The sequence below is a fragment of the Myotis nattereri genome, assembly GCF_964212035.1.
Source record: "Myotis nattereri genome assembly, chromosome: 8".
Classification (NCBI taxonomy): Eukaryota; Metazoa; Chordata; class Mammalia; order Chiroptera; family Vespertilionidae; genus Myotis; species Myotis nattereri.
In genome coordinates, this window is record NC_138083.1 from 64118845 (window position 1) to 64220900 (window position 102056).

Below are 102056 nucleotides of genomic sequence, written 5' to 3' on the forward strand. Positions count from 1 at the left end.
CCCTTCGTGTCCCAAAGCCCTTCCACCCCAGGGGTTGAGCCCGGGGCGCGCGCGGGGGCCGGGAACCCCTCCCGGGGCCAACATGGGCCGCGCCCGCCGCGTCGGCTCAGCGGGAACTCGGACACCACAGTCCCGATCCCCGGCGCCAGGGGTCTCCGGCCTCCCTCGGGCGGGCCGGCAACCGAGGCAGCAGCGGGGGTGCAGGGGGACCCGGGCGTCGGTCCTTTCCTCCGCCTCCCACGAAGGACCCGCTCGTTTCCCGGGCCGGCTCCCCGAGGGGCCCAGCTGTCCCGCCAGGGCCCCCGTCTAGGACCGCGCAGGGGCGGGGGCCCCGGGAGCTTGGCCCGGGGGAGGGCGAGCCGAAGGGGGGCGCCGGGGCGGGGCAGGGAGGCCGGGCGGGGAACGAGGAGCGGGGCGGGGAGGAGCGGAGGGAGGCGCCGGACCCGGGGCGGAGGGGACGCGGCCGGGAGGGCGAGGCCCGCCGCCATTGGTCCCGGCGGCGGGGTGGGGGTGGGGTTCAGGCGGGGGTCGGGGGCGGAGGAGGGTCGAGTCCCCGAGCGCACAGCCCGCCCGCAGTCGACAGAGCGAGCTCTCGGAGCGCAGAGCGGCGCCCGCCATGAGGGAGATCGTGCACATCCAGGCGGGCCAGTGCGGGAACCAGATCGGCACCAAGGTGGGCGGCGCGGGCGCGGGCGGGCGGGCGCGGACCTTCCCTGCGGGGGCGGCTGGCCGTCCGGGTGTCCGGGCGGGACTCGGTGCGGGCTGCGCGGCTGCCCGGGGGCGCCGTGGCGCTGGGTCCTCGGGGGACGCGCTGGAGGGGGCGCTGCCTGGAGGGGCCTCCGAGCCCGGGCGCCGGCCCCTCCCCACTCGGGCTGGGCGGCCGCGGGCGGGGGCGCGCCTGGAATGCCGGCCCCGGGTAGCCGCGGGGGGGCGCCAGGCTCCGGGCTCTGACCTTGTGCCCCCCCCCCCCCCCTCCCCGTCCTGCCTGAAGTTTTGGGAAGTGATCAGCGATGAACACGGCATCGACCCGGCGGGAGGCTACGTGGGGGACTCGGCGCTGCAGCTGGAAAGGATCAACGTGTACTACAATGAGTCCTCCTGTGAGTAGCGGGCGGCCCGCCACCTCGGGGCCCCCCACCTCGGGGCCCCCCACCTCGGGGCCCCCCACCTCGGGGCCCCCCACCTCGGGGCCCCCCACCTCGGGGCCCGCCCTTCCCTGCCGGACCCCAGCCATCCCCCCCCCGTCCGTCTCCCCCCCCCGCCCACGGTCCCCCTTCGGACCCTGGTCCGCTCCCCTCCGCGACCACGCCCTTCCCCGCCGGCGCCCGGCCATCCTCTCTGGGACCCCGGCCAACTCTGCCCGGACCCCGGCCACCGCCTTCTTGGACCGCGGCCATCCTGCCTCTGGGACCCCGGCCTCCCCCGCCCCCCCACCCCCCCACCCCCACCCCCCACCGGCGTCCTGCGGGGCTCGCCCTCTCGGGAGGGCCGTTTGCCGCAGGAAAGCTCGCCCTGGGCTCCCGGGATGCCCGGCTCCTCCCTCGCTCCCGCGGGGCGGGAAGCTCGGCCAGCGCGTTTTGAACAGCCAGTTCCGCGCGGGTCTGAGCTTTTGAACCGGGCTACCCGTTAGTGTTGTGAAACCAACTTCGTGGGTAAAGTCCGGCTTTTCCTCTCTTTCCAGTTTAACATGTATCTCTCAGTGGAGATTCTTGGCTCAAAATTTGCAAAGCACTCCCTTCACTGACTTTTCGGGCCCCTTGCAGACCTCCAAAAAGACTACACTCCCTGGAAGCTGGAACTTGAGAAAAATCCAGGCTGCGGTTTATCTCCGTTTGGAAATAACCCTGTCCTGGATACCCACATCTGTGTTGTAGTTACGTGGGCACATTATTTCTGTAACAATTCTTTTTTATTATAAAAGTGATACATGCCCTTCAAAACAACAAAAAACTAAGACATTGACAGAAGGCCCAGAAAATGACAAACACTACCCTTGCCCACGATATTCCCAGCGATGATCACTTTCAGTGTTTTGCATTCCTGTACTGCTTGCCCACATGAGAGCTGAGAAGAGGCCGAAACCGGTTTGGCTCAGTGGATAGAGCGTCGGCCTGCGGACTGAAGGGTCCCGGGTTCGATTCCAGTCAGGGGCATGTACCTGGGTTGCGGGCACATCCCCAGTAGGAGATGTGCGGGAGGCAGCTGATCGATGTTTCTCTCTCATCGATGTTTCTAACTATCTCTCTCCCTTCCTCTCTGTAAGAGATCAATAAAATATATTAAAAAAAAAAAAGAGCTGAGAAGAGCAGGATTCGTAACTCGCTGCGTTTTATTCATGAAGCAGCTATGACAAAAGGTCTGGACAAGTAGGGCCTCGAAGATGAAATTTCTAGATAGCATCACGGGAAATTCCAGTACATGTTGCACTTCCTGTTAACCCTTCGGTCCAGCTCAGTTACAGCCTTCTTCAGTCTGGGTGTGTGCAGAGCAGGCCAGGAGTTGAAGAGCAGATTCTATTAACCCCATCCTCACTGGGAACGATTTCTTGCTCAACTGGCACAAAAGTGTGCTTATATATGAAAACGCTGCACAGCAACACTCATTCATAAATGCAAGTGTCTCTTGGAAAATGGCCCGTGGAATGTAGCTTGGGTTCGTGTATATGTATGCCTGAGGGAGGTGCCAAAAAGCACAAAGAATGCCATGGCAGCACAATTTTTAAAAAAAATATATTTTTACTGAGTTCAGAGAGGAAGGGAGAGAGAGAGAAACATCAGTGATGAGAACCATTGATCCGCTGCCTCCTGCACACCCCACACTGGGGACCAAGCCTGGGCATGTGCCCTGACTGGGAATCTAACGGTGACCTGGTTCATGGGCGGACGCTCAAACATGGAGCCACACCGGCTGGGCACAGCACAATTTACCACCACAGACAGGGTTTATTTCCATGGAGCTAAAAACGTAAACTGCCCAGCAGGAAGAGGTGTTAGGGTGAACGGAAAATCCAGGAGGCAGGAAGTCAGGAGACTTGATTTCCCACCCTGCGTATTCCTGGAACTTCCTCTGCCCGTTCCTGCCTGGGCTGGTTTCCTCGTCTGAACAAGTCAGGGTGGGACTGTGTTCTCCCCGTGCTCGGAGTCTGTGATTCTGCGAAAGCCAGGTGCCCGCTCTGAAATCCGGCCTCATATGCTCCAGGCAGCTGAGCTGTAGGACTTGCTATGGGGAAGTCTGTTACTTCAGAAACCAGAAAATGACCTCTGGTGGGTGGGTTCTGTTCTCTTCCAGCTCAGAAATACGTGCCCAGGGCCGCCCTGGTGGACTTGGAACCTGGCACCATGGACAGTGTGCGGTCCGGGCCTTTCGGGCAGCTCTTCCGGCCTGACAACTTCATCTTCGGTAGGTTCCCTTTCCTGCCCTCTGCTTCTTTTTAAACATCAAAACTGATTTGTGTGCAAGATTAAAAACATCACACGGCACAGGAAACCAGCAGACCCCACACTGATCACAGGCACCTCTCGTAATTCTTGATTTTACGAGTAACCTCTGTGTTTCTAAAAGAAATGCTTATCCTGATAGTTTTTTATTTAAAAAAATAATTTTAGACATTAATGTCTTCCCCCTTCATAAATTATAATAATATGATAATAGTAACTTATTTTTGGATCCTATATTGCTCATGTTTTAACTGCAGTACATTTGTGCCTATATTTCTTTCTCAGTATCTATAGACAGTTCTGCTTTCTTTCTGTAAAGACTGGTGCCATATGAGTTTGTTCTAGCAGAATGGGAAAATCCTCCCTCTTCTTCTACCTAAAAACAAAACAAAACACATAATAATAGCACCCACTCTCTGTAAACTTCTAAAGAAAATTATATAAAATTAAATAAATTGTCCCTAGCTGGTTTGGCTTAGTGGAGAGAGCGTTGGGCTGTGGGCTTAAGAGTCCCAGGTTCGAGCTTGATCAAGGGCATGTGCCCGGTTTGTGGGCTCCATCCCCAGTAGGGGGCGTGCAGGAGGCAGCCAATTAATGATTCTCTCTCATCATTGATATTTCTATCTCTGTCTCCCTCTCCCTTCCTCTCTGAAATCAACAAAAACATATTTTTAAAAATAATAAATGAATTAAATAAAATCAAAGTGGCACCGTTAGTGTTACCAGCCTCCATCACGCTGTAGCCATAGGTTTGAGAGTGAAAGCCACAGGGGGATGAACCGTTTCCCATTTGTAGACAATTCTGCCTCTACAAGAGGACACAGTCTGGGAGATTTTATTGGTGTAGAGTTCATTACCTTGTAGCAGAACCAGGCACGGACTTGTTAGGAGAAGACAAGGCAGTGGCTTCTCGGGAAGATGAATGCTCACAAAGACTTTGTATCCTCTGGATGCCATCCACTTCTCATCACCATGACAACCTACACAACCAATGGGACAGGTGAAGCTTCTAATAATAACTTGTTCAAGAGTTTTCTTTCACCTTTAATATTTCAAATAGATCGGGACTCTGGTGCCCCTTTTCTTATATTAGAAACCCTAAATTGCCAATATTTTTATTGTTCACAAGTGGGGACATTTATATTCTTTGCCTTTCACTGAACTAGAGACCCTAATTGGCCCCAGGCGCACATGAACAGGACTCACACATAAAAACACAAAGATTCAGATGTAACTCGGTGAACCCTGATCCCATGGAGGTTGGAGAGAACAGAGAAAAAAAGTACTCTATATTGTTTAAATTTAAGATGTTCTAATTTATATATGTTCTATTGGGCTTCAGGTAACATTGGTATGTTCTGTTTCTTAGAGTGGGTGATAGGTAAGTAGATATCCACTACAGTGCTCTTCATATCCTTTTACATGCCTTCAATCTGCCATAAGAAACGTCACGGATGAGGCTATGGGGCCCGTGGATGCGCTTTCTGGGCGAGGTCGCTAGTGGGACGCCAGAGGCCAAGCACCCTCTCTCCTTCCTCTCGCCCCTCCCAGCCCAGCTGTCTGCTCAGGAGTGAGGCTCCCCCCAGCAGCCCTCCTGCACAGCCAGGGCATTTGAGGTTTCAGAGAGTCGAAACCGGGGACCAATTTTTACCTAATTGAATTATCCCAGACTATTGAAGTCGTCGTGTTAAGCTAGTTTCTCAGGGCAGCAAATTTAGCAATTGTGGAAGCTTTATTTGATTGAACTGAATATTGAAGTGTAAGAAAGGTTTGATCTCGGCTATCTAGGTGTCAATAAATGGGGTCAAAATGTTTAAGAACAAATTAAGATAGACCTATAGCTGAAACCAGTTTGGCTCAGGTTGGCTCGGTGGATAGAGTGTCGACCTGCGGACTGAAGGGTCCCAGGTTCGATTCCGGTCAAGGGCATGTACCTTGGTTGCGGGCACAACCCCAGTGGGAGGTGTGCAGGAGGCAGCTGATCGATGTTTCTCTCCGATCGATGTTTCTAACTCTCTGTCCCTCTCCCTTCCTCTCTGTAAAAAATCAATAAAAATATATTTTTTTTTAAAAAAAGATAGACCTATAATAACTATTATCTAAGTTATCTAATTTACTATCCTTGTAAACTGAAAAATGTTAGAAATGATGCTTGGCATTTACACTGTCCCCAGGATTATTTTTTTGCTTCTTGCCAAAACATGCATACCTGTCTTTAAGAATTTTGAATTGTTTCAATGAGTATGCTTACTTTGTTAAAATAGCACATTTGTGGAAGGGAGGGGCATCCAGAATGTATGAACATCCTATATTGTTTGGCTGAACAGCTGTTTTCAGGGCATTTTCCAGGTAATAAAAGAGGCAGAATTGTCTGTGAGTGGGAGATGGTTCATCCCCCAGGGGCTTTCTAGCTCACTGTCTCTGAGGTGGCAAGTTAAAATAAGCCAAAATCAGTCCATTTTCAAATATAGTTTGAAATGTTTTCTTTTTAAAACATAGACTTGAAGTGTGTATAATTCTAAATGTGAAAATTTGTCTGCATTTAAGTTTTAAACATGAAAATACTTTAAAAAAAAACACACCAACTTTTTCCCAATGAATTGCTGGCTACATAGCCATCGTAACTGTTAGATAGTGGGAAACGAAACACCAGAGAGAGAAAATGTCCTTCAAGCCTCTTTCTGCACTTGCACTTTTTTCTTCAAATTTTGGTGCTAGAGAGGGTCAGAGAGCACACACACTCACGGTGTGAGCTCTGGAGGTGCACCAGAGGGCGGACTCCGAGGACACCCAGGGGATCTGTTGCAACCCGACTGCCAAGCTGTGAGATTGCAGCCTTGTGCTCTACACCCCGGAGCCGCTGATTAATGTCACAACATTGCATTACAGAAGATGTTCAACTCATGACCCCCAAATATTTAACTGGGAACGTCTGTTGCTATGAGACAGTGGCAAAATATTTTCAGAACTCACCAGCTTCCTCCTGACAAGAGCAGAGAAAACCTTATGGCTCATCATGTTATAAACACCGAGGGAGCCACATGCGTGGTGTGAGCTGCAGGAAGAGAAAGGGTCCAGTTCAGGATCTCTGCACTGCCCACTCGAGCAAGCTTGATTCACTGTGGCTTCTGTCTGCCTAACGCCACATGCTTATTTTCAGTTTTTAAAAAACTAGTTACTGTTTACAGTAGTTACTGTTTCTACTCTAGTTTAAGGAAATAATTCCTAGTCTCTTCGTAACAGTTACACTCAGTCTTTGCTTTTACAGGAGTGAGCCCCGGCGCAAGGCTAGCCCTGAGTAGGCCCCCCGAGCTTGTTCCTCCCAGTGCCTCTGCTGTGGTCTGGCCGGCTGCCGGCTGCTGGGTTGGGTGGGGAGGGGTAGACAGGAGTTGGTAGGGGCATAGGAAGGACAATGATCATTTTCGAGGCAGCCAAGTTGCACTGTGCGACCCAACTGGGCGGGAAGAAAGAGAACACAGTCACCTTCTGGTCAAGGTGATGACCACCTGAGGGGCTGAAGTGGTCAGTGCCCACAGGGCCTGATGCAGGCCCGGAGGGAATGTTTTTATAGTTGATTATTAGAGAGAGAATATCTGCAATTTACTGTGAGCCACAGGTCCTGTCATGCCAATAGCCTTGATGCCTTTGACCAGCCAAATGGGGCAGAGAACACAGGAGTGAGGCTGGCCTCACTTGTAAGGTGGGGCGAGGCCAGACCAGCACAGCCGTGGTTCCCGATGGGCGGTTCTGCCCTCCCGGAAAACGCACTGTTTGTTTGTTTATTTATTTATTTATTTATTTATTTATTTATTTTTTAAACCTCACTATTTAATATTTAAACATATTTAATGTTGTCATTACAAAGTTACACTGTTTCCACATGGGTTTTTCCCCCTCCTTTAAATATATTTTTATTGATTTCAGTGAGGAAGGGGGAGGGAGAAAGAGAAACATCAATGATGAGAGAGAATCAGTGATCAGTCGATGATTCTCTCTGCACACCCCACATTGAGGATCGAGCCTGCAACTAGAGCATATGGCCTGACCAGGAATCAAACTGTGACCGCCAGGTTCATAGGTCGACGCTCAACCACTGAGCCACGCCGGCCGGGCTCCACATGTATTTTTTCAAACAATAAGCAAGTATGTAGTATAAACACAGAAACCCCCCCATCCTTCCACTGATGGCCCCTGAGATTTTAGTTCCTGAGGACAATGGAATGCTGTAGACCAGCGGTTCTCAACCTGTGGGCCGCGACCCTTCGGGGGTCGAATGACCCTTTCACAGGGTTTGCCTAAGACCATCAGAAAACACATATATAATTACATATTGTTTTTGTGATTAATCACTATGCTTTAATTATGTTCAATTTGTAACAATGAAAATACATCCTGCATATCAGATATTTACATTACGATTCATAACAGTAGCAAAATTACAGTTATGAAGTAGCAACGAAAACCATTTTATGGTTGGGTCACAACATGAGGAACTGTATTAAAGGCAGCATTAGGAAGGTTGAGAACCACTGCTGTAGACAGTGGAGGAGTGTCCTGCCTGATCTTTTTCCATGTATACATGTACCCGCGACCTCACGCACACACACACATTTGATTTAGTTTTTTGAAAATGGGATTGTGGCCCTGGCCAGTTTGGTTCACTGGATAGAGCGTCGACCTGGGGACTGAAGGGTCCCAGGTTCGATTCTGGTCAAGGGCATGTACCTTGGTTGTGGGCACATCCCCAGTGGGGAGTGTGCAGGAGGCAGCTGATCGATGTTTCTCTCTCGTCAATGTTTCCGACTCTCTATCCCTCTCCCTTCCTCTCTGTAAAAAAAAATCAATAAAATATATTTAAAAGAAAAAAAAGAAAATGGGATTGTGCTACACATACTATTTTATAGCTTTTGAAAAAAGCTCATTAACATCTCCCATGATGGTCACTGCCTATCCATTGTGTGTCTCCCCACTTATTGGTGACACTTTAAAATTTTCCTTAAAGGCAGGTTTCCATAATTTTCTTTTGATGATCATAAAATACATATATGTTTAATTAAATTTTTATCAGCAATATATAATGTTGAAACTGAACTGCCTAAAATCCCTTCCTTCAGAAACAATCATTTATTAGTTCAGTGTGTATTTCTTTCCAAAAGGCATTTTTAAATGCTTAAATAAAGTTAAAAACATTCCTTCTTGCTAGCTAGCCAGGTAGACGATGTGTACGGTCTGGATTCAACAGGAACCACAGGGTGTTCAGTGAGAACGCGGTCTCCTTCCTTCCCACGCCGGTGCCCCCGGCTCCTTCCCAGAGCAGCCACTCTCAGCCTCGTGTGTGTCCTTTCAGACACATTCTGTGCACATCCCAGCAGGAACATATCCATTACATACATAAGACGATTGTCAACTATATGCACCACTTAGTACTCCGGGGTTTTTTCCACTTCGAATATACTTAAGAAAATGTTCCCATCTCAGTGCTAGGACCGATGGCTGATAGTGTTTGCATAGGAACTAGCCTCTTTTAAAAGACACTTTGGTGCTTCCCTTTTTCTTTACTATTGCAAACTGCTCTTCAGGAAATATGTGTCTGTGGGGCATTTTGCACACAGGAGTATATCTATTGAAGAAAACTGATAGAAGTAGAATTGCTGAATCCAAGAGGACTAATTTGACAGATATTGCTCCATTATTCTCCAGTCTCGTTTTCTTAAGCCTCCAGCAGCTGCCATGTAGGAAGGGGCCTTTCCCAAACCCTCGCCAACCAGTGTTATCGAACTGTTTCCCCTCTGTCAATTCCACAGGGGAGAAATCGAATCTTCGTGTTTTAATTTGCATTTCCCTTATGAAGAATATGTCAATACTTGTGATTTTCATTTCCTTCACTATGAACTATTTATATTCTTTGCCCGTTTCCCTAAAGGCGGTTGGTTTCCTTGCTGATTTGTAAGGCTTTGCATATTCTAGAAGGGTATCCCTTTGTATGTGATACAAGTCACTAGTAGTCCATTTAAAAATTACTGAAGAATCACAGGATTAGGGTTGTTTTAGACTTCTAGTAAAGCCACAGTGCTTAGCACTGATAAATGCTATGGAAGATATACAGACATTTAAGACGACTCATTCGCCCTCGATGAAGGCCTTGAGAACAGAATCCAGGGGTGCTGGTCAGCAGACGTCAGTGTGAGGGGTCCCCATCCCCCTAAGACTAAGTGCACAAGAGCCTCCCATCTACTCATCTTAGCTGATGCAGCACCAGGCTGGTCTCAAGGGGGAGTCTTGGTGGGGTCACTGCTGCCTACCTCAGTTTCCCCTGTGGTGGTCAACATCAGACATGGACCTGCCCACACAGAGCAGAGAAGCTGGTCGTCAGGCTGTGGTTGTGAATTCTTGCCACCAGCGGGGTGTTTGCAAAATTCAAGTTAACTTCTGGAGAATAAGTGGATATTACCTGGTCAAAACATATGTCCATCTTAAAAATTGATGGGGGTGCCCAGCCATCATGGCTCAGTGGTTATGTCAATCTATGAACCAGGAGGTCATGGTTCAATGCCCGGTCAGGGCACATGCCCGGGTTGTGGGCTCAGTCCCCAGTGTAGGGTGTGCAGGAGGCAGCCGATCGATGATTCTCTCTCATCATTGATGTTTCTGTCTCTCTCCATCGCCCTTCCTTTCTGAAATCAATAAAAGAATATTTTAAAAAAATTGACAAGTACTTAACTTGTCTAAAGAGGTACTAACACGTGTACTCACCAGCAATATTGGTGGTGCCTGTTTACCCACCTGCTGACTTTGGCCAACACCATATTATCTAACCGATAATACATCTTTTCCATCACCATTTAAAATGTATCAATATCAATGAGTGGGTCCTATGGTCTTGCCCTATTTATTTATTATATTTCTTTTTATCCTCACCCAAGCGAATGCTTATCAATTTGAGAGAGAGAAAAACAATGATGTGAGCGAGAAACATCCATCAGTTGCCTCCCATATGTGCCCCAAATGGGGATCAAACCCACAACCTAGGTATGTGCCCTGACTGGGAATCAAACCTGCAACCTTGCAATATATGGGTATATGGGAGGATGCGCCAACCAACCGAGCCAAACCAGTTAGGGCCTGTCTTGCCCTATCTAAATGGTGTGCTACTCTTGCTTATTCCAGGACAAACTGGTGCTGGAAACAACTGGGCAAAGGGGCATTACACAGAAGGAGCAGAGCTGGTGGATTCGGTGCTCGACGTGGTGAGGAAAGAGTGTGAGCACTGTGACTGCCTGCAGGGCTTCCAGCTGACCCACTCCCTGGGAGGGGGCACAGGGTCAGGCATGGGCACACTGCTCATCAGCAAAATCCGGGAGGAGTATCCTGACAGGATCATGAACACCTTCAGCGTCATGCCCTCCCCCAAGGTCTCGGACACGGTGGTGGAGCCCTACAATGCCACCTTGTCAGTCCACCAGCTGGTGGAGAACACGGATGAGACCTACTGCATCGACAACGAGGCCCTGTACGACATCTGCTTCCGCACCCTGAAGCTGACCACGCCCACCTATGGGGACCTCAACCACCTGGTGTCGGCCACCATGAGTGGGGTCACCACCTCGCTACGCTTCCCAGGCCAGCTCAATGCTGACCTCCGCAAGCTTGCGGTGAACATGGTCCCTTTCCCCCGCCTTCACTTCTTCATGCCCGGCTTTGCCCCCCTGACGGCCAGAGGCAGCCAGCAGTACCGGGCCCTGACAGTGCCCGAACTGACTCAACAAATGTTCGATGCCAAGAATATGATGGCGGCCTGTGATCCAAGACATGGGCGCTACCTGACCGTGGCCACCGTCTTCCGGGGCCCCATGTCCATGAAGGAGGTGGACGAGCAGATGCTGGCCATCCAGAACAAGAACAGCAGCTACTTCGTGGAGTGGATCCCCAACAACGTCAAGGTGGCCGTGTGCGACATCCCTCCCCGGGGCCTCAAGATGGCCTCCACCTTCATCGGCAACAGCACGGCCATCCAGGAGCTGTTCAAGCGCATCTCGGAGCAGTTTTCTGCCATGTTCCGCCGGAAGGCCTTCCTGCACTGGTTCACGGGCGAGGGCATGGATGAGATGGAGTTCACAGAAGCGGAGAGCAACATGAACGACCTGGTGTCTGAGTACCAGCAATATCAAGAAGCTACGGCCAACGACGGTGAAGAAGCTTTCGAAGACGACGAAGAGGAGATCAACAAATAGAGGCGCGCCCCTGTCTCACATACGACAATTCAGACTTTCTTGCTTTAACTCAGATGTGTCTTAACTCCAATGGCTGTTCAATGATGCACTGGCCTAAATATATGGGTGCAGGCCCCTCCCAAATGCAATAAAATTGTACTCTTGGTCATCTAGAACAAAGAAAGTACATTAAAATAGCAGAGAATTGGCAGTCCTCCCCATTCAGATCAGATGAGGGACATTTTCTACTGGAGGACTTAAAAGAACTTACGGGCCATCAGTTAAGGGCTAAGTGAATAAACCTCACCTTCTATCAAGTGTTCAACCATGTCTGAGAATTAGCAGGGAAGTTAGAAACAGTATTTTTTCATCCTTTGTGAAATGAAGCTGTGCCGTGTTGCCTTATCTTGAATATGCAATATTGAACCTTTGAAACAGCTTGTTCGTAATAAAACACTAAAACTGTTCCTTCGTCTCTCCCAGCCTTTGCTTATGTGATAGATTTGTTACTTGGCATCCTCACGATGGTTGCACAGATCTCTAGTCTGCCCTGGGTGACCTGCCCCTGCCGTTCACTGGCAGAGGCTCTTCTTGAATGCAGGCTTTGCGGTGGGAGCCAGAATTCTGACTCCCAGGCTGTGCGCGCATAAAGAAAAGCCATCAGCCCCGTGAGCAACAGCATTCAGACCGCCCACAGAACTTTCATCTCCCTGGGCCAGTGGGTCCCAGCCTTCCCTAACAACTCCGCTGACATTTGCCAGAGGAGCCACCGATTACCTTCAGGCTCCAGCTGGCTCTCGGTGGGAGAGGGGCACTGGGTGGGAGGGGTCTCAGAGCAGGAACCCAGGCCAGCAGCCTGGCCCAGCACAGAGGTGAAGGCTCTTGTCTGTGTAATAAATGATCACTTTATGGTTCCTGTAAACTAGCCACAACTTCTGTAACAGGTCTTGTAAAGTCAAATTCCCACAGGGCAGGACCAGGCTAGTTTTACTAGTAATTGGCCAGCACTGCCAGTTAGCTGTGAACCAGTGATTGTGCTTTAGCCAAAAGAAAGTGAAGCAAATGTTAGTGCTTGGCCGTCTGCTCGGACTCCTACGTGGGGGATCCTGATTCCTCCTGTAAAGGTAACCCAGCTTCTCCATCGGTAACTGTTGGACAAGAAGGAAGAGCAGTGAGTCTTTGCCATTTGGAGTCACTGAGATCTAGGGCCACCTCCGTGTGACCTAGCCCCGCCTGGTGCTGTGATGCCATGGCTCACACCCACTAAGCTGCATTTATTTGTGTTAAGCCTTAGCCTTCCTGTAAGCAATTTTTTTGTTGTTAATCCTCACCCGAGGATATATTTCCATTGATTTTTTAGAGAGAGGGGGAGAGACAGAGGAGAAACATCGATGTGACAGAGATACATTGATTGGTTGCCTCCTGCCTGCAACCGAGGTATATGCCCTTGACTGGAATCGAAGCCGGGACCCTTCAGACCATGGGCCAACACTATCCACTGAGCCAAACTGGCTGGGGCAGCCCTAGCCTTTTTTTTAAAAAATGTTTATTTTTAGAGAGGAGAAGGATAGATAGAAACAATTGATGAGATATATCCTGCATGCCCCCCACTGGAGATCCAGCTCAAAACCCAGGCATGTGCCCTGACTGAAATCGAAACCAGTGACCTCTTGGTTCATGGGTCAATGCTCAACCACTGAGCACACCGGCAGGCAGCCCCAGACTGGAGTAGACAGCATGACTTGAACTGAGGTGAGAACAGATCTTTTTTGCCTAAGTCTGAACTATTTTGTGACTACAGTAAAAATACACCTTACCATTCCCATCTAACCTGGAAATGTGCTAGGTCTGATTTCCTCCGAGCACCTGCTGTGGGCCAGGCTCTAGTTAGGCCCCACCGTAGGTGACGCTCAGTACAGTGCCTGGAGTGCAGCAGGTGTGACTGGCCACTCCGTGCAGCCGAGTCCCGCTGGGGCTGCAGGAGTTGTGGGTTACCATCTGAGTCTCCCACACAGCTTTGTCAGTTTTCTTACTGAATCAAACAGGACTCATGCTTGGCACACCCTTCATTCCGCGCAGACAGAACAGCACACACTGCCACCTCTTTGCAGTGGGAAGAGGAGAGTCCTGAACATCTCGTCACTGCTTATCTGGAGGACAGCACCCTAAACACCCTGATGGCTGAATCCTCCTACAGCCTCAAAACAATTCTTCACTCAGCTACTTCCCACAAGTACCCCCTGAGGAAAGAGGGCCGTCAGTGTGGCTTCTGCAGGTCACTGCCTGAGCCACCTCCCGTCCCATCAGCCCAGTGCTGCTCCAGATGCCACTGATTCTGTCTTAAGTCTGAGGAGTCACCATTCCCACAACATAACTACATCAAGGATACACAAGGCAAGTAGAATAACAGTAAAGGGAGCTGCTAAAAATATGTATTAATAAATGCAAAAATGCATGGTACTTACAAATCCAAATAGTGGCTTTGTAAGGTTTAGTCCATCTTCATGCATAGTCCATCTACGTTTGCAATATTGCAGACCTCCACTTTTCTGGACCCACACACCCTTCTAATAGTAATGGCCACAGCTTACCATTCAGAGCAGGCAAGTCATGGAAGATCCAGGGCACAGGGGCCTCTCTAGCTTATTGTCACTGCTCTTCTCTGAAGTCCAGGTGATGGCTTGGACAGCCTGCCACACCTGTTATGACACACCGACTCCCAGTCCCAGACAGTGTGACCAACACGTGGTCATGACTGGTCTAGTAAGGGTGTAAGTCACAGATTCTCACCCTGACTGAGCTGGTACCAGAATTCATCATTCCAGGACACACAAACCTAGAAGTTCCTCATCCTCACGTGCGAGCAGATGAGAACCAGAGACTAAAAGAAAGTATCCCAAGCATGAACAGTGGCCCTCTGTGTGGTCAGGAGAAAAAATTAAAATGTTTACACTTTATTTCTGATGTAAAGAAGCCGTATTTACATAATACATTCATATTTTTTTAATATGTTACAGCTCTCTGTAGAAAATCATCCCAGTAAAACGGCAACATGTAGTCTGGATTCAATCTTCAAAGTATTAGTCAAATTTAAATATTCTTATCAGGAATCCAATTTAATTTCACAGCCTCTGCAGGGAAATGGGAATGAAGGGTGGGGCGATGGAAAGTGAAATACAGGCCTCTCCCACGCTGGCAAGCTTTCCATTCTCCCCGACATGTTCTGCTGGCTTCACTGACGGTGGAGCGGGACCAGTGCTGGGCACCAAGCTCTACTCTCCCAGACGCTGTCCAAGAGCCCAGGGCCTGGGGAAATCACCCCGCCACCCCTACTGGGACTGCTGAAGCTGAGGATTAAGTACTCCTCTCCCCACCACTTCAACTGGTCAGCGCTGGTTAAGATCAACTTAGCAGTGTTCTCATTCTTCTGAGAAAGCCAGAGTTGAAATAACGTGCAAACTGAACCCACAATACAAGCTAAAACGGCCTCCCTCCTCGGATCTGATTGGCGATTTTCTCCTCTGGAGACACCTCTTTCTCCTTTTCCCGGTCTTTGTTCCAGTCCTTCAGGCCCTCTGGAAGCGAAGTGTCCTCATCCAAGCTGCCAGTGCCTTCCACAAATTCTTCATAGGTAGATTTTTCCGCAAATGGTCTGGGGCCCAAAAGTTCAACCATATCATTCTTATCTAATACTTCTTTTTCTAATAATAGAAGAGCAACCTGAAATATAAACAATACAGTTACTCAACAAAGTTTATAGGCAAACCCCACCCCACAAAGGGTTTAAGAATCACTGAGCCCTGGCTGGTTTGGCTCAGTGGATAGAGCATCAGCCTGTGGACTGAAGGGTCCTGGGTTCGATTATGATCAAGGGCACATGCCCCAGTTGTGGGCTGGGTCCCCAGTGGGGGTCGTGCCAATCAATGATTCTCTCTCATCATTGATGTTTCTATCTCTCTCTCTCCCTTTCTCTCTGAAATCAATATATATATATATATATATATATATATATATATATATTATATATATATATACACACATACATACATACATATATACTAGGGGCCCGGTGCACGAAATTTGTGCACTGGGTGTGTGTGGGGGGGGGAGTGTCCCTCAGCCCAGCCTGCCCCCTCTCACATATTGGGAGCCCTCAGGTGTTGACCCCCATCACCCTCCAATCGCAGGATCGGCCCCTTGCCCAGGCCTGGGCAGGCGTCAGGCCTGGGCAGGGGACCCTCATTTCCCCCCATCACTGGTTCTGCCCCCAGCCCAGGCCTGATGCCTCTGGCCCAGGAATCAGGCCTGGGCAGGGGACCCCCAGACCCCTCCGATTGCTGGCTCTTCCCCTTGCCCAGGCCTGATGCCTCGGCCAGAGGAGTTGACCCTCATCACCCTCCGATCACCAATTACCGGATCGGCCCCTTGACCAGGCCTGAGGCCTCTGGCAGAGGTGTCAGGCCTGGGCAGGGGACCCCCAGCTCCCCACGGTTGCAGGCTCCGCCCCTGCCCAGGCCTAACGCCTCTGGCCTAGGCATCCGGCCTGGGCAGCGGGGACCTGCAGTGGCAGCAGGGGGCGCCACGATCGCACGGGCTCTGCCCCTGCCCCTGCAGGACGCCTCTGGCTGAGGCGTCCGTCCCGGGCAGCGGGGACCCACAGCTGCAGCGGCCCCGCGATCGTGGGCTTCACTTTAGGCCCAGGCAAGGGACCCCTAGCTCCTGGGACTGCCAGCTTCGACCGTGCCCAGCTCCCATCGCTGGCTCCACCCCTACTTCCTGCTATCACTGGCCAGGGCGGAAAAGGCACCTGATTCTCCGATCATGGCTGGGGGGCAGGGCAAAGGCGGCCCCAGGGCCCCCAGCTCTTAGTTCCCCCCTGGGTTTCTGATCACTGTCAGTGGCAGGGGGCTTCTTCCTGCTTTCCCTTTCGCCTCCCTGCATTGTGCCTACATATGTAAATTAACCGCCATCTTAGTTGGCAGTTAATTTGCATATAGCCCTGATTAGCCAATGAAAAGGGTAGCGTCGTACGCCAATTACCATTTTTCTCTTTTATTAGTGTAGATATATATATATATATAGTGTAGATATATATATATATATATTTTTTAAATCACTGAAAAAGATATACATAAGGTCACATAATTTTGGAGTAAGTTGTTCAAAATACTATAAAAACAAATGTCCAGCAGTAAGGGAGTGGCAAAATACATTTGGAATATCCACAGAATGAAGAGTGAGATGCATAATGTCTGTAGTTTACAATATTTGCTTTTTAAAAGAGGGAAAATACATCTTTTAGTGATGAATCACCTATTTTTATTTTATTTTTTTATTGATTTCAGAGAGAGGAAGGGGGAGAGAGAGAGAGAGAGAGAGAGATGGAAACATCAATGATGAGAGCGAACCATCGATTGGTTGCCTCCTGCTTGCCCCCAACGGGGTTCGAGCCTGCACTTCAGGCATGTACCCTGACCAGGAATTAAACCACAGCCTCCTGGCTCACAGGTCCACGCGCAACCGCTGAACCACACCTGACCAACAATGCACATGGAAGTGAGCAACGACAGTGTCGGGGAGCAGGGGAGAGTGGTTGTGTTAAAGCATCTGACCATTACAAACAGAATAAAGTGCGTTCAATTGTAAACTGATCTTGCCCTGGCCGGTTTGGCTCAGTGGCTAGAGCGTCAGCCTATGAACTCAAAGGTCCTGGGTTCTCTCTGGTCAAGGGCTCATGCCCAGGTTGTGGGCTCGGTCCTCAATAGGGGGCATGCAGGAGGCAGCCAATCAATGATTCCCTCTCATCCCTGATGTTAATATCTCTCCTCCTTTCCCTTCCCCTCTGAAATCAATAAAAATATATTTTAAAAAATTTTACAAAACACATTGTAAACTGACCTCATGAAACAGATTTAGTAGGTAACTCCCTAAGAAATTTAACATATCGGGAGTTAATGTTAAATGCTATGTTTTTAAATATGCCAAATAATAAAACTATTTTCTGCTATCTTTGTGATCTTTTCAAACTTTACTATGGAATATTTAAAATATGTACAAAGGTAGAAAAAACGGATAACTAATTCCCATCTAACTACTATCAATAATTATCCACTTAGAGCCATTTTTGTTTCATCTAATCCCTGGTTTATTCTGAAGAAAATCCCAGATGTCACATCATTTTATCCTTATATATTTTTGTCTATATCTTTAAGGGATAAAGACTTTTAAAAAAACATAACCAGAATACTAAAATGGTCTAATTCTTTAATATATTGTTTGTGTATGGAAGATTTGAAGAAATAAAAGCTTTGTGATTTCTTCTTAGACCTCTTTAATACTCAAATTTGCCTATTTACTGTTACAAGAAACCACTTAAGTTGTGATATTTTACTTAACCCAGTATGTCAAAAACATTGTCATTTCAACATGTAATGATTTAAGAATTGATATATTTTACATTCTTTTGTTCATTCTAAGTCTTCAAAACCAGTGTGCGTTCTATGCTCAGAGTCCATCTCAATTCAGACCAGTCACCCTGACGGGCACAGGCTGGGTTCGGAGCTAACGGCAAGGGCTCTGCAGACCGGACGTCCGGGTCCGAATCCGAATGCCACTTCCCGCCGCCTGCAGATGAGCTTACGCAAAGGGAAGCAGCACTGCTTCTTTGTGCATTAGTGTCTCATCTGTAAACGGGGTCAGTAATAGTTACTTCAGAGGCTGCGGGAGGCTTAGAGAAGTCAGGCGGTCCTGGCACACACACCACACCAAACTAAGTGAATGCTAGACGATTGGTCTTATTCTCCTAAATCTTGACCTTAGATGGGTAAACTGAGGCCCAGAATTTGGACGGCATTTGCTGTAGCAGCAAAGGCTCCAGCCACTTCTCCACCTGATGGCTCCTGGCTGGCTCCACATTCTTCTTAATGGACTTAATTTTCTGGTGGACCAGGCAGAATTTCAGAACTCTACGGTGTTTCAATATCTGAGGATTACTTTTCCCTTCACCAACAGTGACTTCTTTGTTAGCACTGTCAGCACACATACTGCACATATGGAAGGGTAAGTAACTGAGTGTATTCTCTGGACCCATCTGAGCATCTATGCTGCGCATGTGGAATCCCCGAGCTGGTCTCTCATCTATTCTCCCAGAGCTGGTCATCTCATTTCGGTGCGCACTTCCGCCCTCTATAGTCTTTTACAGTTCATTTTTCTCTTACCAATTGGCTGTAGGGGGAAAACCAACAAATCCTGTATCTGGTCTGGACCTCCTATCCATACATCACTTGCAAATGCCTACTGCTTATGTCCTCTTGGATGTGAAGGCTGAATCCCTCTCCCGGTCCCACCCCAGGCTGTATTTGCCAGTAGGAGGAGCACTGGAGTCAATCCAAGGGCTTTCCTCCCATCCATTCTCCACTTAATAAATCAGCAACTCTTGGTTTTTTAGATGTCACCACCAGCACCATCTCAGGAATGTTACACTTGCCTGCAACAGCTCTGAGCTGGTCTCTGTTCTAGTCTCTTCCATCCCACTGCTGCCACACTCTCCTTTTAAGTGATGAACTTGAATCATTTCTACTTAAGATTCTTTAAAGACTCCCATAAAACAAGGCAGTTAGATTAGATCATTTTGAAAGTCACTTTTATGCCTAAAATTATGTTTCTAAATTTTCCACCTGGCTTTTGAGGACCTGGGTACTGCAGTCTCCCTTTCCCCCATTATCTGCTCCAGGCAGGCCGGCCCAATCCTGCCTTCCTCCCCATACCCTTCTCTGCTCAGCAGGCCTCCATGCTGAGAGCTCCTTTCCCACTGACCAGAAGCTGACGATCCTTCCAGGTAAAACTAAGCCCTGTGTTCTACACAAAGCCTTCTCTGACCACCATTCTCTCTCGGAGCTCCTGCTGCATGCTTTCTGGCGTTTCACAGACACTAGCTCTCTCCCAATTACACTGCAGTTTTGTGAGATGTCGTGGATTTTTAGAATTGCACAGCACAGTGCAGGCTCACAGAAGGCTTCTCTGAAGACTTGCTTATGAATAGTCTACTTTAGAATATTCTTTTATCATGTCAATCCATTATCAGGCTTCTTCATCTGTGTTTTTCTCATTAGAGTGAAGAATGTTCAAAGAACAAAATATTATAATTTTGGTGGCATGGAGTCTGAATAATTAAGAATTTACTAGATGCAAGAAATCCACTGAATTAAAAAAGGATCCCTGCCTTTTGCAGGTGCTATCTAAATGAGGAACAATGAAACACATGAAGCATGTTTATCCCTGGATGCTTATAATTAAGCCAAATGTAGTTTTCATGTGTTGACTTCCTGCTTATCAAGTTTAACTAATTCTCTATGTGCCCTTTCATCTGTCACTCCAGAGGTGAAAAACTGGTAAATTTCTATTAGTCCACTGCGTTCCACACTTAGGAGTACAGCAGGGCCTCAAATAATGTTGTTTCATTCAATGCTGTTTTGTTAATGTTGATGTGAGGCCACAGGAACTTAACTCTTGTTTATATTAGCCTATGGTAAAACTGGTTTCATTATATGTCATTTCACTTAAGGTTGCAGAAACTGTCAATGATATTAACCAAGGATTTACTATATTGGTAAAATACCTGGTGAGTAAGAGTAGAGATTCAATTGTTTATTGGGTAACTATTAACAGACTTCATGAATCCCTCACTCATATTCTTAAGAGCCACAAAAGCTGGGATCATGCCCACTTTTGCTTATCACCATATTCCAACCACCTCAGAAGCAAAACAGACACAGAAACATCAGAATGAAGGAGTTAGCCAGATACAAGAAATGCTGACTTCTATAAACCCACCAAGAGTCAATTATCACTGTGAACTTTTCCTGCAAAACTGTGTTTAGAATTATTTGTACAATTGGCACCTACCTTCTCCACATCGGCTTTCTTTTCTGTAAGAAGAGCTACTGTTCTTTTATAAGCATCATTAATAAGTATTCGTACTTCGTCATCTATCAGTCTTGCTGTGGCTTCACTATAAGGTTTCTCTAATACCATGTCACCCTGACGTGGGAGGTCAAAGGAGATTTGCCCAACCTTTTCATTCATGCCAAACTGAACAATCTGAAAAAGAATACATGATTAGTGGTGGACATCCATTTTTGCTGACAGGCTAACTAACATATTTTTATAAAATGCCTATAAGTCTTTAGAATTAACTTCACACATTTCATTGTAATACTACTCTTTAACCTGGCAAACTCTACATGGCAGCCTTAAGTGGGCTGAACGTTCTGTGTACAGGGGCAGCAGTGAATAGTGTTTTAAATTCCTCAATAAGGAACACCCGACCAGAAGCCCATCAACAACAACCTATAACAAAATCAGGTGAGAAACAGGTGGGGGCAAATCCCAAAGCTGTAAGACCTGCACGATACTCTCTGAACGAGGTAAGTAGAAAAGAAGCTTCTGACAGACCTGAGAGAGTAAGAACCCCACACCCTCCAGGTTCTTCCTACAAAGAGCATTATGTCAACCTGAGCACAACTGACCCTGGAAAGGGCATTGCATTTCCCGTTCCCCGAGCCCATAGGGCTAGGAAGTGCTTGGTCCAGTCTGGGCCATAAGAGCCCAAAGCTAACAAGAAGCCCCACGTTAAGAAGCAGCTTCGGGATTATTAACAAGACAAGTATTGGAGAGGCTGTGGAGAAAAAGGAACCCTCATTCACTTCTGGTGGGAATGTATACGTACAGCCCTATGGAAAATAGTGTGGAAGTCCCACAAAAAATTAAGAATAGAATTACCATATGACCCAGCAACCCCTCTTCTGGACATCTACCCAAAAAATTTGAAAGCATTTATTCGCAAAGATATATGTACCCCTATGTTCACTGCAGCATTACTCACAGTGGCCAAGATATGGAGACAAAGTGTCCTTTGATAGAGGATTGGATAAAGAAGATGTGGTACATATACAGAATGGAATATTACTCAGCCATAAGAAAAGATGAATACTGCCATTTGCGACAACACGGATGGACCCTGAGAATATCATGCTAAGCGAAATAAGTCAGAAAAGGCATGAACCATATGATTTCACTCATGTGTGGGATATAAAACAAATTCATAGACATAGACAATAGTATGGTGGTTAGGGGGGTCATACAGGGTAAAGGGGGCTAAATATATGGTAACGGAAAATGATTGGTCTTTCAGTGGTAGGCACACAATGCAATATACAAATAATGTACCACAGAAATGTACACTTGAAACCTATATGATCCGAGCAACCAAAGTCACCCCCAAATATTTAAATTAAAACAAGAAAAGAGCAGCAGCTTCTGGAAGTAAAATCTAAACTGACTAGAAAAGGGAAGGCCCAGATAAAAGTGAGGAGCAGGAACCGAGCCAGGAGGACCCCATAAGTAGTAGGCCATGTTTTTTAAAACTTCATAGAAACATCAGAAAAGGGAATTCTAAAGCTATCAAAATAGAAAAGCTGGCTGTCCTAATCTTCCTCCTTCCTAAGAGGCCAGGAAAACAGATTTAATGTAAAATGAACAACAGAAAAATCCCTTATGAAGTTATTCTGAGAAGAAAAAAGAGCAGCAGAATAATGTCTCCATAGATAAGAAAAGCAGGATGGAAAGATGTCCATAAAGAGATGAAAGCTATAACCTATACTCCAGAAAAGGCTAAAAGAAAACAGAAAAATGATAGAAAATGTAGAATAGCATAAATCAGAATCAGAAAAGCTCAGATGAGGTGCTAGAACAGGGGTGGGCAAACTTTTTGACTCGAGGGCCACAATGGGTTCTTAAACTGGACCGGAGGGCCGGAACAAAAGCATGGATGGAGTGTTGGTGTGAACTAATATAAATTCAAAGTAAACATCATTACATAAAAGGGTATGGTCTTTTTTTTTTTTTTAGTATTATTCATTTCAAACAGGCTGGCCTGCGGGCCGTAGTTTGCCCACGGCTGTGCTAGAACAACGGAAAAAGATATAAAAGAAAAATTATTTTAAAAATAAAGATTAAGCCAGAAACAACACGAGCAAACAAATACAACAAAAAATGTCCTAAGAAATAGAAGGTAAAGACAACAGAAAAAAATCATATGCGAGAGAAACCAAGATGGCGGCATAGGTAAACACCGGAGACTGCTGCCTCGCACAACCACTTCAAAAATACAACTAAAAGACAGAACGGACATCACCCAGAACCACAGGAAGGCTGGCTGAGGGGAAATTCTACAACTAGAAGGAAAGAGAAAAGCATACTGAGACTCAGAGGAGGCGCAGTGCGGAAGTAAAATACTAAGGTGCAGAGGTGCGTGCGGAGCGGGCTGGCGGCTGAGGGTGCGGGTTGTCTGTTACAATCGGGAGGGAGTCTCAGGCTCTGAGCTCCAGTTCCAGGCAAGTCTCTGGGGACCCAGACTCAAACGGGAGAAGCGGGGCTGTCTGGCATCGGTCGGAACTCCAGGGCAGCTTTCTCTCTGAGGTTTGCAGCGATTGCTGGGACACTGAGAGGCAGAGCCTCTGGGGATGGGACTGAGAGCAGCCATAACTGCTCGCTCTGGCCCACCCTGTTGATCCCGTGCAACCCGCCCCGCCCAAACCCTGCACAGAGGCATTTGCCAGATAGCCTCAGGCAAGGGCTAGATTAGCACCTCCCTAGAGGACAGAAGTTCTCTCACTGCAGACACAGCTGATTCTCACAGCCAGTTGGCCTGGAGGTCAAATCCCCGCCAGTGATACCTACAACAATCTAGGCTTAACTACAACAAGACTGCGCATAAGACCACTAGGGGTTGCACCAAGAAAGCATAAAAAATGCGGAAACAAAGAAACAGGACGCAGATGTCAGAAATGGAAGATATAGAGCTCAAAACCACACTTTTAAGGTCTTTCAATAATTTTCTAAAAACTGCCGATAAATGTAGTGAGATCCTCAAGAAATCTAATGAGACCCTCGATGTTGTGATAAAGAACCAACTAGAAATTAAGCATACTCTGACTGAAATAAAGAATATTATACAGACTCCCAACAGCAGACCAGAGGAGCGCAAGAATCAAGTCAAAGATTTGAAATGCGAAGAAGCAAAAAACACCCAACCGGAAAAGCAAAATGAAAAAAGAATCCAAAAATACGAAGATAGTGTAAGGAGCCTCTGGGACAGCTTCAAGCATACCAACATCAGAATTATAGGGGTGCCAGAAGATGAGAGCGAGCAAGATATTGAAAACCTATTTGAAGAAATAATGACAGAAAACTTCCCCTACCTGGTGAAAGAAATAGACTTACAAGTCCAGGAAGCGCAGAGAACCCCAAACAAAAGGAATCCAAAGAGGACCACACCAAGACACATCATAATTAAAATGCCAAGAGCAAAGGACAAAGAGAGAATCTTAAAAGCAGCAAGAGAAAAAAACTCAGTTACCTACAAGGGAATACCCATACGACTGTCAGCTGATTTCTCAACAGAAACTTTGCAGGCCAGAAGGGAGTGGCAAGAAATATTCAAAGTGATGAATACCAAGAACCTGCAGCCAAGATTACTTTATCCAGCAAAGCTATCATTCAGAATTGAAGGTCAGATAAAGAGCTTCACAGATAAGGAAAAGCTGAAGGAGTTCATCACCACCAAACCAGTATTATATGAAATGCTGAAAGGTATCCTTTGAGAGGAGGAAGAAGAAGAAAGAGGTAGGGATACAAATTATGAACAACAAATATGCATCTATCAACAAGTGAATCTAAGAATGAAGTGAATAAATAATCTGATGGACAGAATGAACTGGTGATTATAATAGAATCAGGGACATAGAAAGGGAATGGACTGACTATTCTTGGGGGGGAAAGGGGTGTGGGAGATGCGGGAAGAGACTGGACAAAAATCGTGCACCTATGGATGAGGACAGTGGGTGGGGAGTGAGGGCGGAGGGTGGGGTGGGAACTGGGAGGAGGGGAGTTATGGGGGGAAAAAAGAGGAACAAATGTAATAATATGAACAATAAAGATTTAATTTAAAAAAATCATGCATCATTAAAAGATTTGAGAAAGTGACAGACCCAGAAGAGCTGACATACGAGGAACAGGAGTGCCCTCCAAAAGTCATTTCTTTTCATAAGCTTTGATTGCTTTACAATGGATTTCTTTTAAGAAATAATCTTGGCCTGAGAAGCCTAAACCAGTCGAACACAGTGGTGTTGTTTCAGAGCCACTCATAAACGACCATTTCTCAGCAACGTGAGATGAGGAAGAAGCACTCCATTTCATACTTACTTGGGCATATGCACTCTGAGTCACTTTTTTCAAGTCATCTTGAGCACCAGTTGTAATTTTTCCAAAGAAGATTTCTTCTGACACCCGGCCACCCAGAGTCATGCACATCCTATCCAAGAGCTGCTCTTTCGTGTACAAGTATTGTTCTCTGGGTAAATACTGAGCGTAACCCAGACCTTTGCCCCTTGGAATGATGGACACCTGACAAATACAAAACATAAAAACTGTTGGAGATTCCACTACCAAATGTAGACTTGATCACAGCATTTACAGACAGATAAACTCACTTAAAAAAAAAAAAGCACAGCAGTTGGGCAATCCATCAGCTTTGGCTAAATGAGATCGAGCAGGAGTGACTATGCAGAAGTATTTTCTCTTAGGATAACTTTACCTTAAGAGTTCTAGAAATTGTCTTTTTATAAACTCAATTAAAATAATTCATTCTTGACAAAAAGGCTGCTGGCATGTGGTGACTCCTGAGAGCTTGAATACAGTGAAGGCTCCATTCAACTTGACTGTCAGCCATGGCCATGCCCTCTTTGTACAGGAGGCAGGTATGGCTGACCAGGGCACTCAACGGTTTTCATTTTCTTTTCTAGTCCTCTTTTTGCAATTGAGTAAATTCCTTTAATTTTCAAAAAATCCACTGTATTTAGGGATGATTTACATGTAAAAAATGCACCCATTTAAAGTGTACAGTTCAATGCAGGTTTTTTTTTTTCCATTTTGGAAGCACTTTTATTTTATTTTTATTTTTAAATATTTTTATTGATTTCAGAGAGGAAGGGAGAGGGCAAGAGAAATAGAAACATCAATGATGAGAATCACTGATCGGCTGCCTCCCACATGCCCCACAGTGGGGATCGAGCCCGAAACCCAAGCATGTACCCTTGACCGGAATTGAACCTGCGACCCTTCAATCGCAGGCCGATACTCTATTCACTAAGCCAAACCAGCTAGGGCAACTTTTACTTATTTTAAACAACTCTTCAGTTTCTGAAGAATTTGGGTGGCTCTAATTATACCTGAATACTGACATATAAAACATGAATTGTAAGGCCTGGAGAGAACACATCAAAACTGTCGGAGCTGCTCATTTATAGGTATGAGTTAATAACATGCAGTTGTGCAAAAACTTGCTCTTGAGTCATTAATTTCTAAGATCAATGAGTTTTGACAAACTTAAGCTCTTACCACAATGAAGATACAAAAAACTCTTTATTCTCCCAAAGTTCCCTTGTGCCCCTGTATTCAACCCTTCCCCGACTCCCAGGCAACTGCACATATGCTTTCAGTCCCTGTGGATTAGTTACAATTTCTAGAATTGCATATCAATGGAAGCATACAGTATGTGCTTCATTGTGTCTGGTTTCTCTCCGTTTCTGAGATTCACCCCCACTATTGGGTTTTTCATTTTCACTGCTGTGTAGCACTCCATTGTCTAAACATACCAAATACACATTTCATTCTTGAACATCAGGGTTGTTTCCAGTTTATTGCTATTATGAATGAAGTGGTGTAAGTCTTTGTGTGGACATTATGTTTTAATTTCTCATGGGTAAATATCTTTGATCATATGGAGGCATTTATAAGAAACTGCCACACTGTTCCCCAAAATGACAGTACCATTTCACATTCCATCAGCAATATATGAGAGTTCTAGTTGCTTCACCTTCTTACCAATCCTTAAGGACGGGCTTTAAAATTTTAACCAGTTGGTATTTCCTTGAGGTTTAATTTGCACTTCCCTGATGACTAATGATACCGAGTACCTTAATGAGCTAATGTCTATTCATATACCATCTTTTGTGAAGTATATGCTCAAATCTTTTACACAATTTACTAGGTTGTTTGTTTTGTTATTATTGAGTTGGCGTTTTTTTAATCCTCACCTAAGGATATGTTTATTAATGTTAGAAAGGAAGAGAAATAGAGACAGAGAAAAGAAACACTGACCAGCTGCTTCCTGCATGTGCCCCAACAGGGGATTCAAACCCACAACCTAAGTCTGTGCCCTGACCGGGAGTCAAATCCACAACCTTTTGATATATAGAACGATGCTCCAACCAACTGAGCTACCCGGCCAAGGCATTATTATTGAGTTTTAAGCGGTATTTTGTTTTGTTTTTTAAATATATTCTAGATACAATTCCTTTTTCATATGTGTGTACTGCCAAGTAGTTTCAGTATGTGTGGCTTGCCTTTCATTTTCTTAATGGTATCTTTCAAAGACAAAGTTTTTAAGTTTGATGAGATTCCATTTAATAACTGTTTTTGTGGTTCATGATTTTTTTTTTTATTGCTTAAAGTATTACAAAGAGTATTACATATGTTTCTCCCCCGCTCCCCCCATTGACATTCCTCCGGTCTCCCCTACCCCGCAGTGGGGCTTGTGTCCAGTGTGGTTCATGATTTTTGTGTCCTATGAAATTTCTGATTACCCACAGTTACAAAGACTTTTTCCTAACTTTTATTTCTAGAAGTTTTTTGTTTTTTTAAAAATATATTTTATTGATTTTCTACAGAGAGGAAGGGTGCGGGACAGAGAGCTAGAAACATCGATGAGAGAGAAACATCGATCAGCTGCCTCCTGCATACCCCCTACTGGGGATGTGCCCCGCAACCAAGGTACATGCCCTTGACCGGAATCGAACCTGGGACCCTTGAGTCCGAAGGCTGACGCTCTATCCACTGAGCCAAACCGGTTAGGGCTTCTAGAAGTTTTATAGTTTTAGTTTTATGATCTATTTCAAATTACTTTTTTACATATGATGTAAGGGTCGTTTACTTTCTTTCATATAAACATTGAGCTGCCAGAACCATTTGCTGGTAAGACAATCCTTCCCACCTTCAATAACCTAGGTATCTCTGTTGAAAATCAATGAACCAATTATGTACAAAGGTCTATTTCTGGACTCTATTCCATCTCACTGATCTAAGTGTTAAGTTCTCTCATCAATATTCGTCTTCATTGCTGTAGCTGTATACAAAGTCTAAAATTGGTGAGTGTAATCCTTTCACCTTAATTGTCCTATTTTATTTTATTTTTATTTTTTTTATATTTTATTGATTTTATACAGAGAGGAAGGGAGAGAGATAAGAGAGTTAGAAACATCGATGGGAGAGAAACATCGATCAGCCGCCTCCTGCACATCTCCTACTGGGGATGTGCCCGCAACCCAGGTACATGCCCTTGACCGGAATCGAACCTGGGACCTTTCAGTCCGCAGGCCGACGCTCTATCCACTGAGCCAAACCGGTTTCGGCTGTCCTGACTATTTTAGTTAATACATGCAATTCTACATAAATTCCTACCCTGTATTTTGATAAATTTACCCTTATGTATTTCATGCTTTTGGATACTGTTGTAAATGAAATGAATTTTTTTAAATTTCATCTTTCAATTATTCATTGCTAATATACAGAAACACATTTGAACTTTGAATATGGACCTTAAATTCTGTAGCCATGCCCTAACCGGTTTGGCTCAGTGGATAGAGTGTCAGCCTGCGGACTCAAGGGTCCCAGGTTCGATTCTAGTCAAGGGCATGTACCTTGGTTGCGGGCACAACCCCCGTAGGGGGTGTGCAGGAGGCAGCTGATCAATGTTCCTCTCTCATCGATGTTTCTAACTCTCTATCCCTCTCCTGCCTCTCTGTAAAAAATCAATAAAAATATATTAAAAAAAAAATTCTGTAGCCATGGTAACTCCACTTACTAGTTCTAGCGACTTCTTTTAGATTATTTAGGATGTTTTGTGTACACTTTTAATGTTGTCTTCTCTGTGGTCTCCTTGTTTCAGGGACCCTCTCCCACTCAATTTCCAGCTGTCCCAACACAGGAAGTCAGTTGCGTTGCTTCCTGTTATCCATGCTGCACCAGTTTGGGGAATACACTCAGTTGAAAAAGCAGAAAACGTAACAATATTACTTGGTACACCATCGCTTTGGTCTCTGCTTACTTTCCCAGGCTCTCTGGGAATCCCTCTGCATGCATAGTTTAGCAGTCAGCCAGGGCATTTTTACTTGGATTTGGGTTTCACCCCCTCTGTAGTGTTCTTGTTTCCAGGATTTCCCTGTTAAATTTCAAATTTTCTTCAAACCCTGAACTTTCTCCTCTGGCACCTCAACATGGTAAAGCCAGCATTTTCCACCACTGGTTGTGGAAAACCCTCAGGCAAGAAAGCCACAAGCACCCAATTCTAAGCCATTGTAGCTGCTACTTTCTGAGAGTAAATGCTCTTCAGTTTTAGTCTGCTTTTGGAAACTTTTCAGTCCCTTTGAATAGTTTTCTTTCCAAAACTTTATAACTTATCTGTGGGAGAGTTTGTGTAACCACTTTATCCCTCTGTTATTACTAGATGCTTTTGCTAAATTTCTTTAAATTTAAACATCTCATCTATTTATCTTTTGAGGGAGTGCAATTTTCTCCTACTGTTCAAACAACTTCTTTACCTTTAGAAGTGGGTCTGCATGTTCCAGATACCAGCCGGCAACTGCGTGACCTGCCTCATGGTACGCCACAGTTTTCTTCTCCTCGGGCTGCAGAACCTGGGTTTTTTTCTCTAAGCCTGACAAAAAAACAAAACAAAAAACCACTTTTATGTTAGTGACACTGACATAAAAAGAGTTATACAATATTTCACAATGCCATATCTAAAAGGTGATTTTGAGATTAAGATGCTTTAACAATCCAAAAATTATCAATCAAGGTCAGAATAAAAATAATCAACTTCAAAATACACCCAGCTAAAGGGAAAATGCAGTCACTACCCCTACCCCTAGGCCCACTTTTTTTCCTAACTTTCCCACTCTTTTGAGCCACATATATTGTTTAGGGACATAATAAAATTCAGCACTTAAGTCAACTTAAAACATACAATTCATAGAAAACGAAGTCCAGAAAGAACTCACTGCTAGTCTAAGTATTCAGGGAAAGTGCCTGCTCTGTTCCTGATGGAGGGTAGACGATAGATCAGGACATACTGAATCAGAGAGTTAGTTAGGCTGCAGCACCCAACACACTCAACAAAGAGCCCAAAGGGTTCCAAGAGCCAGACAAAGCAGCAGCAGGTAGACCAGAGAAGATGAACCCCAGGAGACTGGAGCTGGGCCTGTGTGCCCACTACAGAGCTGAAGGGCCCCTAACCTATGCACAGCTCTTCTCTGGCCTGGATAAAAGTGGGTGGGGAACCTCGTATGCACCCCTGTAATGTAGAAACTAACTACACAGTTTGTCCTAATACAGATCATCACCAAGACAAAAGTAGTTTTGTTGTGTTCAAGATAACTAGAATGTCTCAACTGATAACACATTAAGGAGTCTAGAAGATCAAAAGAAAAGAGAGCGAGCGAGCGAGAGAGTGCTGTTCCCGATAAGAGAACATAAGACAAGTACATAAACACCACGGGTGGAAAGCGTAGCCAAGGTGGGAGGTATAAAGGCTGTGTGAACACGGCCTTTGTTCTCCAGAGAGAAGCAGTTCTTACCTGAAAAACAAAGGCTTCCCCCATAGTTTATCATTGGGATTTTCCATTTTCAGTATATTATTACAGAACAAGGACTGCCCATGGCTGGTTCACAATGGCTGAACTTGAACAAGCGTCCACCCACCTCAAAGCAAGGCCTCCTACTCCACCTGCCACCCTGTTTTCTTTCACACTCTCACTTTGTACTAAGCACTGATAGCATCGCTCTGACTTAAAAAGGCACAAATATGCCCTGGCTGGTTTGGCTCAGTAGATAGAGCCCTGGACTGCGGACTGAAGGGTCCCAGGTTCAACTCCAGTCAAGGGCACATGCCCGGGTTGTGGGCTCAATCCCCAGTTGGGGGTGTGCAGGAGGCAGCCAATTAATGATTCTCTCTCATCATTGATGTTTCTATTTCTCTCTCCCTCTCCCTTCCTCTCGAAAATCAAAAATATATATATTTTTAAAAGGCACAAATATGCAGGTTTCACATGTTTCTGTAGTGATTTAATTCCATCTACAACTCTACATTTTAGATTTTTTCTTTTCATTAACACATTTCTAGAATAAATGGTCTACTTATTTATTCAATAGTTAGTTATTTAGCACGTAACCCAGGTTGAGCACATGGCTATTCTAGCTCTAGATCCTCACTGTAATCTCCATTAATCTGGCTTTGTATTCTCCACTCAATTCAAACTGTCACATCAATAGTCACCAAGAACAGTCTCACTGCCAAATCCAAAAGTCTATCTCCCTAACATCCCATCACTTGATCCTGCTGCTAACTCTTCCTTAATAAGCATGTCTTTGCCCTTGGCTCCCTTCTCCTCCACCTGAGTCTCCTTTAATGGTACGTCTTGTCTTATGCCTCGATGCACTTTCTAGGTCTGTAGCATACAGCTTTGGTGACTTTGCTGACTCACTTTTCTCCCCTCTGCTACCAAATGTGAACATCTGGCCATGCTTACTATGTGGGTCCCTGTTCCTCCTACTAGGCACCTGCTCCCTGAGCCTCTCATCCCAGAAACCCAGCCTGAACCCCTGTAGTGCTCCAGAATCCCATTGGACACCCTGCATCTCAGACTCAGCACATGTCATTTTCTGCCAAACCAGCTGCCTCAGAGCCCCCTGCAGCCTGTCAGGCTGTCCTTCTCTCCTGCCTCTGTCCACTGGGACTACCCATGCTAAAGCAGTGGTTCTCAACCTTCCTAATGCCGCGACCCTTTAATGTAGTTCCTCATGCTGTGGTGACCCACAACCATCAAATTATTTTCGTTGCTACTTCATAACTGTAATTTTGCTACTGTTATGAATCGTAAATATCTGATATGCAGGATGTATTTTTATTGTTACAAATTGAACATAATTAAAGCATAGTGATTAATCACAAAAACAGTATGTAATTATATATGTGTTTTCTGATGGTCTTAGGTGACCCCTGTGAAAGGGTCGTTTGACCCCCAAAGGGGTCGCAACCCACAGGTTGAGAACCGCTGTGCTAAAGCCTGCTCTCTCACATGAATGACTCCCCCCAGATGCTTTCCTCTTCTTCAGAGTCAGATTCACTTTCCTAAACTACCACTGATTATCATATTACTCAGTGGCTCAGGAAAAACCCAACTGGCTATAGGGCATTTAAAAAGTCCTCGAGGTCAACATTCAAGGCTTTCTAAAGTCTAGTCTTAAATACCTTTCTTAAACCTTGCCTTGCGTTCCACAGGAACTTGAGTGTGATCAGTTCACTTTCCCTCCAGGAAACACAGGGTGTATGTAACACTATTTCCAAACCACCTTCTGTTCATACCACTTTCACACGGTTTCCCATTTGTCTACTGAACCCAGTTTAAATCCCACCTCTTCTGTGCAGCCCTCTTGACTGCAATCTTTTGTCTCCTTCAAATGCCCAAGTTTTTGAATTGCTAATTATGTTTTTATTAATATTAAGTCGCAAGTATTCTAGAAAGCAAGGAAAACACATTATGCCATCATCGGCTGGCAGGGTGAGCATTCCTGATTAAACAGTCACTGGAGCTGTTTATCCATCACCTATATCTAGCATAGACACATTTAACTCATGAGATGAACTTTTTGGAAATAGGAAGGTTGTGAGCATTTATAAAAAACTAGATTGGAAAAAACAAGAAAGAAAACAACAACAACAACCAGATTGGTATAATTCAAGGGAAGACACCTCATTCACTGCTAGCTACACATGTCAATGAGGCTGCCATCGCCACCTGACTCACCCAACACCTACACCACCCATCTCCATGCAGACCGCAGAAAAGGGAAGGGGTTCGCAACACCAAAGGAACACAGCAGGTGCACGGTGAGCCCATGGCTAGGAAATATACCTTTCTTTCTTCTAGATCTTGCCCAAAAATCCCTGGCCTCAAATTCATCTTATCAGCCTTTTGATTTAAGTTACATTCAGTTGCCTTACCACCAATCACTCGTTCAATTGCTTGTTCAAAGTGTTTCTGGTTTATGGAATCTGAAAGGTGTCTCGCAGCAATCAAAGCAGCTTCATTACAGACATTAGCCACATCAGCTCCTATAAAATGAATATACAGAATAGCTTACCCACCAAAACTGATTAGTCACACATTACGGATAACCAAATCCATAGTAATTTCTCAATCAGCAGATTGGATAAGGGTTTTATGTAAATATAATCAGTTTCATTGATGATAACCCTAAGGTATTCTAGCATTCTAGCATTGTAGTAACAGCCTGATAATCCTGGCCCAGTGAACTGAGGTAGAAGTATTAGTAGTAGTTAAATAGATAATTACAAGCAAATATTTACCTTTACCAGTATATACAATATGACTCATATAAACAAATATAATATTTTAAAATGCTCATTAATTAACTTAGTCCTATCTCTGTTGGGAAAATGACTTATATGGATATTACACAGTATGCTGAAATAAAATAAAAAACGTAAGCATTAAAATAACCTAGTACATTTAAACAATGGAAGTTAAACTTGTGAAATGTGCCAAATGCTTTCTAGAGCCATAAGGTTCTTTGAATTAACTTTTCAGACAAAGTATATGGTAATACAAATAAACTATAACATAATGTATGTGCTCAGCAAATATTAAAATTTTATAAACGGCAAAGTCCAAAAACAAAAAGCAAATAAAAAGTTAGGACCCTGAGACATTTGAGATATCTATCTTCCTCTAACAATGTTATAATCTCCTCATACTTTTCAAATGTTCCTTTTTATTTAATTTTGAGTTTGGAAGAGGGCATAGGGAATCTCTCTTGCATAAATGTTTTAAAAACATTTTGCATTTAAAAATTCTTGGAAAAAGCACATTAAAAGATGCTCAACATCATCTTTACACATTATAAAAATACACATCAAGCTGAAACCAGTTTGGCTCAGTGGATAGAGCGTCGGCCTGCGGACTGAAGGGTCCCGGGTTCGATTCCGGTCAAGGGCATGTACCTGGGTTGCGGGCACATCCCCAGTAGGAGATGTGCAGGAGGCAGCTGATCAATGTTTCTCTCTCACCGATGTTTCTAACTCTCTATCTCTCTCCCTTCCTCTCTGTGGAAAATCAATAAAATATATTTTAAAAAAAAAATACACATCAAACCTTGAGATACCACTTCACACCCACTAGGATGGCTAAAGTAAAAAAGACAGATAATGACAAGTGTTGGTGAGGATGTGAAGAAACTGGAACCCTCATACACTGCAGGTGAGAATGTAAAATGGTGCAGCTGCTGTGGAAAACAACTTGGCAGTTTCTCAAAAAGTGATTCAGCAATTCCACTCCTAAGTATATAATCAAGAGAAATGAAAACATATGTCCATGTAAAAATATGTACATGGATTTTAATAGCAACATGATCCACAACAGCCAAGACAGAAACAACCCAAATGTCCATCAACTGATAAATAATATGTGGTAGCCCTAGCTGGTTTGGCTCTGTGGATAGAGCGTCGGCCTGCAGACTGAAGGGTCCCAGATTCAATTCCAGTCAAGGGCACATGCCTGGGTTGTGGGCTCAATCCCTAGTGGGGGGCGTGCAGGAGGCAGCTAATCAATGATTCTCATCATTGATGGTTCTATCTCTCTCTCCCTCTCCTTTCCTCACTGAAATCAATAAAAATATATTTTAATAATAATAATAATAATAAGTGGTATATCCAAACAATGAAATGTTATTCAGCCATTTAAAAAAACCATGAAATTCTGACATGTGCTACATGTATGAAGTCTGAAAACTTTATGCTATATGAAAGAAGACAGATACAAAAGACCATCCTATATAATAAAAGGCTAATATGCAAATTGTCCCCTCGACTGGGAGTTCGACCAGGGGGCGGGGCTGGCCGGCCAATCGTCCGCGGCCCCTCCCCCTGGCCAGCCCCGCCCCCACCCATGCACGAATTTGGCACCAGGCCTCTAGTCCTATATGAGGGTAATATGCAAATCAACCAAACAGCGGAACAACTAGTCACTGTGACGTGCACTGGCCATGAGGGGGCAGACGCTCAATGCAGAAGCTGCCCTCTGGTGGTCAGTGTGCTCCCACAGGGGGAGCACCACTCAGCCACAAGCCAGGCTGACAGCTGGCGAGTGCAGCAGCCTGCCTTCGTGGCAGCACTAAGGATGTCCAACTGTGGCTTAGGTCCGCTCCCACGGACCTAAGCCATCAGTCAGACATCCCCCGAGGTCTCCCAAACTGCGAAAGCGCATAAGCCAAGCTGAGGGACCCCTCCTCCCCAGAATGCATGAATGTCATGCACCGGGCCTCCAGTGTCACATAATTCTCTATATATGAGAGTCTAGGATAGAAAAACCTATAGACACAAAAAATAGATTAGGGATTGCCTAGGGCTAGGAGTGGAAGGAATGGCTGCTTATGGATTCTTTTGGGGTGATGAACATATTTTTAAAAGTTATAGTGATTGGCTTTAAAACTATACTTAATGAATATACTAAAAATCACTGAATTGTACACTTCAACAGAGGTGAATTTGATGGTATCTTAATTTTATCTCAGTACTGAGTTGTTTTTTAAAAACCCAAATAATTTCTGTAACATTAATGGATAAAATGATATGCTGTCAAGGAATTTGTCACAAGTTATCCAGAGACAGAGGGAAGAGGGTGAAGGTATAGAAAAAGTTAGATATGAATTAAGAATTGTTCCCAAAGCTAGGTGATGGGTGCAGAGGGGTTCATTACACTATTTTCTCAACTTGTATGTTTGAAATTTCCCAAATAAAAAGTAAAAATATATACCTAGGAAGCCCCAAGATGTGAAGTAACAAAGTGAACTGGTACTTGGCAACTATCATTGATTGAAAGGACTTATAAACAGGACAGTAGGTTATTTTCCACTCACCTGAAAACCCTGGGGTTAAGGATGCAAGTTTTCTTGCCAGCTGATCCCTATCCAAGGTACTGTCCAGTTTTAGTGGTCTGAGGTGAACTTTGAAAATAGAAGCTCTTCCTTTTATGTCCGGTGGTCCTTGAGAAGTTATTTTTAAGAGGGAAAAAAAAATCAGTGAAACAGTGATATCCTCACAAAAACTGGACTAACCCAATGAAAACCATCTTACCAATAAAGATTTGCCTATCAAAGCGCCCTGGCCTCATCAGTGCGGGATCTAGTATATCCGGTCGATTGGTGCCTGCCAAAATGACTACATTTGTTGTTGTGTTAAAACCTGAAAAGATAACAAAGGTGCAATTATTAAATGACATGAGGTGGAAAGTAACAGTGTGCCTGTGAAGAATGTATGAGCACTACAGACATAATGCCACTTAATATTTTTTTCCAATTTATTATCCAATGTCTCTTAAGTCACAAACATAAATGATTTTTCTTACTATTCATCTTGTCCTTAATGATACTAGTAATATATATTAGTAAGACTCAAAACATTAAGAATCAAATTTTTCAAGACAAATGATCAAAGATTTTCATTTATTTAACTAGAAATTCAGATTATATTGTTAATTTTAAAAATGTTTTATAATCAATAAGATTAAAACTTGCAAATTATGTGTCTAAACTCCCTGGGCCATGGGACAGCCATTGCATAAGTGAAGACACCTCCAAACACTTCTCCAGGCTAACCTTGCTCAGTTTTACTGGCCATTTCTCAAATGTCAAGGCCATGGCTGCAGAGCCTGTCAAGGCCATAGCTGCAGGATCTTGGCACCTCAAGAGCTCAGAAGCTAATTTCCCCCAAAGATGGCTCTCTGATTGAAACATGTGGTGCCACTCGTGGACTGACCACCTTCTGATTCTGGATACAATGCCTGCTCGGTAAAGCAAACTGGCTCAATACTCGACACTGTGCCTTTCTGAGCACTCAAGAGCATCCTCATATCTTATAGCATGAAGGACCTGGCACATCCTAAGAATTGGCTTTTCCAAATAAATTTTAAAAAGCTGACTAACATGTAAAGATTGCTACTTTCTAAGTAAAAGTATTCAAAATTTGCCAAATTCATACGTGGTTAGAAATGGGTTTTCCTGATGCTTCAAAATCATAAATATTTTTGAGAATGAGACTATAAGTCTTTTGTAAATCATTTCACCAATTTTTCTCTTATTCAGCCCCAGATACAAATACCAGCCTTTATAAAGGCTATTTCTTTTTTTCTTTTTAATATATTTTATTGATTTTTTTTACAGAGAGGAAGGAAGAGGGATAGAGAGTTAGAAACATCAATGAGAAACATGGATCAGCTGCCTCCTGCACACCCCCTACTGGGGACGGGCCTGCAACCAAGGTACATGCCCTTGACCGGAAATGAACCTGGGACCCTTGAGTCCGCAGGCCGACGCTCTATCCACTGAGCCAAACCAGTTACGGCAAAAAAGGCTATTTCTTAAAGAAAATGCTTTTTTTTTCTTTTTGGTACTCAATATGAGCACAAGGATTTTCCTTTGAGATATAATATATAAAACAGTGTAGTTTAAAATCCAAAAACTTGAAAATTCACCATCCATTTCCACAAGCAACTGATTAAGTGTATTCTCCTGTTCACTCTGGCCCCCAAAGTTGCCTCTTCCTCTCTTCCTTCCCACAGCATCTATTTCATCAATGAAGAGAATGCAAGGGGCATTCTTCCGAGCAAGGGCAAATAAGTCTCGAACCTGGGTAAAAATATAAATAATAGAGTCAGTTGGCAAATGAATACTATTTATCCTTTTAATGAAAAAAAACATCAAGTTTCCTGTCCCACAGGAAGAAAATTTTTTGTGTGTGCTATACTATACAGTACATATTTTAAAAGTTACAAGCAGCAAAGAAGTTAAGTGGCAAGTAACTTGGTGGTAACTGATTTAGGTGAGCAAATATCTCTATAATATCATAAATTCTTGTATATATAATAAGCACTAACAATATCTGCTATTTTTATAATACCAATAAATTAATAATACATGGTTTTGGCCTACAAAAAGATAACACAGTGGCGCTGTAAACTTTATATTCAGTTTAAAAGTTCAAACTACTCTGAGGTTCACATTTCATGCCTGAGGCCATTACTAACAAGCAGGGACTTACTAAAAGATCCAGGCAAAGCTTACACAGAAAGCAAAGGGTCGCCCTACCCAAGTACACCCGCAATCGCCCAGGGTGTCTGACAGTGCCCTCTCCTCCACACTCTGCAACAGGAGCAACTGCGAGGTCCCTGCACCCACATTCTGTCCTACAAAGCATGCCCCCTCAGACCACTAGTTTAGGTGGGCTGAAGAAGGAATAGCCATCCCCATGCCTCACTACTGCTGAGAGTTCAGGATCTCACCCTATTACATGGCCCTATGGAGAGATTCAGAGACAAACTCCCTATGCCTCATATCACTTTTATTTCCCTCATCAGAAGTCCAAGTCTCCCGTCATCCTCCCTGGCCTGGACTTCTGGGATTTTCATGCCTACACTGCTCTGAGCATATCCCTTAACATAACTCATGTCCCTCTACAGCAGTGGTTCTCAACCTCCCTAATGCTGCGACCCTTTAATACAGTTCCTCACGTTGTGGTGACCCCCAATTTCACTGTTACAAATTGAACATAATTAAAGCATAGTGATTAATCACAAAAATATGTAATTATATATGTGTTTTCCGATGGTCTTCGGCGACCCCTGTGAAAGGGTCGTTCGAACCCCAAAGGGTCGCGACCCACAGGTTGAGAACCACTGCTGTACAGCCTCCCCTCTGAACTCCAGATCTGTGATCAACAGGCCCCACCCTCTCAAGCTCTTCCCTGAATACTTCCCTCACCTCCTTGCCTAAATTGAAATTTGGCTGTCCCTGCAAAGCTCTCAACTACAAGGGTTTTTTCTTTGTTTATTTGTTTTTAAATATATTTTTGATTTCAGAGAGGAAGAGAGAGATAGAAACATCAATGATTACAGAAAATCATTGATCACCTGCCTCCTGCACACCCCACCCTGGGGATCGAGGCCACAACCTGGGCATGTGCCCTAACCGGGAATTGAACCGTGACCTCCTGGTTCATAGGTCAATGCTCAACCACTGAGCCACTCTGGTCAAGCTCAACCAGAAGGTGTTTTACCTTCCCCTCCAGGCCACCGGAGTCAGGGGTCCACTTCGTACCTTATTACTATCTCCAAAATAATTCTGCTGGAAAACCCCCTGCTCACTGAGGCTCCTGCCACAGGGCAGCATTCTAGTCATCCACCCGCCTGATTCCCTACTCCCCATCCACACACCCCACCAGAACTCTTTTCCTGATGATTTCCACATTCATGTGGGTCTTGGCCTCTCAGTTCCCTGACCCATCTCTTCGATCACTTTTGCTCCACTCTGACATGACCAGCACTGCCAAGGTCCGCTCTAAACAACCAGCCTCAAGCAATCTACTCTCTGACCACCCGGCCCACCCAGGTACTCAAGCACCTGCCACAACCAATTCCTTACCTACTTCTTAGCTCTCCATCCCATTGGGCCCACTGCTTCCCCCCACTCCCCCAGCTCCTCTCTAATCTTTAATTCCCACCTTGCCCATATTAGATTCCATATAAATACTAAACTTCCCCATGCTCCCCTATTCTACTAAGACTTATCTGAAACCCATATGAATCCACTAACTCCACTTATCATACATAGTTCAACTAATCTAAAATGCCAATAATGGTAAGACCCATATCACTCTGCTTACCACTGAGAACAGAAAAAAATGCTGCCCACTGATAACACAATACTTTATTATTGATTGCAAGCTGTATCCCAATGATTAGAAAAGTAATTGTGATAGCACTGTGCATTTCTATTGTGCTTTAAAAAACAGTCAACATTTTAGACACTGGTAAAATACACAAGAGAAAAATTTAAGTGTTTCTTTAAAAACTAATCTACATTCACATTTCTTTATTTCAAAACTTACTACAAAGCAAAGTAATTAAGACAGTGTGGTACTGGCATAAAGACAGCCATATAGGTCAATAAGGTAGAATTGAGAGTCCAGAAATAAACCCATGTGTCTATGGTCAAGGATGCCAAGACCACTCAAAGGGGGAAAGAACAGTCTTTCAACACATGCGGCTGGGAAAACTGTATATAAAAATGTAGGATGAAGTTCGACCTTTTTATCACACCATATTAACTCAAAATGGGTCATATTAATTTGAAATAGATCATAGATCTAAATTAAACTGCTAAAACTATAAAACCCTTAGAAGAAAACATAAGAAACATATTTACAACCTTGATTTGGCAATAGATTCTTAGTTGACACTAAAAGCACAAGCAACAAAAGAAAAAAACCCCAGATATATTGGACTTCATCAAAATTTAAAACTTTGGTGCTTCACTTTCAAGAAAGTGAAAAGACAACCCACAGAATAAAAACTATTTGGCCCTAGATGGTTTGGCTCAGTGGATAGAGCATTGGCCTGAGGACTGAAGGGTCCTGGGTTTGATTCCAGTTAAGGGCATATGTGTGGGTTGCGGGCTCAGTTCCCAGTGTGGAGTGTGCAGAAGGCAGCTGATCAATGATTCTCTCATCATTGATGTTTCTATCTCTCTCCCTCTCCCTCTCTGAAATCAAAAAAATATATATATTTAAAAGAAAATATTTGCAATCATATCTGACTAGGCAGTTAGTATCCATAATATATAAAGAACTCTTACAACTCAACAAAAAGAGAACCCAATGAACTGCAATCTTGATCAGAGTGAGGGAAGGTGGGGTGAAGTCACAGGCCTTGCTGAGGCTTTTCCCTGGAAGAGTGTGGAAGGCAGTGACTGGGGAGGGGTCACTCCACAGGACTCCAGGCAAAGGGCCACCTTTACCAAATTCCTATTTCAGGGGAAGAAAGGAGGAGGAGGAGGAGGAGGAGGAGGAAGTTGCACCATCAGAATAAAACAAAAGACTTACTCTAGCTGGACCCACACCAACAAACATCTCTAAAAATTCGGATCCACTAACGGTGATGAAAGGGACATTGGCTTCTCCGGCTGTGGCCTTAGCCAGCAGTGTTTTCCCGGTGCCTGGAGGACCAGTAAGAATGGCACCCTTCAGATATAAAAAAGAGGAAGTATATTTAACTAGAATTTCAGAAAAGTAAATTGCACATCAATAGATAATTCCTAGGTATAAATCTATATAAAATTTTAGTGATATACACGAAATATTTCTTAAACATTTGAAGGTAGAATATTAGTAAGAAGAGGAAGAAAAAGATTACTAGACTATATTACTTTTAAAAATTTGATCAGAATGTGAAACCTTAAGTATTTCCCTTATTTTATAAAATGTTTAGTGTTGCTTTTTAGACCTTTCTAACAGTACATAAAGGATGACTTAAGCTGGGAAACTACTAATAAACCAACTAAGGTTTACTTAAATAATTTAAGGAGACACAAACATTACACTCCCAATTTACATTCTGCTTATTTTATTCCCTTCAAAATTTCACAAATGAAAGTTTACTGATCAATGGTGAACTAAAAAAGAAAAAAATGTTTACTTAAACACTATAGTTACTTAAGTTGTGAAGATGACTAAGTACGATGAACACAGGTAATTAAGTTAATAGCAAATTTTAAAATTATAAAAATGGCTTTTTATCCATATAGGTAGGATACAAAATCAAGGAAATGATGATTCCCTTTTTCAAAGGTTTCCTTTAAAGTAAAATGTTATTAAAAAAATAAAAATAAAAAAAATAATAAAGTAAAATGTTATTATGGATTTTTAAAAGAACTAGTATAAATTTTCTAATTCATTTACTTAATGACTGAGGCTGGCCCTGGGAGTATAAAGATTAGCAAGGCCAGCCCGTCACCAGCTGTGGTCACAAGGACGTCTGCTAAGAAGAGGGAAGGCAAGAATTAGTGCCAACTGGCTCTTGTCCACTGAGTCTTGTGCCATGGATCTCAGAGCCAAGCCCAGGAAGAGGGTCTATTCAGACCTGCTGAAGGAGGGGCAACTGGGTGACAGCAGGGAGGGATGTGCTCAGGGCACTACAGCTGCTAAGAAATGGGGTATCTAAAGCAGGTTGGAGGGAGAAGGAAGGCAACAAGGAAAGCTTCCAAGAGCAGAATATACCAATCTTTTGGAATATACATACTATATGCAAGAACACACATTCCCACAGACCAAGCAACCCAAAAAAGACCCTCGAGTTAAGCAGAGACCAGTAAGATAGAGAAAGGAGGAAAATAGCTACTTTATAATGAGTAATCGAACTTCATAGAATTGTAACTTCAGAGATCAAGAAATAATCCAAAAGATTTTGGGGTTAATGAGTTGGAAATAATCTTCTGAAAGTTTACTTTACCTTTGGGATTTTTGCTCCTAGGTCTTGATACTGCTTTGGGTTTTTCAAGAAATTCACAAATTCCATTATCTCTAGCTTGGCCTCCTCGCAGCCAGCCACATCTTTGAACTTCACATCTATCTCATCCTTTAAGACCTTGGCAGTGGTTTCTCCAACACTGAAGAGTCCACCCATACCACGGCCTGTTCGACCAATACCAGCAGGCCCCCTTCGTATGGTATACAGCAAGAAAGCGATGATGAGCACCGTGGGCAACATGCTCAGGAGGAAGGAACTAAAAAGGGAACCATACACAAGAGCAACATACTTTTAAGACTGTTAATCACTGGCTTTTTTAATGTTTTGCAAGATATACTTTTTGTTGTTGTCGTTGTTAATGCTCACCTAAGGATATCTTTTTCCATTGATTTTTAGAGAGAGTGAAGGGAAAGGGAGAAACATTGACATGAGAGACACATTGAATGGCTGCCTCCCTCACGTGCCCTGACTAGGGCCAGAATCGAACCTGCAAGCCAGGTACGTGTCCTTAACCAAGAATTGAACCTACAACCCTTGAGTTTGTGGGCCGACGCTCTAACCACTGAGTCACATTATCCAGGGCAGCATTTACATATTGAAATTCATACCATTTTATTATGAATTACTTTCTTTTTCTTTCTCCTTCATATTACAGTTCTTACACTGATTTCTTTTCAAAACTGTGGATGTATTTAATGATTGTAAAGAGGATATTATGAAATCTTGAAGGAATGGCATCAAAATTGCTAATAGTATTTATTTATCTCTGGGTGTTGAGGTTATAAATGCTTTTTATTTTCTTTTACTTTCTTAGTTTTTAACAGAGAACATATACTGCCTGCTTAACAGACTTTATGTTGAACTCTCAGATATGGATATAAGATTTTTAGTCTCACTACTTATGCATAACTACTTAGCATTAATTACTATGCTGCTTGTGCTGTATCAATGATGATGTGGTAGCCCTAGCTTTTTGTTTTTGGACTTTGCAGTTTATAAAATTGCTGTATCATGATGTATGCTGCACAGCCACTCTGCCCGGATTGTGCGGTTTGAGAGAGATTCACAGGAGAGCTGGCTAGCCCTCCAAACCTTGTCTCTGCTCTGGGGGGATATGCTCGGAAATGACTTAAAGTATGGGGATGCCTCTTGTCTATTTGTCTTAGGTCAAAAACAAAACAAAAACCAGTATTTACTTCTTAATTTTTCATCCTTTACAATATTTTAAATGCTCCTACAGCAGGCAACAAGAACCATAAAAAATTTACATTTGGTTTATTTCTGGAGGACACGACAGCACTGAAATGAAAATGCAAATAATGGTGCAATAATACTTTTTGTAATGTTTCAACACCATCCTATAAAGTTAAATAATTATACTATAGCCTCAGAGGCCAAGAGATGTATCACCTGTGAGACCATTTCAATAGCTATCTAGGTCTAAATACTGCAGGTAGATTGTAGGTTTACATAAACCAAGATTCAAGAAAGTCCCTAAAACTGAGCAACCTATCAGCTCAACTAACACACCAACTCTCCATTTTTCTGCTCTTTCATATACAAAAAAAATTAACATTTATTTCTATTTGCACTTCCAAACTCGTAACTCTAGTGCAAGGTATACCTTCGGTATTTAATGTAAATGAGTAACTGCTAGGTGATCTACCTGGCTGTACCCTGATGACTCCTCGAAGGCAATATGATTCCTAAATAAAGTGAAAGACAAGTGACTCTTGAAATCACCTCTTGAAAGACTCAGACTTCTAAGTGACTCTGTTAAGGACAAGGAACCCCGAAGGGAAGCAGCAGCTTTGACAAGAGAAGAAGAATTACTTTAAAATCTTGGAAAGCTCTGGAATATAAACGTGAATGTAGTTAAAAGGTAGGAATGCCACTCTTTAACACAACGTAGCTCTTTATGCTAAAATCCTACTAAAAGTGCATTGGGTACGAATACCCCAAACCACTGCTTAATCATTATAAATGTGTAGAAAATCAATTAGTTACTAGCAAAAACTAGTAAATTACCAATGGTTTAAAAAAAATCTGGCCGAACTGAAAAAGGCCTATTTGACAATGTAATGTGTAACCGGCCACGTGTGACAGAACACACAGTGAATCATGTACTAGTAGAGCATGGTGAACAGTCTTCAACATGTTTATGTATTTTCACTGCTTCTTACCCATCACTTTCAGCAATATAGACAACAGGTACCCGATGCTCCCCTTCTATGCCCAATTCCTGCTGTAAAGTTTCCAGATTCCGTTCAAAGGTGTCCACACTGCCAATATTAAACCAGACGTATTGCTATAAAAACAGAAAAACAAAATATCCTAAGAATGAAGGGGAAACAAGAGTTTAATTCATTAAAGGGTTCAGCTTTTAAAGAATATTTCAAGAAATACTAAAAGTTACGAATTAAAGAACCCAACAATAATAAAAGACTGGTTTTAATGACACAATGATTAAGTTTTACTCCGTGAGAACACCTGGCAATCCTTGGCAAATAAGCATTTCTTAAGCAATATTTCACAGTGGTTCTAAAAGTATAAACTCAAAAGAATAAAAAATCTATTTGAAAACAACGCTTTTTTATCTTTTCATAAATAAATATGCTTATTTTACCTCTTCTCCATTTCCCAGTTATTTCTCAGCTACCTATTCCCACACTACTAGTAAAAGCTAATGTGACACAGTAATAACAACCAAAGTTTATTATGCACTTAAATGTCAGCATTGTTCTAAGCCCTTTGGATACATTAACTCATTCAACCTTCAGAGCCACTCTAAGCAGTAAGTACTATCACTAGGGGTGATAATCAAATCTGCACATTAGGAAGGGACCCTCACAGTTACCCTGTTATCCTGCTATTCACTCAATCTGGTGATTTACTGAGGCCCTAGGGAGGAACACCTGAAGGGCCTGAGGCAATGGCTATTTTACCCCCAGCACAGAATTCCATATAGTGCTATGTCAGCCCTGACTATTACTGTCCCCATTTAATAGATGAGAAAACCATAGCGGTGACTTCACTTTCCCATGATTACACACATCTACTAATAAGAGGCTGAATCTGAATATAAGCAGTCTGACTCCAGAGCCAATGATTATAAATAGCACATCATACTACCCCTCTTATACTACAAAAACAGTAATCATAAGCTAGCCATTTGGCTCAGTTGATAGAGTGTCAGCCTGTGGACTGAAGGGTCCCGGGTTCGATTCCAGTCAAGGGTACATGCCTCGGTTGCAGCTTGATCCCAGGCCCCAGTGGGAGCTCATGTGGGAGGCAACCAATCGATATGTCTCTCTCACACCAATTTTCTTTCTTTTTCTCTGTCTCTCCCCCTCCCACTCTCTCTAAAAATCTATGGAAAAAATATCCTCAGGTGAGGATTAACAACAAAACAACAATAAACATTAATCATAACAACTCACATTTATGGAGTTTTACTAGATAGCAGACCCTGCTCCAGCACTTTGCAAGTATTAGCCACATTTCACAGCACAAAAAAGACCTTGTTCATCCTCGTACATACAATTGCTTTTCAAAATATTTTTTACATTAAAACAATGTCAATGACATAAAACTGAGACAATTTAGGCCTGGCTGGTTTGGCTCAGTGGATGGAGCACTGGCCTGCAGACTGAAGGGTCCTGAGTTCAATTCCGGTCAAGGGCACATGCCCAGGTTGCATGCCCAGGTCCCAAGTGGGGGACATGCAGGACACTGCCAATCAGTGATTCTCTCTCATCATTGATGTTTCTCTCTTTCCCTCTCCCTTACTCTCTGAAATCAATAAAAATATATTTAAAACAAACAAAAAAAACACCTGAAGATATCTCAGAAGTGTACACAAAAGAGTAACATTTCATCCCATATTTCTCCCGTCAACCAGTATTTGAGTGGGAAATATCACTGGTAGCTCACTGGTATCTCTCTCCACACATCAGAAAAACAAAGATGGAGAGTAAGTTCACTGACAACTACAAAATTCCCGCGGTTACAAGCCTCAAAACATGACAATAATAGATTAACCACATGTGATCGACAATTCCAAATTAGAATCTACTATCAACTGGGCAATATGCTAAGTGCATGCCTCACATCAGAGAATCAGGGTGGACCAAATCCAGCAAAGCAGCACCTAGATTGTGGGGACAAAGTCTAGATAGACCCTCTGGGGATGGGTCCCAGTGCTCCAGGTGATTCTTACCCACCCTGGCGTTTGAAAACCACCACGTTCACAATTCTCATTTAAGCACTAAGCCCTAAAACAGTGTCACTGCTGTTCCCATTTTAAAGATAAAGACACTGAGGTGTGGAAGAATTAGGTCGTACAGCTAATAAAGAGCAGAGCTAATGTCAAGCCAAATCTGTCAGACTCCAAAGCCTGTGCTGTATTTATACAGAGCAGTAATTTACGTTGCTACTCCGTAAGCAGGACACTAAAAATCTTATATCCATTTCTGACAGCTCAAAATAAAGTCTGTCAAGCAGGCAATACATGTTCTCCATTGAAAACTAACAAAATAAAAAGCATCTATAACCTCAACACCCAGAGATAAACACTATTAGCAATTTTGATGCCATTTCTTCAAGATTTCATAACACCCCCTTTTACAATCTTAAGTACATGCACAATTTTGAAAAGACAGTAAAATAAAACCTTAACTGCAATATGAAGGAGAAAGTAATTCATAATAAAATGGTATGAATCTCACACATAAATGCTTGTGCCTGCCAATCTAACTGTGACCCCACTGCAGCAGAGGGATTAATGCTCCAGGGAAGTGAGGAGCCCTAATGGTAACCAGGGCCTAAGGCAGACATTTATCTATGTCTAATTTTTGCTCCATAAACAATGATTTGGAGAATATCCTTATATAGACATCTTTAGGTGCATCTTTAATGATTTCCCTAGGATTACTACTACAGCAAAATTACTGGGTGTGTGCATACTTTCAAAACTGCTGATACGTACACTGCCAAACTGTGCTCTTGAAAGGAGTGTCAATTTAATTCCCAACACTAAAAGTCTGAAGCACAGTTCACAGGAAAACAAAAAAGCACCATGGTTATTAATGAACATTCCACCATAAGGTGAAAAGTACGGGGAGAAATTCAGTCAAATAGCCCTGGCCAGTGTGGCTCAGTTGGTTGGAGCATCGTGTGTACACTGAAAGGTGTTAGGTTTGATTCCCAGTCAGAGTACGTACTCAGGTTGTACGTTCGATCCCCAGTTGGGGCACATTTGGGAGGCAACTGTCAGTGTTTCTCTCTCTCTTCCTTCCTCTCTCTTAAATAAATTTTTTAAAAATCAACACAAATAAAATAACTTTCCTAAAAATGACAAATACCAGAGTCATATGACTTCACTGATATTCTTATATTATGGTCACCATCAGCTCTAGTTTCCCTTGAAACACTGCCCCATCCAGGCAGGATGACTAGGAAATGGTTAAACAAATCATCCTATCAGAGAAGAGAAGTAGTGGAGAGATGTCCGGCCCTGGGGGAGGGTGGTAACACTGCAAGACTAAAGGACTAGGGAGGGGCAGGAGGGAGGGGTCAGGCCTAGGGGAGGCTTGGGATTTACCTGGGAACCTTTCCTCCCAAGACCTCCTTAAGCCAGTCTAGGGTCTCTGAAATAAGAGTTCAAATCACTGGACAGGAAATAAAAATTATTTTAAAAACAAGAAATGAAAATTAAAATAAAATAAAATGGTTGGGAGAGATATGAGCAGAATGCTTCTTAGACTGATTTTTTAAAAAGCCGTCTCAAGGCAAACAATTCAGATTTTAAGATATTTTTCCTAAACAAACAATTGTTTTCTCAATCTTGAAAAATAGTCATGGAATACTACTAAAAACTGGGATTTCACCGTTTCCTAAATGTACGGCCAAAATGATTACTAAAACCAAAACAATCCTCAGATCACAATTATGTAGGCAACACGCACATTCTCATCTATGGTGGTGAAGATTACAACTGCTGCACTGCCCAATGCTGATATGTCCAGAGTATGTGAGGGAATGTTTGCTTTTCAGGTTTAAATCTGAAAAGTTAATTTATAGCTAATGCACATCAATTAATAAAATCATTTACCCCATCAACAGGAGTTTTTCCTGGTGTAAAAGTCACTCGAACAAAACGCTTGTTGACGACTTCCAGTCTGTCTACCTGGAATTTTAAAAAGTTAAATATTCAACATAAATGCACAGAAAAGACCTGAGATATTCTTTTAAGCTCATTTAAAATGCATATATTTCACGCATACAAAGACTAATGATAAATAACATAAGGATGCCCCATTTCTCCCTTCTGGCTTAAGAAATAAAACATCACACACTGTTGAAGCCACCAGTCTCGCCCTCTCCTGCAAAGGTGGCACTCTTTGCATTACATGCTGACCATCCCAAAGCACTTGTACCATGCACAAAAGTAACCCTAAACATACACTCAACAATAAAAATGGTGTCATTTGGTATATATTCTTCCACAGCATTCTCTTTCTTCCTTTTGGTCTGTGAGGTTTATCCAGGCTGACATGTCAGTCTGTGGAGTATTCCACTCTATGAGCACACCTCAAGTTATTTCTCCATCCTCGTCTTAAACAGACATCGAGGTGTTTGAAAAGGTTTGCTATCACAAACAATGCTGTTATGAACATTCCTGCATAGACCTTCTTGGGCACATCTTCAGAAATTTCTCTGGGATATGTACCTGTAGATGGGTCAGTGAGGCTGGGCTGCAGGGTATACACATCTCCAATTTTACTAGATAGTGCCAAATCGCTCTCCAATTCACACTCCCTAGAAAAATACTCCTATTGCTCTGCATCCTCACTTGCTATTATAGGACTTGTTAATTTTTGCCACTCTATGGGTATAAATGGTCTATCCATTTCATTCTGATATAGTTAGCAGGGTTTTTCTGTACCCCGCTAACTGTATCAGATTCTTAAGAACACTCTTAACCTCATCCCAGGGCCATTAGCTGGTCTGGAGCATACGCTTCCTTTCTGCTGTAATAAAGTCTTTCTTGGCAGGAAGTCTGGAAGGTACGAGTCAAATTGGAAAGTGAGGGAGCCCCAGATATTCCAGGAGTCGGAACAGGGGACTAACTGTTCCTAAAGGCAGTCCTTCTGGAAAGGAGAAATACCCATAAAGCTGTTAGGACTATGGTAGACTGATTCCACAAAACCAGCATGTCAGGAGGAGACACAGGTAGGAGAGTCCTCCTGGAAGGAGAGCTGCAGCCCCCTCCACACCAAAACAGGCTCCCTACAAAATCTGGAAATTATAGACACATATTGTCACTTTCACGAGAGAAACACTTGCTCCAAAAATCTGAGTAATCATAACTACCTTCAACAGGTAGTTACAGACTAGCATAGAAAGACCCTTTCTAGGGCACCGTGCTACTCTATCCAGCAATAGACATAAATCACGATCCGGAATACAAGAATACTTTCCATCCTCACCCTACTGTCCAACATTCAAAAATAATTTTAAATTCTTTATACATTAATAAGTACTAACATCTTTATTTTATCCATTTTACTCATGAAAAATCCAGTACTGACAGGTTAAATAATTTCCCAAGGTTACAAAACAGGCCTAATTCTGATTCTGGTTCTCTGATTTATTTCATCAATTCTAAGACGGACATTTTTCATATTTAATATCTCAGAAGCTATGATATATATCACAACTGATGGCATTTCAGTTTCAATGGAGGCTTCTTCTTAGTAATACCAAAATAATGTATGTCTTACAGTCCACGGCATCTTAAAAATGCTGAAATAGGATCTCAGTGGGTAAAGACCCAGCCTGCAGGAACAAAGGCTCCCAAGCAGCCCTCAGAGCCTGTCCAGTCTCACTTTAAATATGCTGCATGGCTTATTTAGCCATTTCCATGCTTGCAGGAGATTAAAGCTTTGAAGATATAAAGGAATTGTGACAAGCTGGCACACTAGACCAGGGGGAAGAGGCTGCTAAGAGAACACAAGAAAACGATGCAAGCAGAGGGAGGGCTGCCAAAGCAAGAGTTGGGAGCAGTGGTTCCAAAACTAGGTTCTTATATGAAGTGAAACAAAAGGATTTTGTAGCCAATTTGGGGATTGCTGGGTCAAAACAGATTTTTTGGTTGCAGTACTTTTCAGCATTAAAAAAATCCAATATGAAAATAGTAACACTTCGATGCACAAGCTTGGCTAACTTGTTGACTGTCACTTTATTGGCCTAACCCACTGATTTTACCTTTTTAACCACAGTAGCCACCAATCCCGTAAAATACTTACTACTCCTTTGGAAAGATAGTTATTGACAAAGTCCTTCCATGTGATTTCTCTTCCAGAGCTCTTGAACAAGAAGTAAAACATGACTCCACCCCAAAACAGAGCAGTCCAGACAAAGTACATCCTGAATTCCTTGTCATCCCATGGAAAGTCACCCTGGGAAAGAAAAAGACAGCTTCTGTGAAGAATGAAATGTCATAATATGATCTATGTTATGTTAGACACAAATCCCTCCCAATGCCATTAATGCCTCCTAACTTTCCTGGGGCCACCCCAGGTCCTCAAAATTAACAAAGAGTTTAGAATCAAACCTTCTGAAACCTGGACCACCAATGAGAATCCTCTTTCTTGCCACCTCGTTTTCCACCGCCACCAACTCCTCCTCCAGAAGGTCGTGGGGTAGCAGCTTGCTTTGATTCTGTTCATAAACAAAGAGCATATACAGCAGCATAGCAGATTTTTATATCTCTCCACAATGTTTCCATTAATAGTTAATAAAAGATATATTACAAAACACATTATGGCAACTGATCAGTCACTAAATAAAGTACTATGCGGAAGGATGAGACTAATACAAAGAATAAACATTCAAGGAGACTTGTCAGTGCTTCATGTACATTATCTCATGAAATCTGCAAAACAATCCAATAACCTGATAACTACACCCATTTTCCAGATGAAGAAATTGTAGCTTAGCTGTAACCGGTTTGGCTCAGTGGATAGAGCGTCAGCCTTTGGACTCAAGGGTCCCAGGTTCGATTCTGGTCAAGGGCATGTACCTTGGTTGCGGGCACATCCCCAGTAGGGAGTGTGCAGGAGGCAGCTGATCGATGTTTCTCTCTCACCGATGTTTCTAACTCTCTATTCCTCTCCCTTCCTCTCTGCAAAGAAATCAATAAAATATATTTTTAAAAAATTGTAGCTTAAAACTTGTTGAATTGTCTGTTATAGTGTTAAGTGATAGTAAGTGACAGAGAGGATGCGAATGCAGGAAAGTGAATTCCTGAGTACCCACTTGAAGGTAAAAAGGACTCTGCTTTCCCACTCCCATGAAGTGAACAGTTAACAGGTTTTTCTGTCGGAAAGACAAGATTCTGAAAACTGGCTTTAAAAACAAAACAAAATATGAAAAACACTACCCGCATAAAATTAGTTTGCAAAAATCTGAAATTAGTCATTGTTATGGGTTGAATTGTGTCCCTCCGCCCCTAATTCATATGTTGGAGTCCTAACCCCCAGTGGTCATATTTGGAGATAAGATCTTTATAGAAATAATCAAGTTAAAATGAGGTCATCTGGGTGGGTCCTAATCCAATATAATTTGTGTTTCATAATGCAGACTGGTGCAGCCACTATGGTAAATAGTATGGAGTGATCCCACTTCTAGGAATGTATCCTAAGAATCCCAAAACACCAATCAGAAAGCATATATGCACCCCTATATTCATAGCAGCATTATTTACAATAGCTAAGACCTGGAAACAGCCCAAGTGCCCATCAGTAGATGAGTGGATAAAAAAGCTGTGGCACATTTACACAGTGGAATACTATGCAGCAGTGAAAAAGGATCTCTTACCCTGTGAGACAGCATGGAGAGACCTGGAGATTATTATGCTAAGCAAAATAAGCCAGTCAGAGAAAGACAAGTATCACATGATCTCACTTATATGTGGAATCTAATGAACAAAATAAACTGATGAACAAAACAGATCCAGAGACACAGAAGCATGGAACAAACTGACAAATCTAAGAGGGAGTGAGGGGAGATTAACCTAAGAGCTAATATGTATATAGTGCAGTGAAGGCCTGGAGAGGGAGTGGGAGTGGGTTGGAGGAGGTTAATTGGGGGGAAAGGGGACATTTGTAATACTTTCAACAATAAAGATAAATTTTTTAAAAGGGTAGGGGGGAATTTAGACATAGACATGAATAAAGAAAAGTCCATGTGAAGACACAGAGAAGACAGCCATCTGAATCCCTGAAAACACTGAAGAACAATTTGAAAAAATGCACTATACCACCATATGTGTCAAATAAACTGCCTATATTAGGTTTCTAAGATTTTTCTCAGTGGCTTAAATTACATGCCAAATATATTCGTTAAATATGACTGATATTGATCAGTCAATATCTCTAAGGTGACTTTAAATTAATTCAACTTGAAAAATGACAAGAAAATTAAAGGTAAAATAAGACACCAGGTCTGTAATACTGTATGTGCTTGTAACCTACTAGTTTCAGAACAGCCTTAAGATAACACTCTTGTTCAGTGAAAACTATCACCAACATCATGTGTTAGAGGAAAATGGTAAGTCAAACATAAATCTTTTTAAAAGATACCTTTTTTTTCTCCTGTAACTTCTTTAGGTTCACTAGCTTTTTTTCCATTTTTTCCATTAGGAAAGTATTTTTCAAATCCTGTTAGAAAAGGATAAAAAAATACATATCCTCAAACTAAAAGTCATCAGGTTTTGTGTATGTGTGTTCATTTTTAAAGCCACTGATACATCATTAACAGGCATAAGCTAAAAGTATAACATTTCTTATGTAGGAGTAAGTTAGTCAAATACAGTTCACAACCCAGGGGTGTAAAAGGAAGAAGTCTCATGTGCATGCCAATTTCATTATCTTCACATGTGAAGATGACACATTTTCATCACTGCAATCAGGCAGGAGGATGCAGGGGTGAGTCACAGAAGGAAGACAACCTGGAACACCACCTATACACCTGTGTAATAAACATCTACTGGGGCATGGCTCTTTAACAAGGTAGAACATTATGGTCACATGGGAAGTGTTTACCTTTCGGAGGACGAGAACAGAATCTTTGATAAGCAGCAATTACATCTGTCAAAAGAGAATTTCTGCTGGTCGTTGCTTGAGTTGTAGCATAGCGATAAAGCTGCAACAATACATATGAAAACATGAATTATACTAAAGAATTTTTTTAAAGAGCTTCATTTCCTAATATAAAGTGGATGAAATGTTTCTCCCTTCAACAGGTAGTTATAGATTAGCAGAGAAAGACCCTTTCTAGGGCACAGTGCTACTCTATCCAGCAATAGACATAAATCATGATCCGGAACACAAGAATACTTCAAAATCACACATAAGTTAGAATTGTAGCCCAACTACAATCTCTGCCAACACATTCTCTTGGGTATTGTTTACTTAATTTGCAGCATTCAAACAGACAAACTCGGACACAGAAAACCTGCTGTTTCATGTTGAATAATTTGTAGGGTCTATAATACTGAAAGATTCTTTATCTGAAATTACATAACAATGCTGCTTGTAAACATAATATTAAATTTACCTTAATTCAAAGATAAAGTTATAGTCCAATATCACTGATAATACTTATACTAGTAACAGTTGATAGAAGCTTCCCATTACATTTTTAGCTGCATAGTTAAAAGCAATCAAAGGTAAGGCACATTGAGGGGATATATCCAAATTTAGAGTGAAAAAGTTCAAGTAATATCCTTTTGCAAAGTAAAAATTCACCACTATTTTTTGGGAGGACAAGCTTTTAAATACAGATGAGAATGTTTACAGTGAAGTTCATCTATATTAGCATTCATCATTGTTAGCCTCCTTTGTGGTCTGATGAGAAAAGTAACGCATCACAAAACCACTTCACATTCACTAGAGTGGCAATCATCAAAAAGACTGACAATAGCAAGGGTGGTGAGGATGTGGAGAAAAGTGGAATCCTCATACACTGCTGGTGGGAATGGAAAGTAGTGCAGCCACTTGGAAAAGTTCGGAATTCTCAAAATGTTCAATGTATCTCTGGCCAGGTGGCTCAGATGATTGGAGCATCGTCCCATACACCAAAAGGTTATGTATGGGCTTGATTCCTGGTCAGGGCACAGACCTAGGTTTCAGGTTCAATGTTTCTCTCTCACAAAGATGTTTCTTTCTCTCTCCCTCTCACTCTCTCTCTCCCCACTTCCTCTCTTTAAAATCAATGGAAACATATCCAGATGAAGATTAAAAAAAAAAAAAAGTGGTATATTCATACAATGGAATATTATTCAGCCATAAAAAGAAACGAAGTACTAATAAATGCTACCACATAGATAAGCCTTAAAAACATGATGCTTAAGTTCAAGAAACCAGACACAAAAAGTCACATATTATGATTCCATTTATATAAAATGTCCAGAATAGGTAAATCCATAGAGAATGTAAATTAGTAGCTGCCTTGGGCTGGAGGAATAATTGGGGAGAAATAGGGAGTGACTGCTAATGATTACAGGACTTCTTTTTGGGGTGTTGAAAATGTTCTGAAATTAAGACAGTGGCGATGGTTATGAATATGCCAAAAATCACACTTTAAAATAATAAAGTTGCCCTGACCGGTTTGGCTCAGTGGATAGAGTGTCGGCCTGCGGACCAAAGGGTCCCAGGTTCGATTCCAGTCAAGGGCATGTACCTTGGTTGCCAGCACATCCCCAGTAGGGGGTGTGCAGGAGGCAGCTGATCGATGTTTCTCGCTCATCAATGTTTCTAACTCTCTATCCCTCTCCCTTCCTCTCTGTAAAAAAATCAATAAAATATATTTTTAAAATAATAAAGTTTATGGTATGAGGAAAAATGTCAATTAAAAAAACATAAAAAATGAGCTTATTTAACTTCAAATTAACACACAATTCTTCACAGCAAAACAGGACAGAAACACTGATATTGTTCTTGAGTGACAGCAATGCTGGTTGGCAGTTATCACTGTCAGCACAGAGGACTTCCTTATACCTCAACATGGGTGATGCACAAGGACAATAGTGTTACTCCAAAGAAAGGCCTTTTAGGTAAGATTCCTGACACAAAAACTGCAAAATAAAAGGCAGATCCTACCTGCTCATTGTATCTAAGTCCACTCATCTCGAGAGGCAAAAAGAAAGGAATTACAGCAAAGCAAAATAGGGAAATGAATGCAATGCAAGAAACTGAAAAAGGGCTAGTGCAGGGCAGCATGGAGTAGAAAAGAGATGAAGATAGTCCAGGACTGGTGAGGGAGCTTCAAAGAGTAAAAACCATGAACACAGGTGTGGATGAAAAAGAAAAGCTGTAATAAATCTAAAGGAAAGTAACCTTATGGGGTGATCTGATCATTAAATTCTGAACTGGGCAGGTCATGGTGGGCAGCCACACCCAGGCATATCACTTCAAGTAAAAGTTTTATCTGTCCTTTAAGCAGCCCTATCCATTGCTCTGTGCATCTAACACACTTCTGAAACGCCTCTTTTTCAGACCCCTTAGAAGCATAACCACCCTCAAGAGAACACATAATCCTGTTAACCATCCTGTTACCAAATCCCCACCTTCATGTAATCTAGCTTGTGTCCCCTCCTTAATTTTAAATGTGTAAAATAAACTGTAAACTGCCATTCTCCTGAACATTGGAGATTTTGTTTCTGTCATCAGTTTGGTTCAAATAAACTCATAAAAATTCTCTAAGTTTAGATGGTCCTGAACTCCACACAGGTGCTGCCAATACCCGCTTTTACGTGGAGAGGCTAACTCCCGGGCCTTACCCCACCCGCTCTTTCCCCTCTGTATGTGTACCTCTCGGTAAACCAGGACAACGCGGGATCCCAAGGGACTGACCGACAGCAGGAACCTGTGTGGCTGAAACAGCCGACCTCCACTGCTTGCTGCATGCACCTCTACTGGCCACAGACCGAGGCAGGCCGGTAAGCCAGGACAAGCGCACCAGGGAAACTGAGACAGGTAACCTGAACACAGTGGCTAAGCAATGTACAACCAGAAACAGAGAGGTCGCCTCCCTAGAGATAACATCTAAGCCTCCGTTATTTCAAATCCAGGTCCAGAAAAGCAGCAAAACCACGACCAGCTGAACTGACCCCCGCCCCGCCCCAGCACTGACCAATCAGCAGAGACCACACCCTGAAAGAATACACTTGGAAAACTGATGAATATTCTGCTGAAACCCTCCTGAGACAAGACCGGCCCTAAATTTCCCACTGGCCAGAGAGAAAAGCCTCCAGAAAAAGGGCCCAGCGTGGGGAGCATGCCTGAGCCCGCCCCTGCCCTCGCAGGACAGGCATCCCCACAGGCACGCATCTCCTAAACTCCAAGAACCCCAGGAGACTTGCAACCAGGGGAGCAATGGCGCAGCAGCTCACTCCAGGCTCACCCCTGATTCTGGTCCCAAGGCCCCCTTTTCTCGGACTTCCTGGTGAGCCCAAGCCCCTGCCCAGGCTCTCCTGTTGCTTCTGCTATGCTAAGCCCTTCCTTGTTTCCTATGCCGGGCGTTCGTGAACGGACCTTCAAAGTCACCTGGACGCGCGCTGTGAAATCTTCCCTACACAAGTCAAGAGCCCAGACGCTAGGGCTGGCCCCGGGCAGACCCGCTCAGGGCCAGGTCCCCGGCCCCGCACCAAGATGGCTGCCAGTTGGTCCGAGCGCAGCCCTGCCTCTGCGGGTTATCACCAAGAGAAACCACCTTCTGCGGAGGACGGAATGAAGAGGGAGCATTATCTACAACCATAGTTAATATTCACTGGCGTGCACCGTGCGCTAGACACAGAAGGCCAGCAACAGCCCCACTCAGCAGATGGGAACGTGGAGGCTCGGAGGTTACCGAACTTAACTCCAAAACCTGTGCTGTTATTACTTCGTGCTCAGGTGCAGACTCTCATAACGCACACACAACACATGCATCCTTTTCCAATGTCATCAAAGGCAAACCGAAGGCAACCAACGCCGAAGATATGACAGGTAGTTTCCTCTTAACCTTTTGGCTCTCAGTTGCCATATCTGGAACACATGTTCACCCTGAATGAAGAAGTCACAGGACCTTCGAAGATGATCTGTTGAAGTTCCCGGATACAAAGATCTGATTCCATCGGAGATACATGTTTTCAAAGCTCCAACACGATACCCAGACTTAGACAAGCAGGGGCGTGCTCACGAGAACCGCGGGACACGCGACCAGGAACGCGGGGCGCCCAGGTATCTCACGGCAGCGCACGCAGCCTCATTCACCAAGGAACGCGCTCCGGACGCCTGGCGGTCCACGAGCGCGCCCCGGGCCGGTGACCTTGACGCCCAGCTCTCCGGACCCGGAAGCAGGCCCCGCTGGGGGCGGAGGGCGCAGGGCGCCCGCGACTCACCGTCCGGAGGTAGGCCTGTTTGTTGGGGCCCACGCCGCCGCCAGTCACAAGCAGCGGAGGCAGGCCGCGGGGCCAGCAGCCGCCCCGGCCCCACAGCAGCAGGCAGCGGTGCGCCATGGCTGCCGGCGCAACCCGCACGGGCCGGGGGCGCTGCGCAGGCGCGGCTCTGCGGCCGCGGACGGACAGCGACCGGTGGCTCCGGCCTGCGGGGGACCGCTCGGAACTGAGAGCACAGGACAGCGTAGTGGGCCCGCCGCGATCGGGCAAGCCCACGCTCCCGAAGCGCGCTTTTCCCGACCCCGGCGCGCTGACGTCAGCCGTAAGGCGGGCCCTCGGTCCCGGCCGCTCCGGCCGCTCCGCAGCGTCAATCAACCAGAGCTGGAGGCGGGGCCTAAGAAGAAGAGCGTGGAGGGCGCGCGGAGGGCGGTGGGCGGAGCGGAAGGGAGAGCGGAGAACGGAGAGTGGAGGGCGGGGCTGGAGGCGGGGCCTAGGGGAGGAGCCTGGGAGGCGGTGGGCGGGGCTGAGGCGGGACCGAAGGGCGCGTGGGAGGGCGGGCCTTAGTGAGAGGGCGGGGCCAGCAGAAGCGGCGGGGTGGGCGTAGGGAAGGCTGCTGGGGCCTCAGACCTGCTAGGAGGCAAAGCCACCTTAAACATTTTTGCCGTTCACTCTCTCACCGGTCAAATATTTTGAGCACCTACTCAGTGATGGGCATCGTTCTAGTCTCTAGAGGTGCCAAAACACATACATCAAGGCCCCACTGTACCTTAACTTCTAGGAGAGCAATGCAAAGAAGCACAAATCTAATTGCAATAATAATGGCTCAGTGGTTGAGACTCGACCTATGAACCAGGAGGTCCCGGTTGGAGTCCCAGGTTGCGGGTTCGATCCCCAGTATTGTGGGGGAGGCAACTGATCAATGATTCTCATAAATGATGTTTCTATCTCTCTCACTCTCTCCCTTCCTCTCTGAAATCAATAAAAATATATATATTTCTAAAAAGTGTTGGGACTCTGACATCTAGCTTGGATCCATCAGGAACCATTTAAACGATAAATGATTTTTAGAGAATAGGGTGAGTTCTCCAGGCAGTGGAGACCTGTCAATTTTGTACCAGAATGGCCGCTTTGTATATATATCCTGGTGGGGGAGGGGTGCAGCAGGGGCACAAGTGAGAACATACCAGACAATTGGTTGCTACTGCCACCATCCTATATAATAAGCCTAATATGCAAATAGACCTAACGGCGGAACTACCGGTCGCTGTGATGTACACTGACTACCAGGGGGCAGATGCTCAATGCAGGAGCTGCCCCCAGCACGCAAGCCGCAGGCCAGACAAGGCGGGTGCAAGTGGGAGGCCAGACAAGGCGGGTGCAAGTGGGAGCCCCCCGATTGCCCCGCCGGTCACCCCACAGATCGGCCCTGATCACCGGCCAGGCCTAGGGACCCTACCCATACATGAGTTTCGTGCACTGGGCCTCTAGTATCAGTATAACAGAAGGAGCAATTGTTTGCCTTCCCTCCCAGGCACTGTGGTGGTCACTGTTTGTGCACCCAATCTGCTGGTTTGGATTTTTGTGAGGCAGTCAGTGTCCTGATCTCTGATAGCACATCAGCCTCCACATTTCTGGGAGGCAAGTCAAACTGGTCAGCAGAAACATGATCAACTGTCAGACTAGCAGTTGGCTCCTGTAACATTTTTCAGGTTTCCTTCCACACTGTGGCACTCCCCCCAACCCCCAATGGCTTTTTTAGTACTTGCCAGCTGTCACATGTTCATTGTGCCAGCCAAGTTGTGAGACCCTTAAATATAGCCCAATTGTCTGCATAGGGGACTATAGGCTATGGCTCATGTGTAAATACCGGTCACACGGCCCTTAGTTCTGTACACTGGCTACTCTGCTGTACTCCTCTTTCAAACCATGCAGTGTTGTATGGGATCGTATGGCCCCACAGCTGTTACACAAGGATTACCTTGGCTAGACCCCACTCGGTGCCATGTATTTTTAAGAATGGCGATTGTAGCCCTGACCGGTTTGGCTCAGTGGATGGAGCGTCGGCCTGCGGACTGAAGGGTCCCGAGTTCGATTCCGGTCAAGGGCATGTACCTTGGTTGCGGGCACATCTCCAGTGGGGAGTGTGCAGGAGGCAGCTGATCGATGTTTCTCTCTCACCGATGTTTCTAGCTCTCTATCCCTCTTCCTCTCCCTTCCTCTCTGTAAAGAATCAATAAAATATATTTTTTTTAAAAAAGAATGGTGACTGTAACTTGTCGATGAGGGCATTTTTTGGTGTGGGGGCTCTACCGTAAGGGCTGAAGTGGTCATGTAATACATTGGCCTCAAAATGACATGTAACTCATTACCCAAAGGACTTGTGGAAAGGGCACTGTGCTGTTGCAAATATGCATGCCATTTTTTAAAAATATATTTTTTTAAATTGATTTCAGTGAGGAAGGGAGAGGGGGAAATAGAAACATCAATAATGAGAGAGACTCATTGATTGGCTGCCTCCTGCACGCCTTACACTGGGGAGCGAGCCCGCAACCCAGGCATGTACCCTGACCAGGAATTGAACCGTGACCTCTTGGTTCATAGGTCGAGGATAAACCATTGAGCCACACAGGCCAGCCATACATGCCAGTTTTGCAAGGTGAAGGCAACAGCTGAAGGAGGCCTTGCAAATAACCCTTCTGGAACCCTTAACTGGGAGGTCGATCTGTGCTAGCACTATCACCAGGAGGGCAATGATAGCTTCTGTTTGCTGTGATGTTTTATACCATCCCAAAGCCTGTTGTGCAGTGGAGGAATAACAGGTCTCAGCACCCTTCTATAATTGGAACCAGAACCTAAGGAGGACAGCTTTCCCTGGTTGAGCTTGTCATAGGCCCCAACTAGCTCCATCCAAGTGACATGGGTACCTCAGCGAGGAGGAAACCAGATCTGTGTCTGTGCTACTAGGATTTTTGTTTCCTGAAATGCAGCTTCCTGCTCACTTTCCCAACACCAATGAGTGCCCTTTTTACCAGCCAATATAGTGGGTACAAACATTGAGCCAGATGGGGAATGAAAGCCCACCAGTATCCTAAAATGACTAAAAAGCTTTGTAACTGTTTCACTGGTTTAGGTGAGGGAAAACATTGCACGTAAACAAAGAAATAGGAAACAAAAATGGAGATAGAAAACATAAAAAAGAATCATTCAGAAATGAAGAATACACTAACTGAAATAAATACATTACAGGGAATCAACAGTAGAGTAGATGAAGCAGAGGATCAAATCAGAAATTTGGAAGATAAGAAAGCAGAAAACATCCAATCAGAACGGAAAAAAAAAAAAATGAGAATAGTGTAAACAGCCTCTGGGACAACTTCAAGAGTACTAACGTTCACATCATGGGGATGCTGGAAGAAGAAGAGAGAGAAAGAGCTAGGAATTGAAAACCTATTTGAAAAAATAATGACTGAAAACTTTGCTAACCAGGTGAAGGAAATAGACATGCAAGTCCAGGAAATGCAGAGAGTCCCAAATAAGATGAACCCAAAGAGGCCCATACCAAGACACATAATTTTTAATTTTAAAGACAAAGAGAAAATCTTAAAAGCAGCAAAAGAAAAGCAGTTAGTTACCTACAAGGGCGCTCCATCGGACTGTCAGCTGATTTCTCAACAGAAGCTGTGCAGAACAGAAGGGATTGGCACAAAATATTCAAAATGATGAAAAGCAAGGACCTACAATCAAGATTACTCTATCCAGCAAAGCTATCGTTTAGAATTAAAAGACAGACTAAGAGCTTCACAGACAAGAAAAATAAAGAAGAAAAAAATAAAAATATGAATAATAAAATGGAAATATCTATCAATTACTTTCTATCAACAATTACTTTCAATGCAAATGGATTAAATGCTTCGATCAAAAGACATGGTGGCCGAATGGATAAGAAAATAAGACCTTTACATATGCTGTCTACAAGAGACTCACTTCAGATTGAAAGACACACACACAGAGACTGAAAGTAAAGGGCTGGAAAAAAAGATATTTCATTGAAATGGAAACAATAACAAAAAAAGCTGGGTACCAACACTTATACAAAAAAAAAATGCACTTTAAAACAAAGTCTCTAACAAGAGACAAAGAAGGACCCAGCAACTCCACTTCTGGGTATTTGTCCCAAGAAACCTGAAACATTAGTTTGAAAAGACATGCATCCATATGTTCATCGCAGCAGTATTTACAATTGCCAAGATTGGAAGCAACCTATATGTCCACCAATAGACATATGGATAAAGAAGCAGTGCCTGTATACAATGGAAAATGACTCGGTCATAAGAAAGAATGAAATCTTGCCATCTGCAGCAACACGGATGTACCTAGAAGGTATTGAGCTGAGCGAAATAAGTCAGGCAGAGAAAGATAAACACCATATGATTTCACCTAGATGTGGAATCTAAGAAAACAAAATAAACAAACAAGCAGACCAGAGACAGCCTCATAGATACAGAGCACATTTTGACAGTTGACAGATGATAGGTGGGGGGGCTTGTGGGGTTGGGTATGCACGAAAAAGCAATGGATTAAGCAATACAAGTTGATAGTTACAAAATAGTCATGGGGGATATAAATCACAATATAGGGAATATAGTCAATAATATGGTAATAACTACATATGGTATCAGATGGGTAGTAGATTTATTGGGGTATTACTTTGTAAGTTATATAAATGTCTAATCACTGGGTGGTACGCTTGAAATTAATATATTATTGTACATCAACTGTAATTGAAAAATAATTTTTTTGTTAATCCTCACCTGAGGATATATTTCCATTGATTTTTAGAGAGAGTGGAAGGGAGAGGGAGAGACAGAGAGAAACATTTATGTGAGAGAGACATATTGATTGGTTTCCTCCTGCAGGCACCCTGACCAGGGCTGGGAAACCTGCAACCAAGATACATGCCCTTGACCGGAATCGAACCCAGGACCCCTCAGTCCATAGGCCGATGTTCTCTCCACTGAGCCAAACCAGCTAGAGTGAAAAAATAAAAAATATATATATTTTTAAAGGAATAAAGTACTGATACATGCTACAACATGGATGAATTTTGAAAACATTGTGTTAAATGAAAAGAAGCCAGTCACAAAGGACCACATATTGTATGAATCCATTTATATGGACTACCCAAAATTGACAAAGCCATAAAGACATAAAGCTGATTAGTGATTGCCAAGAGCTGAGGGTATGGCTGATAGACTATACAAGAAGCTAATAAAAGTGGTTACTTACAGAAGGCAGGGTGGCATGAATCATCTGAGACTTCCCAGAATGTACTTTTCATATTGCTGACCTTTTTTGAATCATGTGACCATATTACCTATTCAAATAAATCATAAAATTTAAGAATATTAAAGGAGACTATTTTAGTGCTGTAATTATAAATTTTAAAAATAATCTTATGCTTATTTATATTTTCCAAATATCCAATAGTAAATACACATTAGTTTTATTAATCAAGAAAAAATAAAACGTTTAGCCATAGCTGGTTTGGCTCAGTGGATGGAGCGTTGGCCTGCGGACTGAAGGGTCCCAGGTTCGATTCAGGTCAAGGGCACATGGCCATGTTGTGGGCTAGATCCCCAGTAGGGGGCATGCGGGAAGCAGCAGATCAATGATTCTCTCTCATCATTGATGTTTCTAACTCTCTCTCCCTCTCCCTTCCTCTCTGAAATCAATAAAAATATTTTTTTTAAGAAAAGAAAGAAGCCCTAACTAGTTCGGCTAGTGGATAAGGCATCGGCCTGCAGACTGAAGGGTCCCAGGTTTGATTCTGGTCAAGGGCATGTGCCTTGGTTGAGGGCACATCTCCAGTGGGGGGTGTGCAGGAGGCAGCTGATCAATGCTTCTTCTCATCGATGTTTCTGACTCTCTATCCCTCTGCCTTCTCATCGATGATTCTGACTCTCTATCCCTCTCCCTTCCTCTCTGTAAAAAAATCAATAAAATTTATTTTAAAAAAAAGAAGTAATTATTTAAATATATAGATAGATAGTAAAGTCTGGGGTCATTTTTTCCCCATCAATGTAGCAGTGTATAAAGTTGCAAGGGAGTAAGTCTCTCACTTACTCTTGCTTAAAGGTATCTCTAAGTAGTTGTTTTTCTCTATATCTGTTCATATGTATTTGCAAGTGTGTTAAATACATTTTTACAGGAATAAAATTTTACTTTATGCACTTCGCTTTTTTGATTAACATATATTTTGGTATGTTAATAACATATAACGCCCCCCGCCCCCCATTCTTTAATCAGCTCCACTGTAATCTTTGGTAAAGGTATAGCAATTCCTAACCAAGGTGGTTCAGACTGCTTTCAATTTACTTCTATTTCTGACGCTACAATTAAACTCTTATAGATACATTTATACACATGTGCCAGTAGCCATTCAGAGGATCATTTCCTAGCAGAGAGATTACTTAGTAAATAATATTTTTAAAATAACAATTTGCAAGTGTTATGGGGATTGGACCTTGAGACAGCACATGCAGAACTATGCTTGATGTTTCCCCACTAGGTGGCAGGAGAGATCTATAAATTTCTAAGACAACCAAGTATTGTGCATTTCAAAACCTTAATATGCGTATTGTTGTTTTTTAAATAATGTTGGTATTGTTCCTGGTTCATGTCTAACATCCTGATGCCCTGTTTTCTATAAGGTGAGGCTGACATGGCATTTTCCAGTGACGGTCAGGGCTTGTGATGCTGTTCCAGTAATGTACCTCAGGTAACAGAATCTAAAAAATCAGTCTGCCCAGCCCGTGTGGCTCACTGGTTGAGCATCAACCTATGAACCAGGAGGTCATGATTCAATTCCAGGTCAGGGCATATGCCCGGGTTGCAGGCTGCATCCCCAGTAGAGGGTGCGTAGGAGGCAGCCTATCATTGATGTTTCTACCTCTTTCCCTCTTCCTTCCTCTCTCTCTAAAAATCAATAAAAACATACTTTTTAAAAAATCACAATGTCTGATTAATATCCTCTAGATGATAATGAATAAAGAATGCATTATGACATCAACACCAAGGTGCATCAATGCAAGTTTTATGAATGCCAATAGCAGAACATTTGGGATATTCCTAATTACTACTTGATAGTGATCAAATATTTTTTAAATTGTTGACCACAGAGTATACATAAATCATAAAGTTCTGAGATTTTCCTCAATTATATCTTCTTGTTTATCGCAAGACCCCTTAGTCATGAGCCATTTTTTGAGTACGTTACTGTAATACCAGAAGGCATCAGGGGAAAGAAGATTTGCAAGCTAGGAAGGAAATGGTGTCTTATGTTTCTGATGAAAAACTACATAAGCTATAATGGAGAAAATTAAAGTGCTCAGAAGCAGAAATAAGGTGCAAAATTGAAAATATGTATTGGAGAGACTTCAGAAATTGTGTTTGAAAGAGGAATTAATTATATAGACTTTATACCATAGAAAGCAAAAGGCCACAGAGATATACTTTGTTTTAATAATATGCTAGTACATCTTGACTATTTTGAGGCTCAGGATAATTCTGAGTTTAGTTAGAGAACATGTCCTTGGATTCAAATAATCTATGCGTAGGATCTCAGAAAATCTAGATGCTAGTGGCACAAGCTCAGAATTGCTGACTTTCTACCATCTCATTCTGCCAGCGTGGCAGGGTAAAGAACCTGTAAATTGAGTCTTTACCATCACTATTTGGGGATCAATTAAACACCAGAGCCCAATTTTTGTTATTGTCCTGGGATTTTGAAGCAATGTCCATGGCAAATGGGAAAGAAACAGATTCAAAAGTTCTTCAAAACTTCTTACCTGCTGGAAGATTGACTTTCTCCCTAAATTAAAAATCTATTTTGAAACATATTTATTTTTAGCAGCAGACTCTTGTAAAAATGAAAATTTGACACAGAATCTCAATACATAGAAACGAAATAGATAAGAAATAGAAGTAGGACTAGTTGAAAGGCCTCTTAATTTACCCCAAAGATGACCTCCAAAAGCAATAGGGCTCCCCAGAACCGTCAACTAGATGATTCTGTCTGTGGTTACACCAGATGGAACCCCACCCAGCCGCTCCCATGTTCATGACTCCCTAGGAGTCAGTCTTGACTCACTGAACAAGCAATTATCAAGTGCTTCTGTTTGCCAGGCACTGGGATAGATCCTGGGTACACAGCCATGAGGAAGGCTAAATCCCCATCCTTGAAGAGTTTACATAATCTAGAGCAGAATTGCTTCCCCAACTTTAGGGACCTTACTAACTGCGTGGGTGGCTCGTTAAAAATGCCTATTTCTGGGTTTTATCCCAGAGATGTCAATTCCAAAAGTGAGACGTGGAGCTTAGGAATCTGCCTCTTTAATAAGTATTATTCTAGTGGGAGAGACAGAAACACAAACAAGTACAGTAATTATAAAAAAATGTGCTGAGAGTAATGATGGAGGTATGTGGGAGCAATTACAGGAGGAGTGAGGAGCACTCCAGGGGGTGAGCAAACAAAGCTTTGGAAGTAGGTTCTACATAGAAGAGGCTGATAGGACAAGCAGTAATTGCCTGGGCATGGCAGTGGCACCATTCTGAGTTGCTAGATAGGAGCATGTTAAAGTCACCCAGAAGGGAGGAGAACTGAGTCAGAGGTCAGTGGGGATGGTAACAATGCTACCAACAATGATAAGGGCTGACATTTATTGTTACTGCCCACAAGTCACTATACTAAGGACTTCATGTATGTTCTCATTTCATTCTCACAAGTCCGATAGGGTGTGTAATACTAGAATTCCCATTTCATAGATGATAATACTGACATTTGCCGAGAGTAAGCAATGTGCAGAAGGGGAGTCAGGTCTGGAACCCAGGTTTGTTTGTCTTCCAACTTATGCCTCCAACTCTGTTAAATCATATCATCTCTCTTTTTTTTTTAATATATTTTATTGATTTTTTACAGAGAGGAAGGGAGAGAGACAGAGAGTTAGAAACATCGATGAAAGAGAAACATCGATCAGCCGCCTCCTGCACATCTCCCACTGGGGATGTGCCCGCAACCCAGGCACATGCCCTTGACCGGAATCGAACCCGGGACCCCTCAGTCCGCAGGCCAACGCTCTATCCACTGAGCCAAACCGGTTTTGGCTGAATCGTATCATCTCTTAAAGGACGTGGAAGAAGGGATGGGTTAAAACAATCTGTAAGAGGTAAATTCCAAAGGACTTGATGACCGACTGGGTGTAGGGTAGGGGATTACTCTAGCTTGGGGTGCCTGGGTGATGCCATGTACCTGGAGAGTGAATCCTGGAAGAGGAATTTGCTTAAGGAAGAAGATGCTTTGGCCATGATGAGTTTGAGGTGGGGACCTAGGGACTACTTCATGGGACATATGGGTCTGAAGCTTGGGACAGAAATAAGATAGAGATACAGGTTTGGGAGTTAATAGAAACCAAGAAACTTGGTCAGTTCACTTGAGAGAAGGTGTCGAGTGAGAAAACAGAACACAGGGGAAGAGGAATCTGCAAAGCAGAGAGAGAGAAGGAATATGACAGATGGTTGCATGTCATTGAAACCAAGGGGCAGAGTTTCAAGGAGAGAATGCTCAGGAGTTTAAGTGTAGCAGAGAAGTCTAGAAGGAGAAGGACTGACAGTACCCATTAGACTAGAAAATGTCATGGTTTACTGATGACCCTAATGAGAGCAGTTTCAGGAGCGCTTACAGCGTGTTGTGGAATAGATAAGGCGTAAAAAAGTGGGAAGAGCCCTAACCGGTTTGGCTCAGTGTACAGAGAGTGGTCCTTCGGACTGAAGGGTCCCAGGTTCGATTCTGGTCAAGGGCACATGCCTGGGTTGCGGGTTCGATCCCCAGTGTGAGGCATGCAGGAGGCAGCCGATCAATGATTCTCTCTCATCATTGATGTTTCTCTCTCTCTCTCTCTCTCTCTCTCTCTCTCTCTCTCTCTCTCCCTCCCTCCATTCCTCTCTGAAATTAATAAAAATTTTTTAAAAAGTGGGAAGAGCAACCGTGGACTCTCCCTTTAAGTTTTAGGTGAGAAGTAGGGAGAATATGCACAGTGCTTATAAGGGGGTGTAGTAGCTGAAAGATATCTTTCCAATGCTTCACACACACACAGGTTGGCATTTAACACCATCAACTTCGAGAATGGCATGCCTAATCCATCCTTTCCCTTAATGCTTCTGAAATGAGAGAAATGACCCTGGTTCTCAAGCCAACAACATGCAGAAGAGGCATTTCAGCCAAAGATAAAGGTTAGGGATGACTTTTGCTCCTGAATTCTCCATTCCTTGGAAATCTTTCCTTAGTTCCCACACCTACTGTGACAAGAACCCGTCCAGAGTTGCCTTCCTGTGAGAGGTTTAACCAATGGCAGACTCTATCATCCCACCTTTGCCTGATAGCTATTGGAGAAATGACTGTATCCTGTGCTTGGTTTAACCTATGGCCAGTCACCCTTTGACTGGCATCTTTCCAGCTCTAACAGAAATCATAAAACTGAAGCAGCAAAGCAACTGCTGGGTGTCACTGAGTCAGGTCCATGTGTCACCTGGCCGTGAGCATACTTGTCTGTCTTGGCTGCTCCTCAGAGTGCACGGCACATTGCTGCGTCTGGTAACTGCCCTGGGTACACGGGGGACCTGCCCAGCACAGAGTGCGCGGGCTTCCATCTCTCTTAGCAGTCCTATGGAATAAGAACATTGTTCTGTCAAACATTTAATTAAAAAGAATAAATCTTTGCCTATTTAAGTGGTGGGTGATTTCTCCTTTGTTTTCTGCAAAACCCAAGTAAGAAAAAAAATCAACCCTCCTAATTCATTTGGGATGAGCATGGGTAGATTGGTGAAACAGCTCAGGTCTTGGGCTCCTCTAAGGATCCACATACAGGTGCAGAGTCAAGGGGGAGATGTTTTTGTGTTGTTTTAAAGTTGAGAAACTTGACATTGGCATAATCAAGGGTGGAATGTGGGATTGAAATGACCAGTGGGTGGAGGAAATAGAAACTATAGAAGGGAAGACCCGTGGAGTGGGGACCAAGGAGAAGAGTGGGGTGGTTGCCTGAGACTAGAGGGTGGGAAGGGAGTTTGGTCAGGGTCTAGATCAGGACAATAGCTACTGTGTTTTGGACACTTGCTTTGTATCTGATACCATACTAGGCGCTGACAGCCATTTGTGGTCAACTCAACCACTCTACAGAGACGGGGTCTTAGAGAAGTGAAGCAACTTGCTCAGGGTCATACAATTAGTACGTGGTTACCCACCGTTACACCGCAGAGCCTTTGACCTAGGGAGGCGTGAAGACAGTGGGAGAAGTTGGGAGTCAGTGAGGAGGTTGGGGGAGGATGCTAGCCAGGCGCAAGTAAAGTTTCCATTGAGGGCTTAAATGAAACAGGACACCTGTCATTCCCTGTGCGATCATCTGTAAGATTGTGATCTTTCTCCAGTAGCACAGAGAGCTTGGGCTCGGACCAGAGGAGGCAGATTGCAGACTGTCCAGCATAGAGGGCAGAGAACTGAGGGCCAGTTCTCTGTGAACTGTGGTCTACAGTGCGGAGGTTGGGGGTTGGGGGCAGGAAGGTCTGGAGGAGCTGGTGGAATGGGGGAGGCTGGAGATGGCCAGGAGGCTGAAGAGCGGGTGTCACATGCATGCGCTGGTACACACAGGAAGGGCCTGAGGCTGCGCTAAGAGGGCGGTGAGTAAGGCCCTTCTCAGCGTGGCTCCTGACTTCCTAGCTTCAACTCCTGCCCCTCTTTCTGGGACCCCACAGTCCAGCCTCACAGGTGACTTGCAGCCCCCCAAGAGCACTGTACCTCCTCATGCTTCTGGGCTTCTGCATATTCTGCTCTCTTTCTCTGGAAGATGCTTCCAGAACAAGCGTGGAGGCGCAGTTCCCCAGTCAGCCCCTGCGGCGTCCCGCATTCCTATTTTTAGCAGCTGCAGCTCGCATGGTCACCTGACACCCAAGCCGGCGGCTCCCGAGAGCGCCCCGCCCAGGCCACGCCCCCGCGGCGCCCCGTCCCGCCCAGGCCACGCCTCCGCGGCGCTGAGACCCGAGCAGCCGGCTACTCCGAGTCTGGAACCGGGAAGCCGCGCTCGGCGGCGGGTGCCGGGCGGCGATGAGGATCTGGAGCTCGGAGCACGTGTTCGGGTGAGGTCGGGCTGCGGGCCGCCGTGGGCTCCGGGCCGGCGCCGGCACTGCCCCCCGCGCCGCTGGGGGAGGCCGAGAAAGGCCGGACCCCAGACCCGGCCCTCGCAGAGCCTTCCCTGCCTGGCGTGGACCGTTCCCAGACCGCGGCCTCGGCACCCTGAAAAGAGGCGCAGGCTCTCGGTCCCTTCTAGGGGCGTCGTCAGCTGGTGGATGAAGTCGCCGCCCGGCCGGTGGAGGCCGTGGTGGGATTCCTGACGCGCCGGGGAGGGGGCGGCCTTTCCTTCCGCGGCCCGAGGAGGACGGAGCCGCGGGTGCATCTCGGCTAGTCCTGTAGGGCCCGGAGCGCCCTCCTCGGCGCGCGCCCTAGCGGGGCGGACGCGGCTGGAGGCGACCCGTCAAGGTGACAGCGCGCCCTCAGCGCCCCCAGGCCGACCTCGCCTACACCCTGTTCTCCCTCGGGCGAGGGGCGTGCGGACCTAGGGAGAGCAGAGGCCTTATTATGCAGTGCAGCAGATCACGAACGTTAAGCATGTTTTATAAATGCAGGGTCCACGGCGGCCCAGGCGCTCGGGAGGAGCAGATGCGGAGAAAGCAGTGGGGGCTGGGGCACGGGGTGCACTTGTGGGCATGGACGGCCTCCAGGCTAGCACGGGAAGCTGGGAGCTATTTAAAAGTGCCTTCGTGACCTAGGTGGTATCTTGGTCTAAGACATTTATCTGTGACCCACTGAAATCATCTTTAATATTGTTTAAAAGAATAAAGATTTTTAAATATCTCCCACTCCACTTAGAAAAACAGTTTTTTGGGGGAAAAATAGTCAACTATAATTAAAAATTTTTTTAAATGTTTTTAAAAACTTCATGAAATGGAATTGTCATCCTTTGGCCTTTTAAATGTAAAATTATAATTAAAGAATTATCAAGAGGTTAGAACCTCTAAAATTATTTTTAATGAAATCCTTAGACTTGATGGGATCCAATTTTAGTGTTGATTTTTTATTCTCAGTTCTCCCAAGGGTGGGACATAACTGGCACCGTCTAGATGCAGAGGGCCGACGTGAAGTCATTGCACACTGTAGAGGCCAGGGCAGTGGGGCTGTTTTGTCATGGAGTAGTTGACAGGGACTGCCCTACAAGTTCGTGAAGTGTTTATTGACAAGCAGAAGTGAATTGTCAACTGTGAAAAGTCACTATTGGTAAAATTCACTGATTTGAAGCGTACAATTCAATAATTTTTAGTAAATTTAGAGTTGTACAACCGCCACCACAGACCAGTTTTAGAACATTTCCATCACCCTACGAAGTCCCCTCGTGCCCATTTGCAGTCACTCTTCAGTACCATTGCCAGCCCCAGGCAGCTGCTGGTCTGCTTTCTGTTTCTATAGATTTGCCTTTTCTGGACATTTCATATAAATGGAATCATACAGCATGTGGTCCCGTGTGTCTGTGTTCTCTCACTTAGCATAATTTTATTGAGGTTCGTTTGTGTGGTATCCTGTGTCAGTACTTCATTCGTTTTGTATTCCTGGCACCCTGCCCGTGCCTGGCACATAGTAGGGTGCTCAGTGAGGGGCTGCGGGATCTGGCTGAGATTAGATGCCATTCCAAAATGAGGGTGGCTGTCCGCCAAAGAACTTTGTCAACACCAAGCCGCTGTGGACTTGGCACTGATCCCCGCCATTGATTTTTGAGGTTAAAAGCAAAGGGCTATGATGAAAATTGACAAATGATGAGTGCAGCTGGCCAAGGACAATGTGAGGTAGGCCCCTGTGGCTGCCAGTTGCAAATGACATAGTCATGTGCGGTGGCACAGCACAAAATGGGAAGCCCAGCTTTCTTGCTTAGTCCGTCAAAAATCACCAATTTATTTTTTTCTTTGAGGGTTATAGATTTCTTTTTATACTTACTTCTTTTATATACTTGTTGTACTGTCAGATAAATATTTGATTGAAAATTAGTACATTTGCTCTGGAAAGGCAAGAAATAAGTAGGCTCAAATCCTTTTGATCATATCAAGATTTCTTTCTCTGTCCACATCGCATAGAAACCCCAGGGACTGGAGCTCAGGCACAGCAGAGAGCAACATAAACGTGCCTGCAGAAATGGAGGCCCCTTGGAGAAAGCCATCTGAATGTAGTGTGTGTTACCTAGACAGGGTCTAAGATTGTCTAAATAGCAATGAAAAATATAGGACTGAAATATAAAAATATAGAAAGGGGCATTTAAAAGTTAATAGGCTTATAAATTTCATCCTCACAGCTTTGACTGGGGTTTCAGGTAGACCTATAAAATCTTCAGGAACAGAGCAACACAAGTAGATTTCTGGCAGAGATTCAAGGCCATATACTCTGAATTCGAACAACTACCAGGAAAGGTCTCTAGTAGGTAATGTCCATCTCAGGGAATTAAGGGCTCTGGAGGACATGATGTCCGAAAGCAAACTTGCTTTCTAGCCAGGAGCCGTAAAAGAATACCCCTCCCCCACCTTTTTTTTTCTTTAATAAGAAATTGAACATTACAGTTAAGAGTTGAAGCACCCCCTCCACCCCCCCAGTGTGGTACCCCCCCCTCCACAGGCAGACAAAGTTATGAATTTGGTGGGTATCCCTCTGAAGGTATATATATATATATATATTCCATTTCACTACATCTGTGTGGGCATGTGTTTATTGTTTTAAAATAGAAATCAGTGATGTCAGATGTACAGATCTTTTAATAATTTCCTTTCCTCTCAATAGTATGGTTTTGAGATCTGTGTGTGTTGTGTATACACACACGTATATGTATCATAGCTATATAATGTTCCATTGTATGAATGTGTTGCAATTTATTCTTTCTCTTATTTTTTTTAAATTCTTTATTAAGGTATTACAAATGTTTCCTTATCCCCCCCATTAACACCCCCCCCCCCACTCATGTTCTCATCCCCCTGTTGTCCATGTCCATTGGTTTGGCTTATATGCATGCATACAAGTCCTTTGGTTGATCTTATTCTTTCTCTTATTGAAAGAACATCATCTCCCCCCTTACTATACATCATACTGCAGTGACCAGCTGTGTATATCTTTTTGGTTCACTTAATCAAGGATCCAGCTAGTCTTAAACCCCTCAGCCTCAGGACTTCTTTATTATCTAAGAAAATATTGGGAGACCCAGACAGTTTTTGTTTATGTGGATTATAGCTGTCTATATTTACCGTATTAGAAATTAAAACTGACAAATGATATTTGTTAATGAATTACAATGAACCATAAAACTATTACATGAACATAACATTTTTTATTTTGCAACCCTCTATTTTCCAAAATACCCCCCAAATTAGTAAGAAAAGTGATATTATTTTTTATGCTAATTTCTATAGTGTCTGACTTAATAAAAGGCGGCTTGATATTCATATCTTGCTTCTGCATTCAGTGTTTACAGTCTTGTTTTGTTTGAAGTATATGAATAAAATCCAGCCTCACATAGTGTGTGAATAAAACACTGGAAAAGGTAGGAGTATTTTAATAGTCTTTTAAAGTCATTATGGCTATTTTTTGCTACTACAACAAAACAAGTGTAAAATCTGAAACCAGAATGACCAGAGTAATTGGCCTGTCCAAAATTTTAAATGAGTCTCTCACTGTTGTATGATTTTGTGGTATCCGGCACTGGTCATTGGGAGTATATGGGTTTACCCGGTTACAATATGGGGCCTCATGGGAGTGGATACAAGTTTTTGAAATTTTCACTCAAAACTCAAGTTTTATCTTTGGCAACAAATACTATCAGTTGTTTTCCTGGAAGTGATGGGCCCATTTCATTGATTTTTGAGAAAATGTCTGCCAGATAACCAGTTAGTAGAAAGGAGCGTGGAAGGAAGCAGCCAGCTGGGCCCACCACCCACAGCTGCCCAGCACTTCCCCGGCCTCCTTAGACAGCTAAGTGCTCCAGGCGTTCTTCCCACGACCCAACGTTTTTATGTCTTATATTTGTGCTTACTGTAATTCCTTCTTAGTGTTTGCTGAAGACGGTGGCATCTGGGCTAAATTGGCAAGGGTTGGTGAGGTTTATCGGGGCTTATCAATTATAGAACAGGCTCCTCTAGACGCTAGAGCAGCGGTTCTCAACCTGTGGGTCGCCAACCCTTTGACAGGGGTCGCCTAAGACCATCGGAAAACACATATTTTCGATGGTCTTAGGAACCGAGACACCCCTCCTCTATCCATCTCCAGGCGGGTCCACCCACATGCGTATTAAAGGGTCGCGGCATTAGGAAGGTTGAGAACCACTGCTCTAGAGGGATATAAAACACCGTGCAGTCCTCTGAGTACTACTAGGAATAATTTTGTACTCCGGGGAATAATTTTGTTATATAAGTTGTTTAGGTTTAGGGCCAAGCATAGTGGGGTATCTAATCCCAGTATGGGTCTTAGCTTTCTTGTGGTCAGAATATTAAAAGAAAAGTACTCAGGGGTTTAGATGTAATCAAATATAATTTTACTCTTTCATCGTGGATAATCTTAAGAAAGGTGGCGTGGTTTCCCCGAGTGCAGAGCAGTGAGCAGTGGCCATGAGTGTGGTTTGAGGCCCTGGCTTTAATTCGTGGGGAGAGGCCAGCAGTCTTACCCGCCCGCCGATGCTTTTGAAGCGTAAATGTCAGTTGAGTGAAAAAGGCAAATCATGTCTTAGTAGCATCATGAAGCAGTTTTGACCTCGCAGACCTCCTGAAAGAGTATGGGAGCCTCTGGGCGTGTGCACCGCGCTCAGATGTGGGCCTAGACTTGCTTCAAGTGGGGGGTGCAGGTGACTTTGCCTTGTTTGTGGCTGCCCTCATCCTTTTAAAAAAACTTGCTGTTAGGGAAATTTCAAAAGTATGCGAAAGGGAAGACTAGAATGACGAGGCCCAGGGCCATCTTCCAGGTCGACAGTTCCCCTCTCGCAGCCAGTCTGGTTTCACGTGTCCCCACCTACTGTTCTTCCCTCCATTTATTATAGACAAATCCCAGACGTCCTATAATTTAATCCCACCCCTTGTCTCTACACCAGTGGTTCTCAACCTTCCTAATGCCGCGACCCTTTAATACAGCTCCTCATGTTGTGGTGACCCCCAATTTCATTGTTACAAATTGAACCTAATTAAAGCATAGTGATTAATCACAAAAACAATATGTAATTATATATGTGTTTTCCGATGGTCTTAGGCGACCCCCAAAGGGGTCGCGACCCACAGGTTGAGAACCGCTGCTCTACACCCTCGCTGTGCTTAGAGCGGGGCCTTGGTTATGCCTTCCCACTTCCCAGTGTGGGCAGGGAATGAGGCCTCCCACTGCCCTCGGGTTAGCCGCCCTGCAGTGGGGCAGAGGCCTCACGCCCTGGGGATGGGTTCCCACTCCACCATGGCCACCATGAGCCAAGCCTTTAGTCGCTGCAGCAGTGCAGGCAAGAGTCCGAAATGGTGCCCGCTCCCTCCAGTTTCTGTCCTCACCTGATGGAACAGCAGGGGAGGGCAGGTGACAGGCTAGGTGTGGGGAGAATTGTCTCCCTGCTCAGAAGCCCTAAACTAAAGCTTTTATCTCTTTAAGGACTGGAGGGAGGGCGGGAGAGGGAGGAGGAAGTGCGGGAACAGGAAAAGTGCTGAGCCACGGCCCCAGTGGTGAGGAGGCCTGTGCGAGCTTCTGGACCGGGAATGCAGACCAGATGAGATGGGCATGAGCGCAGCTGCCAGGGACCCGGGTTCTTGTTCATGCCCCAGGTTCCTGGCGCAGCCTGGTGGCAAAGACTTCTGATGGCCTCTGGTCGGCTCAGCACGATCCCAGGATCCAGGATGTAGGTCGGAGCTGGACTTCTGATATATATTTGTTGGCTATGCCTTTAATTAAAACCAAAAGAAAAAACTTTATTCATTTCACGCTGTGGCACACAGCATCTCTGGCTCCCAGCGCCACTCTGGCACACGCTACAAAAGGTTTGCTTGCTTATGCCGAGTGATTGCATTTTCCCTCCAGCCACCCATGGGACACGGTCATCAAGGCTGCTATGAGGAAGTACCCGAATCCGATGAATCCCTGCGTGGTGGGAGTCGATGTGCTGGAGCGCAGTGTGGACCGCTGCGGCCGGCTGCACAGCCACCGCCTCCTCAGCACCGAGTGGGGACTGCCCGCCCTCGTGAAAGCGGTGAGCCCACAGCTGCTTGTCCCCGCTGGTACCTGCCCTGCCCGCTACACCTGCACCACCCAGCTGGTGCCGGCTTTGCTCCCTCTACACCTGCATCACCCTGCCTACACCCGCTCTGCCCCCAGCTGGCACCATCTGCAGGAAATGACTACCTCCCCTTAGAGCGCCCACTCGGGATTTCTAGGAAGCCCAAGAGATGGTTTGTTCCTCTGCCAACGTCATGAAACGGTCCGGCTCCATGGTCCTGACACACCCCCTGACTCGTGGCATGTCTCCGCCCTCAGCCCCGCCAGCACAGAATCCCCTCCCGCCTAGCTCCACGGTGTCGCATCTGTTGGGCTGCCAAAGAGAAACACCACAGATTTGGGGGCTTAAACCACAGACATTTTCTCTGTTTTGGAGGCTGGAAGTCCAAGAGCAAGGTGCCGGCAGGGTAGTTTCCTCTGAGGACTGTGAGGGTTGGGTCTGTTCTAGCTTCTCCCTGGCTCAAAGACACCTGCCCGCCCACCACCTCCTCACATGGTTGACTCTTGCCCACCCAGAACTCTGCATGGCACCCTTCCTCCCTCCCAGGCTCTGCCACTGGCAGAGGGGCCTTCTCTGCACTCCTGCCCCCCACCCCCATTTTCTGTTTCATCAAAGCATTCATGACTGTCATACACTCAAGTCTACTTGAATTCATTCATTTGTCCAGTGTCTCTCCCACCTGCTAGAACAGAAACCTGAAGTTACCGCACAGGTTCATGGCGCACCCCCACCCGTGTACAAATGAGTAAATGAAACGGTGTTTTGTGTTTGATGCTACAGAATGACAGTGTAACATACCATTACGCTAGTTTTGCTTTGTTTTTTAGATTTTGGGAACCAGTAGGACTTTAACATACATCAGAGAACATTCTGTTGTGGATCCAGTGGAAAAGAAAATGGAACTTTGTTCCACCAATGTAAGCAATGGCCCTAGGATGAGAAAGGTGCTTGGTTGGTATGTCTTGGTGATGGTGCGTAATGGCTTCATTTAACTTGATGTTCAGCCCACCTTTGGTCTGAGTGATTGCCTATTTTTTATAGGTGAACTTATTTAGTAGTATGTTATTACCTTTTTATTCCAGGACAATAAGTGTCTAGAAAAATGCACATAATGATGAACTGTCACAAAGTGAACACACCTATATAACCAGCGGACAGATAGAGAGGCAGAAAGTGACTGCCCCGCCCCCGCCCTTGCTCCTTTCCAGAATCACCACCCCGCCCCCAATAACCTCTATCCTGACTCCCATTAGAGAGGGTGTTTTTTTAAAAAAATATTTTATTGATTTTTTACAGAGAGGAAGGGAGAGGGATAGAGAGTCAGAAACATCGATGAGAGAGAAACATCAATCAGCTGCCTCCTGCACACCCCCCACTGGGGATGTGCCTGCAACCAAGGTACATGCCCTTGACCAGAATCGAACTTGAGACCCTTCAGTCCACAGGCCGACGCTCTATCCACTGAGCCAAACCGGTTAGGGCTAGAAAGGGTGATTTTTAGCAGTAATTTCATTTTTCTTTGAATTTAGCAGAAATTTTAAAAGCAACTTTCCTCCTTCACTCCCTCTCACTTCTCTCAATTAGAAAAATGTACATTGGCTTAATGCACATTCAAAAACATGTTGGGGAGAGTGCATCGGCTGGGAACACGGTTTACTTTACGAACTCTCACTGTGGGCTGTGTCTCTGCGTGTGGAAGGTTAGGTTCTGAGCCGCTTACAGCGTTTGGCATAGCATCTCTGACCTTTCCCTCGTCCCGGCAGCCCTGCTGTGAAAGGCACAGGCAGCCTCGCAGGTGTGTCCCCTCATCGGCCAAAGCTGACAAGTTACATGTTCTGTTTTCTCTCCTCTACTTGGAAAATTCCACTCCGTCCTTCGTGAAAGTTTAGTTTTCGTAAAGAAGGACGGTTCATGCTACCGTGAGGCCCAGTGGAAAGGACATAGGGTATGGCGTAGGACAGTTGTGAACCGTATCCTGGAATTATCGTGGAATGGTTGTATGACTGCATGTGTTCCTTACTAACCTTTTCTGGCTCCCACATTCCTTGTCTTAAAGAAAAAAGAACAAATCTCATAGTATTGTTACGAGGATTAATGAAGGGAAATAGGTTTATAAAACACAGCAGGCATAAACATATTGCACATAAAAAGATAATGGCTAATCGGAGTTTAATTGTTAATGTTGGTAAATATTTCCATACACTGTATTCACTGTAACTAATGGGCTTGTGACTACCCTGTGCACAGTAGGAGGAAAGAGATTTCCCTGCTAACCACTTTGCCGGAACACGGGCCAGGCTGGGAGCGCAGTGAAAGATGATTACATGAGAAAGTATAGTGCTTCAAGTTTATCTTTGCTGGAAGATTACATTGCCTTTGACCACTTGAACTTTTTTTTTAAAAAAAAGCTCTTATATTGGAATTGGCTCTTTGCTAGGAGAGTAAATTGAGTTAAACAAAGATGAAACTCCATTGTCAGCCACATGTGGCTGTTTCCATTTCAATTCATTAGGATTAAGTAAAATTAACAATTCAGTTCCCCTGCACACTAACCAAGTGGTCACTGGCCACACATGTTTAGTGACTTCGACAATGAACAGCTCAGAGATAGAACATTTCATATATATATATATATATATATATATATATATATGTGTATATATATATATTGATTTCAGAGAGGGAGGAAGAGGGAGAGGGAGATAGAAACATAAATGATGAGAGAGAATCACTGATCGGCTGCCTCCTGCACAGCCCCTACTGGGGATCGAGCCCAAAACTCAGGCATGTACCTGATCAGGAATTGAACTGTGACCTCCTGGTTCATAGGTGGACACTCAACCACTGAGCCACGCCGGCTGGCAGGACATTGCTAATATTACAGAAAATTCTGTGGGACCGTGCTGTTCTAGAGCTCCAGTTTTCAAATAGTTTTTAATAGAAAATATTTAAAATGTACATGGGGGGGGGGAGGTGGCTAGTTGGTTTACTGGACACAGCCCTGAGGAGATATCTATATACTTTGCTCTCACAGTCTGTGCAGACTCAGGGCGCTGCCCTGCGAAACCCCAGGACACAGTGTCCCAAAGGCAGAGCCTGCCCCTGGTGGGCGAGAAGCCTCTGCTCATTTACCTGCATGCTAGCCCAGGAATATTTTGTCCTTTTTTGGCTGAGGGTTTGGAAGTTTGAAAATACAGGTTCCCTCACTATCCCAAAAGTAGAGTGTTCCTATAAAACCTTAGGTGAGCAGAAATGGTGTAACGTGAAGGAGCAGTTTCATTAGGACACATCTTGGTAACGATGCACAAAATAAATGGAGATAAAGCGCAGGTGCTCACAGACAGTTTGCAGCTCCGGCCGGGGCTTGCTGCTGAGGTGCTGAGCGTGGCTCCTGAACGCTGTTTTTGCTTGTCACCTTTTTTTATAAAAGCAAAGATCCTCTTCAAATTTCTACCAGTTAGCAAAAACAGGGACTGATGTAGGTCTTTCCTAAAAACAAAGTCGCGTATGCAAACTCAAAAAGTGGGGGCTACTGTCCCTGGAAGGCCAGGCCCAGCTCAGGTTTGGGTGGAGAGAGGCCGGTGAAGCAGCCAGGACCCGGTTTCCCTGGGACTTAATACGGTGGTGCCTTCGGTGGTGCCTTCTGGGCCAAAATGTTTCTCCTGTTCTGGCTCCAGTAGGTGCTGTTTGGGGGACAGGCGGATGGTTTGGGAAGAAACGGGAGAGACGTAGAACCTAAAGCCATTGTTCCTTTTTTTAAGATCACACTCACAAACTTCGTGTCGGTGAACGAGAGGTTGGTGTACACACCCCATCCGAAGAACCCTGACATGTACGTGGCCTCGCCCGGCTTCCACACGTTCAACTCCAGGGTCAGGGCGGGCGGAGCCTCCCCTCTCGGAGGGCCGCTCAGCCGTGTGCTTCTTGCTCCTCTGCAGGACGGTGCTCACGCAGGAAGCCATCATCACCGTGAAGGGGATCAGCCTTGGCAGCTACCTGGAAGGCTTAATGGCCAACACAATATCATCCAACGCAAAGAAGGTACGGCTCTCCGTCCGGCCCTGTGTGCGCTCTGGCTGTTAGGCCCAGGGGGAAGCGGGTGAAATGCGAGGTCCCGTCATCCATGCATGCGGGGCCCGCTGTCTAGTTTAGCTTGTACTGCTGCATCATGTTCCACATTTACCTTCAAAACTGGCAGCAAGGGAGGCGTGCCCATCCGAGGGAAAGGTGCAGGGTCAAGCCAGCCGAGGCGAAGAGCTGAAATAACAGGCTCAGTTATTAAACAACCCCACACATTGGCATGCGGGATTTTCCCCGGTTTCCTATTTCATAGGCGTTATGTAGCTTTGGCCCCACCTCTCCATTTGCAAGCTTTCCCTGGAGGCAGCTGGCATTCCCTGGCAGGACTGGGGAGTGAGTTTGGTGGAGGTGAGAGGAGAAAGGATGCACCCGGGAAGCCATCCTGCCCAGGTCCCTGGGTGGAGGGCTCAGCCTCAGGTACTATCCCGGAGTCCAGGTTGCCTTCCTCTGCAGCAGAAGAGAGAGCTGGGGTGTGTGCAAATTCAAGGTAATGTCTGCCGCTCACCAGGGCAGGGCCTGGCTTTTCACCTTAGCTTACTTCACAGGCTCCCACCTTCCCCAGGCGTCCTCCTCCCTTTGCTCCCACCCTGGCCACCCTCCCCTTCTCTCCATTTGTCTCAGTCAGAAGTGATGCCTCATGTTGGTCATCAGCTGCTGCCTAAGCCGTACTTCCCTTCCTACCATGCTTAAGTCAGATCCTAGCGGAAAACTATTTTTGCTCACATTTAGTCTAGAAGAGCCAATCTGCCCCACTGTTTAGAAAAATCCAGATCTGAGAAATGTATGCAGGCACTTAGCTCGGTTCAGGGAGGGTGGAACCACAGTGCCTCAAGCTGCACGCATTGTGTCCCCAGTGCGAACCCTGGGGGAGGGGAGGACAGCCTTACTGACCCGTGTGTCCAGGGTCTGGCTTAGGGCAGGCACCCTCCGGTTTGTGAAAAAACAAGGAGGAAGTCAATCCTGGGTGAGGCCAAAGCCACCTCAGACCTTTTATGAGAAAAATCAGGGTAAACTCAGTGCAGCCAAATACAATTCTTTCACTTATCTTAGGGGTTATTGTGTTGAAGGCCTGGTAGAGAATCAGCCCTCCCTCTAGCTATAGTTATGATTTGACAGAATCGCTGGTCAGCGGGGAGATGCCTGGGAGAGCTGGTAAGCCGAGGGTGGGCACAGGAGATGGGAGATGGGGCATCAGGTCATCTGGGATTCGGGAGCCAGAGCTTTGGGACAACGCATGGAGGCCAGGAGGGTGGCTGCCCTTTCCCCTCGCTCTGCTCTTAGGAGGCGGCGGTGCGGATGAGGGGAGCCAGTGTCAGTATAGCCAACCTGGTGCAGGAATTTTAGGCAGAGTGCATACCCCCTAATTTCGAATTTGAGACACTGCCTGCTTACAGGGAAAGATTGCTCGCAAATGGTGACTGTTGTATCTGTAAAACTGCCGTTTCAATCACAGGCTTGCAGCTGCCGCTGCAGGAGGCAGAGCTTACACCATGTTGAAACCCTTCTGTGTTGCTCCAGGGGTGGGCTGCTATTGAGTGGATAATTGAAAATCCTGAAAGCGCTGTGAGCTAACGGGGCCTGCACCTGCGCCTCATGATGAACGGTGGTAACTACATGTTCGTTAACCTGGTTGAGACTAGCTGCTTGCTAACCACGTGCATGGTGTGCGGTGCGGAAGCGGTTGATGAGCTGGAGCTGCATGCGGGTCCACCCCTGTCCTCCACAGTGTCTTCTGCAGTGAGAAAACATCACTAGGTCCGTCCTCGTCCTCATCCATCTCCTTGTTTCATGGCAGGATTTGTTTTCAAGGGAAACCTGAATACTTGTCATCTTGTCTCTAATGAAGTACTGGCTTACATCTCCTACGGCAGTGGTCGGCAAACTGCGGCTCGTGAGCCACATGCGGCTCTTTGGCCCCTTGAGTGTGGCTCTTCCACAAAATACCACGTGCGGGCGCGCACGTACAGTGCGATTGAAACTTCACGGCCCATGCGCAGAAGTCGGTATTTTGTGGAAGAGCCACACTCAAGGGGCCAAAGAGCCGCATGTGGCTGGCGAGCCGCAGTTGGCTGACCACTGTCCTACAGCCTGTGCAGAGTACAGAGCTTTCATTAGTAGGTCCAGACTGTGGAAGGCCGGGTAACGGGAGGATTGTTTCATTTGGAGTGGGATTTGAATATTTGCACATATTCTTACAAAGATTATTCTGTGCCCTGGCGCCAGCGCTGAGAGGAGAAAGTGGGCCCACCTTCTCACTCCCTGCAAGCCAGCCCCCGGCCATGCACCTGCTGCTGGCCGTTTCCTTTTAGTGGCAAAAGCATCTCCTTGAGCTACCCAAACACCCCTTGGTTCCCTAGGCCAGCAGTGGCTGGATTGTCAACATGGATTTGACACTTAATGGTCAGCAGTGATCTTCATATCTCATAAGAAAGTCAGAGTTTCCTGCTGCCTTCTGTTTGTGGGATCCTTACACTCCTGCCTTGAAACTCCTCACCCTGTTGACTCTCTCCGCTGTGCTGCTCTGGGACCCGCTGCCCGCGGTCGGTCTGTCTGCGGACTGTCTGCAGCACCTGGGTATACATTTGGTGCCTCAGTCAGCAAACGACAGCCGCGGGGTTCAGGCTTCTTTAAGAACTTCTTGCTGATTTTTCTTAAGTCACTGAGGTTGAGGTTTGCCATACGCCTTTACCTTGAACCCAAGGTCATGGTCTGCAGCTGATCCTCTTTCCTTCCATGGACGCACCGCTAAGGTGACCACTGGGTGAGCACGGTGTGTGTGGGCAGTGTGGTGTGTGGGATGGTGTCAGTTTGAGTTGTGGACTCTGCCACATTCAATTTCCTCATACACTGGAGCTAAACTGCCTCAATCTTTAATCAGATGCCCAAAAAATCAAAGAGGAAATAAAGAAAGGAAGAAAGAAGCGAGTCCTGAGTACAATTCAAGGTCCCAGTCTGGGAGAGGTGTGGAATCTGCTGGAATCCGCCTCCTGCCTGCTCACAGCCTCCGCCAGGCTCCTCCGTGGTGACCCCAGGACAGGAAGCTCGGCCGAGGCGCAGAAGGAGCTCCTCTGTTGCAGAGTGAGACCCAGAGGAAGAAGACCTCTCACAGGAGGAGGACAGGGGCCACGAAGGTGCCACTTCGTCATCCTGATTGCCGAGCAGGGTCCTGGGAGCCGGCCCTGCCCGCAGCCCAGCCGCCCCCATGCCAGCGTTTAGTCAGATTGTTCTTGTGCCTTTGTCTATTTTCTCCTTAGCAACAGCTCCGGGCTCTTTCTTGCCAGTTCTTGGGAAAGCACTAAATAGCTTTTCTCTTTTCAGATCACTGCCCGTTTCCCTCCCCTGCCTCTTAAATAACAGTCTTCACCACCAGTCCCTTCACACATAGCTGGTTACCATCTGCCGTTTCAGATGGTGTTGCCATGGGCCCCTCTCTTCCCCTCATCACTGCGCAAATCTGTACACGCTAGAGCAGGGGCGTCCCTCCCCCCTCCAACAGTGACGTGTGGTTGACAGGACCATGAGCTCTCCAATTAGAGAGCAAAGCTCTGTCCTGGGCCTGCACCTCGTCTGTCCTGCCATCTGGGACCAGCGACCCCAAGTGCCGAAGGCCAGGGTCCCTTCTCCCCATTCAGACCTGTCCTCATGGAGAACCACTGCTATCCTGTTAGCTTGACGGCACTTCCCAAATTGGGAGTTTTCATTTTCCCGTTTTCAAAAGTAAAATGTACAATCTCTTTCAATATCTTTCAAATTACAAAACCTTTAGAGAAGGCCTACTCCATTAAGGACGGGTAGAACCTGTGTTTCACTGTTTTATTAGGTATTGCTTTTTGTTTGATAATAGTACTTCCAATCCAACATGAAATTGCTCATTTTTATTTTATTAGACTATTTTATGCATAAAGCTTAAGGCAAAATAGTTTTTATGTCAAAAACAAACACTCTTACCCCTTCTGCACTGCAAGGTTTGCCCCTTCTAAGAGGACTCTGAACTCTTGGCTGTTTCTGCCATTTACTGCTAGATTTCTAAATAAATAGGCATATTCTGCTTTTTTCTTGATTCAGTAATTTTAGATGTGGTCTGTTGACTTCCTGTGGTGGTGGGTTATTATTTTATCTCTTACAGCTTCTCTCCCTCCCCCACTTCCCCAGTACAGCTGTATTGTAATGTGTGGTTAAAAGCACATTCAGAAATTCCAACGTTTTGAAAATATACTACTATTATTTTTTAACAAGCCAGACGTAAATATCAGAATTATGTTTTCTGATATAAGTTTTTCCCTTGAAGGTAATACTAATCTTATTCTCTTCATCTATTTATTTCTTAGAAGTCTGGCTGAGTCCTCCTATACTCTTCACCCCTCGCTGCAATGCCCCGCGACATCGTCTCCCACAGGGCATCCTCTCCCGCTGCCCTGGCGCTGCCCTTCCTGGGAGCCTGGCCTCGCTCGCTCTCCTGTGGCCCAGCAGCCGCAGGCTGTCTTCACTCACTCCGGGCACTTCGTAGGCCCGCCTGCTGTCCTGGAGCCCTGTCTCCCGGGTTCCCTGCCTCTTCTCTTCCCGGCTCCCGACCGGAAAGGACTCTTGTGGTAGCGCCTAGGCCAGTGATGGCGAACCTTTTGAGCTCGGCGTGCCAGCATTTTGAAAAACTCTTAACTCTGGTGCCGTGTCACACATAGAAATTTTTTGATATTTGCAGCCATAGTAAAACAAAGACTTATATTTTTGATATTTATCTTATATATTTAAATGCCATTTAACAAAGAAAAATCAACCAAAAAAATGAGTTCGCGTGTCACCTCTGACACACGTGTCATAGGTTCGCCATCACTGGTCCAGGACTGAGCACATCTGAAAATGCCTCTTCTGTCCTCATGCTTCGTTTGCAATGCTAGATAACAAATGCTTTCCCTCGGGCGTGTGGAGGCATTGCTCCGTTGTTTTGCACTCTGGTTCTTGGTCTCCGCATGGGGCTTTTTTCTCTCTCAAAGCTTTTAGGATCTTTTTATCTCTGATCTGGGAAATTTCATATGGCTAAGCCTGGCTTGAAGTGATCTTTTAAAATTCACTGTGTTGTATGTGTTGAATTCCCGTTTTTGATATTATAATTATATAAGATGTTATTAGGGGAAAGTGGGTGAAAGGTACACGGGGCATTCCTGTACCATCTTTGCAGCTTCCTGTGGATCTATAATAATGTCAAAATTAAAAGTTAAAAAAATATATAGTGACATCATGGGAAATGGCAGTGGTGGTGCTCTAAGAATCAGGCCCTCCAATGAAACAACCAATAAGCTGGCAAAATTGACAGAATCAACTTGTTAGTTTATTTTGTTCATTAGATTCTACATATGAGTGAAATCACATGGTACTTGTCTTTCTCTGACTGGCTTATTTCACTTAGCATAATGTTCTCTAGGTCCATCCATGCTGCCGCAAAGGGTACGATTTCCTCCTCCTTATGGCTGAGTATAATTCCATTGTGTAAATGTACCACAGCTTTTTTACTCACTCACCTACTGATGGGCACTTGGGCTGCTTCTAAATCTTGGCTATCCTATCTAATAAAGAGGGAATATGCTAATTGACCTTCATGCCATCGCAAAGATGGTGGCGCCCAGTCCCCTCAGCCCCCCAGCCGCCAGGGCTGGCCTGAGGCACAGGCATGCCTCGAATGGTGGCTGCCCAGCCGCCCAGAGCCGCCCTAGGCTCAGGTAACCAGGGCCGCCCGAGGCTTGTGCTGCCGGCAGTGGCAGCAGCAAAGGTGTGATGGGGCGTCGCCTTCCCCTGATCGCCAGGTCGCCTCCTGCCCCTGAGGGCTCCTGGACTGTGAGAGGGGGCAGGCCGGGCTGAGGAACCCCCCTCCAGTGCATGAATTTTCATGCACCGGGCCTCTAGTTGTAAATAATGCTGCAATGAACACATGGGTGCATATACTCCTTCAAATTAGAGTTTTGGGTTTCTTTGGATATATTCCTGGAATTGTAATCACTGGGCCATAAAGCACTTCCATTTTTAATTTTTTGAGGAAACTCCATATTATTTTCCACAGTGACTGCACCAATCTGCATTCCCACCAGCAGTGTACTAGGGTTCCCTTTTCTCCACATCCTCGCCAACACTTGTTTATTGATTTATTGATAATAGCCATTCTGATAGGTGTGAAGTGATTTTAATTTGCATTTCTCTGATGATTAGGACATTGAGCATCTTTTTATATGTCTATAGGCCATGTGTATGTCCTTTTTGGAGAAGTGTCTATTCAGGTCCTTTGCCCTTAAAAAAAAAAAAAATCCTCACCTGAGGATGTGTTTATTGATTTTTAGAGAGACGTTTCTCTGAAGAAGATATGGAAAAGAACAAGCATTGACAAAGATGTGGAGAAACTGGAAACTTGGTGCATGCTGGTGGTAATATAAAATGGTGTCGCCACTCCATGCCTAGTTATATACTCAAAACTATTGAAAACAAGTACCCAAATATAGGAATGTTCACAGGAGAATTCATAGCCAAAAGGTGGAGACAACCCAGTGTTTTTCAACTGATAAATGGATAAACTGAATGCGGTGTATCCATACACTGGAATATATTTCAGCCACAAAAAGGAACGAAGTGCTGACACATATTACAACACGGGTGAATCTCCAAAACATTACGCTAAGTAAAAGAAGCCATGCACAGCAGGCTGCGTACTGTGTGGTTTCATTTACACATGGCATCTAGAATGGGTAAAGCTGTTTACCCATCAGAGCAGATTGGTGTTTACCAGGAGGTCAGGGGAGGCACACGTGGGGGAGACTGCTTAATGGGTATGGGATTTCCTTTTGGAGTGATGGAAATGTTTTGAAATGAGATAGAAGTGATGGTTGCACAACACTAAATGTACTACATACCTCTGAAGGTATACTTTAAAATAGGTAAGGTATGTGAATTTCATCTCAGTAAAAAATAAGGAAATATATAGTTTTAAACAAATATTTTATATATATATACATATATATATAATAAAGCTGAGGTCAAGTTAAAAAAAATCATTGTGTGGGGAACTTGGTGGTCTTGGATCTGGTAATGATTTATTTGATAATTTCTCTACCATTCTCTTATCTTTTACTGGAAGGAAGTCCGTCTTAGTCATGTGTTAAGCTTCCTGGATTGATCTTGTCATTTTCTTATACTTTCTCTCCTCTTTTCCTACCTTCTGGGAGATTTCCTGGATGTTATCTTACAACCCTTTCACTCACTTTTATTTTGGCAAATTGCATTTTTAATTTCTCGATCTCTCTGTTGGTTATAGCATCCTGTCCTTGCTTCACAGATGTAGGGGCTTCCCTCCTCTCCCTGCAGAAGTAAATGTGGAGCAAAGCTTTCTCCTTACCTCCCGTCTCCTCCACGTCCCTTTACATTGGAGGCTCTCAGATGGGACTCACACTGACGTTCCCCAAGCGAAGCTCCAGGCGCAGAGCAAGGTCACCGCCAGCTGGGCTCCACTCAGGACGGCCACCAGAGGGTGTCCTGTGGCTGTTTCCTTGACCCAACTACTTTCCTCTAGAATGGCTCAGTGTCTCTCAACAAGACTCCTCAACCTATTGGGGTGTGTGGAGGGTTCCCAGGGACCCAAGAGCCCAGCTGTGAAATCCTCCCCCTTCAGCCTGTCCCTGCCCTTCCCTGCGTCCTCTTCTCTGGACACTCCCCAGGCTCTGAATGGTGGTGTCTGACCCACTCTGCCACGTCACTGCTCCCGCCCGTGTTCAGCTTCACGTGGTGGGTGGGAGGTTGCTGACTCGGCGTGGTTTCTGAAGTTTGTGTTTCTGTTCTTTTCCTTGTAGTTCTATGGACTTTTCGCAGACAAGGGCAGGAGGTCCTTTTCCCACCATCTTGTATCACCTTTATAAACAATACAAATTTTAAAAATACATAAAAGCAATGCATGTCTATGATTTAAAGAAAAATATAGGCGTGTCTGTAAGGGTAAAAGCCTCCCTCGGAGAGGAAGAATGGCTGGCCTCTGCCAGTTGACTCCCAGATTTTACAAATGTTTGGTGCATATGGAAGTATGTGTGTAAGTTTCTCTTCTATTAAACACGGATGGATCATACTGTAGGCATTGTTTTGTGTCCGACTTTTTTTCTGCTTTTAAGCACCACTCTCTTGAAAGTCCCCTCTTGAGGATTAGCTGTATAGCACCAAAGTCTTCATTCTTGAGAGATTTGAGGGCTCCTTGCAGACAAGCCCTGATTGTAAAGGCGGTGGGTGCAGACAAAGCATCTGGTGCTCTGCGGCAAACGCAGGCATGCTTCCCCTGGACGCTGCCCGAACCCTCCCTCCAGCGACAACCTCTTGTTCCACTCGTAAGTCGCTCTGTATAACCGCCCAGAGACAGTGCTCCAAAAATTGTCATGGAAGGAGTTCTGTCCCACAGGGAAATCTAGAGACTTGTGGTTTGGGAAACCATGTTCTAAGCCTGGATGGGTCAGGCAGTCAGCCACCTGAATCCTGCACGATGGGCAAGGCGAGCGGAGGTCCCGGGCAGCTGTGGACAAAGACTGCTTTTCGGGGCGAGGACAGTTGTACTTGTAGGTTATTTGGCCACTTCAGAGTTTTGGTGGAGTGGAGTAAAAGTAAGCACATACATGTGTTGGGTTTTGTTTTTATCCTCCTAGGCTTTTCATTATAAATCACTATTGTTTTCCTTAGGGTCAGCCACTAAGTAAGAAAGCAATAGTGATTATTTTCAGAATTTGTTTCGTGTAAAGCAGTTTGGCTTTAGGACTTGGTCTGGTTTTGGTCTGGACATGGATTCAGTATTTATTTGTGCAACTCTATTTGGAATTCACCATCAGCACACAGCATGTTTTATGATAAGACATTGTGAAAGCTGGGTGCAGATAGCCATGTGAAATTTAACCTGGACTTCTAATTGAAGAAAATATTCAAAAGCTCAGCTTTCATCATGTAGTCTTGTTTCATAATGATCACCTGTCTGCACTGCTATGGCTCCACAGTTCATTTTTTCACAAGCAGAAATTCCTTGCTCAGAGACAAAAATTTCCCAATGGGGACTATTAGGGAGGTCAAATCAGGTTGATTCAGGCCATGCCCAGCTCAGAGCTGAGTAGAGACTAAGATAGGCTTCTGGTCTGAGTGCTCCAATCTGAATTTTGTGATACAAACCACATGCAGAAATAAATGGTATTTTATTATAAAAATAAAATTTAAAAAATAAATAAAAAGTAAGAAATAAATGTAGACACAGCCCCCTGGGAGGCTCCTCAGCGCTGTTCTCTCGCCCGGCATTCGTCCTCCTCCCTGGGCTGTGGGGCTGGACACTTATCAGAGGGCACATTTGTGGTTAATGCAGCCGGGAAACACAGGAAAGGGACTCGAGAAAGGGAGTGACTTTGCTACATCTTGGCCTATAGCTTACCTTTATTCTGTTTGTTTTTGGTGGGAAGGTTTTTTGTTTACTAAACAAGAATTAATTTAAATCTTTGATATCCTTTTCCCAGAAACCAAAATATGAGAGTGAAAAAGGGAACGGCTTCCTCACACTCGATAGCCTAGCACTCAAATAGAAGTTCCTTGTGAGTTTGGATCCTCATGTTTGCTGTGATCATGGACCGTGGATAGTCCCTGAGGCTTCCTCAGGAAAATGCTGTTTCACAGCCGGACACAGTGGTTTTAAACCAGCCGTGGGCAAACTATGGCCCGCGGCCGGATCCAGCCCGTTTGAAATGAATAAAACTATTGAAAAAAAAAGACCGTACCCTTTTATGTAATGATGTTTACTTTGAATTTATATTAGTTCACACAAACACTCCATCCATGCTTTTGTTCCGGCCCTCCGGGCCAGTTTAAGAACCCATTGTGGCCCTCGAGTCAAAAAGTTTGCCCAACCCTGTTTTAAACAGTGGAGCCCAAGGTTGACCTGGGCGCTGGTTAACACTACTGACTGATTTCAGGCCGTGAGCCTCAGGGGTCGTCAGGTCTGGGCTGGGGCGCTCACCAGGCCGAGGGGCACTGCCACTCCCATCGCGTGCCTGGTGCGCTGCCGCTGACAGGACAGGACTAGTTTCCTGTTCTACCAGTGCCGCAGCCGTTCTGCACACACTTTATTTACCAGATTTCATTGTCTTCCACTGACCACAGCCCTTAGAATTAATGTAGGAGATGGTTGTTAATGATATGTATATAGAAAGTAACATAAAGCATCCCTATTTCATTTTGGTTTCTGAACATGAAAAGGGATACAATTTTCCTTATTTATGTTTTAATCAAGTCAACCAGATTAAGTATTTTAGAGGAGAAATGACTGTCAGAAAAACTAGTTACTTTGATAATGTCGTATTACTGGCCTAAAGTTTCATTATTTTGCCAAAAGCATAGAAATAAATCCAGAATTCGGCTGCCTTTCCATTGTTCCCAGTGTTATCTTCCTGTGATGGTGTTCCTTGAGTTTGGTAGGAATAAATGAATGTGTTAGTCACTGTGTGAACTCTTCAGATAAACCAGGGCTGTGAGCCCCCCTGGCCATCCTGGGCGCTGTGTGTCTGAGCCTGCCTTCTGGTCAGGCTGCCACTGCCGCACCCTGACTGTAGAAGCAATGCCTGGAGCACTCTGGAGTCACAGGCTTCCCTTCTTGTAGGAAAAGTGATGGTGATATTGTTGTAATTAGCTAGTTATTAATAATAGAAAAGGACCAAAGGGAAGGCCAGACATTAGAGACATGTCATGTGGGCAGCTTCACCAGGAAGCTGCAATTTCACACTCCCCAGGGAACCACCGGCCATTCCCCACAGATCCCTGGGGAAGGGGTCCAACAAAGGGAGATGGGCCATGTGCAGTAAAGTTGGGGTGACCGAGGGAAGGTACTAGTCAATCAAACCTGAAAACAAAGATCATTGGCCAGAATGAGCAGGGCCACTGTAAACTCACAAAATTTGGGAATACATAATCCCCTAAACAAAGGAATTCTCTCTCTTGTTGCTCTGGGTTCATGGGCTCTCTTGTTCCTGCTTCCTTGTATTCACCCGTGTTTTCTCATAGCCATGTGGCTCTGTGGACCCCACATGCAGGACTGATGGACCGCAGCTGGGAGTATGCATTAAGCTGGCCTGATGTGTTAGACTGTGAAGACATGGAATGAAACTCTGGACACTGGCTTTTATTTCAGCTCTATTAAGAGCAAAATGGGCCCAGCCAGCATGTCTCAGTGGTTGAGTGTCGACCTTTGAACCAGGAGGTCACAGTTTGATTCCTGATCAGGACACATGCCCAGGTTGTGGGCTCAATCCCCAGTAGTGGGTTTGTAGGAGGCAGCCGATCAATGAATCTCTCTCTCATCATTGATGTTTCTATCTCTCTCTCTCTCTCTCTCTCTCCCTTCCTCTCTGAAATCAATAAAAATATATATATATTTTTTAAAAAACAAAATGGGACTTCTGTGGTGGGACTGAGGAAAATGGGACCTTGGAAAATCAAGGATTTAATTACATGGAAACAAAAATCATCAGTTCTCCCTTCAAAGTCTCAGAAAATTCTTTTTTTGCAAGAATTCCTCTCCCCACTGGTAACAATGGCACCAAATATTCTTTGAAGAGTCTTCCACCCATTTGGCATTGGAACCAACTATTAAAGCTGTATCTGATTTGAGCTTCTAAAGATTGGGTGACTGCCTCCAGCGTTTCTGTCCTCATGTTCAGGAAGGGCTGGGCATGCTCTGATACAGCGGTTACCTGCTGGGTGTCTCTATTAAAGGTTTGTGGTTTTTTGTACTGTCTTCCCTAGTAGAGCTCTACTTATGGCTGAGCCTGAGCGAATGACCAATTCATTAAGAACAGATATTCAGAGGTTCTGTTACAACTTCACTATCTAAGAAGAGGCAGGATTATTCTGGTGACTGTGGCAGCTACGGGAGTGCCCTTCGTGAAGCAGCCCGGGCTCGCGGGTGTGAGGAGTAAACCTGGGCAGGTCAGTGGCCACTCAGCTGTTGTTTCATCTGTAAAATGCAGACGCTGATGACCACCCCAAAGGACCACCTTCTCTGAGCCAGAGAAGGCTGTGGAGCGCCTCAGCGTGGGCTTGTGGCCCAGTCCGGCCGCCCCCGTCAGGTCGGTCGCGTCCACTGTGCTGACTGCTGGTGCTGGTGCTGGCCCGGCCCACCCCTGGGCTGTGGAGTCCCTGGGGGGACTACTGGCAGGGCTGGAATCGGAAACAATAGGCTTCATTGATGGAGTGCGTTTTGTTTTTCCTAAAACTTGTAAAATCGTGAGAAAGAGTTAACTGTCAACACTACAAAAGGAGGCAGCTGGTTAAGAACGTGATGAGCACTCAGTGCGGACTGGATTCCAGCCTTGACTTCTCATCAGGTCTGTGCTGTGTCCCGCTGTCCCAGGGCGGGGTGCTCAGGGCAGAGGCCAGCACACCACAGCCTGTGAGCTAAAGGTGGTTCCTGCGTTTTTTAAAGGGTTGTGAGTATTCCCTCCTGCTCTCCATACAGATGAGTAAGTGACAGAGACTGTAAGAGGCCCACAAGCCTGAAGTATTTACTCCCTGGCCCTTTAGAGAGAGTTGCTGTAAAGGTCCCATTAAATCAATCAGCATAAATTAAACTAAATTTGGTTTCTTCCACCGGCCCCTTTCCTTTCCCCATTTCTCATAGTGCTACTTCCACCTCCCTAATACACACCTGCGTCATTTGACATCTTCTTCTTGCTCTCTCTGTAGCCATTTGGAAACCCAACATTCCTATGCAGGGTCTCAGGTCAATTCTGTCTTCTCACTGTCTGTTCCAGGCGGGCGGCTTCAGGTGCTTCCCTGCTCCCCCCGCCCCCCACCCCGCAACAGGCTGCCTCCTGGTGACCACGTCCTCACGCAGTCTCCACAGAGCAGGCTGAACTGTGGGTCAGCGGGACACGGCACACTGCTCCACGATGGTGTGTGACGTCCCAGGCCAGGCCATGAACACAGTGCACCCTGCACCTTGCTCGGGCTGGCATCGCTGCCCTGGGGCCAGCCAGCTAGCACTCAGCGAGTACTGGGGAGGAGCCTGCCCAGAGGGGCAGGGAGGGAGCCATCCTGGAGGCCGTCCTTTGCCCCAGCGAAGCTTCCAACTCTCAGCAGCTGCAGCTGCCATCTTCATTGCAGCCTCCTGAGACCCAGGCCGGGACCACCAGCTGAAGCTGCTCCTGAGTTGCTGACCCACAGAAACCCGTGAGATAATGTTTATTGTTTAAGGCCATGGAGTTTTGGGGTAATTTGTTATACAGCAATAGATAACTAACACTTCACCTTATACTAAACTTGTGCAATCACCTTCTAACTGCTCCCATTCATTCTGTTCGACTTCTTATCAAATTGCTCAGAAGTAATCCTATCATAACCTCCCTTGATTAAAGTGTTAGAGAGGTTCCTCATTCTTTTCTGGTGAAAGTCAAAACCAAGGCCTAAAGGGTGGGGAGAGATTAACCAAAGAACTTGTATGCATATATGCATAACCCATGGACACAGACAATAATAGTGTGATGGTAAAAGAAAAAGAATAGTGTGGTGAAGGCCTGGGGCGGGGACGGGAGCGGGTTCAGGCTAGAATGGGTCAATGGGGGGAAAAAGGAGACATCTGTAATGTTTTCAACAATAAAGATTAAAAAACAAAAACCAACAACCAAGGCATTGGCCTCAATTATTCCAATACAGGTGGTCATCAGATTGTGCTTTGGGAAATACGAGGCCCTCCTCCTCCTCTGACCCCATCTTAAAATCTACTTCCACGAAGCTGCACTTGAAGCTGACCCCAGGTCACAGCATTTACTATAAATTCCTAGAGGTTTATATTTCCTGGGCTTCTTTTTAACTGTTCACGTATGTATTTGACCAATTTAAGGTTCTTTAGGCGCCAAGATGAGCTGTTACTTTGCATGCACCGTTCATTAAATGCTTTGGCGACTTGAGGACTCGGCTCAGAACCATAGCAGCTAGCAGGAAAGCAGCTGACAGTGCAGCAGGTGGGAGAGCAGCAGGGAAGTGGGGAGACCTCAGGTTTGACCTTGGGCTAGTGGTTTGACCTTGAGCAAACGATGCCCTAGCTATTCCTGTTTCTCACCTGTAAAGGAGGAAATTAATATTACCTACTTCGGAGTTAGTATTAATGGAGGGTGCTTAGCACAGTATCTGATGTAGGTAAGTGCTTGATAACTGGTAGCTATTATTAGCTATTGAAAATTACCAAAATAGTTTCTAAATTATGTATTAATAACAACACACAGCACAGAATACCTAATATAATAAAGCCTGTCTTCATATCTCTTCTTATTTTCTTTTATTAATGTATTAATATGACAAATTTGAAATAGTTTAATACTTCAGTCTGGTTAGCACATACATTTTAATCAAAATCCTATGATTACTAGTAAGAGTTAATTACCATACTCTAAACATAGTAAAAGTTAATGAGTAAGAACTCAGAACTGATAAATATACCCTCTACATTTATGTAGCAGCTTCAATTGTAGATCTCTAAGGTCCTCCAATGGTCGCGAACCAGTGGTCCGTGAGGTCCGAAAGGTTGGCGACCACTGTCCTAATTAGCTACTTTAATCTCTTCCCACCCACCCACCAAGAACTAGTATGCATGTATGCATAACCCAAGGACACAGACGATAGTGTGGTGAAGGCCTGGGGTGGGTGGTGGGGGGCTAGAAGGGGACAATAGGCAAAAAGGAGACATCTGTAATACTTTCAACAATAAAGACTGTTCAAAATCAGCTACTTTAGGGCTGTAGTGATTTCTTGGTTTAGAATTGTATTCCTGACATAAAGGAAAAACACAGGGCTTCACATGGCATTTCTGTTAACAGACAACACACTACATCAGTTGTCCTAAAAACATCTTCATGGTTCCATTTTTATATTTATTCTCATTTCTACATTGAACTTGCTTTCACTCATTACTTCACTCCACAGACATTTACTGAGCACCTGTTACATGCCAGGTATTTTTCCAGAAACTGGGGATGTGGCAGTGAGGAAATCTGACAAAGATCCCCGTCTTCACGGGACAATGTAATAGGCTGTGAGGTGCTAACTGCAACAGAGAAAAAGGACATGCAGAGGGATAAGGAGTAGGGAGCTTGCGGAGAGGTGTGAGAATTAAGATGCTATTTAAGGCAGTCACTTGGAAGGGAGAGCAGGCACATTCCACAGAGCCCATGAGGCGGGCCGGGGAGTAATCCATGGGAGTGAACTACAGGAGGGCTGAACTTCTCCGCTGCTAGACCTGTGCAGTGATGGAGCTTTGCCGACAATGAGCACCTGCCTGGTCCCGGACCTGTTTAAACGGAGCTGGGAGCTTACCGTTGGCTGGGGGTTGGACTGAATGTCTTTTTGGATCACTTTCAGCTCTAAAAGTCAAATTTGGTGGAGAGAGCTCAGGCAGTGATGGGTGTGTGAGTGTAAAGCCAGAGACAAACTTCTTGGCTGGGAATCCCATCATGATCCTGGGAGGCATATCTCCTGGGGACTCTGTGGCAACTATTTCTTAGACGGAGCTGGATGGGGAGTTGTCTGTACTTCTGTTATATGTAGTGGCCCCTCCAGTTACTTGCTTCTCTTCATATCTCCACTAGGAATACATATCACACTGTGGGGACAATGACTTGTCAAACCAGACAAGGTCTTTCCATCGCGGGAGGTGAACCAACAGTGACCACACGTTGCTGATGCGAAATGGCTGGTACAAAGGGTTTTCTGTCTGTTTAATATATGTCAACTCATCTTTGTGTGGTTTTTAATTTTGGGAAATGGACTCCATTTCTTTATAGCAATTAGTAAAATTTAATTTGCCTCCCCAAGTTTCAAATAAACGTAGTATATTTTGCACTTTTTCTTGTGTTCATGGAATAGACATAATCAGGTTTGTCATCACGACAGAGACATACTGTTTAGAAAAAGAGTTGTCTTAGAGACCGCCTTGTCCAACACTCATGCTTCAAAATGGAGACTGAAGTCCAGAAATGCTATGGAACTTTCCCAATGTCAGGATAGGCCTACTGCTGCCACACTGGGGTACAGTTTAATCAGAACCAGCTCAGATTCTTGGAACCAGGTACAGTATATCGCTCAAGAACCTGCCTCGTGAAAGGCATAATGAAAGCTCTCGGGACCTAAAAAGTCCTTTTTGCCAGGGGATACCATTTTGGAACAGAGAGAGACCCCTTTCTTATGATTAAGTTGTGTCTTCCACTGGCTACAGCTGGAGGAAATTGTAGGCTGCCACAGGAGTCACCTGGAGGTGGGAGTGTCCAGCCGTCACACCCACGGCTTAGTCCCAGCTTCTAGTCTGTGGATCTGAAGCAACCTTGAGATTGGAGGAGGATAACCCAAGGGCCTTTTTTTTTTTTCTTTTTTCTTTTTTTAATTCTTTATTATTTAAAGTATTACATATGTCTCCTTTTTCCGCCATTGACCTCTCCCTAGCCACCCCCCTTCCCCCCCCCACACACACATACCCTCATCCCACTACTGTCTATGTCCATTGGCTATGCTTACATGCATGCATACAAGGCCTTTGGTTGTTTTCTTACACCCACCCCCACACCCCACACCCCGCCTTCCCTCTGAAGTTTGATGGTGTGTTCAATACTTCTCTGTCTTTGGATCTATTTTTATCAGTTTATGTTGTTCATTATACGCCACAAATGAGTGAGATCATGTGATATTTATCTTTCTCTGACAGGCTTATTTTGCTTAGCATAATGCTTTCCAGGTCCATCCATGCTGTTGCAAATGGTAGGAATTTTTTCTTTTTTACAGCAGCGTAGTAAGTATTCCCTTGTGTAGATGTACCACACTTTTCTAACCCACTCATCTGCTGATGGGCACTTAGGCTGTTTCCAGATCTTAGCTATTGTAAATTGTGCTGCTATGAACATAGGGGTGCATATATCCTTTCTGATTGGTGTTTCTGACTTCTTGGGATATATTCCTAGAAGTGGGATTACTGGGTCAAATGGGAATTCCGTTGTGTTTTTATGTTTGTTTGTTTTTTTAACAGATTTTTATTGTTTTCAGAGAGGAAGGGAGAGGGAGAGAAAGAGAGAAACCATTAATGATGAGAGAGAATCATTGATCGGCAGCCTCCTGCCTGCCCCTACTGGTGATTGAGCCAAAAACTCAGGCATGTGCCCTTGACCGCCATCAGACCCAGGACCCTTCACTCTGCAGGCTGACATTGTATCCACTGAGCCGAACTGGCTGGGTGGGAATTCCATTTTTAATTTTTGAGGACACTCCATACTGTTCTCCACAGTGGCTGCACCAGTCTGCATTTGCACCAGCAGTGCACGAGTGTTCCTTTTTCTCTGCATCCTTGTCAGCACTTGTTTGTTGATTTGTTGATGATAGTCATTCTGACAGGTGTGAGCTGGTACCTCATTGTCGTTTTGATTTGCATCTCTCAGATGATTAGTGACTTTGAGCATATTTTCATATGTCTCTTGGCTTTCTGTATGTCCACTTTCAAAAAGTGTCTTATTTAATACTGTGAACAACTCTATTCCAACAAACTGGTTAACCTAGAAGAAATGAACATGTTCCTAGAAAAATACGACCTTCCAAAACTCAGTCTGGTTCTATTTTATTTATCAGTTTATTTTGTTTATTAGATTCCTTGTTCGTTTATTTTGATTTTTAGATTCAATTGTTGATAGATATGTATTTATTGCCATTTTATTGCTCATATTTTTTATCATTTTTTTCCTTCTCCTTCCTCTTTTTAAAGAATACTTTTCAACATTTCATGTAATACTGGTTTGGTGGTGATGAACTCCTTTAGCTCTTCTTGTCTGTGAAGCTCTTTATCTGACCTTCAATTCTGAATGATAGCTTTGCTGGGTAGAGTAATCTTGGTTGTAGGTCCTTGCTATTCATCACTTTGAATATTTCTTGTACTCTCTTCTGGGCCTGCATAGTTTCTGATGAGTAATCAGCTGACAGTTATATGGGTGCTCCCTTTTAGGTAAGTAACTGCTTTTCTCTTGCTGCTTTTAAGATTCTCTTTGTCATTAACACCTGCCATTTTAATTATCATGTGTCTTGGTATGGGCGTCTTTGGGTTCCTCTTGTTTGGGACTCTTTATGCTTCCTAGACTTGTAAGTCTGTTTATTTCACTAGGTAGGGGAAGTTTTCTGTCATTTTTCCTCAAATAGGTTTTCTTTTTGTTTTTGTTTTCTAAATAAATGTTTATTGTTCAGATTATTACAGTTGTTCCTTATTTTTTCTCCCCCTAGCTCCCTTCCACCCAGTTCCCACCCCACTCCATGCCCTTACCCCCACATTGTCCTCGTCCATAGGTGTATGATTTTCGTCCAATCTCTTTTTTCACCCCCATACTCTCTTTCCCCTGAGAATTGTCAGTCCACTCTCTTTCTATGCCCTTGATTCTATTATATTCACCAGTTAATTCTTTTTTTTCCATTTCAATTTGTTCATTCTTTTTTTTTAAATTAAATCTTTATTGTTCAGATTATTACATTTGTTCCTCTTTTTTTCCCCCATAACTCCCCTCCTCAAAGTTCCCGCCCCACCCTCCGCCCTCACTCCCCACCCACTGTGCTCATCCATAGGTGCACGATTTTTGTCCAGTCTCTTCCCACATCTCCCACACCCATTTCCCCCTCAAGAATAGTCAGTCCATTCCCTTTCTATGTCCCTGATTCTATTATAATCACCAGTTCATTCTGTTCATCAGATTATTTATTCACTTGATTCTTAGATTCACTTGTTGATAGATACATATTTGTTGTTCATAATTTGTATCTTCACCTTTTCCTTCCTCTTCCTCTTCTTAAAGGATACCTTTCAGCATTTCATATAATCCTGGTTTGGTGGTGATGAACTCCTTTAGCTTTTCCTTATCTGTGAAGCTCTTTATCTGACCTTCAATTCTGAATGATAGCTTTGCTGGATAAAGTAATCTTGGATGTAGGTTCTTGGTAGTCATCACTTTGAATATTTCTTGCCACTCCCTTCTGGCCTGCAAAGTTTCTGTTGAGAAATCCGCTGACAGTCGTATTGGTATTCCCTTGTAGGTAACTGAGTTTCTTTCTCTTGCTCCTTTTAAGATTCTCTCTTTGTCTTTTGCTCTTGGCATTTTAATTATGATGTGTCTTGGTGTGGTCCTCTTTGGGTTCCTTTTGTTTGGGGTTCTCTGCGCTTCTTGAACCTGTAAGTCTATTTCTTTCACCAGGTGGGGGAAGTTTTCTGTCATTATTTCTACAAATAGTTTTTCAATATCTTGCTCTCTCTCATCTTCTGGCACCCCTATAATTCTGATGTTGGTACGCTTGAAGTTGTCCCAGAGGCTCCTTACACTATCTTCGTATTTTCGGATTCTTTTTTCATTTTGCTTTTCCGGTTGGGTGTTTTTTGCTTCTTCGCATTTCAGATCTTTGACTTGATTCTTGTGCTCCTCTGGTCTGCTGTTGGGAGTCTGTATAATATTCTTTATTTCAGTCAGTGTATGCTTAATTTCTAGTTGGTTCTTTATCACAACATCTAGGGCCTCATTAGATTTCTTGAGGATCTCACTACATTTATCAGCAGTTTCTAGAAAATTATTGAAAGACCTTAAAAGTGTGGTTTTGAGCTCTATATCTTCCATTTCTGACATTTGCATCCTGTTTCTTTGTCTCCTCATTTTTTTATGTTTTCTTGGTGCAACCCCTAGTGGTCTTTGCGCGCAGTCTTGTTGTAGTTAAGCCTTGATTGTTGTAGGTAATACTAGAGGGGATTTGACCTCCCTGCCAAGTGGCTGTGAGAATTAGCTGTGTCCCCAAGGGCCTTTTTACCTTGTCATGGTGTCCTCCTTGGTGGGCAAGGTGAAAGGTTGTTTTCGCTGGAATGCCTAAGATCAATGTTTCCTCCCCTTAGAAGTGACTCTGTTTTCTGTTTACACGTTTAGATTCTCTACTGCAGTGCCACACTGTTTAGAAGATTTACCTGCGCAGAATCCTGCTGTTCTTACTCCCATGTTTCCCTCCAGTGTTGATACCGTCTGCTTAGGAACGGGATATTCAGGTTAGCTCTAGAGAAACCCCCAGGTCCTTTTCGGCATTTCCACTCTCTTACACATGCTGCTCCTGAGAGGAGTGGGGGGGGTGACATTTCTCTGTTGTCACCCTAGCAGTGGTCGGCAAACTGCGGCTCGCGAGCCACATGCGGCTCTTTGGCCCCTCGAGTGCGGCTCTTCCACAAAATACCACGTGTGGGCGCGCGCGTACAGTGCGATTGAAACTTTGTGGCCCATGCGCAGAAGTCGGTATTTTGTGGAAGAGCCACACTCAAGGGGCCAAAGAGCCGCGTGTGGCTCACGAGCCGCGGTTTGCCGACCACTGGCCTAGTCCACAGTCATTAATGCGGAACGTGCTGAGCTGAGGCAGGGATAGAGATCTATCAGCCCTGCTCCCTGATCTGCAGGAGCCGAGCCACATGCAGGAGGAGGACAGATAAACCAGCCACTTCCAGGGAGGGACGTGGCAGGCCTTCGGAGCACTGGCACAGGCCCCCAGGAATGGAAAAAGCTCCTGAGTTTGGGGAATGATGAAAGCAGTGAGCTGACTGACAGATCATGAGGCAGGAAGAGTGAGTAGTGGGACTTCAGGTTCCCGTATCAGTCAGAGTTCAGTGGAGAAGCAGAACCAGAAGGGATACACGCCTTTTTCGTATTCGATATGCTTCCAGGAACTGGCCTGCACACTGTGGGACTGATTACGCAGTTTCTGTAAGGCTAAACCTCTGTGACTGATGCTGGAGCTTGAGGTGCTCAGTCAGAAGGGGAAGATCATGAGTGGCTGAAAGCCACTAGCACAAGCGGGGGCCCTAGGATGGACCGTGCCTGTGTCCATTATTGCTGCTTCTGACCTTGGTGATGAGGGGATCCTGCAGAAGCTGAGTGAGGCCCTTCTTCATACAGAGCTAACTAGCCACGCACACAACTGATTGAGGAGTCAAAAACAAATAAAACCTGGAGGAGAATCCAGGGAAAATAGGGTAATTGCAGGCCTACAGGCTGCTTCACACTAAGAAGATCTGCTTCAAACGCAGATCAGCAATCAAAATGGTTGCTTCCTTCCAAATCTGGCAAATACATGCCTTGTAGCCCTCCCTAACAAGAAACAAAGTAAGGGAGTTCTGGGAAATGTAGTTTAGCTGAGACAAGTTGACAAAGCCATCACAATCCCCCCATTATAAAATGGATCTGGCCCTAGCCGGTTTGGCTCAGTGGATAGAGCATTGGCCCGAAGACTGAAGGGTCCCGGGTTCAATTCCGGTCAAGGGCAGGTACCTAGGTTGCAGGCTCCATTCCCACACCTCCCAGCCCTGGTCTGGGGCACGTGTGGGAGGCAATTGTGTCCGTTCTCTCTCACATGGATGTTTCTCTTAGTCCAGTGGTCGGCAAACTGCGGCTCGCCAGCCACATGCGGCTCTTTGGCCCCTTGAGTGTGGCTCTTCCACAAAATACCGACTTCTGCACATGGGCCACAAAGTTTCAATCGCACTGTGTGTGCGCGCCCGCACGTGGTATTTTGTGGAAGAGCCACACTTGGTCCACAGCTCTGTCCTGCTTCCTGTTTTCAATTCTGTGAGTTGCCCAGTATCATTCAAATAACATCCTCCTTTTTTTGCCTGAAGTTCATGAGTTAATTTCTATTGCGTTTTTATCAAAGAACCTGAACTGACAAACTATTCAAAGACTGATGCTTGAATTTCTTCAAGAAATATAAGAATACCATAAAACTCATTCAGCATGAAAATGATGTATTTTACTATGGTCCATTTTCCTCAGCACATCCTGCTAGCTATTTTAAAAATCTGCCCTGGCCAGTGTGGCTAAGTGGATAGAGCAGCGGCCTGCAGACCAAAGGTTCCTGGGTTTGATTCTGGACAAGGGCATGTACGTCGGTTGCAGGCTCCT

The 102056-nt window shown here is 44.6% G+C and overlaps 3 protein-coding genes across 13 annotated transcripts; 2 read left to right on the forward strand and 1 right to left on the reverse strand.

Moving 5' to 3' along the window:
• The first annotated feature begins 442 nt into the window (after positions 1-442).
• TUBB6 (tubulin beta 6 class V) lies at positions 443-12128 on the forward strand. 2 transcript variants are annotated; one of them, XM_081096872.1, is made up of 4 exons: positions 443-673; positions 992-1100; positions 3289-3399; positions 10605-12128. In XM_081096872.1, the coding sequence occupies exons 1-4, from the start codon at positions 617-619 to the stop codon at positions 11666-11668; spliced, it is 1341 nt and encodes a 446-aa protein (XP_080952998.1). In that variant the 5' UTR covers positions 443-616; the 3' UTR covers positions 11669-12128. The 2 variants fall into 2 exon arrangements, with proteins under 2 accessions (XP_080952998.1, XP_080952999.1); XM_081096873.1 differs by lacking the exons at positions 443-673; positions 992-1100; positions 3289-3399 and adding an exon at positions 4302-4437 and having other exon boundaries at positions 10605-12122.
• A 2444-nt stretch (positions 12129-14572) lies between these two features.
• Positions 14573-57946, reverse strand: AFG3L2 (AFG3 like matrix AAA peptidase subunit 2). Of its 3 annotated transcripts, XM_081096874.1 has the most exons (17): positions 57647-57946; positions 53307-53406; positions 52845-52922; positions 50816-50922; positions 50508-50660; positions 48311-48385; positions 44382-44506; positions 42181-42454; positions 40776-40913; positions 37372-37525; positions 35976-36083; positions 35759-35884; positions 32826-32936; positions 29365-29480; positions 24911-25111; positions 20552-20746; positions 14573-15367 (listed from the first exon to the last, which is right to left on the reverse strand). In XM_081096874.1, exons 1-17 carry the CDS (start codon positions 57761-57763, stop codon positions 15125-15127), a joined length of 2421 nt encoding a protein of 806 aa, XP_080953000.1. In that variant the 5' UTR covers positions 57764-57946; the 3' UTR covers positions 14573-15124. The 3 variants fall into 3 exon arrangements, with proteins under 3 accessions (XP_080953000.1, XP_080953001.1, XP_080953002.1); XM_081096875.1 differs by lacking the exon at positions 52845-52922 and having other exon boundaries at positions 57647-57926; XM_081096876.1 differs by lacking the exon at positions 24911-25111 and having other exon boundaries at positions 57647-57926.
• An 11761-nt stretch (positions 57947-69707) lies between these two features.
• On the forward strand, positions 69708-95960 carry PRELID3A (PRELI domain containing 3A). Of its 8 annotated transcripts, none has more exons than XR_013996304.1 (7): positions 69708-69826; positions 75813-75981; positions 76836-76925; positions 79770-79840; positions 79947-80049; positions 81542-81694; positions 82967-84153. XR_013996304.1 is itself a non-coding variant. In XM_081096881.1 (7 exons), exons 1-6 carry the CDS (start codon positions 69795-69797, stop codon positions 93262-93264), a joined length of 498 nt encoding a protein of 165 aa, XP_080953007.1. In that variant the 5' UTR covers positions 69708-69794; the 3' UTR covers positions 93265-93297; positions 95709-95960. The 8 variants fall into 8 exon arrangements, 7 of the variants coding, with proteins under 7 accessions (XP_080953007.1, XP_080953005.1, XP_080953004.1 ...); XM_081096881.1 differs by lacking the exons at positions 81542-81694; positions 82967-84153 and adding exons at positions 93232-93297; positions 95709-95960; XM_081096879.1 differs by having other exon boundaries at positions 81607-81694; positions 82967-85289.
• Positions 95961-102056: the final 6096 nt, after the last annotated feature.

What these genes read in the sequence shown, in the direction of transcription:
- TUBB6 (XM_081096872.1), top strand. Translation starts at nt 617, where the DNA reads ATGAGGGAGATCGTGCACATCCAGGCGGGCCAGTGCGGGAACCAGATC. An exon ending in GGAACCAGATCGGCACCAAG is followed by an intron (nt 674 to 991) that starts GTGGGCGGCGCG and finishes TCCTGCCTGAAG; the next exon opens with TTTTGGGAAGTGATCAGCGA. An exon ending in GTACTACAATGAGTCCTCCT is followed by an intron (nt 1,101 to 3,288) that starts GTGAGTAGCGGG and finishes GTTCTCTTCCAG; the next exon opens with CTCAGAAATACGTGCCCAGG.
- PRELID3A (XM_081096877.1), top strand. Translation starts at nt 69,795, where the DNA reads ATGAGGATCTGGAGCTCGGAGCACGTGTTCGG. An exon ending in AGCTCGGAGCACGTGTTCGG is followed by an intron (nt 69,827 to 75,812) that starts GTGAGGTCGGGC and finishes TTTTCCCTCCAG; the next exon opens with CCACCCATGGGACACGGTCA. An exon ending in TGGAACTTTGTTCCACCAAT is followed by an intron (nt 76,926 to 79,946) that starts GTAAGCAATGGC and finishes GCTCCTCTGCAG; the next exon opens with GACGGTGCTCACGCAGGAAG.
- AFG3L2 (XM_081096874.1), bottom strand. Translation starts at nt 57,763, where the DNA reads ATGGCGCACCGCTGCCTGCTGCTGTGGGGCCGGGGCGGCTGCTGGCCC. An exon ending in TATATTGCTGAAAGTGATGG is followed by an intron (nt 42,455 to 44,381) that starts GTAAGAAGCAGT and finishes TTCCCTTTTTAG; the next exon opens with TTCCTTCCTCCTGAGCATGT. An exon ending in GTTGCTTGTGGAAATGGATG is followed by an intron (nt 36,084 to 37,371) that starts GTGAATTTTCAA and finishes TTATCTTTTCAG; the next exon opens with GTTTTAACACAACAACAAAT.